The sequence below is a fragment of the Podarcis gaigeae genome, assembly GCF_964106915.1.
Source record: "Podarcis gaigeae genome assembly, chromosome: 7".
Taxonomy (NCBI): domain Eukaryota; kingdom Metazoa; phylum Chordata; class Lepidosauria; order Squamata; family Lacertidae; genus Podarcis; species Podarcis gaigeae.
Genome location: NC_139683.1, coordinates 54014401 through 54140719, shown reverse-complemented (window position 1 = coordinate 54140719; position 126319 = coordinate 54014401). Strand labels below are relative to the sequence as shown.

The window sequence follows — 126319 nt, the reverse complement described above, 5'->3', positions numbered from 1 at the left end:
TGTCCACCACAAAGAGGTGTACATCAAAAGGCAGGGAAACAGGTGCCACATCTATTTTTAGCTGCATTCCTATGTATTTCAGCATACTGGGATGGGAACCTTTTGAAACTGGCTCTGCTTATGTGCCTGTAACAGAAATCTGATATACAATTAGCAGGTGAGCCTTTTCCTACCGTTTATTTCAACACCAGGAAAAGCTACAGCTGCTTAATTTCTGTGTGCCAGATAACGGAGTGTGTGGTGTAGTTATTAGCAGTACTATTTTTCTAGAAAAAGAGGTGCTGGAGTTCACCACAAGCTTTTCCTTGTTCTTTTAGAATGGAAATGGTGCCCACCTGAAAAGTGCTCATGGGAGCTCTGGCTGGGGAAAAAAAGCCCTGGTTATTAGAGGTGTGTTAGAGTGATTGGACTAGGTCCAGAGATCATATCCCTTATCAGCCATAAAACTCAGTGGATGACCTTGGGCCACTCAGTCTCTCAGACTCACCTTTCTTACAAGATTTTTGTTATGTGGATAAAAGGAGGAGATCTATGTAGACCATCTTGGAAGATGGAAATGCAATAAATTAAAATAACTGATAGTACTGTTAAAGGCACAGGAGAAAGGTTAATCAAAATAGTGGCATTCTTATACAAACCATGGCTGCCTTTAGCTGTCAATGGAGCCATGTTCTTAAATGCTGTGGGAACCCACATCAGCCCTGTGCATTTCTGTATACATGAGATTATTCTTTTGTCTTCGTACTACGTGCCCAGAGCATACTGGGCACATTGACACAATCAAATTTTGAATTAGCTGAGATACACACAAGTATCAAACCCAGACCCATGGCTTACAGTTCACTTGTCACTTTGTGTAAAACAAGCCAAGAGCCACAGTTAACCATAATTTCCCATTCTGGCCAAACCAGGAAACTATGGTTAACAGCTTCCCAACAATCCCCAAAACTAAACAATAATTGAAAGCTGGCTTCCAGATCCTGGGTAGTTTGATAGCCATTAACCATAATTTGCTGTTGGTATCAAGATGTAACAGGAAGCTATAATGAGCTGCATCTTCCTGGCTTGTTTGCTCATGCAAACAAGCAAGAACAAAGGAGCTGTGGGCAGGTGTGCAAAGCTCTTGTATATCCCTTTTTATTAAGCTGAGATTTGTTCATACAAATGTGGCCAATGTACAACCATCATTACTGAGCATGAAGGTTCAGTTTCTTCTATCCTTCAGGCTCTCACAGTTGCGATTTCTTTTGGTCTGTTTTACAGTTGTGGAGCTACATTTTGGTTGTATAAAAATGCTTATGTAACTATTTTATTAAGTACTATTAAAGGGCCAGAGCTAATCCCTGAAGAAGACAGTCCTACAAATGTATTTTTGGTCCTTGTAGCATTGCAGTGATGGGGGGGGGGGGAATTATAGCCACTAAATGTTGCCAGGTGCTGTTTTTCCCATCATTGTCAAACTGTGATGGGAGAGGTGGCAGCTGTGCCACTTCCAGCTTCCTCAGAGATCTTAAAAAGGGACAGAGGTCTGCTCCTTTGGAAAGATGGCTGGCCTGGCTTATGCTCATATTGTTCCAGCATAATTGAGATGGCCTATGTTTCAAAACAAAAACAAATCATGGCTTATTTTATCTTCACAGAAGGGAAAATCACTTCCCACACAAAGAAAAAAGGTTTGGCTATTTAAATACATTGGACTGGTATGGTAGCAGGTGCAGGACAGCGGCTCTTTTTTGGCGCCTTAGCAGCATTCAGATGAGAGAGACTTGGTTAAGGACACTTTAGCTAAAGGGCTAGAAAGCACACATGTATTTATTTGGTAGAGACAGCATTCATAAAACATATGTCACTGAGCATTCGCAAAAATTTATTCACCATGAAATTGTTCATTTTTGTACTGGTTAATTTTATAAAATGTGCCCCCCTCCCACCAGAGACATTTCATTAAAAGATAATGCTAATATACTGTTTTGCACTACTTACAGAATCCCTCATTTCTGAATGCATTGCTTTCCGTAAGATGGTAATACATTGTTCAATGTATTGCATTTTCTAGGGATTCCACACTTTCAATCCCTTCTCCTTGTCCATTTCCACAATTTTACTGTTATGCACACTGATGTTTTCTCTCAAAAAGTCTTTCAATTTGGGAGTGTCAAGCTTTTCAAAGAACTTTTAAGTTACTAAGCATTTTGCAATCTTTTTTGTTTTTGCCTTCACATGATCTGGTAAAATGAGTTGTCATAAGCAAATTCACCTGCATACAGTACTGCATTTTTGTCAATACTGTATGGACATTGTTGCAAGTAGAACATGAGAAATGCTGCTTTGTATATTGATTTTGATATTCCTCTTGACCAGCTTACGGCCTTTTTTTGTAATGGCAATCCAAATATTTTTTGCTTTTGGCCTGCTGGATCAGGCTATATGCATTTTATACTTTCAACATATGCATTGTATAGATCCTACACCTATTCAACTCTGCTTTTACAAATGCTAAGAACAGTTCTGCTGGATCAGACAAAAGACCTATATGGCTCATCATAGGGTTTGGGATTGGATTCAGATGAATGCTAAAAGCTGAACCAATTCAGGTCAGCCTATGATTAGCTGGATTGGATTGACGAAGCCTTGAATCACCCTGGGTCAAATGGGGTCCACCTGGAGCAATCCAGGGCTGTCAAAAGCAGGAGCAGTGGAAAGAAAAGGAAGTGAGCAGATAGTCCACATGCATCTCCTCCTCCTCTCTGACCACACTGCAAAGTCCCCAAATTAGTTTGGGCCCTGGATCATCAGAGTCACTCCAAAGCCCAGAACTGGACCCCAAATTAGATTGGGTGTATGTGCGAAGCCCTAGTTCAGCTCTTTGTCCTCACTGTGGCCAACTATTGAACGCTCACAAACAGGACATGAGTGCACTCATGATCCCTAGCCACTGGTGTTGCATATTGCCTCTGATATTGGTTGCAGTAGATAGCCATCATGACTAGTAGCTATTGGTAATATTATCCTCCAAGAATCGAACAAATACCTTTTGAAAGCATACCAAGTTGTGGTATTCTATATTTTAAATATGCACTCTGTAAAGAACTATATCCTTTTGATATCCTAATTCTCCCACGTTTGAGTTTCATTGGATAGCCCAGGTTCTAATATTATGATAGAAGAAAAGCTTTATTCGCTTTCTCCAAACTCTACATATTTACCTTTTCCCTAAACAAAATGGCCTGAATATTGTAACCTTTTCTCATAGCTCCAGCCTCCTGATGATTTTGACTGCCCTTTTCATATTTTTTCTAGCTCCAGGTAGACTGCTATTCTAGCAGACACTTCTTGTTAAGTTTATATTTTCTCTACAGGAAATTGTCTTCTCTCTGTTCTCCACAGTAACCACAGTAACATTCTTTAGGGTGACTGTAAGTGAAATTGAGAACAGGAAACAACACTAATATCAGTATGGTTCTTACCTGAGTTATCCAAGAATCTTAATCTGTTGACAGAAAGTTATGGTGCTAAGAAGAATATTGGGCGATGTAACAGTGAGTTGACTATAATACACTTGGTCTTGTGTAATTATAATCACCCTGTAATTGGATCTAAATGTGAAAGAAGTTTCTCAGTTATCAATTAGGTCTTCGATTTATGGCATGCTGGAATCTCCATATGTAGTTGAACTTAATGGGCAGAATCAAACCATATTTAAACACTTTTGACCATTTACTGAACTGGATTGGGCTAGTATGTTTGCGACCTGAAATGTTCACATCCATTTCAGCAAGTTGGAAACACACCTTACAGATTAATAAAGAAATCAACTGAGCATGTGAACACAATTTCCCTTTTACAGATGGGAAACTTGTGGGAATGTTTAGGGAGGCAGGAGAGGATATATTATTTATTAATATCCTTCTATAACTTAGCAGAGTTTTAACATTCCCCTTTTAAACACACAGTGGGTAGCTGGTTGCAAGCTTTTTAAAGCTTCTCAATATAAATTCCTGGCAAGATCCCTTATTTCCCTCTTAAAAGAATCATCATGCCACAATCTTTTTTAAAGTGTATAAAAGAAGTTTACTCAGAGCATCATCAGTTCACAATTGGATCCCTGAAGACAGACTTAGTGACAGATATACATGTGAATCTATCCCATATGGAGATAGTCTCTTTGTTAGCTGAAAGCCAACAGGGCATCTCTAGCTAAAAAGAGCCACTCCAACAAAGTGAGGAAGTCAAAAAGAGAGGGAGGAGGCTGCATGCCTTGTGCTTTTGTTACCTGCGCAGGTAAGGTCACACCCACGTCTAGTCACATGCAAGAGGAAGTATGTCCCAGTCCAGGAGGAAACTGGAAGTTCTGACTGGCTGGACCAAACATCCCCTTTCATGTCCACGCTAGGAATACGAGGAATGCTGTATTTGACTGCTACCTATGTATCACATCCCACAAAACTGAGGTCGCGTGAAAGAAAATGACTTGTTTCAAGGCCACTTGAGCAGGGATTTGAAACCTTGCCTTCCAGGCCTAATGCTACAGCTCCTGGACCACACAGTAGCCCTCTATTACTTTTTTGGTGCACCAGATGGCACACCATACACGACCAGCCACCCCAGATAACACTGCACTGTGCATCTACACATCCCTCCCCTTTCTCAGTGTACAGCATCCATCTGGCAAGAGGAGGCTGTGTGGATTTCTTGCTGTTAGAAAAGGCAACGCAGCACATTTCCCTTCAGAACAGCCTATTCAGCTGTTTTCCTTTCTACTTTTTTTAAAAAAAGAAAAAACTGTAATCTTTTGTAAGCAAACTATAACTTGAAACTTAGCCATAGGTTGTCTGCATTGCCCTGCAGAAGGTGTTGTCAATCCCTCTCCCTCCCCGCTCCACAGCGTTTGCTACAACCTGAGCCTTCTGGCTCCTCTGCTTGATCCGTGTTGTTGCTTGTGTCTTTTGCGGGGGCTGCTGAAGCGGGTGGGGAGGAGAGAGAGACGCTGCACAACTGTGGGGGGAGACAGTTGATCTTCCGGAATGAGTGAACTGTCACTCAGGCATACCCTAAATTTGGGGGTGGGGGGCGAAAGATTAAGGCAGCACTTTTACTCCTGGTTTAATTGATAGCTATAAGATTAATACGGCAAACTACAGGAGGCAAGCTGAACGCGATCAAAAAAGAAAATAAAGTATCGTGGAAGGAGACATTTGCTGCAGAGCCGGCTTGAGACCTCTAATTCAGGAAGGAAAAGGAAGGAAAAATTATACCATCTGCCAAGATGACTTCACAGTCCTTATGTACCAGGAACTTTATTGCTGACAGCGTGGATCCTTAAATCTCTGCGGTTTGTAAGTGTATGGCTCATGGCTACATATGGGATGAGTCCACCTGGTACTTGGAACGTGTATGGGGGAAAACAAAAGCAAGCCGGATCTCAATCTACTCTGGAGTGAGCACCATTATTATTTTTTTAACACTTCTCGACTTCTTTATGTCTAACTGTCTAACGGAAGTGACATCCGATTTTGGCTGCTACCTTTGAGTGGAAGTAACCCCATAATTGAACCCAGTGGAAGTTATTTCCGAGTGCACCTGCACGGTGCAATTCTAGCATGCATATAAGTTAACAGGGGCTTCTGAATATACGTGTCTATAAGATCAGGAACGTTTAGAGTGGATGGGGTCGCTGTCACGTCTTCTTTCAAGGCAACTGGTTATTATGGATCGGGCTTTGGAGTCTGACTTTGGGTCAAAGCATGCATGAGATGTGACTGTCCAAGTTGACGTCTTTTCATTGGCACAAGGGAAAGGATCTCTATATTTTGCAGCCGACTGTCTCTTTCTCCCAGCTGAGAACCTCCTTTCCGTTCTCGAGGGACAACACACCATTCCTTGGCTTCTTGGAGTAGCAGACATCCGTTCTTTTTGCTCAGAAAAGTCGCTTGCAAGAAATCCATGTGTTTTGGGGAAACTGACACCAGTTGGGAACCAGTTTAAATTAAAAGAAAAAGAAAAAGCAGTCATCTGAACCTGGGTCTTTCTTGGCATCAAGTCCTCTTCCAAAGCAAGGTGCCCGATTTCGGCTGAGACCCCCCTACTTGGGCGTAAGCGCCCATAGAAATCCGCAGGGCTTGCTACTTCAGCAGGAAGATTTAGGCTGCAAGAGCCGCGGAGCCCTTTGCAACCAGAAGTGCAGTCGGAAGCATTTACGGGAGGGGAAAGAGGGCTTGGAAAGGCCCCCTGGTTTGTTTGCCTCAAGTCCACCCCCCCTCCCCGCGCCCAAACAGGGCTTGCTTTGCAGGTTGTCTCCCGCGCTTAGGACCCCCATCCTCTCTTAGTGGCATCTAGAACAGAAGAGAGACTCTTCCCCTTCTCTGCATCAGCTTTGGAAGCAGCAGGTGTTGGAGGAGGAGGAGCTGCAGCAGCCGGAGGAGGAGGAGGTCGAAAGGGGGTGCATGGTTCCCCCTCCCTTCTGCTCCTTAACTATCAAACGATTTTATTTTCAGTCACCTCTCTCTTCTCCCGCCTCCCTCTTCTTCCTGGGTGGATGCCTTTGCCAGTGGGAGAGGGAGATCGAGAAGGAAGCAGCGGCGGCGTCTGCCGGCTGGGAAATCCTTGTGTGTGATAGAAGCTGGTACTGCGGACTTTGCCCTTGGCAGCAGCTGTGGGAGCCGCTGGCAGGAGCCAGAAAGAAGGAAGTTGGGCCCTGCCGGGGGTGGGGGAGGGAAAGGGTATCTCTGTCCCCTTCCAGCTCCCGCACTAGCTCTCTAGATGCCCCCTTTCCCCCGCTGCCTCCTTTCTCACCCTTGACCAGCATCTCCTCCTGCTACTGCTGCCGGAGCGCGCTCGCCGTCTTTGGGATGGTGCTGCCTTGATGGGGAAGAGGCGGCGGCGGAGGAGAAAGGCGCCTACCTAAGCGGGTAGGAGAGAGCACCCCTCCCCCCCATCCTCGCCTATCTCTGGAGTGAGGGGAAGAGGCAAGCGTGCGATCAGCCGCCAGAGGATCCACAGCGAAACTTTTATTGCAGCTTCCACCCACCCACACATCCCCCAGCCATCCTCACCCCCGGACAGCATCCTGCGCGCTTGCAAATGGAGGGACTGCGGCTCGCAGGAAGATTCCTGGTCTAAATTGGCAAAGGGGGAAGCAGCAGGAGGCGGTGGTGGTGGTGAAGAGCAAGGCACAAGTTAAAGGGCGACCAGAGAGAAGGCGGCCTCTTTTTTTTCCTTTTTAATCTCCGCGACTCTCCTGGCTTCACTTCGCCCCTCGCCACTTAGGAAGATCTCTAGGGGGAGAAAACACACACCCAGATTATTGTCCTGGACTGTTGAAGAGGACACCCCCCTCCCCCGGACCGGCTTTCCTTTCCTTCCTCCTCTCTTCCTGCCCTGCTGCTGAGCGATGGGCTTCTTCCAACCCTCCGCTCCGGCTTGATCCTGCGTCGCAAGGGAGGCAAAATGGACTTGGCCGGTTTGGAAAGACTTCGGCTCTAACTGAATGGCGCGCAGAGATCCTTAAGCCCCTCCTTGGGTGACTCTTTCTTCCTCCACCCCCCTCCACCCTCTACCCCCTTTTGCTGCCTTCCCCTCAACTCTAGCCTCTCCCCTCTTTGGGTGTCTCTCCCACCACCTTGTCCGTCCGAGAAGCGAGATCGAGGAACTGATGACGGACCCATCGCTCACCCCCCCTTCGATGCATCAAAAGAAGCTCCAGGGCCGGGAAAGGTTGGCCTCGAAATTCTCCAGGAAATACTTGGGGCTGCTTTTGGTGTTGTATGAAACTGGTGATTAAAGGGGGGGAGCCTGGAAAGGAGGAGAGGAGACGAACCCTCCCCCCCCCCCAGCCTTCACTTTCTCGAGCCTAGTGGCTCCTGCCGGTGGTGGACTGCGATCTCTGGAAGTGGAGCTTGTGCGTCGAGGGCTCTTGCTCTCCCTTCCCCGCCTTGCCCTTCTCGGCCAGTTATGCAGACTCCCTGTGGTGGTTGCTGCTGCTCCTCCTGCTGCTGCTGCTAGGATCCGATGCTGGCCGCTCCGGAGCCAGGGGATGGAGATGGGGGGCTGATCATCGCCAGACGACGGTGAGAGGGGAAAGGAGAGAAAGAGCTGGAGAGACGGGGGCGCTGATCCACTTGGGTTCAGCGCGAAGCGCGCGTGGGCTTCAGGCTGCTGCTCGGGTCTCCCTCCTCTTCCCACCGCAGGAAGCCCTCTCGTCTCTAAATGGAATTAGTGGAGATCGAAGCCCCTTGTGTAAGGAACAGACATGATCCATGGGCGCAGCTTGTTTCACAGTAAGTAGATCTCCGCCGGATCCCTCAGGGTCAACCGTGCCCTGTGCTGTCCGCAGCCCACATTGGCCGCCGCCGCCACCTTCTTGGGCTGAGAGCATTGTGTGTAACCCAACTAGTAGAGGAATCAGGTGCGGAAAGCTTAATGGCGTAGGTGTAAATACTCCCCTCCTTTTCCTCCTCCGCTCCCCCCCCCCGCATTAAAAAATATAAATAAATTTTAAAAATGTAGCTACTGAAGATTTGTTTGTTTTGACTAGGATGGAGTTCAGGAGGTTCCAATCCTAGAGCTTGTAGCTTTCAAAGTCATGCGTAAAAGAAAGAGGTGGGGGGGGGGAGAGAGAAAGAAGGATGCCCTGCAAAACTCTCTTTACCTGCCCCCACCCCTCCTTAGCTATTGAGGTTTCAGGCCGCGGTAAGCTCCCTTACGGTAGAAGTCAGCAGCACTGGAATCGATGGGACTTAACCACGTAATTGTGTAAGGGCAGAGATTAGACGTTTACCAGTCTGGCTGCAGTCCTAAATCATTAACTTGGAAATAAGTCTCATTGAAATCAGTGGAGCTTACTTCCATGTAAATGGGTCCAGAGCCCTCTACATTTTCTAACTCTTCAGCCCCATTTCAGGTTTGATGCTGCGATTTTGACCAAACCAAAATGACACATCCATCTTCTGTGCCAGTTCTAGGACATCAGCATTAATCCAAAGTATAAACTCATTGATTACTGTAATTACTGGGGATTAGTGCCAGTACTGAATTCGGACAGTAGTTGTTGTAGTCATCATCATCACGGAAGGATGAAATCCAAGTATTTGGAATCAAGTTGGTGATTGTTGATTCACCCAGTTTTGTAGCAGCAATCTTTCTTGGACTTATTTCACTAACTGGATTTTTATTTTTTTTAAAAAAGTTGTTATTGTGTGCGCATTGTGTTAAGCACATTGCAGTTAAGCAAAAGTTACAGTAATGGAAGGGAGATGAGTGGTTCCACACACATACACACAATTCATTAATAGTGGACAGTCTTGGCTTTTTTAAAAAGAGAGAATAGTACAAAAGTGGAGGGCATGCACGTATTGACATACAGAGGGCATGCAGTTGAGACCAACTACTAGGATTTAAGCCAACTTAATTTTATGTGAGTGTGCCCACAAACATTGTGTAAAATGCCTCTGATACCTGTTTTCTTTGTGAAGTATCAAAATAGTTTGGAACATTAGTAATGGCCAGGGAACTTTCCTTTGTCTTCTGTTTATTTGCCCTGTTCATGTCTTAAATTGACTTAAGTTGTATCTAAATAATGAGCAGGAAGGCACTTGGAGTCTACACAAACTGCACACACAAAATCTAAGCTTCCTGAGCGGTGTGGAATGTGGGGAAATAGTGACAAGGATGACCCAATGAGAACAACTCTTGTTTTACCTCTTTTAAAGCTCAATGAATGGGACTTCTGTGTCAAGATAGCAGACTGTCCCTTTCCCCATTTGCTGCACAGCTTGCCTTTTTGATGGAGGCCATAGAAAAAGTAATCAAAAGAAGGGAAGATAGATTTTGTATTAGTACATTTCTAATCAAGTGAATGAAATTAATTTAAAAAATCAGTTATGTATAACCACAGCCAAGTTGTTAGCGTTCAGTTGCCTAGTAGCTAATAGGAATGCATAACATCTACAGTACTTTTTAATGTGCAAATGGGTTTGTGCTATCTAGCTCCATTTGATTAGAATCAAAGAAAATTCTGCCATTAAATTTAATAGGATGTGAGTGTTCCTTTTATTTTGCCTGCAACAGTAAATCACCATTATGCCCATTTTTCAGATGTAGGTGGAAACAACTGTATGATAGCCTTCAGTTTTATAATTATCAGGAGTTGATTTCCAGAACTAACTGAGGTTGTGATTCCATGCAGACTTAATGACCAAGTTCATGAGTTTTTGGATCAGGGTGCAAGGCCACAACATCTGATGTAGTTAAACTCAGGACTCAGTCATTGGTATTTTATGTGGAAGTGTATTAAAATGATTGGTGACTAACTGCAATTAGAATTGGGGTATCCATCCCAATTCATGTTAATGAATGGTGTTAAGCATGCATGAGAGGGCACGGGACATAATGCATTTGTATTATATGGCATTGCACGCACTCTCTCTGTTAACATTGACTTTAAAGCCACCAATTCACAATGCATTCTTCAAAACATCTTCTTCCAAGAATAGCACTGTTCCTTACTTTTCTGGAATTTTTGAAACATCACTGGCTGTACATGACCAAAAAGTGCTGCTTAGGGAAATGAAAATGTTTTGCACACTGCTAAGAATTATGCCTTCATTTTCCTATATTATTAGAAATCATGTAAAACTTTTTGAGTAACTTGGCATATGCATTCCATTCTGACCTCTTTGGAGTTATGTCAGGCATGCTGGAACAAATGTTTTCAACTATTAGAACAATGCAACTGGAATATAGTCCCTATTTTACCCCTCCCCTTGTTCTGTGGCCTCCAGCAGGTCACATAAGTTTTATGAGTCCCGGTCTCTGCATTTCTAAAATGCCATGAAGCAATTCCTATGCCACAGAATTTCTAAAAAGTGTTTTGGGGCTCCAAGGCAGCAAAAGATATGTGCTTGAAATTACACATCGGCTAAATGAAGAGTTTTGCCCATGTCTTACAGAGTTATGAATTGGCCTTGCTGCTAGGTTATCCTAGAGTGCTAACTAACCTTTGTGGCATGGAATCCAGCTATGCCACCTGAAGGCAGTGCTTCTCTTTCAAGGATGTCACACATTATATCAAAAGGCAAACTATCTCTATATAGCTACTAAATGAACACAGTCTTCGCCATCTAGCAGGACCACTGCAATTCGGAGTGACGTCATGGGCACTTATTGGCTACATAGTCCCCTGACATCCTTCTCACCTCTGCAGCCATTTAGGATGCAGTTTCAAGGCATAGTCTGAAGTTGGTTGGACGAGGTATGTGAAACTGCCAAGTTGTTAATATTTATTAATTACAGTTTTATCCTGCCCTGCCTCCAAGGAACTCAGGTCCAAGATCACCAAGTGAGCTTTGTGAATGAACAGAGGCCTGAGTTCAGGTCTCCTTCTTGTAGCCAGTGCACTGACTGTTTCTTCAGTGTGACATCTCCAAATGTTGTCTTGAAACTATGTATAAGGTTTCAACTCCTGTGTGAGACTTTTCCAGGCTGAGCATTCCTCTGACAAACACTATTCATCTAAGTGTTTTTGGGGGGAGGGGAGTGGGGCAGGGATGGACATATTCATCTGTGTATGTGTGTGAGAGACAGACAGACAGACAGACAGAGAATATATATAAGCTCTCTTGTTTCTGCTGAATCGTTATGAAAATCACAGTACTGCTTTTAAATTGGAACCCGTAGGACAACCCCACACTGCGTAAAATGAGGTGGGACTACATTTTGAACTGCTAACATAGCTGATGCCCCAATATTATTCAGAAAGAGCCTCCAACCCTGCAGAGAGGGGTTTTTTATGGGGGGTGGATTGCAGGTGGCTGCAGGGGAGAAGAGGCAATGAAAAACTTTCTTTCTGTGATGTTCAGTAAGTTAATTTATCTTAAGATTGAAGCCATCATTGTTAGTGGCATCCATGTGACAAATGTGAAATATAGTTTCTCTGGTCTAAGATATGTGTATCTTAAGATAAAGGTTTTGGGCTCTAGAAGTGTATGGGCACACATGCATCTTGACTGGAACAGTGCAGAGATGGAAGAAGGGATGGAAAGGTGCTCCATCAAGACTCAGCACATCAAGACTCTAGAAACTAGTGTGTCTGTATGAGCAGGGCAGGTACAATTAAGCTAGACATGCTTCTTGGTACCCACAAAGGATGAATGAGTGCTCAGGTTAATGTGCATCTTCAGTAGTTTCTTCTCATTTTATCCAAATGTCCACTAGCTTGGAGGCAGTAGAATTGATATGGCCTGACTGATGGAGGCTTTGTTAAATTTGCTCATTGGATGACCTTGAAGAAACAAGTACATCTCCTAGTCTTTGTTCATCAAATATAACAACAATTAACTACGCCATCACATGATTACCACCTTGCTTGTAATAGGGGTTGTGGAGAACTAAATGTGCTAAATGCACCATAGAGTGACCAATTTTTCAAGCCCTCAAATTGCAGCTGCACTGATTCACAAATATGTGAAGCCTTATCTAGAAAAGACATACTGTGTAGTGCCTTCAATAAGCACAGAATCAATTTCTTATTTCTTTGCACATAAAATACACATGAGTAAATGGGTAACTTCATTGTGCTCATGTTTCAAATGGTAACAGCTCTGAAGGCTTACTGAGCCTCATGCATTGCAGCAATCCATCTCTGAAGGAAAAGTATGTTGACAATCATGCAAGATTTATATAAGAAACAAAAACTTCCAAGTATCATTTGCAAATTGCTCATGCAAATGATATTCAGTAAACTGAATGTATTCTTAAGTATGGAGTAACAGCAGCAGATGCTGCGGCTTACAGAAATGGTGGTTATGCTCTTCCTTCTTATTAAGTCCTCATTATCTCAAAGTATTTTCTCTGCTGAGTCAGCTTCTGATCCCAAAGTGCTCTGCCAGTACAAACCCCACTAAACAGGATTTCTGCTGGAGGCATGCTTTGAGGATTGGCTGGAAACCAGCTTGGCCTTATTCACACGTCTAAGCTCACAATACCGCAAGTTAAGCAGGCTTCTAACAATATTTAATTAACAGAAAACAACTGAATTCCTGTGGTCCATGTTTTAGTCTAGTCAGTTATATTACTGGCACACTCCACCAATGATCTCTCGCTTATTAGCCGAGGTACAAGGCAAGCTACCAAAATAGTTCCAACAGCACTTACAAAACACCAGACGCAACACAACAAACTTTTTGAGAACTGAGCAGTAGTAGAGTTAGCTACTGAACCTGGTGGAGCATGCTGTGGCCAAGGAGGTCATGTAGGTGGGGCCAATATGCTCACATGAGTGAGACAAAGGAGGTCACATGGGCAGAGACAAGTTGTTCTGGTTTTCTTCCCATCCTCCTACCTTGCAAAGGTGTAGACACAAAAGGATTGCAGTTGTATAAGTCCTTAATACCTAACTAAACTGAAAAGTGTTTAACACTGGTTTTAGAAGGGGTTCCTGCTGTCACAATTTCTAGTGTGGGTTAATGTCACAATAACCACACACTACTCAGAAGTCAGCAGCACTAAATTCTATAGGGATGGCTACCAGATAGGACTGAATCCTCAGGTTAGTCTTAAAGGTGCCAAATAGGACTGTTAACATGGTCCTTTCTAAATTTTCAGCATTATGGAAAAAGGTTCCCCCTTACTCCATTTTTTTCACTTCTTTGGCTTCTTTCCAGATTATGGAGGGCTTTTAAATGGACTAAGGGTGCAGGAGACCAGGGTTAAAGTCATTCCTCATCAGTGAAGCTCCCTGGGTGAACTTTGGCTATTCACTGTCAGTCTATGTCTCAGGTTTGTGAGGATAGAATATGTAAGAAGAGAATAATGAATTGGTTCAACCCAGAAAAGTTGGTCATGGGCAGGTTGCAGCACGAACAAGTCAATTCTATGGGTTTTGGTGGCTGCCTTAGGGTGCAATCCTAACCATCTTTACTCTGAAATAAGTCCTGTTACATTCAATGGAGTTTACTCCAAGGTAAACAGAGTTGATTTATTGACTGTGTTTACATCACCTTCCCAAACGGGAGTTCTCTGGATTTCTCACAAGCAAAACACAACAGCTAAAAATGTGCATTAAAATCAAAACATCATTAATGTGCAATTTAAAACATTGTTAAAAGTAGACGTCAGGTTAATACTTTCCCAAGAATATACATGTCAACATACAGATGCTATACATAACACAGGACAACATGAAAAGAGTCTGAAATGCGCTTTTTAGCTTTAACTGAATTTTGAGTTGGGATGGGAGTGAAAAGGCTGTGGGGAGGAAAGACTGAAAGAAAGGAGTGGGCTGGGAGGGACAGGGCCTGAGCACTCATAGGAAAAAAGGCAGGAATGCAATCCACCATCCTACCCAAGCCATTTCTTTGGGACAGAATTGCTTGTTACAGGGGTGTCACCATCTAGTAGTGACTACCGTATATATTGCTCTATAAGACTCACTTTTTTCCTCCTAAAAAGTAAGGGGAAATGTGTGTGCGTCTTATGGAGCAAATGCAGGCTGCGTAGCTATCCCAGAAGCCAGAAAAGCAAGATGGATTGCTGCTTTCACTGCACAGCGATCCCTCTTGCTGTTCTGGCTTCTGAGATTCAGATTTTTTTTTTCTTGTTTTCCTCCTCCAGTCTTGTGGTCTGGTGCGTCTTATAGAGCGAAAAATACGGTATTTTGATTGTCTAAGCAGAGATGGGCAGAAGCATTTAAGAAGCCCCTCAGTCAGTGGAAATGTATTAATAATGACTGTGGGTGACAAGAGAAAGGCTGGACTATGGCTCTGGAGATTTTGGGGGGCTCTTGGAAGGGTTATGCGCCACTTTGCCCAACAGAGGAGCCTCCCCTGTGGACAGACCAATTACAAAAACAGACCAAGAATAGACCATGTTGACAAAACCATAATATTTAACAAAATTATACTGAAAGACAGAGGTCACTGGAGAATTTACTGTAGTATACCAGTTCACCTGTTTGTGAACCAAACAGATGCTAATAACTTGGTTTGGCTTAAGTAGACCAAATAAGATAATTCAGTCAATTATTGTGTCTTTGTAGCAAGTGGAATGTCAGATCTAAGTAACACCAATAGTAATGGTTTCTAGTGTGCATACAACTATGAGGAACTTCTATCTAAATTAATACCCAGTTCAATCAAAGAGTATTAAATTGTGTTCCTGTCACCAATGTGCCTTTTGATCTTCAACACTGTTCATATCCAAAAATCAGATCACATAGCCAAGCACAACTACAAGACAGATATCCAGAAATTGCTCTTTCTTTGTTTATTATTTGTAAAACGCTGTAGCTCTTTTGATTGCTGTTACAAATCTATTATTATAACTAATATATTTCTTTATTTTTTCAGTTGTAGCAAGTTTTATCATCCTACATTGGGCTGGGGCAACAAAAAAAGGAGCAGGTATGTTTTTTATGGAGAATATTTTCATTATCTAGAGTATTTTAAATTATTCAAGCCTTTAAGGCATAAACTGGGTTTATGTTTATGTTTTTATTCAGCTTAGTGATTTTCTTTTAATATTTGCATCCTTGACAACTAAAAATGACCATGGAACTTCAAAACAAAAACAAAAAAACCTAGGCCTACTTAAGGCTTAAATAATAATTAAAAACGTAGTAAACAAGATTCCTTATTTACAGATAGTATGGATAGTGGCCATACTGATCAGATTATTTAATGCTGGTCTGAAGTAAGGAAAGTCCAGGACACAGGAAGAAACAAGAGCACCTTTTAAGAAAGGAAAAGAAAAGGAAATGATTAGCTGATAGCCATAAAATACCTGGACAAAGTAAATCTGTGGTGGCTACATTTATAAAATCAGTGAATCACAGATCTGAAAAATGCAGAAAGCAACGTGTCCCTGTCCCCAAGTACAAGGTACAACTTATGATGTCACTAAAATTCATGTTTCCTGGCTTGTAACCTGGAAGGCTTGTATTGTCCACCTCAAATATAAAGTGAGTATTACATCCATGAGAGTTCTTGTCTGACTTGGAAATACAAATTCAGCATCTCCACAAGAACAGAGAGTGTTCTTTAAATTTAAATCTATTCATAGTCAAGTATAATAAAAAAATAACAGTCCATTGTAGTCCAATCTTATATCAATCTAATATAGTGTATTCAACACTGTTTGCCAATTAGAATTTTCAGGTGATGGTAGGGAATGCGGGAGATTTTTCTGAGAGCTCTCTAAAAATACTTGTAATTAGTGATCTATTCTTAAATTATTACTGTTGTTATTTGTTTCATTTCTGTAGTGCTTTATACTTTTAAGAAGAAGAAAAATCTCAAAGCAGTTTACAACACATTAAAACATCAAATAAAACAATCCAGAACAAAACATTACTGAAGAAAGTTAACTATAAAGTATACAGTCAAAGCAACATAACCAACAGGAAACTAAAATGTTATCTTAAAAATTTCAAATTAAAACACTACCCTTTCACCTCCACTCTCCCATTTTATTCATTTGTATCCCACCTCACTTGAAAAAACAATGGTGGTATGTGCGGGTCTCCCTTTCCCCATTTTATCCTCACAATGCTTCTGTGAGGTAGGATAGGCTGAGAGGCAGTGATTGGCCCATCGTCACCCAAATGAGTTTCTTGTCTGAGTGGGAATCTGAATCCTAGTTTCTCAGGCCCTAGTCTAACGGTTGTACGATACAGAAATGTTCCTGTCTAGCAGGGATGCGCAAAGCCCCAAGTCTAACCAAAATTCTTTTACTTACTTATGCATCTACTTATTGCAGCATTCCAACATAACTCTTTCACAAGTACCATTGCACACAAACATATCGTGCTACCATCATCCTGTGCCTTTTAGATGGGATAGTCCATGTTGCCCTGAAGGGATAAACTGAGTTACGCACAGAGAGAGTGAAATACACAGCGATAACAGCAAGAACCTTTATCGAACTAACAGAATGAACCACAGGGGCAAAGCAACTGCTTGTATACATTTCTGAAGGCCTGGACCACTGACACTCACAACGTGATTGGCTGTCTAAACTCCCAAGCTGCGAATCATGACTCGCGGTTTAAAGACCAATGCAGAGGCCCAAATCTTGAAATGTTCTGTGATTGCATATCATGTATTGAATCAGAACACAGGGGCTCAGAATCCTTAGTCCAGGCTAAAGCTCAGGCAAACACAGTCCTCTGAATACAGAACAGAGAGGAAAAAGCAACTCAGGACAGATTAATAGAAATCACAAGATTTCCTTCATAAATGTAGCCATCTGCCTATGCAGCTTGAAAGTCAGTAAATCTCACAGTCCCTCCCAATCCAGCCCAAGAAATTGGAGCACAATTACTTTTGCACAATTACCGTACTTTAAAAAAAATGTTTTTGACTTCTTTTTTAAAACACAATGATTTTAATTTTTTAATTTATATTTTTGTAAACTTAGAGGCTTGTTTTTTTTTTTTTTTTACAATCAAACAGTAATTACATTTTGTTAAATACAAAGAAAAATGTATGAATAGTTGAAATACTCTGTTATTCCAGTATCCATTGCTGTCTATGGAAAAGTCTCCCTGTCTATCTAATGAGTTCATTTTCACCATTATAGGCAGCAACTCTGGAGCATGGCTTCTATGCAAAGGATGTATTTTGTGAGATGGAATATAGGAAAGGGAGTAAGAATCTCCATGCAATTCTTTTCCTCTTCTTTAAATGTATTGTTATTATTTTTTTGGGGGGCACATTATGCTTAGACCCTTTTAACTCCTGGATCCAATAAGTATTAAAATATAAGCCAGGCTAGCTTCCTGATGAGGTGTTTGGTCTGGTTGATGGGCCATTAAGAGGAACAGAGGAAAGGTCTTGTGTGCCAGATGAAAAATGAATGGGTAGGGGGCCCACTCTCAACTCACGAATACTTAGAAAGACAAGGCTAGAGCTGAAGGCAGAGAGTTTGGAGTGATGTGGGCTAGAAGCAAAGCAGCAAGCTGAATAAAGAGTCAGAGAATTGTTTGAATCCAAGGCTGTGGCTGCGGGAGAAACAAGACCCTTTTGGGGTGTTAATGCTGTGAAGCTCTCCATCATAGGTTCAGATTGTATATATGTATATAAACCATATATTTTAAAGACACCACAGTCTCCACTGTGACTCATTCTGAAGGAAACACAAATTCTGGGTAAGCACCTGGAACCCCTGGAATCTTGCACTGCTCGGAGATTGGGGCGGCATGCAACAATATTGTGCCCATTGTAACCTTCACCAGAGCCTTGGGTTCTAGAATGCTTCCTCTCCCACCTGCTTGTGTAATTCTTGTGAAGGGAGATCCTATGGCACATATATTTGACAGCTGAGTTTTTAAGCATATTCATCTGTGGCTGTAGCGGAAAACTGCCAGAGACTAAAAAATGAACAAGATGGTAATAGGACCCATGGTATTTATTTATATATATATATAAAACCAGAACTAAGGTGTAAGCTACATCTGCTATCATTATTGTAATCTTTTCCCCACCAGAAAAGCAAACCACGTCAGAAGGACAAAAGACAGTACAGTGTGGAACGTGGACAAAATACCCAGAAGGAGGCATCTTCACTTCTCCAAATTACCCCAACAAATATCCTCCTGAGAGAGAGTGTGTCTACATTATAGAAGGTGATTACCCAAGTCCTTCATTCTTAAATTACCCTTTTTTCATAATTAATGTATCTTCTTCTGTAATATCTACCTTTGGATAATGACAGTTTGGTCAAATGTGGCTGCAATTCTATACATACCCAGGCGCAGGTCCCATTGAATGCAATTGGGCTTACTTCTGAGTACACACACAGATAGTACAGTGAGTACACACACACTTCTGAGATACACACAGGCCTGTGTTGCCAAAAAAGCAGTGCTTTGGTAGTATTTATTTTTAATTAAAGACTTAATAAAGCAGGACGGGGTTTGTTGGTAGACAAAATCCTGTAGACAAAATGAAACAACTGCTAATTCAGTTTTCCTATGTTATAATTCTTTCTTTAAGGTAAGCCACCATTTATAGCCTTCATAAGATGGTTTCCAAAAAAGAAGCCAAACAATTAAAATCAAACAACATAAATAAGTCAACCATCATTAAATTAATGACATGTATTTAAACTTAAATCTAAGAAAATGTATCATGAATAGCTCAATAATAAACTGTCTGCATGAGATATGATGTAAGATTTGTATGCTTTACACGTCATCAGGAAAGCTGAGGCAATATGTAAGTTGTAATATCTTTCTATATAATAAACATGAGTGACTGCCAGGGTTTTAAGTTTCAGAATATAAGAAACTAATCAGTAGGCCCTCAGGCTGAGACCGTTTTAAAAGAAGAATCTGAAAGCCTTCAGCTTGCTTCAGTGGAGATGAAGATCATATGATTACCTAGATATTTATGCCTGGAGGAAGTAAAGTTTTATAAACAGACAAAAAAAGAATACCAAGCAGTGATTAATCTACATTTCTTCTGTAATGGGAGTCTTGGGATATAGGGAAATACTTAGATCAAGGGTGAGATATTGTATACAGTGCAATAATTGCAGTGCTGCATAAGACCAGTGATCCATCTGGCACCCAATTTTGTTTAACCACAGTGGCCTGAAAGAGATTTCAGGTCACATGAAGGGACTAACAGTTCTATCTAAGATTTGGTGTTAATCTGTAGTTAGAGGTAGGCTGTTGTTCTAAACATAAGAGGTTGCAGTTTTAGCTTCTGTGGCCAAAAGGCACTGACAGACTCGTCCACCATGACATTCCAAAATTCCATTTGGCATGCACAGCATCTCCAGTCACCCTTGAGCTGTGATTGGGAGACATCAGTTTCCATATCTAAAGTCCAAGTACCATGATATGACGAGTACCTTATTTTACCCTTTGACTTTGCCAAGCCCAATAATCAAGGACCGTTTTTTTCATTCTGAAAGTTACCATTCACACACTTTAGAACTTGAGCCTGTAATAGACAGACTAGAGAGCATGAACAATTTAGAAACCATATCTCACACCCCTGCTTCAACTCTAGTAATTATCATCATTATTATCATTATTTACCCTTTCCTTTGGTTAAATAGTGCACTTGACATTTTACTTCTTTTAATGCAGATTTTTGAGTACACCATGTTTTGAACATTCCTCAGATGACTAGGGTAAATTAGGATATATAATTTCATATTCATCTTATATAAAGCCCAATGGACAGCATTGCATTGATCTTATTAGACGAAGGTCTGGTGGCGTGTGTGTGTGTGTGTGTGTGTGTGTGTGTGTGTGTGTTTAGAAATATTCCTGAAAGAAAAACTGTGCAATACACAAAACTGCAAGATGGTAATTGAATGGAAGTTATCATTTCCCATAAATAGTGTGGTATTAAGGCCAATACTGAATGCTGAATGTGGCTGGGTTTTTATGTTGCAATAACAGTGAATGTGTCTTCTGTGAAATACATAATATGCCTAGACTCAGGGCAATTTTACACAGTTCTTGGCAGCATATACAGGTTTGCCACCAAGTGTACCAACAGGGAGCTGCAGCCACATGTGTCTGTGTGATACAGGCCTTTGATGCTTCTAGACAGAAAGCATCTTAGTTATACTAGGAAAAATATGTAACATGTATAGTGGACATTTTTTCCTACAAAAAAGGGAAAGAAATGTAGGGTTGTATCATTCAGAATATTTTATGTATGCTTGGTCATTCTTTTCTACTTAAATTCTTGCTTGTTATCATAAACAGTGAATGCTTTAAAACAGCAGTAGCAGTCACAAATTAAACCTTCCACTCTGCACATTTCTATAATGTGGATGAACTTGATGTATTGGGCTTGATGTGCTATAAGCCATTCAAAATTAGCAGCAGCATTCCATTGAAGACCATCTCCATTTTTGTAAAGCTAATAACATTTTTCTTCTTCCTTTGTAACACTATCTGTGTTGAAGAGCAATGATATTTTGCTGTTCCAAAGCACATCTATATAATTATCTGCTTGAGTAATAATATTCACTAATTCCATTCACATTCCTTGTATTCATAATGCATTCCTCAAAGCCAGCAGAGAATATCCGTTTGAAAGAAAAATGACCCTAGCTTCCTCTGTTCAATTGCTGAGCAACTGGAGATATCAAGGATTATTCCAATCCATTAGTAGGGAACCAGCTCACATTTATGAAGGGGAGATTTTTAGATCAATCTCTCCTTTCCAGACATTCTGTTAAACTGAAACAGATTTTTTGCTTAGCTTCAGCTGTCAGCTACATGAAATTACAGGCTGGTAAGAATTAAAGCCTTAATTGTATGGGGCTATTTCACTGCAACTGTTCCTCTGCTTCTAGTTAGAACCCAAAGCCTTTTTAAGCAGATGTAAAACCTCAAGATGGCACTTGTATAAGATAATTAGATGAAAAAGATGACAAGACATGCAAGCATTAAGCAGTCTTTCCCATGTATTAGGAGTCTTTGAAGAAAGGTAATTAGAACCTAAATTAAAAAGATTGCTAAGAGTTCAAGTAGTAAAAGCTCATCACAGAATGGCTGCACTATATAGCCTTTAAATTTTGTAGCAACATTTTCTTGCATCTTAGGCTTTTACTTTTGGTACAGAACTCAGCCCCCTGACCCCTAAAAAATAAAAGGAACTTAAATAGACTTTCTCAGCCACAGCAAACTATATCAGCCAATAATATGTCTGTTTGAGGCCATGCAGCTCTTACTTTCTTCCTTTTCTCTCACCAAAGTTATGGAGAAACAACAATAAGATACAATGCAAGTAAGGTGCAATTACAATTGGTTCTTTTGTAACCTCTGTGGTTGTTAGCACATGAACAGCTCAATATCATCCTGGACTGCAAGTGTTGTATTACAAGCAGAGACATCCACTGCAGTAGCAACTGCAGGATCCTATGAGAGACAAGCTAGGGAAAGTTGGACAGCTCTTTCAACTACTGCTTAAATAAAGAAAAGAAATCTGCTTGCTTAAGCTTTCAGCTTGAGCAGCCAACTTGTGATTTTAAAAGTGCCTGGTCTCTGAGTGCAGCCATGGCCAGAGTTAGAAAGTGCTTGATCTGTGACAGATCAGGCAGCAGAGTCTGGTGGGTTTTGTAAGGCCAGGAGAGAAGCAGCAGAATTCCAAGACCAAGTGCCACCCCCACTTATAAAAGCTACAGATAGTTAAAGGCCAAAAGCCTGGTTACAGAGGAAAGTTTTTGCCCCTAAAGATATAGAGTGATGGCACTGGTGAGCCCCTTTGGGAAAAGCATTCTGCAAAGGGAGTCACAACAGAAAATGGCTCATTCTTGTGTTGCCACTGTCCAGAATTCTCATGGAAGGGGGCACATGAAGAACAGCCTCAGATGATGAGTGCAGGGTCGAAGTTGGTTCATATGTTGGTAGTCCTCTCACAGCTGAGGGTGTATACACTGTGGTATTTTCTGTTTTATTAAATAAGCTGCCACTGTAAACTTGAAGTTAATGTTTTAGACATCTCGAGTAGCCATCCACTGAGTTGTGTTGTGTTGTCAAGGCGAAATGCAATCTTTCATGCTGTACCTGCTCACTTTAAATGGAGTAAAAAATAAAGACAGTCATACCTCGGGATAAATACGCTTCAGGTTGAGTGCTTTCGGGTTTTGCTCTGCGGCGACCCGGAAGTAACGGAGCATATTACTTCCGGGTTTCGCTGCTTGCGCATACGCAGGTGGTCAAAATGACATCATGTGTAGAAGCGGCGAAACGCAACCCGTGCATGCACAGTCGCACCGTCATGTCTTACGTTCCATTCAGGATGCAAACGGGGCTCTGGAACAGATCCCGTTCGCATCCCGAGGTACCACTGTAAATTGTTTGTGTATTTTGTGCCCAGGGTCTCCAATTCAGTGAAGGTGAAGTGCTAGAATTTTAATGCTGTTGCCATCAATGCAACATAATTCTAGTCCATTGCACTGATGGCAATAGGATTAGAATCAACAGTGATTTTTGTGTTTGTGTCTACTGTAGAATACCACACATGTATTTTGCACTCCAAGATCTTTAAAAAGTGACCACTTTTTGGCATATGACAACATACAGATCATTTGTGCAAAATCCATGCTGTGTTAGAATTTTCCTGATGGGACCTCAAATAAGTCTGCTTCCGAGCCTGAACTAAAAACAACAAAACCTGAAGTATTGTCTTGTGGATTCACCTGCATGCACACCAGAAGTTTGAAATAGAAGTAAAAATGAAGACCAAGAAACAAACAGTCAAAAATCATCTGAAAAGAAAAGGATACTTAGCTCAATCACATTTTGTTGGAAAAGAGACTTTGGCTGGATTTTCTGGCAAGATAACTTTTATTTTAGATTTAGGCGATGAAGAGATAAAGTTTTCTAAAACAGGGAATTTAATTCTGTTTCTTGTTTTTAATTTGTCATGTGACCCCATTCTCTGGCAAAGGGCATAGGAAGCTCTTAAATAATCCTTTGAGCCATCACATAGTGCTTCTCCGGAGCTCAATCTATTTTGTTAATCCAAAGCATGGCTATGAGGTGAATGGCTGTATAGTTTAAACATTCCTACAGGGTAAACCATAAAACGCAGGGGTTAAAATCTGTAATATATTAATTTTTTAATAATATTAATCTATATATATATATTTTAAGCCTTGTGGGCTGTAGTCCAACTCACACTAACTTTGGATTCACTTAACAGCGCTTACTTCTGAGAGGACATGTGTAGGGTTCTGGTGTTAATGTAGTTGTTACAGATAGAAGAAGATGAAACCTGAACAGCTCTAGGAGTTAAAGTGAAACATTTACATAATGTGTATAATTAATTAGCGCTTCAGTATCTTAATTCATTTTGCTATTGTCAGTACCATTTACCACGAAGGAGTTGGTGGTATGCCCCCTGATCAGGAAGACCTCCCTGGATCCATAAGTGTTAAACATCTATTGCCCAGTGGACAAGGTAGCAGTCCAGCTTCAGACAAGTTTAGCTTCAATCATGGCACTGAAACTGCCTTGGAGATTTGGGAGGGGGGAGTGTGACCCTACTCATTCTCCTCATTGATTTTTGATACTGTCAACCATGGTATCCTTTTGGAGCATCTCAGGGGGTTGTAGGTCAGTGGTTCCCCTCTGACCTCCAGGGCTGTTTCCATAAAGTAGCTATAGAATGCTAGTGTTCAGTGCCATTGGAGTTGTCCTGTGGTGTCCCCCATGCTATTTAACATCTATAGGAAGCCTCTGGGAGCTGTCACTATGAGATTTGGAGTGAAGTGTCATCAATATGCAGATGATCTTCAGCTCTGTCTCTCTGCTTCAAATGAATCAGGAGAACCAGCTGAGGTGTTGGACCAGCGCTTGGAAGCAGGGATGGGTTGGATGTAGACCAATAAACTGAATCCTGAAAAGACATAGGTGTTATGTGTCCCAAATTCTCATATCTAGGAAGTGGAGCAAGGGCCTGCCTGGGATGGGATTGCATTCACCTGGAAGGGGCAGATTCACAGTTTTGGAGGGTTCTTGGATTCAACAGTCACTGGAGACTCAGGTAGCCTCAGTGGCTAGGAATGAATCTTTTTCAGCTCCAGAAGGTTGGTCAGCAGTGGCCCCTGCTGGACAGAGATGACCTGGGCAATGTATTCCATGCTCTGGCAACTTTCAAATTGGATTAGTCACAGGGGTCAGCAAACTTTTTCAGCAGGGGGCTGGTCCACTATCCCTAAGACCTTGTGGGGGGCCAGATTATATTTTGAAGGGGGGGAAATGAATGAATTCCTATGCCCCACAAATAACCCAGAGATGCATTTTAAATATAAGGACACATTCTACACATGTAAAAACACACTGATTCCTGAACCATCCATGGGCCAGACTTAGAAGGCGATTGGGTCAGATCCGGCCCCTGGGCCTTAGTTTGCCTACCCATGGATTAGTGTAATACATACTACACGGGGCTGCCCTTAGAGATGACTTAGGACCTTCTATTGGTCCAAACCTCAGCAGCCAGATCGGTGTCTGGGGTTCCCTTCAGATTTCATATAACCCCTGTTTTAAAACAGCTGCACTGGGTGCCAGTTGATTTCTGGGCCCAATTCATGTGCTCACATTAAAGCCCTAAATGATTCAGGCTGCAAACACCTGAAAGATACCCTGAGAAGACATCCTTGGAGCTTTTTCTTTTTGTATTACATCTGTCTTTAACTTTCTGGAGTGAAATTCCAATTCTTCATTATTTAGGAAGTCAGAATAGATGCTGAAAATTATAATTGATTCAGAAATTTCTGCACCAAAGCAGTGCTGTGCTTTGGTGACCATGTACATAGGGCAAGATACAGCTAAATTGTTGCATGTGTGGAATGAGATCTGCTTGTGCAATGGGACTTTCCCTCCTTCTCCTTCCCCTGTGCCCTCTAAACCCAGAACAGGTTTAGGGTATGTGTAGAAGGAGCTGGTATTCCTGTTGAACAAGTAGACCTTGTTCCCTGCATGCATGTCCCACAACAGAGACAGGTACAACTTGTCACTTTCTGAGGCAGTTACTACTAGATTTGGGCAGGCAGGTGGGTGGCAGATTACAAAACAGATTTGGAAATTGCTTTGTTTGTACATGTCTGTTTTATGGTAGCATTTTCTTTCATTCATAAGTATCAGCATGTCTGTTGCTAAATAGAATGAAGGACTAGGCCTTCATATATGAGCATTGCCCTTGTTCTTTATTAGGAGCGCTACTATAGAGGCAGATGGGACTCAGCCTGAGATGGTAGCCCATCTAGAAGAAAAAAAAACTCTGGTCCTAAACCTCCGCTGCCTTGCAGGATATCTTTGAGAGAAGAAAGTCTAGGGAGTAAACCCTACACAAATCCAGAATGGAGTCCCTAAGACAGTTGGATGGTGCCTTGTACATCTCCTTTTCACAACTTCTGCAGCCAAGCTGGTGCCAATTGTATTACTCTGCTTTCCTTTGGACCACATCAGCAAGGCCAAGAGGTGGGCCTCATCATCTGGGGAGCTCAGGACCTACATACACACTGCCCAGGCTTGAGTCCTGGGGGTGTCACTTCAGTGCTGAAAATGCAGCAGTTTGACATCATCCCTGGAGGCATACTCCATTGTCTCTTGAGACAGGTGGATGCCAACAACTGTAGAATCATTGCCCAGGGTTATGCTTAGAGTTCCATTCACCTTTACCAGGAATTCCGAGGACCACTTCCTATAGCAGGTGCCTCTCCTCTGCTTTGTCAAAGCTCGCTAGAAAAGTTGCTCTGCTGTTATGAAAAGAGCTCAAGCAAGCACAGGGTCATGAACAGAAAGCTTTGGGTACACAAAGATTTAGGTTCTTAGTTTCCTGATGGTTGTATTATAAGATGCTAAGTGTTGTCCCAGAACATAAAATCCAGTAGGGTTTAAAAAAACAAAACAAACAAAAACAAAATAGAGTTTCATAGGAAAATCAACAGATCCTGCAAATTAATAATGTGAAATGTATTTTGTCTACTCCAAACATTGTAGCTTCTGAACATAAACTAAGTTACTTTTCCTTAAAAACCAAACAAACCCTAAGAATATATTGTGTCAGATAGTTGACAGACAGACTCTGCACTTGAAAGCAAACATAGACTATAAAACTAATGGTTTTGTTTTAATTTTAAATTTCAGCTGCCCCAAGACAGTGTATTGAGTTACACTTTGATGAAAAATATTCCATAGAGCCTTCGTGGGAGTGTAAATTTGATCATATTGAAGTGCGGGATGGACCTTTTGGATTTTCCCCAATAATTGGTCGTTTCTGTGGACAACAAAACCCACCCAAAATAAAATCCAGTGGTAGATTCCTGTGGATTAAATTTTTTGCTGATGGTGAACTTGAATCTTTGGGATTTTCTGCACGATACAATTTTACACCTGGTGAGTATAACCTCTAATTATTTTGGAGGAAATATTTTGGTATTTATACTGAGTGGAATTTGGTGATATAATGACATAACATGGTTTTAATATTAAGGCAGTGGCTGTATTCAGACTTAACATAAAGCCATGGTTTGCTCAGCAAACTGTGAACTATCTCACAAACAAGCAAACAAGCCATGGGTTGTTTCTCCAAAGCTTAGTTTGTTTTCCAGTTGATCTTGCCTTGTACTTTTGTACCTTGGCAAGTGTCTGGGGTGCGGTGGCCAAACCATGATTGAAAAAGGCTGTTGTGTTTATGCATAATGCCAAACCATAGTTAAAAACAAGTGATGATTCATAAACTAATAAGAAACCATGACCTCACTTGTAGCTTGTTGGTAAAAAAGAGACTGTGGTCACTTTATTGGGTGCACTTTCAAACAAACCACACTTGGACTAACAGTGTGTGTATTGGCCAACCAATTGGGCAAAGTAGAGAGATATAACTTAAACAGATAGTTTTAATGGAAATAGAAATATGTGTGTTCTCCTTTCCTTTTTAAAAAACAGAAAACAGCACTTTTTCTGAATTTATTCTTGGCTTTCTACAGTGCATTTTTTAATACACACCATTTCTGTTTATTGCTATAGAGTGGCTTATAATGGTTGAAAAAGCTGTAATCATCTTCCTTTTATGATGAAAATGTTGGATAATGTAACTATATTTTTCATGCAGGGAATATTATGATCACACAATAGCCAAGTTGGTTCAAACTTTTCACCACATGTTGGCTTTCTCCATTATAGCATCTTTATTGTGTGCAAGAAGGATGGAAGTTGCACACAATAAGCTTAGTCACTTGGTGAACAGATTATTGGTAGGCTTATTAGAGTTTACCTAATGCCTTTATGCTGTTGATAGTAGAATAAGTGCACTAATGCACTCCATACAACAAAAGTGGAAATATGTCATTAGTTTGTTTTAAAATGATTTCAACAGAATAGCATTTGAACATTACTAGTAAAAATATTTTGGATTGCTACTTATGCTGTTCCTATTTCCTTTGAACATTGCCTTTTATAAAGGCAGAATCTGCTGGAATAATTCCCCCCTTTCTGTCTATTAAAGCAAAATGTTTTGCCAAAGGATTCTGAGATCCAAAGAATAGCATGCATTCAATTAAGTGCCTCCATGAAAGATTTTCCTAATCTTAATTGCTGTGGACCAATTATGCCTTTTGTCAAATCATCTGGTTTAATTTGTGAGGCTAAAATGGAGATTTGCAGTCAAGTTTAGTATTGAAGTATTTCCCCATCTCATTATATATATATTAAAGTTTATTTTAATTTGTGCACTGCAATCAGACTGCAGTGCAGCAACTTTCAAAGGATTGAATGGCATTCAGTAGGTTTTGTAGATTTATGGAGGAATAAGTGGGAATTTATGGAGGCTTTGTAGATTTATGGAGGAATATTGTTTGTTCTGAGAGGGATATGCTTTTGATCATTTATGCTATTTTATAAGTTCTTTTAGTTATTTAATCTATAGCACCTGCCCCAAATACCAGGTCTGCACTTAGGTATTTTTCAACTGTCCACACATGACTAGGATGTTTAAGGGTACCTAATTTATTAGGGTGTTAAAAGGTACCTAATCTTAATTATGTATCATTACTTGACTGAGCATCAGTCATTTAGACCTTTCAAGTACCTTTCTTATTAATAAGTCCAACAACCTGCATCTCAGCAGGGATTGAAAAGGACCTCATAGCAATAGTAAATAGTGGCAATTGGACGTGCCTCTGCATTGGCACTACAGGTTGCCAAATCCAGCTGCATCTAAGACAACTCTGTTTAGCACTCCAGTCTAGCAGCCTCCATCAAAAAAGGTGTGTCCAGTTTTTGTGCACAAGTGAATTCAGAGTCGAGAAATTCATAAGAGGAACTAGAAAGCTTCCCCACATTATGAGTTGGGTCCATATCATTCTGAAATTGGATGCAGTTCATAATGTGGCTTGTCCACACTGCTAGCCGACTCTGCCCCATAGGGTTGCCATATTTTGAAAAGCAAAAAAGAGGACACATTTGCCGACTTCTACTTTTAACTATGGGTCACTGTGGCAACTCTCATTTTACATACCCATAAAAAAGAGGACATGTCTTGGAAAAAAGAGGGCATATGGCAACCCTGTAGGGAATTATCACTGAGAAGGGTGAGGGGTTATTGGTGGTAAGGAAGAGTTGATAGAGACAAAATAGTAGGCCTTGACTGGCAAAGATGCTTACAACATACTCAGGAACATCCTTTCCTTCCAGGGATCATCAGACTGTATAGTACAAATCCCATTTCCCTGACTTATTTCTCACCAGGAAGAACTCTTATATCTAGCAAACACTCCCTACACCTTCAGTTACCACCACCTTCTCCTTCTCAAGGGCAACTGTTCCCCCACTCACCTTGGGGCAGAAGCCTGAAGTAGGAGGGATACCTAATAATGGTATGGATCCAAGATTGGGTTGAACAGGAGCAGTTCTACACTGTTTTGAAGGCATGCATAGCAGCTGTGGTGGATCAAACTCTTTATATGGTGCACAAGAACCATAGCCACTGAGTATGGGTGGAAAGTAGATCCAGCTGTACTCAGTAACTAGGTGGGACAACACATTTGTTTTCCTTTGTTTCCAAGTGAGGAAGTTGAAACTAAAAGTCAACTTATAAGTAGCAGGAGCATAGAAACAAAATTATGGGACTCCTTGTGATTATGGGACTCCTCGTGTTTATAAAGATGTGTAGTATGAATGCACACAGTAATATTTGATTAAAGCAGCCTGAGTCCCAGCAATAGCAGTTTGACCCATCACAGAGCGGAAGATTAATTGTAAATGCTTTAAGTCAGCCTATGACTTAAACTTCTGCATTTTGGGCAAGTGTTGTCATTCAGTCTTTTGCATTTTTCCATTTCTAGGTTCTGTATAAGTTTCTCCTTAAATCCCCAGATAGTAGTGATCTGCCTGCAATTACAATTTAAATGCTTATATGTCCTTAAAAATGGTTTCAGGGACTATCTGCTGAATTGTCTCTGTGGATGTGAACTTTATTTTGGCTTACACAGCACAAGTAAACGATCTCTTTATACAAGTAGTTAGTTCTTCCACGATAGGTACTTGCCAGCACTTTTTGTACAAAAAAGGATAAAGAACTGCAAGAAAGAAGTAGTGATTGATCCAAATATTATTGGAGCACAACTCAGAAGGTGCATATACATAGACTTGTATGCTCAATTCAATATGAAGCAAGCATTTAAACCCTGAGCGTTCTTTTTCAGCCCTCATTTAAATCTGAAACAGAGAGGAATTTAACTGTTGCTGCCTTCCTCCTATACAATCACACACAACCCCTGCTCTTGCTTTTGCTGTTCTGACAGCAGAGAAAGTGAAGGGGAATCAGTCTCTCTCCTCCTTTCTAATACATTGCCATGCTGTAATGGCTGTGTGCCACATGCAGAGAGTGCTGAGAAATCAGTAGTGGTGTGCAGTGGTGCAGAGCTGCCCTCTTGACATTGGAGTGACAAGGTCATGAGTATGTGGTTGCACCAGTGGGACCATTGCCACTCGTATACCCAGATGGTGCACCTTTTCTGTCACCTACCCTGTCCAGGTAAGCAACAGGGACACCAATGTTGGGAATGTGGCTCAATGGCTATGGAGCTATTGTGAGAAATTATGCATATCAATAACACTCGAAAAACCTTGTTGCCAGGAATTAATTGAATTTGGCATGCAGCCACGGGAACGGGGGCAGGGGGTGAGAGACTTCCCTCCTTCCTCTTACCATTGTTACCAAAGCAAATTAAAGGTCAGTGAAAATGAGAAAGGACTTGGTAGAAGGCAAGCAAGCAAATGGGTTGGTGAGTGGGCTGCTAGATGTTCAGTGGGATCACCCCACTGTGTTTAGTTACATCATTGTGGGCACAACAGGCTCTGAAATAGACTTGGGATATGATGTGAAACAACTGGTATATTTTGGATGAAGCCATTTAATTTTTAAGCCAAATTCTGTCTTTGATTAGGGGAAGTTTTCCATCACTAGAAAGAACTAAGGAGCTTCACCTAAGGCAGGAGTGGGTAACCTGTGATTCTCCAGTTGTTGGACTGCAAGTCAGCCACAGCCAACATGGCCCAGGGGTGCTGCAGGTGTGCCTAGAGGAAGCAGTAATCTGGACCCATTCCAGTCACCTTTCAGGTTTGGTTTTAGCACTGAAGCAGCCTGGGTCACCCTGATTAATGACCTTTGTCGGGGAAGATATAGGGTATATGGTTCTCCTTGACCTCTCAGCATGTTTTGACACCATTAACCATGGTATCATTCTGGAGTGACTCAAGGACATAGGAAATGCAGGCACTGTATTATAATAATTTTGCTCCAACTTGCAGGGTCAGCACCACAAAGTACTATGAGATGGTTGCTCAGTTCCATGGCTTTCACGCTGTGGCACACCACAAGGCCAATTCTGTCTGTATGCTAGTCACCATCTACATGAAATTGTTGGGACTTATCATCCAGTAATTTGGAGCATGGTGTCATTAATATGCTGGTGACACACATCTCTCTCTGTCTGAATCAGGAAAGGCTGTGAAAATATTGAATTGGTGTGTGTGGGTGGTTTCTATGTCTGGGAATTAGGTGGATGACATGTTCTGGGATGGGTTGTATTCCACCTGACAGAATAGGTTCATGGTCTGGGAGTCCTGGATTCCAAGTTGCCACTTGGCTTCTTTGACTAGGGGTGCTTATGCCGAGCTTAGGCTAATTTCCCAGCTACAGCTGTTCTGGACAAGGGTATCCTAAAATAGAGCTGGAACAGATTGAAGATGTTAAAATTGAGGTTTGGAGCAAAGCAGAAGCAATAGGTCAGCAGAAGGCTGGTGAAAGAATGCAGGAGCTAAACTGAGGGATGCAGATTCATAAGTATTTGGCTTAGTTAGGGAAAGAGTCTAGTCTGGGTTTAGCTGGAGGAATTTTTCCTTCTTACTTTCAATTCACCTTTTATGTACACATAGTTCCATTGCCACCATGCAACAGTGCTCTAAGTGAACCAGGTATACGAACCAGTTTTATTTACAATGGCCTGATCTCTGCAGTTTTGCCCTACTTTCGGTAGGAGAAAAGTTGCCCAAATAGTATCACCAAATGTTTGGGCCTCCATATATGAAATTCACATTTTGTGTGGAGGGGAGAGAAGGGTGGACAGTACCAGTTGGTGGGGTGCTGTTGCTTATCTGACCTCTTGTTGGCATTGTCCCTGTGACATACTGGGAAGGGTGAGTTACTGTGGTGCTAATCCAGGAATTCTGCTAGTATGTTTGCACTCCACCATCCTTGCATTTGATTCAGCCTTCCCCTTCACCCTTCTGGTATGTCACAGCAACAACAGTGACAGACGGTCAGGTAATCAGTGCTCCACCAGGCTCCACCAAGCGCAACAGGGGAAGGGTATGCTATTGTAATACAGGCCCAGTAAATATGTGAAATAATCTATCTGCCTGTGTGGAAACTGATAATTATTTCTTATTTTCATTGATGCCAGGCTTGTATGATGCTGATAGATATTTTAGACTAATTCTTATCTGGATTAGCTTGTTGTCAGACATTGCACAGTGCATGCATTTTATTTTGCTAATACTTTTGTCTTGTCTGGAAGTATTAGAGGAAATGATGTTGGTGGGATATTTGTTGAAGTTACCTCTACTTTGGGAAGGTGGCCCACTGTTGTGGGCATTTTGTCTTGTTGCAATAATTTCCTCCCAAATGGCATGGAATTCAGTTTTCTTCTGTCTACACAGACAGATGTTTTGAAGGCATCTGTTGCTCAGAGCCATTTTCTGCAGTGAGTCAATTTTGTAGTGCAGCAGACAGTGGAGATCCAGACAGAGTGAGGCTGTGCTCTAAGCTGATCACTCTTATTCATCTGGAATAATCAGATTTCTTTTTATCTTGGTTTCTCCCTCTTGGAATCTGCAAGGCTGTGGCCTCAGATGGCACATTATTATTCTCAATTCCATCAGTTGGTGGAAACCATCTGTGTTTCTGTTTGGCTTCATTGATGTGAATGTCAGCATACTGTATAGTCAACTATATTGCCTCTCATCAGAAACGAAAAGATATGTGGAACATATGAACAACAGCAGGCTTAACTGCTAGGAAATCATAGGAATATAAGCAAACATGTATGCTCCAAGGACTTGCAGGGCATTTAGGAAATTCTAGAGATTTTGAGCTTTGGACCTTCAAATTTTACATCTTAGGATCAGTGTCAGTATTATGATCCTTTTGGCTCTAAACCCAAAACTTGTAATGTTTGAACAACAATGAGATAATGTGTAAACTGTAAGAATGTGAACAAATAATTGCACAAATTAATTTTGAACTGTAGTTTTGAAAATAGCTGAGCTCATCTGAAATTACAAACATGACTGGACAGCAATATTTAAGGAAGGAAGGAAGGAAGGCTGATTTTGTGGCAAGCCAGCCTTTCCCTGTGATTGCATTTCCTCCCACTTTTAACACCAGCAAGTTCAAGCCAGGCATTTGAAGACAGAGAAGTTGTTACAAGGTTTATTTCTGAATCTTAGTTTCTTTTCTCGTAACAAAAGAGGGGGGAAAGGTTGTGTTTTTAGCTTTTTATAAACAGAGCTACTCAGAAGGTGCAGAACTCCCTGATACAGCTCAACACATCTTGTTAATGTTACATGGGAGTCTGACTTGAATCACCCCAAATTGCATCATTATTCAGAGAACTCATCGGGGCAGTTCACACACTTACTAGTGCCTGGGCTGGCACCATTCCTAGGCTAAGGCTTCTATCCCAGGAAGGTGATGTTGTTACTACTACTTTGCCATGCCCTGTTCCATGGCCTCTGCTGAATCAAGGGGAGCAGTGACATTGTGTGCATCTTTTGTGTATGCATGGAGTGCATTGCAGAATCTATTCTAGTTGCCTTATAGCTTTGGGAGTGCAGAATAAATTCATTTGTCCTCATCCAAACCTTTTTGGAGTTGAACCTTCATGGTAATGTTCCTCTGAGTAATAAGAAAAGTAAGACTGTGATTATAGGACATTTTTTGGTTTGTTATTCATCCATGGAATATTCATTACCTTTGCAAATGTGTGTTGCATTTCTATGGGTCTGAATTATGATATTCTGAAGGTGAGAAATATACATATTTAGCTCATATTTTTCCATGTAGAAAGGAGCAGCTTGTTCTGATGTCACAACATTCAGTACTTGACATGTGCTGCAGTTATCCTTTCTGCCAGGTCATCCTTCCCCTGACTTGGGCACTTGCTACAGAAAAGCTGTCACTGCATTATCCCAGCTTAATGTTATAGGGCCAATGGGTGCTGCATGATGGGGCACCCATGTGGTGTATTAAGGGCAAATGGCATCCGTTTATGCTGTAGAATGTCTGAGATCAGCCTACCACTGACAAAATGCCACAAACTGTACTTTTCTACTAGAATCCTTGTTCTCATCCGTAGATGCTCCTGGACCAGATTGGCTCTAGTAATAGGATCAGGACCTTTAATTTATGTACACATAAGGTAAAGGGACCCCTGACCATTAGGTCCAGTCGTAACTGACTCTGAGGTTGTGGCGCTTATCTTGCTTTATTGGCTGAGGGAGCCAGCGTACAGCTTCCGGGTCATGTGGCCAGCATGACTAAACCGCTTCTGGCGAACCAGAGCAGCACATGGAAACGCTGTTTACCTTCCTGCCGTAGTGGTACCTATTTATCTACTTACACTTTTACGTGCTTTTGAACTGCTAGGTTGGCAGGAGCAGGGAACGAGCAACGGGAGCTCACCCCATTGCGGGGATTTGAACCACCAACCTTCTGATTGGCAAGTCCTAGGCTCTGTGGTTTAACCAACAGTGCCACCCGCGTCCCTTATGCACACATACATTCACCTTTATGTTGTGCCTTGATTATTTCTATATTTGAAGCCTTTTGCTTCTTTTGCTGCATTTGCCTAATATTGTCTGTATGTGGCTTGTGTGATAACCATATTTTTTATGCATATTTATTTATTAAGGGTTTTAAAAATAACTAACTAACACTGTGACTGATGCAACTACATACTCTTTTTCCCCTGTTTCTTCCATTACATTGCTAAATTTCAGATTTAAAAAAAAATGGTTTCACGTGAAAGAAGGGGAAATGGCTTCAGTGGGTCTAAATGAACTTCAAACCTTACTGAGTTGTTTATTGGGTGACTAGACACACACAGAGACACACACACAGAGAGACACACACACAAACACACACACACACACCCAGCACCCAGCAGTGGTTTTCATCTCCCCCTGGCCCTCTCACTCTGGCCAGGTTGTTATTGTTTTAATTTGTGAGCATTAGCATTAACAGAGGACTTTTGTGCCAGACTTTATGCTGAGGTGCTTTGACTGAGCCACAGGAATTGCTCTGCACAGTGAAATGGTACCTGGAACCCATCCATGTACAGGAAAGTTCATTGAGAATGCTCATTGGGTGACAGCCAATGACACTTATCCAATTGCACAACAGATTTCTCTTTCCACAGTGGGATTTCTCTTTCCCTTATAGCCCTCCACCCCATGCCCCAAAATCTTCTCTTGAGGGGCCCAAGGACCACATGGGAGTAGAAATGTACAATAGTGAATGTCACCCATGGTGCTTATAAAAATGAGCCAAGTTTATCCCTTTTGTTTCTCATTTAAAGTATTTGTATGCAGGGTCTATCAAGTTTCCTAAATCAGAGGTACTTCTGTGTTAACTATATGAAATCTGAATGTTTGCAGTGCTGCAGTCTGTATTTTGACACTCTCGCATTTAGATTGTAGTCCTATAGACAGTTAACTGGAAGCAAATTCCACTGAAATAAACAGAGCTATTACAAGCAAACTTGCCCAGGCTGCAGTATTAGTTACTGCAGCTGGGTGGTTCCCCCCCCCCCTTCAAATGTCATAGGATTATAGGGATACTATTCTTCTCCATTTTAGGGAACATATTTCATCTGATCTTTCATATGACAAGGAATGTATGAGATACTACATAGGGTTGGTTTAAAGGTCACGTTAACTTTTACTTGCCATTGTAAGTGGCTCCAACTGGTGCATATGAATTTCTTTTGAAGAAATAAATGAATGCATACATTGCAAATTTTGACGCATGCCAAAGTTGCAATGTAGGCACTTCATTTATCTATTAATACTATTTGTATAATGCTTGAGATGTAAATTCTCTAATTCATTTACATAAAGCACAATAATAGGAACATTATTCATTTACATAAAGCACAAAGAAAAAATATACATATAAGCAACAATACAATTAAATACATCAATAAAAACAGAATCCACCAATCATGATAATAATTAATAATGCACACTATCCCAATAATACTGGACACTGCCTTGAGATTAAGACTAATCCTGCTGTTGCATAAACAAATGTACTGTACTGAAAATCTAAGAGAAATGTTGATAATGGACTTTCAAAACAGCTGCAGAATAAAATCAAATAAGAATAAAATGTGTGCCAGTTTTAGATTTGTTGCAGACCAAGAGATCCAACCCAATAATTTGATGATTGGGATGTTTGGTGAATGACACCAGATAATGAAAATTGTTAATATTTCTGACAATGCAGTGATCACTGTGTCGGAGTGAAGTTCTTCTGTAAGGATTGGATGCAACTGTTCCTTATACTGAGCTATTTGATGTTCTTACACAATTAGGCTAGCTATTGTGCATCTGTCATAATTAAAATGTTTGCATTTTTGTCTTCATTTGCTCGTCTAAATCTGTCATTTGTTTTGGAGAGGCGAATATAAATATGTTCATATTTCCGCTCATCTGTTCTGGGAAAATCTGTTTCTTTTACTGATACATTTCTAGCATTTTAAATGACATGCACATCTCTCTTTAACACAATTTTAACATTCTACGTATTCTTTTGGCTGTTGCTCTGTGGACACTTTGTTAAGGAAGTGGATACCTTTTTCCTTTTGTAGTACTTAGACAATTTTTAACTTCACACAGGAGAGCAGAGGTCTCTTTAAAAATATGTGGCTCTCTTGCCTTATGATTTCCCTTGAGAAAAGCATAGATTTTTTTTTTTGCTGCTTGAGTATTAAAGATACTTCTATATGAATCAACAACAGCAGTCAATCAAAATGATGGCCTCCAAAACATGAGAGTTTCCCTAGATCAGTAACAGCCAACTGCCTGAGTGACAGACCTCTGGCATCATTGCAAATTTCTCTGGGGAATCTTTCTATTTCATGCTTAGAGGGTACTGATGACTTAGAAGTGATATGCATGTTTCTCACATAATGCTTTTAATCCAGAAGAACATACGTTTAAAGAAAATTGGAAAATGTTTATTGAATATATGGGGGAAATTGTGTACACTTGAAAACATTGACTGAATTAAGTTAAATTCAACAGTGTAAACAAATTTTGATGGATGTAATAATGGATTACTGAATGGTTTAGTTCATGTAAATTATGCAGGAATTTATGATATGCAAAATGAACCATGGAAAGGAGAAGAAAGGAAGTCAATGACATTTTAAGGTTGTTTAAACAAATATTCTAAAATGTAAAACAGAAAATGTAATAAAAAATATACAACAAGAAGAAGAAGAGTATAGCAACATCTTAAGCCATTTGGGAAAGACAGATTATAGTTACACTTTTCAGATGTCATGTATGACCATTTGGTGGAATCAGTATCATTTAAAAAAATGTAGTCCCCTTTCCAGGAAATAAACATCAGGTTAAAAGAGGAATAGAGTTTTGATGCACAACACTTACACAAGCCCCAGTGCAGCTCAGAATGGGATAATTAACAAATAAGCATGGATGGTGTTCATCTGCATTGCATTGCTCTCAATGAGATGCACATTCTGAGAAATTTTCCTATTCCCAAATAGTCAATATTTATACACTATCCCACTCCTGCAATGCAGGCATGCTTGGTTTTTTTTAAGAATAAAGAGTCCTCCATATACAGAAATGTTTCAAAAAAGTATGAATTATCCAGGAGGATACTCTGAAGACATTCCAAAGATAGCCAAGAATATTTCAAAACAAAGAAAAATCTCTGCAGAAAAAATGATCAACTGTGTGACGTTTCATCTTGGAATTTAAGGGAGGATCTTATTTTTCCTACTAGATGTTCTACTAACAGATAGTTCAGTCCATGCTGTGTCCCAAGTCATTGAGAAGTAAGTACCATGTTAATGAAGCAGTAATTCCCTCACAGTATTACTGGGAAGGTTTGGGCATATACTACAAAATATTGTCTCATAGTAGGTTATGATATCCCAGATAGTGAATCTACTTGTGACCAAACACTGTAGTCTTCTGAGATAACCTTTACAGGCATTGTGGGAGCAATCCTGTGTCAACAACCAAAAGGAGTGGGTTAGGATCCAATGGCTCTTTGGCTAGAACATGAGTTTCCCAGAACAGCCAAACTATGGTAGTTTAACTCCCTCATCCTTGGCTGAACCAGAGATCCACCACCAAATCTCTCCCATCCTGGCTCAGCAGAAACCTAGCTGTTAGCTAACTCAGCAAAAATTGTGTTGTAACGCAAATACTGTGTTAAAGACTTAGATGTAGCCAGCTGCTGAACAGAGTTTGGATCTGGTGGAACTTTATAGTGACTTAACTTACACTGGCTTGTTTTATGCCAGCTTCCACATGTGCCACCTTGCCCCTACAATTGATGGGGCCCAGGGCTGCACGATGTCAGCATGCCCCATGACATCAGCATGCCCCGTGGTGTACTCAGAGTTTCCAGAAATTACAGCACCCATCTATCCATCCATTGGCAGTAAAAAAAAAAAGCAGAAAAAATATTCCAAATGATTTTTTTTTTTAAAAAAAGTATTACAAAAAGGATCATACAATCTTTTTGTTAGCAAAGATGCAGGCTTTAAAATCTCATTTTAGAGAGTTTCAGTTCACTTGCAGGGAGCCCTCAGCCATGCAGTTCCTTCTTTGCTTGTTCCAGGATGCTTGAAGGGGGGAAAAGAATGGGAAACAAAAGACTGCAGGAAGCCTTCTAAGCCACACCCACATTTGTAACTTGAGCCCAGGGCTCACCTTAACCCTTTCCTGGATGCAAGTGTGAGTTAGCAACTGTATATTACAATAAAAATAAGTGTAGCTGGACTGATCTTGTGTATCATGTTATGGATATGCAATAGCCGGTTGTTATTCCTGCTCCAGGGCAAGCACTGATTCCTGTTAACAGATGGGCATGTATATAACATCTACCCCCACCACATCAGTTCTTGATTCTACCTCCCTGGGCCCAAGCCTGGAGCAAGTACTAAGACATCTTCCTCCTAGCCTATCACATACTAAAAGTGCAGAGGACCAGACAGCTTCTATACCTTCAAGCTGATGAACTCTGACCCATTAACACTGAATGGTTCCTGTACCAAATCCCAAGCAAATGATCATCATGACGCAATTGGTTCACTTTTGTAAACCCTTAAAAAAAAAGATATCCACACAATACCTGCCAAATATAACACCTTTCAGACATATTTTTTAAAAGAAAACTTCTGTAGTCCATTTTTTGTTTGGGTAGTAAAAATGTTTGAGTAGTAAAAGTGTTTCCCTGAATGGTGAACAACTAGTCCCTTAGTGTACTTGGTTCAATGTGACAGGAGAAGAGCACAGACAATCCATATGCCATGTCTACTCAGGAGGACCCACTGAACATTCCCGACAGTGTGCTGAGACAAAAAGTTTGCTCCTCTTGTCAGTCATCCTTCCTCCAATGAGCACAGATGAAGTGTTATCACCAAATTGGCTGAAAGTGGGGAAGAGGACTATATTGTTTTTCTGCTTCCAAGACCAATGGTGCAGGTCCGCAACTCAACAGAAGTGGCAGGAATATTGTTGTCCTTCTGGGAAAAGAAATTACAGCTTTCAAGCACTGGCATAATAAGCTGATAATGATTCCAACACCAGCAGACAAGCAAGCAGTCCTCTTTTGTTTTAATTTGTACCATTTGGCTGCCATATGGAAGAAAAAAATGAATAAGCAGATTGTTAAATCCTTTGCAAGCAAGCTAAAAATGATTAAAGTTGACAACTTTGCAGACCAATTATTTGATTATTTTTGTGACACAGCCCAAGCAAGCACTTATAAGTGCCATTGATTTCAGCAGGGAAGATATAAGCACATACTTAATTTTACTAGTCAAGTGGGAGCTAGAAAATCAATAGCTTTAGAACTGCTGAACTTTGGGTGGATTGTGCCCCATATTTTCTGAAGAGAGGTATTTTTAGAAATGTGGATTATACTGATTTTAGGAAATGTAAAGGTAAAAACATTAGGGGGCATGCAGTACTGCATTTTGTTCTAAACCATCTAGTACAAAATCAGCAGAATTTATAGAGAGGTTAGACTATTCTTTGGTTTTCCAGGCATCTTTGGAAATAATGTTTCAAAGCATTTTGAAATTCAGATAAGTCCTATCCTAATGCTTTTCTGTTTGGGAAGATCCAGTTTTGCTGATTGTCTGCTCTTGCAAGACAGGAGCATCTGGCCAATCCTTTGCCCCTTCTGTGGACTTTTGGTTGATGTTAATAGTTCTAATTTTTTAATAATATTTATTAATAGTTTTTATTTTAATTACAATACCAAAGAAACAATATAATATAACACATCTCTTAACATAATTTTCTTAACTTCTTGGACTCCCTCACATCTCCCGCTCCTGAATTCCTGACAATAAATTTCTATCCAGCAAATTTATCCCCTTTTTTCTATTCTTATTATCTAATTTTCCAATGTTGTGTCTCTAATTTAGGTAACTTTAATTCAGATCTTAAAAATTTAAATATAACCTAAAATTTCCCAAACTTTGTCTTTTCTTAAATTTAACTTCTCTTCATATTTCACTTCATCTAGCTTAATGGTGCCAAGTTGTTTATACTCTGGCATCCTTCTTAACATTCATACAGTTTACAATATTTTTGTAAATAAGTCTTGAATTTCTTCCAATCTTCTTCCACCGATCTTCTTCCTCCCAGATCTCAGATTCTGCCAGTCATCTCGGCCAGTTCCATATAGTCTATCAGTTGCGTCTGCCATTCTTCCAGTGTGGGTAAATCTTGAGCTTTCCAATGCTTAGCGACAAGTATCCTTGCTGCTGTTGTTGCATACATAAAGAATGTTCGGTCCTTCTTTAACACCTTCTGGCCGACAATGCCCAGAAGGAAGGCCTCTGGTTTCTTAGGAAAGGTATACTTAAATACCTTTTTCAGCTCATTATATATCATTTCCCAGAAAGCCTTCACTCTAGGGCAAGTCCACCAGAGGTGAAAGAATGTTCCTTCATTTTCTTTACATTTCCAACATTTGTTATCAGACAAGCGGTACATTTTTGCAAGTTTGACTGGGGTCATATACCATCTATATATCATTTTCATAACATTTTCTTTCAAAGCATTACATGCAGTAAAATTCAGCCCCGTAGTCCACAACCTCTCCCAGTCCTCAAACATGATGTTATATCCAATGTCCTGTGCCCACTTTATCATAGCCGATTTAACCGTTTCATCTTGTGTATTCCATTTTAACAGCAAGTTATACATTCTTGAAAGTACCTTAGTCTTATGCTCTAACAATTCCGTTTCTAGCTTCGATTTTTCCACCTGGAATCCTAGCTTTTTATCAAGTTTAAAAACTTCTTTAATCTGAGCGTAGTGTAACCAATCTCGCACTTTGTCTTTCATTTTCTCCTGACTCTGCAATTTCCAATTATCTCCATCTTTTTCTAATATTTCCCAATACTTCGGCCATTTGGCCTCCATATTGAGTTTTTTCCGGGCCTTAGCTTCCAATGGTGACAGCCACCTTGGAGTTTTATTTTCCAATAAGTCTTTGTATTTTGTCCAGACATTAAACACTGCTTTTCTGACAATATGGTTCTTTTTTTTTTTAATAAAATTTTTATTACATTTTCAATTTACAAAAAAGAAAGGAAAAACAAACCAGAAAGAGGAAAAAAGAAAAACAATCCAACTTTCAAAATGCATTTTTACGTTGCTAACTGGACTTCCCCACATCTCCCTCACCCTGCGTTCTTTACCATAAACATATCAGCAAATTATTACCTTGTTTCGTGTCTTATTTATATCCTTCAAAATATTTTACTTCTAAATTTAAAGTACCTTTTGTCAAGTATTTATACCTTAAAATAATACATAAAATAACTTTAAATTTCAACTTTTTCTTGCTTATAACTTAATTTTCTGTTTTCCCAATCTAGTTGCAGGAGCTAAAATTTCCAAATCATGAAGATTCTTAACATTCATACAACTTATAATGTTTTTGTAAATAGTCCTCGAATTTCTTCCAGTCCTCTTCCATTGTCTCTGACAATATGGTTCTTGAAAGTCTTATTGATCTTAACCTTGTCATACCATAAATATGCATGCCAACCAAAAGCATTATTAAAACCTTCTAAATCTAATACATCAGTGTTCTTGAGAAGCAGCCAATCTTTTAGCCAGCAGAAAGCTGCTGATTCACAGTACAACCTTAAGTCTGGCAGGGCAAAGCCCCCTCTTTCTTTTGCATCAGTTAATATCTTAAACTTAATTCTGGGCTTTTTGCCCTGCCAGACAAATTTGGAGATATCTCTCTTCCACTTCCGAAAGCACTCAGTTTTGTCCACAATCTGCAAAGTTTGAAACAAAAATAACATTTTTGGCAATACATTCATCTTTATAGCGGCGATTCGGCCTAACAAGGAAAGCTTCAATCTTGTCCAACTTTCTAAGTCTCTCTTAATTTCTGACCAACATTTCTCATAGTTGTCCTTAAATAGACTCAAGTTTTTTGCTGTTATATTCACCCCTAGGTATTTTACCTTTTTAACCACGTTTAACTCTGTCTCTTTCTGAAACCTTTCTGACTCTGTAACTGTCAAGTTCTTTTCCAATACCTTAGTTTTTTGCTTATTTAATTTAAAACCCACCACCCGACCAAACTCTTGAATCAATTGTAATACTCTTTTCGTACTAGATTCTGGCTCCTGTAGGGTCAAAACTAGGTCATCTGCAAAAGCTTTAAGTTTGTACTGTTTCGCTCCGACCTGGATTCCTTCAACCAACTGGTCTCCTCTAATCATATTCAAGATCACCTCCAGGACCGAAATAAATAACAATGGGGAAATAGGGCAGCCTTGTCGTATTCCCTTTTCAATTTTAAACTCTTCTGTAACCACATTGTTAACTATCAATTTGGCCTTTTGTTCTGAATAAATTGCGTCTATCCCATTTTCAAAACCCCGTCCCACTCCCATCCCTTCCAAGTTTTTCTTCATGAAATTCCAGGAAATATTGTCAAAGGCCTTCTCCACATCTATAAAAATTAACACAGCTCTTGTATTAATGTTTGTTTGCAAGAGTTCCAAAATGTCAATAATATTCCTTGTATTAGCAAACAAATGTCTGCCTGGGAGAAAACCTGCCTGATCCTTGTGAATTATTTCATTTAAAACTTTTTTGAATCTACTTGCTAAAATGTCTGCAAATATTTTGTAATCCACATTTAAGAGAGAGATGGGACGGTAATTCTTAAGTTGTGTCTTTTCCGTTTCCAATTTGGGTATCAATGTGATAAAGGCCTCTTTCCACGATTCCGGCGCCTTCTTTCCTTCCAAAATTTCATTGCCTACCTCCATCAATGGTTGTATCAAATAGTCTTTCAATGTCTTATAATACTTGGAGGTAAGCCCATCTGGCCCTGGAGATTTGCCCAATTCCATGTTCTGAATGGCTTGTTCAATCTCTTGTCGATGTTAATAGTTTTAAGGTGGCAGGAAATAAGCCATCACACCACTGCACACTTTGGCCAACCAAGCTTACTGTGAAACTAGTCATGCTTCAGAGAGCAATACCATTTATCTGCACACTTCTTTCCTTTCCACTTGAAACTCCACCAAAGTGGTAAACCAGGGATGCCCAAAAGGGGCTTATTTTGAATTTTGAGAGATTACCCTGTACACTGTCACAAAATGACTATGATGGATGTGTAGCCAGCCACAAAAATACCCATTTAACAGAAGGCAAACTCTCTCAGGGAACGCAAACGCACATTGAGAGAAGCACAGTACCAATCCCACAGAGGAAAAACAAGTCTACTTCTTTCCTTCTCCTCCTTAGGTGGCTTCATCCCTCCTTCCCATTCCGTTGGGTCTAGTTCTTGTTCCTTCCTTACCCTTTTCTGTTTGCCTTTTAAAACATTTTTTACTGGGGGCTTTCTATTATGGTCTCACTGCTTTCTGATTGTGTGCTCAGGTGCTGTTGTAAAGTGCTTAGAGATCTATGATTGTAGGTGATGCATACATTTTTAAATAAATAATAGTTCCTGATTAAATGAAAATGAAATCTAATCCCAGTTTAGACTGCAGGCCTAAATATACTAGGAGTAAGGAACACTGGAAAAAGGCAGAGTAACTTCATAGTAACCATGAACATATCCTGTTTACATAGTAATCTGCCTTCCACATTTATTATATTTCCTGTTAAAAGATAATTTAAATAGTATTTATATGTTTATGCTCCTTGATAAAGTAGATACAAATACAAATACATGTTATTTGTTTAGCACTTGTGTATAGCAGCAATACAGCTTGAATGCAACAAATGTTGGCTTCAACTTCCTCACTTCCACAGGGTAGTAAAATATGACATCTTCTAGTCAGGCTCATGGTACTTTTGAATATTTGCTCATGCACAAGTTTTCAAAGTGGGCATGCAGTAGTAGCTGTTTGGCTTAACACTCAAAACATACTTGTAAATAGCCACTAGCCTGGTCAACAAATTACCTCCACATGACCAAGCTGGAAAGCTTTTATAAATTGTCAGAGAATTACTTAGTTATCTGGACCACAGAGGAACTACAGTGACTAACAGGTATATTGTATATGTCCCCAGGTAGACTGCTGAACATATTTGTGGGCTAGTGGTAGTTTATTTATAGGACTAATTTGCATACATATGCAATTATCTCTTGTGTGATGCTTTATGAGTTACAACTTGAATAGAATGATTTGTAGACGTTTTCAAGAATCAAAGCACTAAGTCATTTCAGGTTTTGGGTTCAGTCTCTCTGGAATCATACAGTCTGACCAGCCAACATGCATCCAAAAGTTTGTGTATATCAGAAAGTACATTCATTGCTTCCCATTAATCCTGCCCTGATTCCTATGTATGGTGGATTTAAGTGCATTCATTTTCCAAGTGTTTTGATAATGCTGAATGTAAAGTGTGTAAGTTAAACCCATTTAGTGCAACCCTGGGCATGACTACTGAGGCGCAAGCCCCACTGAGTTCAGTGGAGTTTGCACCCAAGTAAATAGGTATTGCATTGCTGCCTTAATTTTATAACTGTTTCCTAAATTGTTACAGTACAAAACACGAGATAAGCATAGGCAAGTTCTTGCTAGCACTAGTGGGTTAAATTCCCCTGGGAAATGTATCATTGCAGCCATGTTTTCCAATAATGAATTTGGCTCAGATATATTATTTTTTTAAGAGACAAAAAGCATACAAAAGAATAGAAGGCTGAATGAAAAGACCCTGCAGTGCTTTTTCTTTCTTTCTTCTTACTTTATCTGCAAGCCCATTCATGTGTTAAATGCTCATCTATCCCTGCCTTTCAGAGATACTTCTATGTGGGCTGACAATCTGTACAACACAGTACAATCCATATTGCTTCATTCAAAATATTACAGACGCATACAAACAAACCCTGTAATATTACTGTCAGCAGAATTATTCTTGCTCTTGGAAAGCAGAGGCAGCAGATTTTTGCCGTGCTATTAAAATGCCTACCGATATCACTTCAACAAATATTTGCTCTTGCTTGGAGTCTGGGTTCTTCAAAATTGTTCAGACTCTGATGGCTGAGCTCAGTTGCATTCACATTTAAATTGCTTTTCCTGATGGCAGGACATGGAAATTGTTATGTAGATCATTAGTTCTTGCACCCATTTTCAGTGGGGGATTGTAACACAAGATGAAAACAGTATATTATACTGGATGCCATTCACTGTCTAATTATGTTAAGACACTTAACCACCATCAAATAGTTCACTAATGTATCAAAAACATTTCTACAACAAGTATACTGCAGATGCTTGGCACAAATACAATCCATGACAGTGTGATTATCAGAGAAGCCTGGAAAGGGGACATTTTTAATACATATTGTCTATAACTGCTGATACATACAAGTTCATACTAGGAGGTAGCAAGCTACAGTAGCCTGCTATACGGAATCATAGAAGTTTACTGAGGTAGCATTAACCCTGATTAGTTGTGTAGTTCTGAGGGATTTTTTTCTTCTGTGTGCTTGGTTGAATGTTTCCTTGAAATGTACAAGGCTGGAAGTAAAAAGGACAACACCTCTCTGTTCTTTCTCCTCAAATGATATGCTGTTTTGTTTGGGTTCCTCAGTAAAGCGTTATCAGGATTCCCCTCCCCCACCTCCAGAATCTGTATTACTTATATGACTTTGCTAACAATACTCCTATGTATGTGCAAAGTCCTAAATTATACTTATCCAGGTTACTTGAAAACCTGTTTTTCCCTCATTTGCCTAATAAGAGTCATGACCATTATATTTAACCTTGTTAGTTCCCCCATGATGGATGTTTATCAGCTGGTGGCAACATGGAGATTTTTTCTTTTCTCGCTGGTGGCACTAGTTTTACATAATGCCTGTCCTGCTGAAATATGAGATGCCCTACTGGGGTTGGCATTCTGGCAGCCCTTGAAGACCCAACTGTTTAAACATGGTTTCCCTGATCTTCTGACTTGAACCTCCTGGTGTAACTCTTTTAATTGCTGCTTTTACTCTTTTAATTGCTGTGCTCCTTTTAACAAATGTGTTACACTGTACACATTAATTCTGAATGTTTTGACAAAATTATTGTGTTGTTTTTTTTAATTCTGTGTATTTTGTAACTAAATGCATTTTTAAACCACTTTGAAGCCACCTTCAGGCAATTAGGCTATATAGTGGTACCTTGGGTTAAGAACTTAATTCGTTCTGGAGATCTGTTCTTAACCTGAAACTGTTCTTAACCTGAAGCACCACTTTAGCTAATGGGGCCTCCCGCTGCCGCCACACCGGCGCTGCATGATTTCTGTTCTTATCCTGAAGCAAAGTTCTTAACCCGAGGTAATATTTCTGGGTTAGTGGAGTCTGTAACCTGAAGCGTATGCAACCTGAAGCGTATGTAACCTGAGGTACCAATGTATATACATTAATAATTAATAAAATAGTAATTGATTTAAAATGATGAGAGTTTTGAATCTACTTCCCTCTTAGCATTTATGCGATTAGAAAGTGTCACCTTCAAGTTGTTAAGTTTCACCTTTTGTATTCAAGCAGTCTTTTTAGTGGCTAGATAGGCACAGGAAATATTTGTACTTGCATATTTATGTGGATGTCTGCGTGTACTTTGGCGTTTTATATCTTCAGATTAAAAACTGGCCCCACGCTAGAAATTGAGGATGTTTAGAAATGATTGTTGCAGTAAATGCAATCCAAAAGAACTGAGGCACGTTAAAGTTCAAATGAAATCAATGCGACATAAATGCTGCAATTGTAATTTAGTTTAGTTGTTTACAACCACTGATCATTACAACAGTTTTTTAAGTATTAACAGCCTGATGCTTCACAGGGACAAAGTAAATGTGCATAAGACGGCAACCTTTGTCTCATTGATTCCAGCACCTAATTGGATTGCAGTACTTGATGATGGTGATGATAGCAATGCTATGTAATTTGAACAGGGGCAGGAACCAGAAAAATTGATCACACTGTCACATTCACTGTTTATAAAAGGCTAGTGAAGAAAACAGTGTTAACATATCTTACTCTTCTCACACATCAGTCCTTTAGATCGCACTGGGAAGCCAGAGTTGTTGTGTAACAGGACTTACAGACATTATTTGCCAGATGGTATCTGCTAGCTGAGGCTCAAGAGACAATGTTATCAAGTATGTTTCAGAATAAGAGTTTTTAAAGTATGGTGATATTTCTGTTCCGTTTTCTGTAGAAATTTTATACTGGAATCGTGGAACTTAATAAGAGTACATGACTATTTGCCTGCAAATGTTTTATTATTTCACTGTCTTGTACAAGAGGTTAATAGAGGGATCAGGCAACTTGGTTATTAATGGTTACAGACTAGCAACAGTGCCTTGCTAGCATGGATTTAAATAGTATCTAATAATTATAGCCTATATTGTGGGAAAAGATTATGCTGTACCAGGAATTGTTCCTATTGTATGTTCAACTGAAATTGTACAGGCTATTATAAGATTTTGCTAACTTTAATTCATTTTAACAAGACTCGTGCAGTGACTGTTCATAATGACATTGTGCATATAATGCCATGTTTGGATAAACAATTAGTATATGTCAAGTCTCATTTCTAGTCACCCCAATAAGGAGCTGGTGGTTCTTTTCACTCATGCATCATGCTAGAGGCTACTTCATTTACTTCAGTTTTCAGAAATGCTCCACTCAGATAGTAGTAGTAATAAAAATGGACTGTGTCCAATCCTGGTAGTATTCAAAGTAGACCCACTGAAATTAATGCACATGACTAATTTTGTTCCATTCATTTCACTGAATTTACTCTGAGAATGACTTTGTTGGCTACAGTCCAGGAATAATAATAATAATAATGACATAATTAATTCAAAAAGCGTTGATTTTAAGTTCCCTTTATTTCATTGGAGAATTAAGTATATGCTTAACTCCTATCTACTGAATTCAATGGGGATTAAAAGTGCATTAGAATTTATATTCTGTTTTTCATGGGTGCTAAAATCACATCTGAGTGGTCTGTGCGACTGCCTTTAATGGATGCCAGTGTTATTAGCCTCAGCTCCCCATAAGTAATATGGAAATGAGAGCTAGTGACTTGCCTTAAGGCTGAAGGCACTCAAATTTCATCTATGACTTTTTGACTCAAAGCACATTCCCTACTTAAACATGGCACATTTCTGGGATACTAAAAGTGTTCCCACTGAGCTCTGTGTTCACATATTCCACCATACACAACAATACTCTCACAGAGTTTTAAAGTGTAGTAACAGCAACAATAACAGCCAAGTCCTATGTATGTGTACTCATACTAAGACATACCAACTGACTTTAGTAAGCATGCATAGGATTGCTGCAGGCTGAATTTGCTATCTGATCAGAGGTTGGCACAGGGATGACACTGTGTCAGTTCATGACACACTTTCAAATGAAATATTCTGTTTAAATGGGAGCCATTATTACTGCAGCTTTAAACGAGTCCTTTTGATTAGGTTAGGAGAAATCCTCTCATTTGGCAGCCAAAACTTTTATTCAGTTGAGTGAAATTTAATTATTGCCTGCCTGCTGGATAAGCTGCTGACCTACACATCAAAATCCTGGATGCTTGCACTGACCAATGTGCTTAACCTGATGCTGTCCTCCCTTACGTTCTGTGTATTTATTTATTTTTGAATCAGAACCTATCCAATCTACTTCTGTGTTGCTTTAACTAGAGCACCAGTTCCTTTACTGCGATCACATGTTGAATCTTCCCACATCATTGAAGCTAAAAACACATGTATTGCTGGTGTAAGTCTTGGATAAAGGGATGTAGCATAGCAAAACCAGAGTGGAGGGACACTTATGCTGGATCCTAAGCCCATTCAACTTGGCCATGTGACCTGGCACCTCAGAAGAAATTAAGCTGGCAAAACGAGTGGTGTAACTCAAGCACTATTTTTTAAAGGCTTGTTCTGCCTTTGCCAGGCTTAGGTTGACTCAGCCAGTAGTAGCCAAGCTGCTGAAAAGTGTTTGGATCTGGTGTTTCTGGTTTCTGTCATGGTGTCCCATTGCAATAGAAGTCATGCTGACCTCATGACCCAGAAAACGCCGGCTCCTTCGGACTGAAAGTGGAGATGAGCACTGCACCCCATAGTCTAATTTAGGCATAGGCAAACTCGGCCCTCTAGATGTTTTGGGACTACAACTCCCATCATCCCTGACCACTGAATTAGACTATGGGCTGAGAGAGGGCCAAGTTTGCCTATGCCTGGTCTAATTGGACTGGACTTAACCGTCCAGGGGTCCTTTACCTTTACATTTTTTCATTCTCTTATACTGAAAAATGAGGGCATAATGACAAGCTATTTTGTATGGCATGCAGTGTGCAATATGAGTTATAGCATAAAAACAGCACAATATGCCAGGTGTTTCTGGGCTACTAATATGGAATTATTCAACATCACATTGTAAGAAGAAAACACTGCTGTTTTGTAATTGAAATTGGCCCCTGCAGAACTTATTGAAAAGTGAACTATGATCAAATGTGTAGATATAGCACAAGCAGTGGCCCTAATTTCACATTATGTGGTCATAATTACTCTTTTTCCAGTCTTGTAGCAATATTAATTTGGACTTGCACCAAACTGCAATCATCTGTAAAGCTAACAAAATATATATCAGTGCATGTAAGTAATCAAAGACAGTGACTGTGAATTTGATGTTTAGTTATTCTTTAGACAATGTGAAGCTAAATTTCTAAGACTGGTGAGGAAGTGCCACACTTCAGGCAACAAAATAAATTATAATTAAGTGTGGATCTTATTTACATTAGTGTGCTAGGGATGGCGTCAAGCTTTTCTGCACTGAGTTTTTCTAATTCTCACCTTAGTCCTTGATTTTTTTCTGATTCCACAAAAAATAGGAGTAATCATTGCATATTATCTGCAGTATTATATTTATTTATTTGTTTGTTTGTTTGTTTATTAAAAATATTTTTATGCTGCTTTTCTTGGCAAATGTCTGCACATATTGGCTTGTCAGGCTTCCACCCCAAAACACAACTACAGCGACTTTCACTTGAAAGTAAGGAAGAGGTCTTGATTCAGGCTGATAGCAGTGTAGGCTCAGCAGCAAGCACAAGGTCCCGAAGTCAAGGATCCAAGGTATATGAGCAAGACAACTGAACAGAAGCTACAAAGATATCCCAACTGTTGATATGTCCCTCCTACCAAACTTTTAAATACAAGGTAGGGTGAGTTCACTTGTAGGACTTCCTTGTCCTAGGGATCTGCCATGAGCACAAATATGCACACCGCCCAGGCAAATTTGTATTCTCTATTGTATTCTTCCCTGTTGCCTCCAGCTCCATTGCCACGTCCTCCCGTTTAGACCCTTCCCTTGGCTAGTTGAAATCCCCAGGCCTCCCTGAAGATGTCCTGAAATCCACAGAAGGGGCAGGGGATCCCCTTCAACATCCTCTCTCCTGCATCCTTGGATGCTCATCTTCCACCCCAATTCTACTCCTTCTTCTTGTTCCTCCTCCTCCTCCTCTTGCATCGGGGACGGACAAGTCATGTCAGATCTTGATGGAGCCCATTACAAGGGGCCCATGACACATATGATCAGACCCAAGCAAGATTGGGAGGTAGTTGGTACACTTGCCTCAGACTTTGGAGGATTAAACTGGTCGGGGGCTGCTGCCAGGGACCAGCTGCTTTTTTGTTTTAGTTTGTAACTTTATTCTAACAACACTCCCATCCCAGGCCTCAGATGAGCTTTGCAAAGGCCTGCGTATGATCAAAACATACACATTATTACAGGCAATGCTTTTTTTTTTTTGTAAAAAGAATTAAGGTGCCAGTGTTCATATATTGATATGTGCTGTGAATGCCAGCACAAAACGGCTGCCATGGGGTACTGATACTGCAAACTGCCTTGGTTTTATGCCTAATATTATTTGCATATTGTGCACATATACAGTGGAGGTTTCTTAAAGTAACCAGCACATAAACAGATATCTGTGGTGTTGTCTGTATAAAAGGACTTAATGTGTACTTTTACGAGCTCCTCAGACGTGAGCAGGTGCTCAATGAAAGAGGCAGTCCAATGCACAATTGGGTTGGAACCACCAAACAAAATGTATAAATACATTTAAAATGCATTTCACATCCACCCTTACCCTTTAGATATATCTGAGAACACTCTCAGCCAGAACGATTTTCATTTCAGCTGATGGACATTATAAGAACTTTGTAACTAAGAATCAGTGCCTGAGTTTCTCTCCTCCTGCACCCATCCCCTTTCTTTTTGCATTGTAAGCCTAAGGGCAAGGACAGTCTTATTATTAATCTTTGTAAGCCACTTTGAGACCCTTTGGGGCTGAAGAGCAGTGTGAAAATGCTTTTAATAAATGTGCACGTTGTTCAAATTTTACAAGGTTGCTTAAAGAAACTCTGATATAATGCTAGTGCACATGCAGCCGTTGGATTTACTGGTTCATTGTGAAGCTGCCCTAACTCTCTGCAAGGATAGAAGCAAAGCACAGAACTATTTGACAACAATTGGGAGAAATGAAGAACACACAAGAAAATGTAGGAAGCCTCTTGGTGTTACTTTCCTGGGGAATTTGCCTACAGATGAAGCTGAATACATTAGGTAAAAGCACAGCATGCTCCTTTCAACGTAAATTTTGCTTTCAAATGGAAAACACTGAAGTTACTCAGCTGATATGATAAAATCTTCTGGGAGATAGACCGGAGAAAATTTGAATCTCTACAGAGAATATTGCTCTGTTCCTTCACAGCTTCTTCTGATATACATTAAGATAATAATATTTTTACAGGATTTTGATGTGGTTAGAGTATGAACAGATGGGTTTATCTTTAGCCAAAAGAATATAGCTCTAATTCACTTTTCAGGTATAGGCACACAATGTATTGGGGCAAAAGGCAATAAGAATATGGCATTTTCTTCATTTTTGCCTGGTGAAACCTGGTCTCCAAAAGAAAAAAATGAAAAAAATTCGCTGACCAGGTGACTGTGTGTGTGTGTTGTATTGTTCTGTGTGTCTGCGTGTAATGTGTTGCTTCATCTGTTTGTGTGTGACTTGTCATTGTGCATGTTCCTGTGTGATATATTGGGACTCACGGTTGCAAGTGCCAGATTGCTACACATCTGCCAAAAAATGCACATTAAACATCAATAAAAGCAGCCCATAAAAATGAATTACTTCACATTTACATTTTACCTGTGTCAGATTGTGCCTCCAAATCTCATCCCAGCCAGACATGTGTGTTTGCATGTGATTTTTTTCTATATGTTTTTGTGCATGGCATGCTGCACTCAGTTGCATGTGAAATGGTGATATAGTATTGCATGTTATTCTACATGTGTGTAGCTTGTTGTAAGTTACGGTACTTGTCTTAACTTCTGTACTATATAAGCAGCAAACACATCTTTTAGACTCTCACATACATGCTTTTTGGTGCATCTTAGAACTGATGGACCTTCTAATTCCATATTAATTTGTCACTGATTGCAATATATATTGCAGTGACAACTTGTCTAATGTCTGTTAAACTGTCAAACTGCATGAAGATATTTATCAGGTACAGTCATACCTCGGGTTGAAGTAGCTTCAGAATGAATATTTTTGGGTTGCGCTCCGCGGCGACCTGGAAGTAATGGAGCGTGTTACTTCTGGGTTTCGCCGCTTGCACATGCGCAGATGCTCAAAATGATGTCACACGCATGAGCGGAAGCGACAAAACCCAACACGCACATGCGCAGACACGCAGTCATGTCTTAAGTTTACTTCAGGATGCGAACGGGGCTTCGGAACGGATCCTGTTTGTATCCAGAGGTACCAATGTATTAGGGAGCAATCCTATGGCAAGATGCACTGGGTTCGGCAGATCTCTGGCTGAGTTGGCAGGTTCCCAGCACAGCCATGCTATGCCAGATTAACTCCATCAAAAATCTGTTATAAAAACTTGAAACTAGGAAAAATAAAAGTTAAGTGAAAATTAGCTCCAGGACTAAGATGCTGTCTTTTTTTTTTTTTAATCACCCTTGACATTCCCGATTTTATGCATTTTGATTTGTCCCTTTCTCTTTCCCCACTTTCTCTTTCTACAAAATCAGTTCTGTGCTGGAAACTAATAAGTCATGGGACAAAAACCTGCAAAAAGTTCTGCGCTGAAGACAAACATTCAGGCCTCCTTCAGCCACGAGCCAGAGCTTCTTGAGCAAAGTTTTTCTTCCCTTCTACTCTATAGCTTCTGGGGTGATCACCTCCACCATGCATGCAGGTTTGCCCCCAAAACAGAGCTCACTAACAATTTACAAGCATCCACAAACTTATTTTCCACCATTCATTCAAAAGCACTTACAAGCTTGTTCTTGCTGAGGTGTCAAATCTTCCTAGGAATAGTCTGCCAACCAGCAAACGGAGGGAGAAAGCTAGCTGTTGTCTGTTGTAAGGGGTACAGAAATATTTGCCTTGGACTGAATGAACCAGCTGGAAAGATGTGTGCCTGGCAGCATCCTAGAGTCCTCCAGCCTCCTTCCTAAAGCCTAGTTAGTGCTTTCCCAACTTTGGGAAGAAGGTGGGAAGGCTCTAGGACTCTGCCAGAGCCTCACACCTCCTTCCCAAAGCCCAGGATCTCACTTATACAGCTTTAGGAAAGTTAGGGGGCATCATCTTTTGTCTTCATGTGCCCCTTGTGTAACATAGCAGTGTGTGGCCTGCAGGTTCCATGTTGAAGTACTCTTGTGGCCTACTTAGCATGAAAAGCTGGACCTGTTCTAGTCCATCATCCTGTTCTCAAAGTGGACAACCCGTGAAAAGCCTGCAAGCAGGAACTGTAGAGGATTTGAGTGCAACAGCACTCTGCCCACCTGCAATTCCCAGCAATTCAGAGGTATACTGCTGTGCACTCCAGATAGTTTTCATATGTGAAGGCTTTTTATATAGGCCAGCCAGGAAAGATTTCTGTGTTTGTCATGGTTAGCTGGTAGGTTACATACGCTTCAGGTTACAGATGCTTCAGGTTACAGACTCCGCTAACCCAGAAATAGTACCTTGGGTTAAGAGCTTTGCTTCAGGATGAGAACAGAAATCGTGCTCTGGCAGCGCAGCGGGAGGCCCCATTAATTAAAGTGGTGCTTCAGGTTAAGAACAGTTTCAGGTTAAGAACGGACCTCCGGAACAAATTAAGTACTTAACCCGAGGTATCACTTTATATATATTACAATATATAATAAAATATAATAAGGTTATCAAGTCACATCATGCAATTAACTATACTCAAAGTGGGTTCACATCAGTATTACATTACATTTAACAAATTCCATTAAAAAACTGACAAAATCACAGTTCAAATAACCTAAATAATCAATTACAACAATGCTCAATTTCTAAGGCCGGAAGACTTTTCATTCATTTAGAAGAGCAAATGCTTCCTTTATGACTGAAATTAAAAACAATGATGTATAGACATATGAAAAACCACCATTATACAACATATGCTACTTCTCGATAATGATTCCTCATGAATCTTTGTGTTAGTGTTTGATATGCTTGCAAACATCTAGACAGAAATATGTGTGCGTGTGTGTGTGTTTTGGTATTTTCAATTACATGGGCATTTCTTCCTAGTGGATCTTGTCATGTCTTCCTGTCCTGTAACATCATCTTAGTGCTATCTGTGACAAGCATGCAGGCTGTTGGTTGATTAGATAACTAGCTGTCTCCAGATTTTCTTCTGCTTCAAGAAAAAAAGAGTATATTTCTTGCTCAAGTAAGACTTCTGATAGCCAGGCTAGACTGTTCTGACAGTTTGTGTGATTATGATTTATCATTTTAAGGCCTGCAATACAACCAACTGAGCACCCTCCTTCTCTCCTGTTGTTTGGCTTTGGACATTTCATCATTGCTGAAGTGTTTCCATCCCTTGAGAGACAGAGAAGAATTTCTAAGAAGATGTGCTGTGGAACTGTGAAAAATGTGTTCTTTGACCCTCCAAAGTAAATGCATATTGTACATCTGTTACTGTAATTCCCCTTATTCTGTGCATGGTAGAAAATAAACAGAACATAAGTGATTTGAAGCCAAGCTTAAGTAGTTCTGATCCTGCAAAGCCTGTCCCCTGCTCTAGCATATTTTTCACAGGAGAGTGGTAAGAAGGATGTGGTTTTTATGTGAACTGCATCATATTGGCTAATGTGATGGACAGCAAACTCCAGAAGTGGGAAGGGAAAATGGTTATAAACAATGCTATCTTCCATCAGGGTAGCACATCAAGAGGGTAGCATCCAGTCAGCTGAGACCACAAAATAATAATTTGGTAAGTAATGCAAAACAGAATTTATCTGAACACATAGAAAAACCATAACTTTTTTCAGTTGATGGAAACAAGCCCTGTTAAATTAAGCAAATTTAAATCAACCTATATAAAATATAGATTTTGTAAGGCAGAAATATAAATAAGTTTCAAATAAATTCATATAAGAAGATACACAGGATCCTGAACACCATGTTTCTCTTGCAACATGCATTTTAGGGGCAGTGTTTTCATGGTGTTCTTAACCTAAGGCTAGGTTTCCCGAGTCCCCGTTTCCCGAGGACAGTCCCTGGATTTACAAATCAGTCCCCATACAAAATCCTATCATTCCTATTGAAGTTGAAAAGTGTCCCCGGATTCATTGAAAAAAATCTGGTAACCTTATCTTAACCCCCTCCCCCCCACACACTGACTCTCCTCTGCAATGCTGTTGTTACTCATCTCCCCCAAGGTGAGATCCAATGAACTAGCCCAGCCATGCGTCAAGGGAAACATCTTGTGAATTATCTTAGCAAATCACTGTTTGGGAGGATGGATTTGTCAAGGCAATATGTAGATCTGCCCGTAAATACCTTGCTCAAAGATGTTAAGGAGTGCAAATCTATGCATGCTTACTCAGAAGTAAGTTCTATTGAGTTTAATAAAACTTATTTATTATAGTATTTATTAATATATAGGTAAAGCTTCCATGAACTAAAAAAAAGTCCCCAGGAACTTATAATGACAATAGATAAATATCAATAAAGCAATTAATCTTTAAGTAGAGTTTGGTCACAAGCTCATGAGTGTTAACTGTGCACCCTGAAAATCATAGATGTTCTGGTTTCTAAAGCAGAAGTACAGCCTGATCCTATTTATATAAACCTGAAAGTAAGCAACATTGAGAATTTACAGAAAGTGTATGTTGGATTGAATTCTTAGGCCTGTTAATAGTGTTTTGATTGATATGAGTTATAATCACATTAATAACAAAAAAAAAAAAAGAAACCTTTCATGGACCTGAAAGGCAATCTTAAAAGGAACCTGTCTCATAGTTTTGTGATAATTAAAACATTTTGTTGTGATTTTTGTCTTATTTGTTGAAACAGGAATAGCAATGTGTTAATTCAGATTGATTCATTCTTGAAATTATTTGCTCGTCTGACCCAATAGTGCTCTTTTGGAACAGCTGATTTTGAGATAGCAGCTTCCAAGTCTGGTGCAGCCTGTTCAGTTGAAGGGCATGGATTTAAACTGAATTTGAAAAGCCTAACATTGGCTAATATACTAGTACATACTTCAGCTTAACTGGTGGAATGAGAGTGTTAGAAGTCTGGTTTTTGTTTGTATTTCAGCTGAATTGACTCAAAAATAGATGTCTTTTGCACACATGAGAATGTGTGGCTTGGGTGTGCTTGGGTTCCAACCATGAGTTGGCATCTGACTAAGGAGGCAATCCTACAGCAAGACCCACTGGGATGGGCTGCTTAGGATGCAGTGGATCTCTAGCTCGGCTGACTGATTCATGGCTCAGCTGGCGTTATGTCCCCATCTTAACTAGTACACCAGTGTAATTTGCTCATCCTGGTTCAGCAAGGCTGGTGTAGATCCCCAAAATGGAGTGTAGTGGGATAGAAAAGGAGGACTTCAGCTGGATCCCAGCCAGTTCAGCTCAGTCATGTAATCTGGCGACCTGGCATAGACCACTATTTTAAAGGTTTGTGCCCACCCAGCAGCCAGGATTAGGCAGAGCAGCAGCAAGAGTCTTACTAATGAACAGGGTTTGGATCTGGTCTACTCTTAACTGATACTAGTTTACTTTATATCACCTTCTTGTGCATAGGATTGCTCCTTAATCTGTTTTTTTGCCTCCTTAGCATGAAGAATTGGAGGTTTTGTTGAAATAAATGCCCAGTTCACCCCCTTTCTGCACCCACTTGCACCCTCATCTGTATGTCATACTTTGGAGTGGATACGATTTGCTGCTCATCAATCCCTTCCACCCTTCCTTCATTCTCAGGTTAACGTTCACTACCTCAATCCTCAATGTTGAAGTAAAGGAGAAAATGAACAGAATAGCCTGCCCTTGCCAGTTTAAAGGACTTCATGTTCCTGCAGGAAAATAATTATTATAATTGATTCTCTAGTAACTTTTTTGATGGGGTTTTATTGATATCCAGCCTGGTCCACGAACCAATTAAACTGGATACTTGAATTAGTTGAATTTGTTCCACTGTAGCCTGTAGAATCAGCTTAAGTCCAAATAGGCCAGTTTAATTGATTTGTGGAAGGAGCTAACAGTGTAATTGGAAATTGGGAAAATTGCTTTTAGTGAAATCAGTAGGAACTTAAAACTTTGACATACTACAACAACCACTGCTCTTCCTCACCCCTTTCTTTCCCAGTAGAATTGGGATTGATTTGCTTTGTTGCACTTCTTCGTTAGACAACACAACTAATAGATAATGTATCTGAGCTGTGGGGAAGGACTGTAGTTCAATGGCAGAGCATTTTCCTTGTATGTAAAAGGTCCCAGGTTCAATCTCCGGAATCTCCAGGTAGGACTGGAAAAAACTTGCCTAAAACTCTGAAGAGCCACTGCCAGTCAGTATTAAGAATGAGGAGCTAGATGGACCACTGGTCTGATTTGGTATAAGGCAGCTGCTTCCTATGTTTGTAGACATGTGCTAGGGCAGGGGTAGCCAAGCCCTGATCTGGCACCCCGAGCATTCTGCCCCACTAAGATGCCATGTATTTTGTTGGTGGTAGCAAAGAAACAAAACAACACACACACACACACACACACACACACACACACACACACATTATAAATAAAAATGGAGCATGGGAGTAGAGCCCAGTACCCTGATCCATCTGTTGCATCTCAATTTCTTTCAGTTTCTTGAGAGCCAACATGGTGTAGTGGTTAAGGGCGGTAGATTTGTAATCTGGTGAACTGGGTTCGCGTCTCCGCTCCTCCACCTGTAGCTGCTGGGTGACCTTGGGCCAGTCACACTTCTCTAAGCCCCACTGACCTCACAGAGTGTTTGTTGTGGGGGAGGAAGGGAAAAGGAGATTGTTAGCTGCTTTGAGACTCCTTTGGGTAGTGATAAAGCGGGATATCAAATCCAAACTCTTCTTCTTCTTCTTTCTTCTTTTTCAAATTAAGTTCAGTTCTCAGCATTTCCATATCAGTTTTGCATTTTTTATAAACAAAAACAAAATACTCTTATTAAACACATTTTTGCAAAGCAATGTCCCTTAATATTAAGGATGTTATTTCCCCCCACTGATATGGGATGTGCATTTTTATGTTCCACCACTGAACAGGGTTTGGGTTGGGGGTTTCTTTACAACAGCTTAACTTACACCAGCATGCTTTCTTAGTTGAAATATGTGTCCTACTGCTGTTTTCTTTGTTGGGTGATATACAGATAGCATTTTCCTTGATGTGTTACACACAAATCACATTTTTCTACAAGGAAAATAGTGAGGAAGGAAAAAGGTTAAAATTCCACACCTCTATTGCTCTAGTAGCCCTGACCTTAATCTTTTCTGCCCACAGTTGCTATTCTTTAAAACTATGGGAGAGCCAAGCTCAGTTGTCCCTACGGCTCTGAACCAGCCGTTGATGCTGCTAAGTACTGTTGAATGTAGGTCAGAAACAGCTACTTCTAACTAAAATGGCTGTACTTTAAATGTGTAACTTACCGCTCCCATTGCATCAAAAGCTTCATGCCTTGATACTTTTAAAAATTCCATGTTAGCATTACTAAGCAGCCATTCACAAATGTTTTCTCTTTTTTCTGTACAGTTTTTATTTGATACCTATGTGTCCCCTCCCACATTTTGAAGTGTAAAGTGTCAGGTCTGATTCTCAACCCAGCGGAATTAGTATAGTGCAACCGTACCCTACAAAACTGCAACCCAAAAGTTGGTTCTGATCCCTTATTAGTAAACTTCATATTATCTTCTTTCTTTTCTTAAGTACCGGAAGAAAGGATTGTTATTTCTTTTATGAAATAATGAAACTAGCTGTTGCAAGAAAGACTAAGCTGTTGCCACTACATGTTTCACGTATCTTTCTGCCTTGTAAAGTATAATACAAAAACAACAATAATAAAAATCAAATCCCACTCTGTGAGTCAGTCTGTGAATGCTGGAGTAAACTGTAAGGGAAATTAGAAGGTTCCCTTACTGAAGGTTAATAACAAGATAAAGAATTCAATGATGTTTATTGATTGTAAGTGCAAAGTAGAACTCACTATAAAGAAGTCTCTACAATAGAATTAAACTCAGTACGCACATAGGTACAGCAGCGCAAAATCATCAAAGCCTCCCTTCATTATGTTAGTTTATTCAGCCATAAAGCATCATTTAAGTGACACTAACCAATTAGCAATTTACACCTTTTGACATGTGCAGTTAGTCCCTTTTGTTGCTACCATATTTTACACCACCAGCTATGCAAGAGTGCTTAATCTGCATTTCTCTTTGAAGCCTCTACAGCATAATTTGTTGCATTTTCCAAGTCTCCTGATGACTCTGAATGTTTCCTTATCTGTAACATTAACCTGCTTACTCCCTTCCAATAACATCTAAAATTCGCTTTGCCCTCTTTCCACCTAGTAGTTTCTCTTCAAGACAACTTAACTATATGATTTAACTATTTTGGTCTGGTCCCTACAGCAGCATGACAGGAGCAAATCACATCAATATTAGTAAATGACAGCACTATGTTTCCTATTGGACTGGTTCACAAGGCACAGGAAGCCAAACAATGGCTTCTGAAGGCTTTGAAAAGGTGAAGGCTCCTGGAAAGGAGATCACAGCTGTTATTCTTTTTAATGCTATGCCATACTGAGTTAAGCCAATGTCCTCTGAGCTGGGACTTTTGGTTACTGAGAGTAGGCTAGAGTTCATGGTTAGTGAGAAGGGAGTTTAAGCGTGGGTCCTAGTTCGGAAAATAAGCTAAGCCAAAAACCATCAGAGATCTAACAAACTACAGTTCCCAGAATTCTTCTTTTTTGCCAGGGGGTGGGGGGAGAGAGAAGGTGCTTTAAATGTGTACACAGCGTAATTGCTTATGGTTACAGTGTATGAAGGCTGGACTTCATACTCATTTAAAGTCCATTTATTTGGATGCATATGCTATGAGTATAACTTATAGAATCATAGAATTGTAGAGTTGCGAGGAGCTCAAGGGTCACCTAATCCAACCTCCTGCAATGCAGGAATCTCAACTAAAGCTCCAAAAAAGGAGAGTCCACCACTACCCAAGGGAGTCTGTTCCATTGTTGAACAGCTCTTATCATAAATTTAGAAGGGACTTAAGAGGTCATCTAGTTAAAGTCCCTGCCAATGCAGCATCCCTGATAGGTGGCCATTCAACTCCTGATTAATAACTGCTAAGCTAACAAATAAGAGTCTACCACCTTCCATGACAGCCTTTCCCAGTGATGAAGATCTCCTACCACCAGCAAGTTCTTCCTAATGCTTAGTCTACATCTTGTTTCTTGTTAGTTGAACCTATTGGTTTGGGTTTCACTCTCAGAAGCAACGTAAGACAAATTACTTCCATCATCTATGTGACAGCTCTTCAAACATGTTAAGATAGCTGCCACATCACCTCTAACCATCTCTTCTCCAGAATAAACATATGCAAGTACATCAACCATTTCCCACCGGGCTTTGTCTTCAAGCTCCTCACCATCTTTTTCACTTTCCTCTGAAAACACTTCAGGTTTTTTTGAATGGGTGAGATGCACTCATGAACTCATAATGTATTTATGACTGCTAGTCAGGACAGCTGTTTGCCTCTGAATACTAGCTCTGAGGAACAACAGTGGAAGAGAGTTGGTATGATTTTGCTGGGATAAAAGTGTGATATGTATGTGGTTGCCTAAGGTCAGTTGAACATGACACTTCTGCATGCAGCTGAGCGGTAGCTTGATTTCAAAGGGCTTTACTGCAATCTTAGGTACTTGTGGTAGGTATTTTTGGCTGTAAATAAAAACCCTGCGCTGTTAGAAAATGATCAAAAGGGGAGCAGTGGTAGAAATTTCTGTTGCAGCATTTTAAAGCACTATTCAGCAATTATGACAAACCACATGTGGTTGTTTCTGCTTGTGTGTTGTTGTTTTTTTGGGGGGTTTTTTTAGGGAAATGCAGCAGATGGGGGACTGTGAAGCTTTTTAATGGTAGCATTGGGAGTGGGTAATAATTGGCCCTTAAAATCCCCCCAGTTCCAGGACCTGGACAATTTAATTCAATACAGTCAGTCTAAATTAATGCAGGAACTAAGAAAAGATTTATATAACTGGGGAAGTTTAAATCTCTCTTGGGTAGGAAGAAACTCCGGAATAAAAATGAGCATTATGTATTGCATTTTGTTCTTCTTATTAAATACCATGTTGAAAATGAATGATTGTTTAATTTAAAAAATGGCAGAATCTTCTGTTAAATGTTATGTAGGTAGGCAGTAAACCCAGACTTACATCGGAAATGTTCTATCAGCAAAATAAAATAAAATCAGATGGCTTGGCATTGTGAAGGACAGCAACACCACACTCCAGTGACAACCCAGTGGGGTAGCTCATTAGCAATGTGTAACCTGTATTACTTCTCTGTCCTCCCCACTGCCTGCTGCACCTAGGTCAAGGGGTGCAGAAGTCCCATTGACCCACAGTGCTCTACTTGGGAGTAGTGGAGACTGCCCCCCAAATTCTAAGTGTACTACCTGGTCACTTCAGTCCCTCAGGCCTCCTGATCCCCCAGGCAATTTATACCATCAGTGTAGACAAGTTAAGCAGTCTGGGATCAGGGAGAACCAAACCACCCTTGAGTGTGCCCAGAAATATAACTATGCAATTTATTTAAGGGGGAGTATAAAAAGAGGAGGAGAAACAGCAGCTATGTACACCTATGCAGAAGCAGAAGCAAAACAAAACACCAAACCAGAATATTGGTCTGATTATATATTAGGCACAACATAGCAAAACACATTCTTATGGTCACCTCTGATAATGGTAGGTGGATGAGGGACAAAAGAACACAAGAACAGTATTGATACTTATGGTCCTGTGTGTCCAGGAGGCCTTGAGGGACAGGTTGCTAAGCTGAACCAATCACAAGGCAGGCACTTGTTTCAGGAAACCGAGCTTAACATCTTTGGAAAACTGGGAGATGGGACTGTCGTTGTTCACTATTGTCAAAGTTGTCCAACTCCTCTATTCCAAACTTACCGTAAAAATGGAAAGTGTTATGCTGGTGGTCAACAAAAGAGGTTTAAAGACTGTCTCAAGGCATTTTTTTTAAAAAAAAAGTAATAACTGGGAAATAACTGGGAAAGACTTCCCTGCGAGTGCTCCAATTGGAGAACAGTCTTTACCAAAGGTGTCATGGGCTTTGAAGACACTCAAACTCAGGACGCAAGGGAGAAATGTGCTAAGAGGAAAAATCCACACCGTGATCAACTCCTGCCCGGAAACCAATGTCCCCACTGTGGAAGGACGTGTGGATCCAGAATTGGCCTCAAAAGTCACTTACGGACTCACTGTTAAAACCATGTTTATGGAAGACAATCTTACTCAGTTACAAGTGATCACCAAAGAAGAAGAAGAAGATTGATAAAATTGTCCAACTTCCCTGCCAGTCTTTCCTCTGCATCTGTATAGGAGGGGAGACATGACTTCTCCATTTGGACAAGATGGAGAACTAGAGAACTTGCTCTTCTTAAAAGGCCAGACTAAGACAGAGTTTGCCAACCCTCAAAGGTCCCTCGGCAAATTTGGATTTTTGAGTCAGTGCCGTGGACATCACCCCCTCTGGTTACATCTTTCCCCCATTCCTTGGAACAGCCCTCTTCCAATGAAATACAGGAAATACACATGCACACAAACTTCACTTTTCCAAGGGACATGGGTAAACGTCAGATCCAGTAGAATTCATCTGAGCCTTGAAAATCAAAGAGAGCTGAAAGAGAAAGGAAAATGGCGCCATTCTTCCAACTTCCTCCTTCAGCTATGTACTTTTCAATGGAGTAAACTCTCACCACCTGATAAGCAAAGGGGCAATAAGTTGGGGTTGGGGGCTTAGAGACTTTGGGAATGCTAGGGAAGACTTCAAGGTCACGACTGCATATACAGACACCAGTTTCCCTGGGTTGTTTACATGCCAATAGTAATAACAGTGGTCTGGACTGCAGGGTTGACATACATTCACAATATCTGAATACACACTATACATTTAAAGCACCCCCCCAAATAGATTTCCAGGAACTGTATTTTGTAAAGGGTACTGGGATTTATAATAATAATTTTATTATTTGTACCACACCCATCTAACTAGGTTGCCCCAGCTACTTTGGGCAGCTTCCAACAGATATAAAAACGTAATAAAACATAAAACATTAATTATAGTGCTATGAGGGGAAATTGCAGTTCCCAGAACTCTTGGGGGGGGGGATATGCTTTATTTAAATATGCTGTATGGTGTGTATGTGGCCAGTAAATCTTCTTGCATACCAAACAGACTAAATAACAGTACCGAGGGCCTTCTGGCGGTTCCTTCATTGCAAGAGGCAAAGCTACAGGGAACCAGGCAGAGGGCCTTCTCAGTAGTGGTGCCCGCCCTGTGGAATGCCCTCCCATCAGATGTCAAAGAGATAAACAACTACCTAACATTCAGAAGACATCTTAAGGCAGGCCTGTTCAGGGAAGTTTTTAATGTATGACATATTAGTGTATTTTTGGTCTTTGTGGAAGCCGCCCAGAGTGGCTGGGGAAACCCAGCCAGATGGGCGGGGTACAAATAATAAATTATTATTATTATTATTATTATTATTATTATTATTATTATTATTATTGGATTAGTCTGCAGAGTTGTATTCTCTCACCCTATCATAGTAACCGGACTCAAGTAACCCCTGATCTGCCAGCCTTTGTTAAACAACTTTTTAAAAACCACACAGTTAGCACCGCTCCCCTAAATTTCAATCATAGCTGTGATTTCACTAATCAGCTAAAAATGATGCTTGGTGAAAGTAGGCTCATTTCTCACAAAATGAGTGAGCAGAATAGGTTCTGCATATTTGACGTCATATCTCTGATTCTACAAGAGGTGAAGGCTTACTTTTTTTAAAAAAAAAGGACGATAGGAATTGGGACCTATTAATGGTACAACAGAATGTATCTACCAGGGTAAATAGGTTTATCTTCAGCATAGACCAAAAACTCTAATGAAGGTGCCAGACATACCTCTGTGGGGAAGGAATTCCACAAATTAGAGGCTGCTGCAAAGAATGCCCTCTCCTGGGTCACCACCAGCCAAACTTCTGAGGGCAGTGGAACTACCAAGAGACCCTTCCATTGATCTTAGCACACTAAAGGGCCTATATAGAAAGAAGTGGTATTTCTGATATTTGGGGCCTATTTGGGTTCAACAGCTGGAATTGAGCCTAGAAATGAACTGGCAATCAAAACTTGATAAAACCCAGCTAATCAATCAGTATGGCAACCCTAAGTGTACATTGTTGTTGCTGTAGTGCTTAAAAACACCTGTTTTAAAATACAGATTTTTATATGGCTTTATACACTGGAAAGTTCTCAGTTGGCCAGGGCTCTTTGTGGTGCGTCCACATCAAATGACTTACGGTCAGTACTTAACTGAATTGCACACAGCAAGTCAACCAAAAGTAATTAGCTATATTGTATGTAATTTCTTGCCTAGTTTACCAGTCTATGCTTACAGGCATTGTTTTGGATTTGTTTTTTATAGGATTTAAGGCATCCTTGGTTTTAACAAATAGCCTTTTGCAATAACATCAAGTCCTGATATGGCAAAAAATAAAAAAGTGTTCTGGGCAGCTATGGTTTGTTTCCTCAAAATAACGAACATACTTCACAAATGCCTTTGAAAATCAGGCCAAGCAGCTTCCTTGCTTCCAGACGGAAGATTTAATTAAAGCCCTGCTGGGACAAATGAGCCTTTGCTCTGACTTTGGTTGCTTTTGATGATGGGTGAACTCCTCAGGCATGTATTATGCAGCAAGTCAGATAAGTTCATCATCGTGGCCACTTCTTGACATACTCAGTGGCATTATTAACTGGAAGTCATTGTTGCATATGTTAGGTCATTGGTGGCCCATAAGTCAGAGCAGAAGACTTTTGCGATGCACCAGGATGGGACTAGATGGCATTGTGAGCCATTCTATAGTCAGGCCTTCATTTCTGCCTATCTCATGCTATGCTCACTGCTAAGCAGTTCATTAGATGAAGTAAAAACCTGCTGTGGTGCTGAGGGCCAATATATTCACATGTGCTGCAGTGGTATTTTCCTTTACTGTGTGGTTGATGTGGAAAAGTTGACTTCTATTGCACTCAGTGATGTCTCCCTGTCTATTACACCATTGATACAGCAATGCAGATGTTCACAAACTGCATGACTACTGTGCTGGTCTCTCGGGAGCTGTCAGGGCTTGAAATAGTTATAATTATGCAGTGGAAACTTAGAGGGGGAAAATGCAGTTCCTGTAGGCCAGGATTCCCTGGCTTGAGCCGTGATGTATTCCTGTTAATGGGCTGTAGGCAGGCAAATTTGTCAGGTTATAACCCAGATTACGCTCCTGCCTTTTTATTTTTTAACAGACCTCCAACTGTTATAAGAAAGGACAAGCACAGTTTCCTTGCAATTGACACATTTCTTCACTCTGGTTGTTACTCTTTTCCAGTATCTAGAACCCTGACCCACTGCAGAGTTTAAAAACAAGTAAATAAATAAACAAAGAATAACATTCTGACAACAGCCTTTGAATTTTGACAAGTTTTTCCTTCCTGTAGGACAGGAGCAAGGCTCTTTTACAGGGGGAACTTGTCAGAACTCAGTTCCAGCACCTCTCAGGTGAGAGCCATTGCCATTCTAAGAGAAAGAGGAAGAGTGTTTATGGTGCATTCCAGTACCTCTTTTTCTAAAAATATAGCACTGGACAGGAGTATCCAACATGATGTTCTGCAGAAGTGGTTGTAGATATGTATTGTTTTGTGCTGCTTATGCAGGAACTCAGGGAAAATTGAGTGAATGGAAATCAGACTTTATTCTTAGTGAGGCCTAAGAGTATGCCTGCATAGAATCTAATTCCTCCCACTAGGATACACCACTGACTCAGATCTGGCCTCTTGGGTCATAGCTGTTTCTCTTAAAGGAGCCACATGCCAGATTAAAAAAAAAAAAAATGTATTTAGTGAATAATGCATATATTACATAATGCAACTCTTATCATCCTTAATCATTGGATTTTCTGGCTTAGGCTGATGGGAGTTGTCATCCAATAATAGCTGGAGGGCAACACGTTGGCTATCCCCACCAAGGGAGCATATCATATTTCCTGCGAAAATGTGAAAATAGCAGCAGATTAATCCCCTGAAAATAGCAGCATCAGCCAATTTTTATATGCACTTGTTTTAGTGAAAACCCCAGATACCAAAATTAATCAGTTCCCCTCTTATTTATGTTCCCAGTAATATTGAAATCCCAAATATGGAAAGAAATTCAGCAGAGGAGGACTTCATAAGTAGCTCTGCTGTTAAATGTATGGAAAATAGACGATCCGATCTTACACATAGCCACATGCTCATTGAATGGGATATAGTAGGGTTCCCACTAGTGGCATTAATGGCCTAGTTCTCACTTTATTAGGATGGGTATAATTGAAAAGTGAACTTTGGTGTTGCATCACCTATCTTTAAGGAAGATGTGTGGAATGTCCTCTTTACTCTGGTAGCAGGGTCCAGAAAATTGTCTATTTGCTAGGATGACATGTCAGATCATCCTACGTGGACCCTGATATCTAAGTCGGAGGCCCTAGTTATGTATCTACTTCCCTGGTCTGTGAGGTAGGTGACCACATGAGCTTTGGAATTCCCTCCCAGAACATTGACAGTGAACAGCTACACTTCACATTTTGGGAAGGCTTTAAATGCTCATTTGTTTCAATTGGCCTTTTCTGGCTAGATCCACACAGCTATTAAAAAACACATTGAATATGCTCTGCAAAAAAATTTGTAAAGCTCAAAATTGAAAATATAATTGAGTTGCTATTTCAGCAACATTCATAACACTGTATTTTGACTAATGTAGCTGAGTCCCCTGGTTAATTTTTGTTATAATAGAGGCTGGAATACTATAATTGTAGTTTTTATGAATTCTGGTTTTAGTAACGTTGGATTGTAGTTTTTATTGTTGTAAGCCACTTTGTGGGTTTCCCCCACAAAAGCTGCGTATAAATATTTTTTAAAAAATATTTAAAAATATCATATGATCTTTCCAATAAATGTGTTTGGCAAATTCCAGACGTTACCAGGTTTTTATTTTGTTTCCTTATTGTGGAATTGCACTATAGTGATAAAGAATTAGGCTTTGGCTGCTGCACAGAGAACTGTGTCAGTTTATTGGTCCATCTAGCTCAGTATCAAGTAAGTAGCAGGTGCACAGGCACATGGCTGGGAGATGTAAACAGTGAGGTCAGAAGGATATGAAATGTAGAAAAGTACAGATGCTATTAACAGTGGCCCTTCACAAAAAATCCAGACATTCTGTCAGGCATGTACTAAGCCAATTCACACATGTAGTGTGATTCAAAACCCATTGTGTTGTTTCAATCCACAGATGATAGCACAACACAGCTATCCCTCTGGAAACAGTTTTACAGTTACTAAGCACTGCTTCTGGGAAAGAGGATTCAGTGGTACTTGTAGTGATGGTGGTATAGGAGACAGCATGGTGTATTTGGGCAGTTCTGGATTCTAGTCTCTCTTTAGCTATGAATCTGACTGGAGAGGTTTGAGTTAAGACTTTTTTTAAAAAAAAACTGCTTTGAGTTTCTTTTTTTGTTTTTACAATCAACTGGTATCTAGATTGCATGAAAATAAATAAATAAATAAAATAAATAAAGTCAGTGTCTTTCAACCTAACCTACACCACAGGGTTGTTATGAGGACAGATGTGGCATGGCCTCATGTATGCTACACTGAGCTGCTTGGAAGCAGAGTAAGCATAAAATGTAATAAATACATTGTACTGTATGTTCTTACTTAAACAGATTCCAGTATCTAATTTCCATAATTGCGCATGTGCATTTTCGTTACCTGCACATTTTGAAACATTACTTCCAAGGCTGAGATACTGCGGTGTAATTCTGACGGGTGACAAACAATGTAAAGTTAATAAACTCATTGAGCCAATTAAAAAGTATTAATCATCAATTTTAGTAGGCTGAATCCCAGTAGATTTCTGTCAAGTTTTCTAGGCCAGTAATTTTGTGTGTGTGATTGGGGAGGGGGGGGGGAGAGGAATAGCTGTTTATGAAAGTGAAAAATCAGACATGCCTGCAAAGAAGAAAGGTGAATAAATGTATATTTATTTATAAATGTTTCAGATTTGGTTTTTTTCCTCATGCTGTATCCTGAAACCTGGCTGCTGCTTATAACAATTTCAAAACGCAAGCATAAAATTAGTTCTAAGTGGTAAAGCATTCACAACATTCTAAAAGCATTCTGGAGGCTACCCAAACTTTTGCAAAGGGGTGGTTTTCTGTGTCTCTGAAGCAGTCAGTCACTGATGAGAATGCCTTGCTACATAACTTGAGCACCTGCTTTCTTGAAGTAATGGGCAACAGGATTCTCCACTATGCACTAAAACCTCTTAACCCATACCCTTGCTAGCAAATCTCAGCACCAGCATCACATTATCTCTCATATCACTAGAATGCTCTAGATCCATTCCTGGCATAAACTCTTTTTCTTGAGACCAATTGGAGACCCAGCAGGCATCAATTAAACATTTGATCCCTATCCGAAGACAATTAAATGGTTAGAGCTTTGTGGTCTCAAAAGAGTTTTACATATCAGTGCTGCCCCTGTTCCAAACGCTTCCTGTGGAAGCATAAGTTCCAAGAAAAATCACACTTGTAATACTACAGAATTGGTGATCCCTTATCTTGTACATTTCAGTCCTGTGCTTGTTTTGATCATTGCATTCATCCTGTATCAAGATTAAACATCTACTATTTGTAACCTGTTCTCTGAATATAAATGAAAGCTGAAAGTAAGTTTTGCAACTCTTGTAACTGATATGGTTGTCATTTAAACAAAGCATTGTCTGCAAAGTGGGTAAAATTATGAAGGAACCTTTCTTGTCCCTGAAGCATACTGTATTTGTATTGTTGGTATTAATATGTATTTAAATGCCTAATCTGTTAATGGTGAAACTGGCCTTTAACGCTAAGTCTTCTTTTAGCAAGTGTTATTTTCATGGGAGGGAAAACTTACTATCACAGCCAGTTGTTCATATAAAGGGGGGGGGGGGGATCAAATTCAGCTTGTTTGAGCAATTTATTGTGCTACATTATCCTCCAGTGGGTGACTTTGTTCTTTAAAAGCAAGTCACATTCTTGAGTGCATATTAGTAGCTCTTTTCTACAGCCCCCCCCCCCAAATAAAGACTAAGCTAGCTTGCAACTGAATTTTTGAAGAAAAAAAATTAATTGTTTCTTCCTTAATTTTATTTTAAGATCCGGATTTCAAGGACCTTGGGGTTTTGAAACCATTGCCAGGTTGGTATGTTCAGTGTTTCATAACACTTGGAAGTCTTCAAATTTTAATTGGGATATATATATCTATATCTATATATAGATATATATTTCCTTTCCCCTCCACCTTCTTTATTGGGTTTGATTTTGTTGTTGTTATTGTTATTACTCAGTTTGTGAGTTTGAGATGGGAGGATCTGAAGGAATTGTGGAATCTGTGCAAATTGGGAAAGAAGGGAAAGCTTCGGACACCGAGGCAGTTGATTGTAAATGGTACATCCGAGCACCACCAAGATCCAAGGTCAGTCCTGTTCCATTCTCTGATTTGGGGACTTAATTTAAAGAAGTGGCTTTACTAATACAGCATTTATTACTTTGTACCGACAGGCTTTGCTTAATATGACTTGCACTATTGAACCTGTAAACTGTTATTTTCCTTTATAAGACGGAAAAGCAATTTGTCACCACACAGAATAATAACCGTCACGTGTTCAAAATCATGATTTGGGCTGTATAATAAATCGGTCATTTTGAGCTAAAGGGATGTTTTAGATTTAGGTGGGTCCTTCTAGTTTGTTCACAGCACAGCAAATGCACTTTTTTCTCCCCCCCCCCCCATTTCTTGCAAGGAATTCATTCTTCTATACCTCATTTTTCCAGCACTTAAAGAGTAACTGGGACAAAGATGGCTTATTATTAGAACATAACAAGAGCCTGCTGGATCAAACTCATGGTCCATCTAGTCCTTTTCTCACAGTGCCCAACCAAATGCCTGTGGGACCTGACCACAAAGGCATTCTCCTCTCATGTGGTTTCCAGAAGCTGATATCCAGTAGGATACTTGCCTCTGATGGTGGAGGCAGAACCTAATCAATGGCTACTAGCCTTGAGGGCTATCATTTCTGTAACACTAGAAAATATTCAAAGCACTTCATAATCAGTTTCCTTTAACTCTTCCAACAGTCATGCAAGGCAGATCACTAATGTTATTCCCAAAGCATACATAGGGAGCTGAGGATGATATACAGTGGTTTGCCCAAGATCACCTGATAAGTTAAAAGGAGAAATGAGACTCAAACCAAGAACTTTCCGATTTGTAGGTAGCTCAGTTAATTGTGCTTGGTAGTGTTGTGCAGGGCTGGCCCATCCATGAGACCAGGGGAGACAAGTGCCTCAGGCGACAGGATCCACAGGGGCAGCAGATGCCAATGAAGATATTTATTCCTATCTCTACCACTCAGATCCATTTCGTATAATGTAATACTAAACACAAACCCCTCTTTTAAAATACGCAGTTCCACTTTTATCACAGGCTTTTCCACTTTCAAATCTCAAATCCGGAACATGTCTAGTTTGATATAAAAGGCAAAAAGAAAAAGGATTCTGGACTTTATTGATTTTTCAGTTCTGTCTCTGCCTTTATTTAATCAATTGGAACAATGGTAATAAATTTAAAAAGGTTAACAAAAGAATCCTATACATATCTACAGAAAAGTAAATTTCAGATATTTTAATAGAGCTTTCTCTGAGCTAAGAGGCATAAGATTGCAGGCTCAGTCAAGAGGACTTACTTTTGAGTAGACTTGTATACGATTCCCTTGTAAGCCTGCAATCCTATGCATGTGTAGTTACATAAGTCACATTCTCCTTAATGGGTTTACTTTTAAGTAGACAAGAGCATGTCTGATAATGTGGAAGCTCAAATCAGTAACATTATTTGCTATCAGTCTTATATTTTATTGTAAGTTATAATTCTTATGTAGTTGTGTGGTGGCATACTATATGGAAATGGAGATGAATTAATCAGGTGTTGTGTTTTTGTTTATTTATTGTGACATTCATATACCACCACATATCACAAAGTTCTCTATGTGGCGCAAAATATATAGTTCTATGCTAGGCTAATTTTAAATATACTTTTTATTTTGCCTGATTCTAGTTATTTTGATTGGAAATCTTCACCTGTAGATTGCAATGCAAGTAGTTTTAATTGCGCTGGAAGAGGTGAAACACACACACACAGTGAAATTCCAATCAGTCCATCTGCATTAAAGGTAAAGGGACCCCTAACCATTAGATCCAGTCCTGACTGACTCTGGGGTTGCGGCGCTCTTCTCGCTTTATTGGCTGAGGGAGCCGGCGTACAGCTTCTGGGTCATGTGGCCAGCATGGCAAACCAGAGCAGCGCACAGAAACACCGTTTACCTTCCCGCCGGAGCGGTACCTATTTATCTACTTGCACTTGACGTGCTTTCAAACTGCTAGGTTGGCAGGAGCTGGGACCGAGCAACGGGAGATCACCTCGTTGCAGGGATTTGAACCGCCGACCTTCTGATCGGCAAGTCCTAGGTTCTGTGGTTTAACCCACAGCGCCACCTGCATCCATTACAGCTTGCCTAATGGATAAATACTCCCTCCTTTCTCATACTGTTCTGGGGCTTCTTCTCCCCCACCCAGCAAATTTAAGGAATGCAGTGGAGAGGAGAGGGGGAAGGCAACAATGCACAAGTGGAAGTCCTTTCACAGGGCTTCTGCTGACAAGGCTGAATAGGTAAACCCGCCCTGATACAATTGAGGGACTAGTAAACAGGATGCACCAAGGCCTGGGGCCTTCTTTTGTTTATTTATCTGGAAATAATGAAAATAGAGCTAAAGCTTTTGTTGGAGCCATGCCATAGTACCATGGATCATCCCCCCACATTGCTCATATAAAAATAGCTCCCCTTTTCTTCTGCCCTGAAAGGTACATTATGCCATTATGCTACTTTAATTCTTCTTAACACTTGGGTTTTATTGGTAAAGAGACTCCAGGATCTACTGCCTGGCTTTTGTGGTCTGAAGCTTGCTGATGATGATAAGTTAATATGGGTAGATCTGATGCAGCCGCTATTTCCTCTATCACCTCATGGCAGATGGCTCATTCATGAAATGCACATCACTAAGGTTTTGTAATGAGAAACAACATGTTGGCCATATCTAACCAGCAGTGCAGTGCACCTTCCTGCAAACTTATCAGGGGAGCTGGAATAACCTCCCTTATATGGGCAACTTCACTCTGGCTCCCAGTGTTAGATCAGTAGATTAAACGATCCATATCTTTTCCCACTTGCTCATGTTAAAGGTGTGCTGAGGACGCACCTGACTGATCCATCTCATCCTGGCTCGACAACCATAGATCTGTAGATGTCATAAAGCCCCCAGGGCCTGAGAATAGCTCCTTTCTCAATATCTCTTCCAACCAGCTGGCAATGAGAGTAAGCCAGATAAACAACCCTTCACCATTAAGATGCTTCAGATACTCTGATCAGGGCAGCTTAGCTTAAAATCCCCACCTGGCCACACCAATTCTGCTAGTTTTAATTAGAGACAGGAGAGAAAATTATTTGTCCTTCCTGGAATACTATGCAAACTAAAATGCAGCTTTTCCATTGAAAATCACACTTCTCTGAGTTTTGTGATGCGGTTCTTCTTCTTCAACAACAACAACAACATCATTCTCATATATATATATATCAGGGGGAAGTCTCTGTACAGATAGTAAGTCTTCAGCATTAATTTCTGTTACTCGTTTCCCATTCTTGCCCTCTCCTAGTCAAATATAGATGGTCCAAATACAGACTAGATTAGCAGACAAGACTTCCAAGCCAGAAAACATGTGTCTGTGAATTTTACCATCTCTCTTTTGGAATTTAAACACTGATTATTCCAATTAGACATGAAGCTATTTGTTTCTCAAAACATGCAACTATTAAGTTCTTTGTGGGAAGATTTATAACCATATGAGTGGATATGTTTTTCTCAGCCCAAATGTAGTTTTCTGCTTTGGATGAAAGAATGGAAAAAATTCAATGAGCTTTTCTAGGATATTGGCTGAGTCTTCTGATGGTTTCTTGACCTGCCTAATCAATCTTGTTGTCAGAACAAACCTTCAGTGACTGATGAAGAAAGAGAATTCATCAAAAGTGATATAAAGAAATTATTATCTTACTGTTACAGAAGTTATATGTTGTTCACCCTTTGCAGTGATTCTTTTCTCTTGATGTATGCAGTCAGGGCTTTTTATTGTGTTCAATTTTTTTATTTTTTAAAAAAATAATAAACTCCAATTCAGCCTACATTCCTTTTTTCATTATTATGATGAGACTATATCATAAACGTGACAAGACAATAATTTAAACCATAATGTGATCAGGGGCTATAAATTATATGTGCTGCAGCTGCAGTGATGCTTTATCACTTTTGTTGCTAATGGCACTGGCATTTAGCAGTGACATACCAAAGCTCAAGCAGTACCAGCATTCAGCTCCAGAACTTTTCATTTATTTTAGCCAAAACAACATGGAATTGATGGTTTGGAGAGAGGTTTTCAATGAAATTTTCAAGCAGAAGTATGAAAACATAATATGCGATGGTTGTTACTTTCCCTTCTGTCACACAATTATGTTTTATAAGATAGCACTTGCAATGCCAAATGCACAAATGCAGGCTTGTAAAATACTAGTGCTCTTTTTGAAGCAGAAGCACAAAATATTCGCTGTTGCAGCAACAGACGTACACAGCTTCTTCTCTGATTGTTTCAGCTTGGTTAACAGTAGGTAGTCTCAAGTGGCTGAATCCTGCCATGAATTACACAGTTCTGAATTAGGGCTTCTATCAAAAGAAAAAGCCTAGTGAGGGTGCAGATTCAGGGAGGAACTTTAGGTGGAGGGGAGAGTACATTTGCACTTTAACTTCTGCAAGTAAGAGGAAACATCATGTTTTGATATCCTGTTGCAATAGGTTCTCTCTGTGAAATCATCACTTGGAATAATCAAGCATACCTCCAGAAGACCTGTTTATTGGGCTTTCGTAATCCTGCTTTGCTTGTGCAGAGGCTGTGTGACCCACTGAAATGGAACATTAAAAAATATAATTTTAATAATAATAAACCTGAGGTACTGATTGATTTAGATTATTTGCATGCCACCTTTCCACAGTTGGTTCTCCATTTCCAATTCTTCCAATCTTAAATCTAGTTCTCCACATTTCTGAAGCTGTTTGCAACATAAAAAAAAATAATCCTGTGAAAATTCTTCAGAGTTTTAGGTTGAATTCCTCCTAATAAACAATTTTTGTTTGCAGTTTTGATTTTAAAGCAAATTATCCAAATACAATGTAGTGTAGTATGTTATTTCCACCAATATATTCCTTTTATGCACATTCCTCCTAATTTACACATATTTTAAAGCATTGTTTAGTTGGAGACCCACATCACAAAGTTCAGATAAGTGTGAATTTTGAAGGATGGCTGTGTTTTAGTTCTCATATTGTTTCAGACAGTGCAAATTTGATATATTCAGCTTCAAATTTGAATAAAATCTCTCACCCGTTTTTAGTCCAAAGTGGGCTTATTATCAAAAAACAAAAAACAAAAAAACCAGTGAGAATTGTGGTGGAAGTTGCGGGGTGGGAGAGTAGTTCACAACATACCAATAAATTCAAGTAAGACAAAAATCAAACAAACCATAAATTAACCAGCAAAATAAATTAAATATTGTGAAAGAAACAATTGAAACATAATACATGAGTACAAATGTGTACAATTCACACATAGTTTTTTCATGTGTTTTTTTGGAGAGAGTGAAAAGGGAGGGAGCAGGCCTATGGTTGAGCAAAAGACAATAAATCTGACATGATACATAGGCTAGTCTGTCCACCCCTTTCCAGTTCTACATTTTTTTAAAAAAATCATTATACCTGGGTAGGTGGGTGTGCGCACTCACATATGCTTATGCACACCTAGTGGGAGATAAGCAATTGCTGTGGATTCTATGTGTTTGCCACAAATGCATGAAAAGGACAAATGATTAAAGTGGTTAGGATTTTCTCTACTGCACAGGCTTTATTAGAAAATAATCTATTTTTTGAAAGAAAATATTTTCAAATAATACTGCTTGAAATCTTGAGTCAATTGCACTTGATTAGTAATGTGTGATATGCAGAATAAATACTGCTCTATCTATTATAATGCTGTGGAGGCTAAAGAGCTTGTGGATTAAAGCAAAGTGTTCCATTTTTACAGAGCAACACAAGTAAGAGTTTGATCAGCTTATGCTGCTTTTCTAAAGCTAGCTAGATTGTTCAGGAGTAGGATTCCCTTAACACCAGTTTGTTTGCAACATAATCCTCTCTGTCATGCTTACTAGTGTTATCTCCAGCAGCCATGGGGTAAAAGCTTAGTCTAGCGACTTGAGACTAAGGTTGCAAGTCAGGAACTTTGGGTAATAAAACATACCTCATCTGTACAGCTGTGCTGTTGTCTATCTATTGGTGACTTAATTTCGTACCCCCTGGGCTGAGATGAAATAAACTTTGGGAATTGTCATTACAAAGCAAAGTTGGCCAAACATTAATGAAGATTTCAGATGAATATAGGAGGAAAAACATTATGTACATCTGGGGTGGTGGCATGGCTATCAAATTAGGTACTAAACTGCTTTTAAAAATTAGTATAAAAGAAGTTGAAGACTGATGAGCAATGACCCCAATTAAGTAATCAATCTAACCAAAAGAAAAGGGTAAATTAGGGAGTGAAATTTATCATGATAGCTCCTTTTATGCATAGGCTTTCTGGCTCCTTGAAGAAGGGACATTGAGGGAGAGGCCTCCCTTTTTGGAAAGAGCTGTAGCAGACCCAAACATCTCTAGAAAGATTGGGAAAGATTTTTGTCTGAATACCCTGGAAAACCTCTGCCAATCAATGCAGATCATACTGAGCTAGATGGACCAAAGGCCTTACTCTGTCTAGGTCAACTCCCTATGTTCCTATATTCCTATTTGCTTACCTTTCTCTTTTCCTGCTTATACACAGATCATCTCAGAGATGCATCAACATAAATGCAGTAGATTCCCCCACCCCTAAAATAGTTGCCACAGTTCAGTTACGGATAGGCTGAAGGTCAAGTGTCTTAAATTTTTGATAGTGAACAGTAGAAGACAAACTGGCATGGGCATAGCTTAGTTTAGTTCAAATGACTTTGTGAGAAGGCAGATTTCATCCTTTAGCGCTCTGTGCTACATAACATACTGCCCTGAAGTCAGCTGGAAAGACTCCAGCTCACGCTGCAGGGCCCAGTGTAGTGCAGTACAGGGAGTGTGTCAAGCTTAGACAAGAGAAAGAAAGTTCTGATTTCTGCATAGCAAACTGCAGTGGGGCTATTGGACAAATCTCTACTCTGCTAGATCTAAGTAGGTAACTGTGGATGAAATTCCTTAGAGGATGCTGAGAGCAAAGGAAAAGCCTTTTTGCCTTTGGAACTCCTCCTCTGTCCCCTTCTCTCTCAATCCCCTCATCTTTCTCTTTTGCCTCGCACCTGCTTCTACATTTCCTTACATTGGTATCCTCTCTGAAATATGTGGAAATCTCATACATTTCATTGGCACACCCTCTAAATAATCAGAATCAGACACAGGATATAAGACAGGCATAGGCAAACTTGGCCCTCCAGATGTTTTGGGACTACAACTCCCATCATCCCTAGTTAACAGGACCAGTGGTCAGGAATGATGGGAATTGTAGTCCCAAAAACATATGGAGGGCTAAGTTTGCCTATGCCTGATCTATACTCCATAGAAGCAAATGATCACATTCTTTCCCCCCTTTCTTTTCCTTTCTTTCGTTTTGGTCATACAATTTACTGATTATTCTGTGTCAATTGGTTCCATGTACATTTACATTTTTTTAAACAAACAAACAAAACAAAACCATACAGATGTGTGACAACTCTGGATAACAGTTAAAGCAAATTTGTTAAAACGATATATTATTTTAAAACAATAATATATAGTTTATTTTACTATGAAACAGTTCAATGCAGGGAATTTGATATTTAATTTGTACAAATTATATACATTTTATGTAGGATTTTATAAATTTATTTATTTATTTGAAGTTGGGTGGTTGTTTTTTTAAGCTGGCTCTTCAACAATGAAAACACCCAAAGCAGCATGACACAAACATAAAATGGACTGGTAGGAAGGAGGAAATAAGCAAACTCAGGTTCCAGTACTTTGTTACAAGTTCTTCTAATGAGATCTGGGATGGAAACAGTTCAAGGAGAGTAGATACAAAGTTTGCTTGTCTCTCAACTTCATAAGTGTAGCAGCCCTGCCGCCCTTCTCAATAGCCTTCTGCTGGAGCCTGACAGATTGCTTTGAAACTTGGCTTTAAAAATGGCAGAAGACAGTAAATTTTATTCAGATGCACCTGTTTGCATAACTCCTGCACTGGTTGTCTATTTTTGAATACAACTCAAGAGTTTTGGTTTTTACCTTCAAACCGTTTACAGCTTGGGCCTGTGTATCTGGAAGAATGTCTGTTCTTCCCACATCAAACTGCTTGTGTCAGGTCATCAAACAAGGTTGTACTCCACATGCCCCGCCTTCTGAGGTGAGGTGGGTGGAAACTGGAGAGAAGACATTTTTATTGTAGTGCCCTCTTCTCTTTGCTATTTTTTGATGCTAATCTTTAAAAAATAATAATCTTCCAACCAACACTTTTAAAGTTTTCAGTTTTAGAGCACAATCATATCAATATCTATTCTAAAGTAAGACCCATTGAATTAAATGGGATTTACTTCCAGGTAAGTGTATGTAAGATTGCAGCTTTAATTGTTTTAACCTGCTGCTTTTAAGTGCTCACCTGTTCAGTCTTATGGTTGCTTACTTGTTATTTCTGTTTTGATTTGTAATGGTTTTCTTCTTATTCTGTGAACTGAATTGGAAACTGTTCATAATATATAAAATGTACAAAATAATTAAGTTATGTCAGTGGAACAGCTTTGATGTTTTACTACATCAGAAATTACAGAGATGTTAACAACAAGGTGTTGTTGCTATTATGGCTGATTCACACATGCAAGTAATTACGGTACTTGATGTGACAGCAGGTGATGATCATGCATGTGCTGGCCGTATGCATATTTAGAGGGAGAATAAATAGTCATCCCAATAGAAATTACTATTAAAAAAATATTGATCGGTTCCATTAATAATCCTGCACTTTCCCCAGAGCATAAACACAGCCAGTGTTTGATTACACACCAGTGGATTTGTGGATTTTTTTTCCTAAAGGGAAATAATGTTGCTGAAATGCCTCTTGTTCCAATGATGCTTTACACTGTCATATTCACTGTTTTTTTGTTTCGTAGATATATTTACGGTTCTTGGACTATGAAATGCAGAATTCTAATGAATGCAAAAGGAATTTTGTGGCTGTCTATGATGGAAGTAGCTCAGTGGAGGATTTAAAAGCTAAGTTTTGCAGCACTGTTGCTAATGATGTGATGCTGCGCACAGGTCTTGGAGTAATCCGCATGTGGGCAGATGAAGGCAGCCGAAGCAGCCGATTCCAGATGCTCTTCACATCTTTCCAAGAACGTAAGGCTTTATCAGGATGTCAAATGATTCAAGTCTTTTTTAAAAAAAACCAAAACAAAACAAAAACTTAATGGTGTTTATTTCATACAGAGTGAGCACCCAAACATGAAATAACCAAGTAGGATTTTTTTAAATATCCAATTCTCCACAGGTACAGTACCTGAACATGAAAGGATCCCCCATATGGCATCAAGGAACCTGGATTTTTTACCCTTGATATACACACTTGGTGATACATGCATCAGGTCTTATGGCAAATGAGCATAGCTGTCAATGTTTCCCTTTTTTAAAGGGAAATTCCCTTATTCTGAATAGTGTTCCTCTCAAGAAAAGGGAAAAGTTGGCAGCTATGCAGATGAGGAGCCCAGGCATACAATCCAAATCCCCATCCATAGCACCTTGGCTTTGCTCTGAGTTTGCAGAATGGAAGGAGAAGACAGGATGGGGATATGAGCAATGGGTGCTATCCTGCCATTCTCCACACCTGCAATGATGTCCATGTTCATGAGCCATAGGGGAAAGACACTGTGGGGATTACTCTGAAGTCACATTGCTCTGAACTGCACCCACTGGATGGGTTGGCTAAAATGAAGTATGGATTTCTAATGCTTATGGTGACCTTTGTAATTTTGAACAAGCTACTAGGCTCCTCTATATTTCCCCATATTATTTATATACTGAGGGTGGTATACAGAGCTTGTGCAAGATAAAACTTGCAAATATTGTAGAATTATAGTGATGTTAAGCATTATTTGTTGCTATCCACACCAATACTGTTATCTTTTCCATTAATGAATCATGCTGCAGATAATGAAGTTATAGTTTTGTTTTCATTGTTTAAAGCAGACAGATATTGGCCACGCTTAAGTCCCCTGAAATCAGTCATCTTAAGTGCACTTAACACTGTAATGTCATCTCTTTCTAAAATCAGAAATACAAACTTTGTAGACTATTTCAGAAGTAGCTGCCATGTTACAGAAGTAGGCCATGTTTTGTGGTTTATAGACATGCAGTGTAATCTGGTTCATACCTATTCAGGAGTAAGCCATATGGAGTTCAATGGGACTTATTCCCAGGTAAGTGTATATAGGATTTCAGCCCTAATGTTCCATCTATAGCTCATAATACTTAAATTCATAAAACTTAAATTTCATGTGCTTCAAGACTACTGAAGTCAGCTGGGCTGTACCAAATGTTATAGTGCAAGCATATATATGTCTGCTAGGAAGTAAATCTTAATTTTCAGTTATCTTACTCCCAGCCAGGTAAGTGTGAATAGGAGTGTAGCCTTATTGTGCAATCCTATATGTTTACGCAGAAGTACGTATGTCATGCCAAGTTCAAATGGGCTTACTTCCAGGTAAATGAGTACAAAATTGCACACATTTACCGTGCAGGGAGCTCCACTGAACTCAATGGGACTTACTTCAAAGTAAACATGCACAGGATTCACTGTTAATCAACTTCTTCAAGCTAACCTAATTGTGGATCAACTTAACATAAAATAAAATCTCATTTCCCCAACATCCCTGGGTAACGTTTCAAAGAATTTGATAATTAAAATCTGGGATGAATGTAAGCTGCTCCCAGAGCAAAGCAGGAAGAGCAGTTGGAAGAAAAAAAAATCCTTCTATACCATCTGATTCACTTAAAGAGACTATTTTAAGACTAGTGGGATCTAAGGCGGAGTTAGGCTGTAAAAATTCCATAATGCATTGGTTCATGCAATAGCCCTGAATAAGGTTGAAATGCATTTCAGTTTATTTTATTGAATAATTTCAAGTTATGTTTGTAATTGTTTATATTTGTGATATAAAATAATTTCACAGTGCCAGATTTATATTCTTTAAATTTGCATTATCTGGGTATGTAGATCCTAGTTGGTAATTAGCTTGTCTCTATTGGGATTTATTTACTTTTTGCTCAGGTTAGGCCAAGAGAAAGTGAGTGGCCCAAGGTCATCCAGTGAGTTTTGTGCCAGTAGAGATTCAGTCCTAGTGTAATTTATATAGGTAGTTACAATTAAAGCAAAATATTATGTTTAATAGAATAGAATACATTTATTGTCAATGTACAACCTGTGTACAATGAAATTAACCGAGCCTCACTCCCTCCTCAAACACTCAACCTCATTGCACTCTGTGTGTGCTTGTTGCACAACACACCAACCCCGAAAGTCAGTTGCACTATATTATTTTCCATTCAGCAGCCTAAAAGCCCATGGATAGCAACTGTTTTTTAGCCTGTTGGTACGACTGATTATACTTCTATATCTCCTGCCCGAAGATAGAAGATTAAAGAGGTGCTGGCCGGGGTGTGAATCATTCCTGAAGATTTTTCCTGCTCTCCTAAGGCAACGATCCCTTGCAATGTCATCTAGCGGGCTCAGGGGACAGCCCATATCATGTGCTGTATTTACCACTCTCTGTAAAGACTTTCTGTCTGTGGCTGTCAAGCCAATGTACCACACTGTGCTACAATATGAGAGGACACTTTCTATTGTGGACCAGTAGAAGGAGGCCATCAATTGTTGTTTCATATTGTTCCTTCTCAAGGCCCTGAAAAAATGGAGTCTCTGTTGGGCCTTCCTAACCACCTGAGTTATAGAGTTTTTCCAAGGTAAATTCCCAGGAATTTAAAGGTTCTCTCCACACAACCCCCTCCTGATATACAACGGGGCTAGTTCCTCTCTCCTTTGTCTTGCTAATATTTAAGTGCAAGTTATTCTCTAAGCACCATGTAGATACTGTATGCTGTACGCTGATTCATCTCCACCTGTTATTACACCCATTATGGTGGTATCATCTGCAAACTTAATAAATACAGTTGATGGATCAGATGAAATACAGTCATATGTATACAAGTACAGGTAGGGACTCAGCACACATCCCTGTGGGGTGCCAGTGCTGAGCTTCAGGGAGGTAGATGTAACAGGCCCAGTCCTCACTGTTTGTGTCCGAACCCTCAGAAAGTCTTTAATCCAGTCACAGATGGTAGAAGAAAGGTTTTTGATCTATCAGCTTTTTGATAAGAACGTCCGGAAGGATGGTATTAAAAGCCAAGCTATAATCAATAAACAACATTCTAGCATAATTCCCCAGTCTCTCCAGATAACTCGCTGCAAGGTTAAAGGATGTAGCTATGGCATCATCGGTTGACCTATTTCTCCTATGGGTGAACTGATGCTTATCAAAATTTGGAGGAAAACATGCCCTAAGGTGTTGAAGGACCAATCTCTTGAAGCATTTCATCACTACAGATGTTAATGCAATAGGTCTGTGGTCCTTTAGACAGTTAGTTGCTGTTTTCTTTGGCTGCTTTCAAACATGATGGAACACAAGCCATTTGCAAACAGATGTTAAAAATCCTTATCAGGACCCCTGCTAGTTGATCAGCACAGTTTTTTACCGCTATCCCCAGCACCCCATGTGGACCAGCAGCTTTACTGGGATTCACTGCCCTCAATGCAGTTTTCACTTGATGGTCATATAGAATAAGGGGCTGAGAGTTTGTAGGCTGGCAGGCAGGAGCTATGATACCTGATCTTTTTACCTCATAGTGGGCGAAGAAGATGTTCAGCTCCTCTGCCAACAAATCATCAACCTTAACCATGTTCCTCATGTTGCTCTTGTTGCCGGCTAGATGCTGCAGTCCCTGCCCCACTTGTTTCGTGTTGTTATCGGCTAGGCAATTCTCCACCTTAAGGTTATATTGTTGTTTTGCTGCCTTAATGCCTTTTCTGAGCTTTGTTCTTGCCCACTGTATATATCTATGTCCCCTGCCTTGAAGGCAGTATCCCGAGCTTTCAGGAGTGACCTTACTTCAGCAGTCATCCAGGGTTTGCAGTTCCCATAGATTCTAATGCACCTCTCCATTGTTACATTATCAGTGCACACTTTAATATAAGAAAGTACAGTGTCTGTGTATCTGTGCAGATCTTGGTGTTCAAACATGCTCCAATCAGTACTTTCGAAACAATCCTGGAGCTGACTGAAAGCGCCCTCTGGCCAGATTCTAACTGTTTTTATAACTGGCTGAATTCTTCTCCTAAGGGGGATATACTTCAGACATAAAAAAGTGAAGAATGGTCAGATGAACCTAAGTGGGGGAGGGTCCTGTATGCCTGTTTCAGATTGGAATACACATGATCCAAAATATTCTTTCCTCTAGTGGGGAAATTCACATACTGTTCAAACTTAGGAAAAACTGTCTTCAGGCAGTTAGAAGTCAAATAACCAAAGGGAAAGAGTTGCCATGTCTGGAATGAAGCAATTCAACTTTAAATAATTAGTGTAAATGAGACTGAAAGGATGCAGTCATTTAGCAAAAGACCCAGTTGTGAACAGATAATATGATTTGATTTCTTGGGAAGGGGAGTCCCATGCAATTTGATGTTAGTATTTTGAATCAATATTTATCCAACTGAGGGTTCTCTGAATGAGAAGTGGTAGTCCCAAGGTGCAAATACCAGCAAACTGACTAGCATGAAGCGTACCTGTGTTTAAATAAATGCATAATCATTTGACATGAAATCTTCTCTGGCATTTTGTATGTGACTGAGAGCAAGTCTCTGAAGATACCTGTTTTAGAGCATCATATTCACTAAATTTGGACTGGATATTTATTTATTTATTTTGAATCTGATGCATCCTGTTGCACAGGAATTGTGTTTCTTCCTGTTCTTGTATGATGCAGATTGAAAAGTAATTTAAGCTGCTATTCATAAATCAAGCTGGCTTCAGAAATAATACTCTGTATTACTCTGACGCCATTGTTGTATGTTTATTTCTGTTTTTGAAGCAATCCTGAATATCCAGAATCTGATTCATTTAAATCAAAGGCATCATATTCTGTTACCTTAGAAACAACCCTGATGGCATCGGGGGATTCAGTACTTATGAAAAACTGAAGCGTAAGCACACGGTCACCAGTTCATGCTTGGGATGTAAGTGAGAATATTTTTACAGGGCTTTCAATTTCAAAAAAAGAGCACAGGAATCTTCTTGTTTTCTGCTCTTGAGAGATCCTCTAAGGGATTGCTCCCAGCTCAACTGTATGTTTTGAAACAAATAACATTTTATTTATATAAATACTTGTCTCCATGTATTATGTATTATTTTGCTGGTTACTAGTCCAGTAGGCACATGCTCTTTTCAGGGCATATGACCATCTTAGCAAAAGTTTACAAGTCACTTGCATTTTGGAGCCATATTGTTACCTGCTTGACTGTGCTTTGTGATAAACACACAGCATTCAGTTTCCTCGGACCACAGCGAAATCTGTATGTGTATTTTGGCAGATCTGGTCTGAAGGACTTAATGACACCATTAGTTATTTCTGTGTCAGTTGTACTGAATATTAATTGCAAATGATGTGTGCAAGAAAATAAAGCAGATGACTGATATACCACCAGGGAAGCATGCTGTATTAATGAGAGCAAAAGTGTGGGAATTTCTGCTTCCGTAGGCACATACCATTCTTCAGGGGACTTCAGGGGAGAAAGAGAGAGAGAAAGTTTGGACCGTTCAGAGAAACAGTAGTGGCAGATGGCATTTCACTGTTCTATCAATTGTCTTCATTAACTGTTGCAGTTTGATAGAGCTCAAATAGACGCAGAGGGAGCAGGATGGCAGGGGAAGGCTGTCTTAGCTGCTATTTCAAAACACATTTAACACTCTTTATTTTAGTAACACCCCAAAACTGTAGTTACATCTGGAGAAATAAGCCCCAGGTACTCTTTAACGCTCAGTGCAACATTTGTTATTCAAATGGCCTGAAGAACTGTTTACCAAAAGTTGAATCGGGACTCAAAAATACTCACTGAAGTGTTGCTAGCAGCATGGTTTGTTTGTGGGTGGGATGCCATGCGGGGAGAAGGGATAAAAACGCTCCAGTCACAGTAGCTCCCTTAGGAGTATGACTGGTGCTGATATTGTTATCATTTTGACACCAAGTTAAAATGTGTTTTCCTGTGCATTCAAAGGGCTTTTAAGTTGGTGATAGTTTAGCTCATGGTGCTGCTTTAACTGCCTTTATTTTTCTTTGATTATTTGTTTAATAGTTGGTCATCATATGACGCTTATCTGATGCTCTGAACTCCACTCTGATGTCTGTATAAACGTAGGGTTGGCTATAAATATTTAAAGAAAAAAAGAAAAGGGGGGGACTTAAAATCTAAGGTAAAAAGAAAGATAAAAAGGTAAAGGACCCCTGGATGGCTAAGTCCAGTCAAAGGCAACTATGGGGTGAGATGCCCATCTTGCTTCAGGCCAAGGGAGCCGGCATTTGTCCACAGACAGCTTTCCGGGTCATGTCGCCAGCATGACTAAACTGTTGCTGGCGCAGGGAGGACTGTGCCAGAGTGCATGGAAACACCATTTACCTTCCTGCCACAGTGGTACCTATTTATCAACTTTCACTGGCATGCTTTTGAACTGCTAGGTTGACAGAAGCTGGGACAGAGCAATGGGAACTCACCCTGCCGCGTGAATTCGAACCACCGACCTTCTGATAGGCAAGCCCAAGAGGCTCAGTGGTTTAGACCACAGTGCCACCCACATCCCTGATTGAAACCTATGAGAAGTAAAGAGAAGAGGAATGAGGTGACATGCCTCTTTAAATTATGACACTTTGAAATTGTTCTCAAAAATATTATAGTTGTTTCCACACACCCCCACTTTCTTCTTCCCTTTGTCTGTTTTTCAGTCTGAATAATGACAGACATGCTACATCCACAGCTCCCCCAAAGAGCTTAACTTCTGAGCACAAATACCTACACTTAAATCTAAAGGAAAATTATTACATTGGTGGCATGGGGATCAGAGGAAATCCCTTTATTAGCACCACAGAACAGACATCCATTCTATTACCTTTGACAGCTGGTTAGCAGTAGTCAGTCTCTTGATACCTATCATTCGAACAGTATTTGACCTTCTTGCCACTTAGAAGAATTGCCTTAAGCTCACTCTTATCTAGAAACCTAATTTCTTCAGCCATATATATATATATATAAAGTCTGGCGTAACTCTTAAGTTCTCACAGTTTTGCTATCACTAAGAAAATCCAAAGCATGCTGAACTTAGAACATGGTTAGCTTCTGTGTCCTTTGTTTCCAGTGTACTATTCATTTTGGAAGAAGCAACTTCATAAACAGAGGATGCCGTTAATTCTTGTTCTTGATGTTAAAGGAAAGACAAAATAATGATGATCTTTTTTAAGCTGAGCACATGAAAATGGGATAATTACCAGGAACAAAGAATGTTTCAGAGCCTCTTCAGGTATACTTTATTTGCATCCTTCTATAATATCATAGGAAGAGGAAATTGTTAATCTCTTCCATGGAGAAAGATGCCCTAGCTTCCACTTCACACAGAAGTGTGGAAGAAAATGCGTAGCACAACTCATGTCCACATCATCTGCATAATGTGAAATCCCAAGAAGGAATTTCATCAAGTTCCTACTATGAACTATTGAGGGTTCTTGTTTTATATGGCTCTAGAACTCTTTTATACCCCTTTTATTCTCCAGCAGCATGAGTTCTTCAGTTGTGATCATATTGTGGAAAGGGTCATCCAGAGCATTCATTGCTAAAGCAGCAACTCCATGAGTACAATTAACACTAATTTATTCTAAGAATACCATCTCAAGGACATCACCATTTTCACACACAAACTATTTGTGAGAAAGAGAGAAAGGAAATTTGAAGTCCATTCAAATTATAAGGTCACATTTGAGGTCATTTAGTCCAACCAATTGCTGATGCAGGAAATCTACCACTGCTGTATCCCTGATAGGTGGCTATGTGCTTAAAAGCCTCTAACAAAACCACCACCTTCTGTGGCAGTCTGATTTACTGCCAATCTGTCTTGGTCCAGCAGTTTGGGAGGAAGTTCTTTGTTTGCTCATGTATTTGGTGTGTTGTCAGAAATAAAGCCCTGCAAATATTTGAAGACTATTACATACTCATAGGGCTGAAACCATAAATAGAAAGAGAGGGAAACTCCAGTGGACTTGAGCAGTGGACTTTCCTGGCTTCTCTGTCCACTTCATTTTCCTGCATTGTCAAAAAACATTCCCAAGGGTCAAGGGAACTGCTGGAAAAATGAGTGGTGGGGCATGGGGAGCTGCACTGGAGCAGAGAAATTGGAGTAGAAGTGCTGTTCTGATCTTGCAAGATGTATCTTGCTTGATCCAATTTTGGATCAAATACAGCAATGTATTTTATGCATGCTAATTGAAAAATATTTGTTAATGAATTATTCTAGTGAGGAGGACATACGTTAGAAACTCAGAAATTAGTATTTGGACACACTTTCTCTGTATAGTGCCCCTCCCATATATTTTGGACTACAGCTTCCATGGGCCTCAGCCAACTGGGGCACCAGTTTGGGGAAAGTTGCAGTAGGGCATGCTCTTCAAAGAGTGACTTTGTGCAGATATAATGCTGATTTTGATTAGGCTTCGATATAACTTCTGAAAACAGAATTACAGTTCATTGTTTGCTGTATTGTACTATATGAATTGAATAGGTTCCAGGAAACACCTTTATTAAATTGGAATTTCACTGCATTAACTTACATTTTATAACATTATTCCATTCTATGAAAAGATTTATTCTGCACAGGGAACAAAATTGAAATTCAAAAGCACCTAGATAAATTAGAAGGCTGGGCAGAAAATGAAATAATAATTCAAGGAAGACAAGTATAAATGACTACATACCAGGAAGGAAATGTATAAAAGTATAAGCCCTAGCACCCCTATAAGGATGACCTAAATCTGAACCTCCCATTACTCCATTTGATACTATTGATGATTGTTATTCTCTCCAAGTCAGATTATAAGAAGAAACCAGAATCTTTGTTAAAGAATGTGGCGTAGATAACAATCAAGGGAGAATAAAAGATACAGGTATTCATGTTATGGAGGAGAAATGAGACATCTCTTCACCTGTAGCTGCTCTTTATTTCCATAAATAGTCAACCACCTACAGAGGTGGATTTAGGAGAGTGCAACTGGTTTGGTTGCACTTGGTGCAAAGCCTTGGGGATGCCACAGGGGGTGCTGCAACGATATACAATGGAAGGTGAGAGACATGGGGCGGTACCCATATATATATCTAATATCAGCAAAAACAATGTTTTGTTGTATTGTGTTGAACAACTGTGATCTAGAACAATTTGAAGATCATGTTTTGAGAAGCTCACACTCTCATTCTGAACAGATAAGCTGGAAGTAAATCCTATTGAACCCAACAGAATTTACTCTTACTCTTACGCAACCTACATAAGATTGGAAATAATTAGCTGCAAGACACAAAACCAGTATTATTATGAAGGTAATAAAAATAAAAATCAAATGTGAGATTTATTGGCTATTTTGGTAGCCTTCTGAAACAGTGACCAATAGAGGCTGCTTTGAAATTGGTGTTAATGAGAATGCATTAACTTTAATGCTGGCTCTTCCGAATGTGTATCATGAAGGAACCAAAATGCAATATGTTAGTCTAATGTACTGAGCATTCCAAGAATACATATATCAACCCAGTATAATCTATTTCCCTACCCCTTCTGTATTGTTATTATATACATAATAATGTTTATGAGGTAACACTTAGCATATGAATATTATACCAGTTCAAACAAGATGCTGTTTGTAACTCATTAAATGTGCATTAAACTGACTTTTGTCCCTGATTCATGTGCATTCACACGTAACACTAAACTCATGGCTTAGGTGTTGTGCCACAGTGAGCCCAGTGGACCAGGGGAGTAGCAAAGTGAGCATAAGTTCATTTTCTAGCTCCAGTAAACTATAGATAAGCTTACTGTAATGTCTGAACAACACCATTGTGGCAAAGATAGACTAGTGGGCACAAAAATGTTAGTTAGACTGCCACTGTAGCATCGTGTCAACAAGGGGATAGCTATGATTGAAGAGGTCTTTGATTTTAACTTCAGAATCAAATATATTAAAAGGGTGGTCAATGTTAATTTGTCAGTTAGTATCCATTTTACCTCCTTTTATTGGTTCATAAATATAGTCTGATAAGACAGTGAGATTTCACCCAAATGGTAGTGATTGTGTTGAGGGAACTGGCTGGTGTAAATAAAAGGCCAGTTTCAGTACTGGTTAGAAAGGGTAGCAGCTTTGGAGCTGATGTTTATTAGTGTGGAACACTGAAGGACTTAGGCAGAAGCCTCAAGAGAATCAGGAGAAAGAGTAGAGGATGATAGCTGAAGGGAAGCTGAAGATCCAACATAGGCTCTGATAAAACTGGGGCAAAGAGCTGAACGACATGTGTCAAGTACTCTGTACAGCTGGTTCTTGGGAACCTGAGGCAATAGTTGTTGCTGGACCAGTTTGAAAATCATGGCTGCACCTTGAGAGAAGCCTGAAGGACTTCCGAGTGAAGTTGAATAATGCATGCAAAGTCCTCCTAGTTTTGTGACTTGTATGTTTCCTGGGGAAGGAGAGTGATAGGGTGATTAGCAAGGACTTGGTTAGGGGGTGAAATTGTAATTGTGCATAAAGGTAAAGGTACCCCTGCCCGTACGGGCCAGTCTTGACAGACTCTGGGGTTGTGCGCCCATCTCACTTAAGAGGCCAGGGGCCAGCGCTGTCCGGAGACACTTCCGGGTCATGTGGCCAGCGTGACATCGCTGCTCTGGCGAGCCAGAGCCGCACACGGAAACGCCGTTTACCTTCCCGCTGGTAAGCAGTCCCTATTTATCTACTTGCACCCGGAGGTGCTTTCGAACTGCTAGGTTGGCAGGCGCTGGGACTGAGCAGCGGGAGCGCACCCCGCCGCAGGGATTCGAACCGCCGACCTTTCGATCGGCAAGTCCTAGGTGCTGAGGCTTTAACCCACAGCGCCACCTGCGTCCCGTAATTGTGCATAGTTACCTTCTAACAGGGACAGTAACACTATTATGCAGTGCTGTTGTTCAGAGTAATAGTAACTGAGTGAAAATATAAGGCTTTTGAATTGTATACTGTGGAGAAAAAATGAGGAGGGAAATATAAAAATTGAAAGGTAAATGTTTTATTTTTTAAAGTGGAAGTTAGCAGTAATAAAAATTGTGTGTGTGTGTGTGTGTGTGTGTGTGTGTGTGTGTGTGTGTGTGAAACTGATCTCAACAATGTATTTGTGACTGATGGGGGAAAACACAAATAGGTCATCAAGGTGGCTAAGCAGTGGTTAACAGGATCCAGACTTGGAGCACCACTCATATTTTTAATCACTGTCCATAGGGAGAGATTTAAAAAGAAACAGCTGTGGGCAAAGGCTGCTGTTTTTCTTTCAACGGGATGATCAGATTAATTCGTATCCTAAGGGCTAAATTACAATTTTGGATCCTCTAGAGTAAGTTTGCCACCTTGTGTCTGATGTTTGCAACAGAACATAATAAGAACTACTGTACTGGATTAAACTGCAATAATGTCTAATCTACTCTTTTCTCTCTAGTAGTGTTGAGCAAGAAGCCCCTGGGAAACTCACAAACCATCATCTGTGGTTTGTAGCCAACATCTGCTAATCAAAGCTATCCCGCCTCTGAACATAACCCTCTAATTCCCATTTGCTTGCCTTTATCACCTAATTGAAAAGTTTCCACTCTTTAGCTTTTATTTAGAAAAAAAGTTCATTCTCTATAATAATTCTCTTTACTCTCTTTGAATTGAGATGAGCAACAACTGTGATACAATATTAGAAATGTAGTTGTGTGGTATATAATGATACCTAAATTCCTTTCCTAATAACTTCTAGTGCTGAATCAAAATTCAGGAATTGGGGATGCCTTTTCAGCATCCTTCCCATTATTTATTTCCATTTAGTTTGTTTATTACAATTACATTGTAATAACGGAGGTTCTCTAGCCAGCTCACAAAGCAAATAAGCAAACCACATTAAAGTACAGAATTGAACAATGTAAACTATGGCAAATTTATTTTATAAGTAGATAAAACAAAATTGAAGCTACTTATGCACAGGAACTGCATGATCATGCCATAATTTTTTGCAGAGGCTTTCTCTGTCCAATAAAAAAAAAAAATGATTTGCCTGAACTATACATTATCTACAATCACATGGTTAATTTAATTAACATTGAGGAATAGTGCAAAATGTGAGCGATTTCACAAAACATGAAAGCATGATACTGTTTATGGTCCCAATATCTTTGTTGTACATCATCACAAGTAAATTTAGTCCCAATAGCAAACAGGTGAAAGTAGGGGTTTGGTCTTAGTTGAGAATGGAAAAACTTTTTAAAAATTATTTCAGTTTCTCATTTTTCCAATCTTAAATTCAGTTCTCCACTTTTCTGCAGGAATTTGTGGTGGTGATGATGATGATGAATTTTAAAAACTTCATTAATTTTCTGCATTGTAGTGTGCATTTCTTCTAATAAACCCTTTCGGATGCAGTTTTGACTAGTGTGCACATATTTGCAAACAATTTCTCTTAATATAATGCATTTCCCCCCTATTCCTGCCATGAATATATTAATCTTATGCACATTTCCCACCAATATAGGAATTTTTGTAAACATTGGTTGGTTGGATAACTGCATCCCAAATTTTGGATAAAAGCATTCAATTACATTAAAAAAAAAAAGATTGTAATTATTTGTCCTTGTGCTGCCTGTGGAAATGATAGCCAGTATCACTGTACAATCTAACTCAGTGAAGAGAAAAATGGATTGTCATTCTGAAGGTATAACCTTAACTTAGATCTGGGAACTTTCTATTGCTGAACAATCTCCGCTGGGTTGTAAAATTCTCATTGGGGACATTGGATTTCCCTGTGAAGACTGAAATGAAGTATATGGCCTCCAGTAACACTTTCATCTTGGGGCTTTAGTAATATTAGCAACTTGATTCTACCAGTTTGTGAGCCTTAGGCAACTATGCTTTGCCTTCTGCTCAGGGACTGTGAAAATCTTTGTTCCTGCAATATCAGAAGGGCAAACATTTATTGTAGCTGTACTTATTATAAAATATATGTGCTTGAACATGCCACTAAAGGACTCCTTATGATGAGCTATTCAACTCTGTTAGTTCATTGACCCCAATTTTCTCCTACAAGCATTGCATCCTACTGAGGTCAGTGGCGAAACTTACTGCTTTGAATTCCAGAAAAGCCTTATTATTACCCCTTCTCTCCTATACACACATATTCATAATGCCAGCTGGCCATTATAAGAACTACAGTTGAAGAAGTGGTGAACCTTTGCAATTCATTTTGGCGTTTAATGTGAGTTGTTAGGGCCATGAATTATATATTATGAAATGAATTTTGTGCTGAGAAATTCTGAAGCCTGTATAAATGATACAAAGTAAGTAAATCTGCATTACTTGTTTTTTCATATTTTCTGTTTCTGCTAATCATGGTAAAGAGTTTTTTATGTAGATGTTTTGCTTATGCTGGTCTATGACCGTAATAAAGGACTTGACTTGTAAAGAGTTACAGAGGACAGAGTGAAGCCACTATATTTGAACTCTCTCTCTATTTGGGATCCTTTATGTTCTGTGGGATTACACTAGAACTGTCTACACACTTTCAAGCCTCTATTTACAATTACATGGGCTAAACACCTTTTAAAAAGAGTTGGAAAATCCAGGTTCTGCTTTACGGTGTATTGGATGATATGACATCTTCATTGGTATTGAATGGGAGGCTGGAAATACTCTATGAGTCCTACTGATGTGTCTTTTTCTTCCTTTTTTTTAGCCCCCTGTGAAGCCAACACATTCTTTTGCCATAGTAACATGTGTATTAATAATACATTGGTCTGCAATGGACTCCAGAACTGTGTGTATCCATGGGATGAAAACCACTGCAAAGGTAATGCATATGTATAGGGACATGGAATTAGAAAGATGCTACTTTATGCTCATTAGTGCCATGTTTTCTTTGCTATCAAGTGGAAGTTGTCTGGGATGAATGTATGCCACTATTAAATGGGTCCTGTCAATCAAACTCATGATAGTGATGGGATGCAGGTAAACAGCTGATATATAAAGATTGTATAGCTATATAGAACAAAGCCAGAAAACAGGGATTTGATAAATGAAGAGCAACGGGGAAGCTTTAACACAGTAGTGACAGGGAAAGATGCACAATTATATGCTTCATGCATCTTCTTTCCATTCTGTCTGTCTGAGTTCATGTATTTCAGATACACATTTCCTATCATGGGCTGGACCTAGACACATCAAAAAAGTGTTTCAGAAAAGCGTGTTGTGAACATCAAAGTGGGAAATCACGCTGGAGAAAGATGGGACTTCACAGTACCATCTGGTGTCACAGTGTAATAACACATATAAAATGTTTTTTCTTCCTAATGTAGCTGAGTCCATGGTATCTGTCCCTTTCAACACGTAGAACCGCTCCACACAATTCACACGTGACATGGACTAAACAGACTTGTCGCATAAATTGCCTTCTCCTTTTGAAAAGTGTGCTGATGATGTTACCAAACCTTCATGAAATGGTTCTAAGACCCTGAAACTAATCTGTAGCCGCAGCAATAGCAGCAGCAGCCTACTGTGTCATGGAGATACATTTTCAAATATCATGCTGATCACAAGTAAAGGTGCCTGCCAGCAAGTCAGCAGCTATCAATATTTGCTCTAAAAATGCATTTCATTTCAGAGCCGTGTCTCTAGGGATATCAAGCTGAATTAAAAGTTGAAACATATTCACAGCATGCCATGAAATGCTGTGTAAATGAATGCCTTGTTGTTGAAAAGTGGCAAACATCACCAGCTTATTTCTTCTTTAATTAGGAAGTATAGTACAGAGGTGGGGAGGTTAACTACCCCATTAGGGAATGTATGAATTCTGTATACTGTTTTTATTTCCCCTTCAGATATATTCGCTCTGTAACTGGTAGCTCTTAGGACTGGGTTTAGGAGGAATTAGCAGTCAGGTGTGATTAGGAACTCATTGTGAGCAGGTCACAGATATGAAGCCTATGTCTTTTCAGATGTAGTGCCACATGCATAGTTGCTGGACTCAGGAACATGATATTTTGGCAGGACCAGTGGGCATGGCCCTCCCATGGAGTGCCCTCCCATCAGTTGTCAAAGGAATAAACAACTATCTAACATCTGAAGGCAGCCCTGTTTAGGGAAGTTTTTAACGAATGATGTTTTAATGTATTTTTAATCTTTTGTTGGAAGCCACCCAGAGTGGCTGAGGAAACCATCTCCAAGCATTTATCCATCTCCAAGCATTTAGTCTGTACATGGAGATAAATGTCTGCGTGAACCTTATGTGCTGGCCTGATATTTTCACTGAGTGTGAGAAGGGATGTAAAGGACAGATCAAACAGGGAATCACATACCTGGCTGTTAAAATGGCTTCCTTCAATGAAAAGGGTTTCATGGCATACTGTTCTTACTGTCTGCTAAGCCAAAGTGTATGTAGGTAAGCTTTTCAGTCCTGTCTTCATAGTCCCTTTGCACGGTTCAGGATACCTTACAACAATTTAAAATCACAATAAGATATAAAAGTGCATAGTCAAATAAGTAAAAAAATGCAACAGAGGCAGGGACCACAGATAAAGACACCAATGCCTATGTTCAAATTATCACAGAGCTCCTCCTGATAAACCTTTCAGTTTCCGTTGTTTAAAGACCATTCAGGAATACTTCACAATTTTTCTAAAGAGCTAGCTGTAAACCTACTCTGCACCCTATCTCCTTAACTTTCCCTAAGGAAGTAATTTAATTTCCACATACTTTTCTACTTGTTTCTGTGTTTTGTTTTCTAATATGCTAAGCACATTAAGGGACTTGATTTATCTCTGTTCACAGAACTTAGGGTTGCATTGACTCATTTTCCTTAGGCATTCTAGTAATAAATAAATTATAGTAAGGGCCAAATATTGATTTTTTTCCTTCCTGCAGGGAGAAGAAAGCATCCTGCCACTTTAAGCATTGCTACTTATTTTAAATTGAAAACATTTTTAATGGTATATGATATCACTCTGAATGAATAGAAATCCTTCACCATTTTAGTTTGCTGTGCAAAGAACTGATCTTAAACATAGCATTCAACCTTCTGGGCAAAAATATATATTCCTTTGCTGGGATTTTTTTTTTTTAAATATAGAGCTGTTCATGGGATGTGACTTATAATTTACACTATTATATTTTTCACATTTGATTTAAATCCAGTCATTGATTAAGATTGGTCAATACATGACACTGATTCAGGGAAGAAATTTTGCTATCAATTGGAAACTGTAGCTTAGGGAGCACAAGAAGATGGCATAAAGCAAGCTGGCACAAGTTGAGCCAATGTAAAGTTGGACCAGATCCAAACCCTGTTCTGGAGCAAGGATGTTGACAGCAGAGCCAGCCCAAGCTAGAAGGAAAGCAAGCCTTTAAAATATACAGTAGTTTGACTTGCACTACCTTTTCAGCCAGGTCACGTGACTGAGCTGAACTGAGTTAGGCTCCTGCTCAAGTCCTCCCTATATGGTCCTGTCCCCCACCTCCAAAAAATGCCCTTTTAAGGAGGACTTAGTTATAGTCTCTGGGTTAAACCTCTCACATAGAGCTATGAGGTAGACTGGAAAGTTCACTGCTTTTTCCTCTTGGACTGCACTCCCCATATCTTCACACCAGTGGTTCCTCCTCCCATTGAGAGGCACCTGCAACGGTAGTTTCGACAGAAATGTGTCAATGAGTCATTCAGTCTAGTAGACTTCTCAGTTTTGTGGGCAAAACCTCTGTTTTTCTTATAATAAAACTTGGCAGTATTTGGAAGACAGTTCAGCATATAGTGATAATCACATAGCCAGTGGAGCAGAGCAAGTGCAATTTATGCTACCAGAATGAACAGGCTGAGACAAGAAGCCTGTGAAGATTATCCTTTGGGTCTAGAGCAGTGATGCTATGAAGATCTCTATTTATGAAGCTTGGAATGTATGATATAACAAAAAGGTATGCAACGGCTCATAGTAAAAGACCCCCCCCTTTACCTGAAATCTTATTTGTAATAATTCTTGCTTTTCCACCTGAGACAGGTGAGTGTTAACTAATACCAGTGATTTTATATATATCAATGTTAGTAGCTGAGATGGTTTTCAAGGATAAGGAAGCATTCCTATTTAAATTATCGTAAGCTGCTGCTAGTTTGCATACTGAAGGTTGTCATCATGCATCCAAGAATATTGCTAATAAGCAACTCATGCTAGACAGCAAAGTTACAGCTATAACCAGATTATATTGTCAAACTTGGGGTGCTTCCAGACAGGGGCTTAATAGTGTAAATAGATCACTGACATGGCTTTTTTTTAACTTCTTAGATTCTCAATGGAAAGGGTAAATCTGGATTAAATTGGGAGGATACTTGCTGAAATTTTGATGACAGCATCATTTGGATGCTGCAAGAAATTTCCATGCTTGGAAAACACCAAATCCACCTACACTCTCCCAAAAACACTTGTCTGGAAGCACCCTTAGTTATTTTTGTTAGTCCTTTGAACATTTTGGTAGAGAAAAGCAGGGCAGAAATACTTGAGATAGAAAAATCGAAAGGTTCTTTCCTGTACCTGCACGGTTTCATGTGAATCCCACTATAGAGGTAGATCAATTTTCCAACTGCATGAAGGAATTTGGCACTATGAATCACCTCACCATCAAGATAAAGGATTGCCTATTCAACTTTCTGTTCCAGTTAGCCATACTTATATTAGCTTACAAAGAATCATGGTGATAATTGCCAAAAAGCATTGTGGCAACTATTTGTTTATTTACAAAGAATATTAATTCTTTCTTTCTTTCTTTTTATGTTTCCCCATCAAACAGAAAAAAGAAAAGCCAACATACTGGACCAGCTTACCAATACCAGTGGGACAATAATTGGGGTGACCTCTTGTATTGTGGTCCTCCTTATCATTATCTCTGTTATAGTACAGATCAAGCAGCCTCGTAAAAAATATGTCCAGAGGAAAGCAGACTTTGATCAAACAGTATTCCAGGAGGTGTTTGAGCCTCCTCACTATGAGTTATGCACTCTTAGAGGGACAGGAGCTTCAGCGGACCTTGCAGACGTTGCAGATGACTTTGAAAATTATCATAAACTGCGGAGATCATCTTCAAAATGCATTCATGACCACCACTGTGGATCACAGTTATCTAGCACTAAGGGCAGCCGTAGTAACCTCAGCACAAGAGATACGCCTATCTTGACAGAAATTCAACCCCAGCCTGTAAAGCCTCTCATACAGCCCATGAACAGAAGAAATATCCTCGTAATGAAGCATAGCTACTCACAAGATGCTGCAGATGCGTGCGAGATAGATGAAATCGAAGAGGTACCAACCACGAGTCACAGGCTATCCAGACATGATAAAGCTGTCCAGCGGTCAGTATCAATAGATTTTTGATGAAGACTATTGTATGAGGACTGGGTTCAAGCCTAACTCTTCCCTCTTTATTTCTCTAATTTATATCGGTTCTTTACTTTCTTTTACTTTCTAAGATCCATTCACATAGCTTGTGATGAGCTTATCCATAGCAATTGCTCTAAAAGGAGTGCTGGGAGTTATCATGCAAACACTGCATGGAAACAGCAAAGGCAGAGAAACTGCTTGCCAAGAATCCAAAGCTGTCCTGGCAAACGTTTATATCCTCAGACACTGACTAGCAGTTGTCACTCTGATCCATGACAGTTTTGCATGGGAACCCCTTCGCAGCCATAGTTGAGAACCAGATCAAAACATGCTGTGTGAATGTGCTTCTTGGACTCTTTCTCACTCTGCTTGTTTTCACTTCCGGGCCAAATTAGATGTGAAACAGGAAACCCACGTGAAGGATTGCCTATGCAGCTGCAGCTTTGGGATCACACCTAGTGCTGCTGTTCTGCTAGCACATGAGGCTTCTGCTATGAAACTTTTCTCTCCTGTCTGCTACACCCTCAAAATCTCCTCTGAATGGATTGGGGACACGCCAAAGCAGGTTTTGAGGGTCCACGGGGAGAGGAAAGGATGGGGAAGTCCCATTGTACTCAGCACTGGATTCAACCCTTAGCTTTTATTTTGTTTTGTTTTCCTAATCAGCAGCCCCACACTTCTGGTTTGACAACCAGGGAAGTGGCAATCCAGGAAAGGAAGTTTACTCCTTTTCTTCCTTCATCTTTTCCTGATGACCTTTCCCTCCTATCCTAAAGCAGCTATGAGCTCTGTGATGACAGGAATGGGGGGCATTTGTATCCATCTCTCCACATCCAGATCTAATAGCTGCCATTTGAGTGGGGGGGAAGGGAGGAAAGGGTTAAGCCTTCTCCTAATTAAGGATCTCTCAGGTCACACAGTTTGGCCATCTGTTTCTGCCCCTTCTTTCAGCTCATGATAAATAACTCAATCTCCATACTGATGTCAATATTTTTTCGTGTTTTAATTTTATTTAAATACAAAACTATAAGAAAATGCAGGTACTTGGACCATACCAAAGACTTTTTCTTTGCTAAAATTAGTTGGGATTTCTTTTGAAAAATCAGTATGCACATGATTACTTTTGTTTATTTCTTATTGCATTTGTATCCTATCTTTTCTTCAAGGAGCTCAAGGTGGTGTACAAAAGTCTCTCCCCCCCCCCCTATTTTATCCTCACAATAATCCTGTGGGGTAGGTTAGGATGAAAGTTAGTGACTAGTACAAGGTCACCCAGTCAGTTTCATGGCTGTGTGGGAATTTGAACCCTAGTCTCTCAGTTCCTAGTATAACACTAACCACTACAGTTTTTCAGTTATATTCAAGAAAACCTGAATTGGATAGTTTGATGAGGAGAAACTCCTTTTCCATGAAACATGGTTTTCTATGTAATAAATGACAATATTTCAAAGTATTACAGTATGATTTCTGTAGCTGACCATAGTACCACTGCTTGTCATATTTATTTGGCATTTAGACCACAGGATAATTTTTATCGCTTCAGCTTGATATTCTTTTAGATTTGCTTATGGAAAAAAATGTAGTGGAGAAGAGTTTTCTGATTCAAGTCTGGCATGATTTCTGTTTTAATGACTAGCACGGAGATTCTTTTACTGTGTATTGCACCTTGAATGCTTGTAAATAAGAATGATTAAAAATTTGCAAGTAAATGCAAAAAGAAAAATACTTATGTTACAACTTATTTGGAAACAGCCAGAACTTTAAAAAATAGATTTGTGTTTCATATGCATGCTTTATTTCTCTGTTTTTAATGTTCTGTTCATGTGTCCCACAATGTTTCATTTTGTACGTCTAGGCCATGGGGTATCCGAAAACCTCAAAGCATCTTGTCAACTTCAGCCCTGCCAACTTGAAATGGGATGAGTTGATGGGGCACTTTGAGGGTTGACCTTGTTTATGAGAGCATTACTTTTGTCAATCTGCATGCCAGTTTTAAGTGTCTTGGATCAATTTGATCAGGGTTTGTAAAGTATTCTTCATTTAAGAATGTATATGCATATATTTCTTTTTTTCTATGCAAACATTATTATGTTGAATGAAATAGCCATAACATTCCAGGTTCTGCCTCATTGGGTCTCTAAACAAACATGAATCTGAGTACAACACAACTAGGGTGTAAAAGGCAAACTGAAGGTAAGTGAACAAATATATAGTTCCCAATTCATCATCTCTTGCATTCCATTTGTTTTCTTTGAAAATGTCTAGTAGTTGTATATCATTTGCTGTGTGTTTGTGTGCCTGTGTGTGTGTGCCTGTGTGTGGGGTTGATGTTTTTTCCTTCATTTTCTTTTGCTTTGCTTGAAAATGGTGCTAAGCTTTCGGCATACAAAGAATTTAAAATTATAGGCAGGAAGCTGCTATAACTTAAACAATGAATACAATAAATTAAATTGGTACCCTCAGTTGCATTAGACCATCCTTGCTAAGTATAATCTGCATCTCAAGCTTGAATTCTAAACAAGTGTTTGGCATGAACATCCCCCTTTATTTAAGAAAATGATTGTGTAAAGTGTTTCAATAGGTAATAACTTCTAGCCTGATCCACGCTGTGGGAGTTCTAAATTTAGGGAGCTCTGAATTTAGATCTATCAGTATATTTACCATAGTTGTACCCAATGCTTCCTGAGGAATGTATGAGGAATTTTATCCTCATAGCAGCCCCATAAGGAAATAAGACCAGTGATGTCCTACTCAGGACTGGCGAGCAAATCTCATGAACTGAGTGTGGATTTAAACCAGAGTATTTCCATTTCAAGCTCAGTGCTCTATGCATTTCACCACACTGGCTGTCTGGCCATGACAGAGCATATATTTGCAATGTTGTTGCAGTGAGATCTACAGCTGGCTAATACCCTGAATTGTCTCTTCCCTGCATTACTGTTTTGGATGTGCTATATGCATGGCCCCCAGCTATTGGGAATATGTAGAAAGCAGCAAAATTTTCACTTGATCTCCAGTCTAAACAACAATTTTCTACCTTGAATAACCAACCAAAAAGGAACTGCCAGGGGATAAATTTGTAACTCCCAGCTGGGGATCATGCACAGTGCTTTGTCCCTGCTGTGAGAGCAGCACTGGTACCAGGTCACACTCTGCTGCCAACAGCTGTGAATCAGGCTGTTTGTTTGATGCCACTTAAATGCTTAGTTAAATTAAGATATGAAGACATCTGCTATCTCACTGTATTGTCATTTAGAATTTATGATGTTGGAAAAGGGCTTGGTTAACAGCTTGTAAGAATTTGATCTACTTGTTCCTTTTATATTGATGTGCATTTTCATTTTGCTAGCACTAATTACAGTTTTCTGGAGGGTTTGGACACATGATTTTATTTTTTTATTTTCCCCTTAATATCTCTACAGTCAGCATCTAGCTGACAGTTTTCTATACAAAACTATTACTGCCACAACCTAAGGCTTCATATTATTCTGTTGTAGGTGTGGACTGACACAAAAACAACAACTTTTATGCTAGGGAAAACTCCCCATGTTTATTCCTGTTGAGCACACTGACCTTTCCTCTTATTGAAAGGAAACATAATGTTGGTGCATGGGGAAGAAAAATAGGCAAAAAAGGATAATTCCTAGATGCCAGGATTCAAGTTTGGGCAAGTATTCCTTGGTGAGAGAACCCCAGCAGAGGTTTAAAAATCACAAAACATACAGCAAAGTGAAGAATGGAATTATAGGCTATTAGACCTTTAAAATATGCCCTTTAAAGTGAGTTCCAAAGTTTCCCTCTTCCCTAGCATTGAATACGACCATGTTTGGTAAGTTAAAAATGGTTTACTTACAAACTCTCCAAAGTTCAGATTCATATTCTTTTCCATACAACATTCAGAAAAAAGTTGCACAGACGGTAACACTTGGCTTAGTTATAGAGTGGTGAAAGTTCCTAAATTATTGGTATAGGAACTCAAGAGTGGCTCATGAAAGCCACGCAGTGTGAACTGGAGCCACCAGCTCAAACCTCTTTACACCCTGAGTTCTCAGGTAGACTGGGGGTTGAATAATAGGCTTGATTACCCATTTCCTCCCAAGGTAAGGGAAGTGGATATAGCTGAGTCTGGCAGGACAGTTTATGATATTAACCCCTTCATATATTAATTAGACTTAAGCATGTTGATTATATGAGGCTGGTTATCCCACACATAAGAGCACCAAATAGTCACTATAAGTATCTCAGCTTCAGTTTGGGTGGTTTTTTTCAGATGGATATAGTGAAACACATAGTGAAACACATAGAAACTAAACTATTAGTAAGATATAGAAGCTTTTGATTTTTCAGGAGAGGGGAGAAGTCATAAGTCATTCTTTGTTTTATACATACAAACATTTCAACTACAAAAATTACTTAGCCAGTATTTTCAGGCCTCGAGTGAATGTGGTGGTGGTGGAGAGACAGAATTCTCACTTTGAGTCAACTATTTTTATTCACACCAAAAAATTTCAAATATTTCTTCTTACCTTCTTATAGATAGTTCTATTTTACAGCTAATTTTCTATTCAGGAATTTGGCTCAGATGGAATAGTCTGAGATCTATTTTGACTTAAAATTGAAGAACTTTTGCACTGCCCTACCAGCCAATCGAGTTGCTGATCACAATCACTTACCTGTGCTTTGGATTTTGGAGGTCAGACTACTGTTGTACTACTGCGATCACACTTTTTCCAATTACTGGCATACCAAAACAACACCCTAAATGACTTTGTGTCCTGGTGCCACATTTCAGCAACATTTCCCTTTTGTCTATTTAAAAGCAGGTCATACAATCAGGCCACCTGCAGTCTTGTGGACAATGAAGTCAATAAAACACTAATATGCCTAGCTGTCTTCAAGGTTCTAGTCATTCATCTTAATTATGAGCACATTTATTTGGCAATATAGAGCAGTTTACAAACAGCCCAAGTGTGGATATTCTATATTTGCAGTGAGCCTCTGCTGTGTATGTTCTCACCGCCACCACCACAAATACTTGAAATATGCAGACATTTGTATGAAAGGGGCTTACATGAGTACAAATTTGTTTTTTAGAAAAAGAAAGGGAATTAAAGGCACCAAAATAATGTCATTCATTGTGTACTTGTATATTATATGTCCTGTGAAAGACAATTATTCACATTGAACTTGTTATATGAACATTGTTTTCATTATGTAGACTGCTTGGGAATAGTGCGATCCTGGGTGCTTTTGAATATACTACAGTGAATTGTGAAAATGTCGACCCTGGAACTGCAAGCTAGAGATGTTCTGGACTCTGACCAGCTATTCCAATTTCATGAAAAAAAACACCACACATCAGTCAGTAATGAGTAAAATTAATGGATGGCAATAAGACTCTTATTACTATCATTGCTATCATTTATTCTTATTATTGTCATCATCCGTTTTCTTTCTTTCTTTATATTTATTTCGTTCTGTTTTGTTACAAAGAAAAGATAACCCAGTTTCAGGAATAAAATGATTAAATCAGGTACTATTTATCCATTCACAATCACTTCAGTAGATATATTTGTTGGATATATAAATCTAACAATATGACTGAACTCAACAACAAGGAACTGATTTGCATGAATGTTGCTGAATATTTGAGTTGGCAAACAATAACAAAAATCCCTTTGATGAGATACATTGTAAAAAGCATGCATCCATACTTACTGCTGTTCCTATCCATTTCTTTGTGTCATATGCTTGCTAATTGTAACTTTTTATATAAAGATACATAAAACAATGTATAATAATTTCTTACACTGAGTTTTGTAGTACTCTTTTCTTTTACTGAAACAAATAAGCTTTCAGCAACGTATTCAAAATGGCTTTATATTACAAACACTAGTGAGCTTTCCAATTGAATATACCTCATGCTTCTCCTTTCAAATAGCTGATTGGTGATATGTCAGCTGTGTACAGGGCTATGTGCACACTGACCAGACTAGGAATTAGGTGTGATTCCTCCTCAAACTAGACTGCTTCATTGTGTACATTAGACTCCCAAATGAACTGGGGCAACGGCATGTAGAGCTGAAATGATATTTGCCATCTCGCTAATGAAAAAAAATTAATCCAATTTTTGAACACGTAATTTTAACTCAGAATTTGATACTGGAGCAATTAAGTTTAGATTTGTTGGTAACTCTTGGTGGTTTGATTTTGACAGGCTTCAGACAGGAACTCTGATAAGCTATAATGTTCTACATACTACTGCATGATAATTACAAAATGCTGTCAGGCACTAAATGTAGTCCATTGCTAAATATCATTTATTTATTTATTGTTAAGTAACATCTACCAAAATATTGAAAGCAAATATCATTGGGTGCTATATGCAGATATCATATATTTGTGGAATATTCTGCAAATATGTGGTATCCAAATAATATATGGGAAATTCAAGAGCAGAGTTTTAAGAAAATATTTTGGTGGTGGGTGGGCATATTTGTTTAACTCTCTAACTGCATTTTAGTAGTCATTATTAATGTCTGCCTTTATAAACAAAGCAGTTGAGTAAATGGTGATTATTATAATGGACTCAAAGAGCAGGACACTTTTTCACTTTTAATGTATTATTGCTGGGGGTTTTTGGGAGAAGCTGGCTAAGGCTTAAATTTGATCAAATAGCTCTCCTCGTCAGCTCACCAATGGAAAATGAAAAAGGTAAGATTAAGTTTCTAGAAAATTTCCATCTTTTTATTTAGCCCTGCTCTTTGTGTTTTAACAGCAGCTTGACACATTATTATTATTATTATTATTATTATTATTATTATTATTATTATCCACTCTTCACCCTATTATTCCAGGGTGGGCTACAACATCAAAAACATTTTTTTTAAAAAATTACAGAGAAACTGGTTCTGGCAGGGAAGATGAAAGTGATAGTAAAAGCATTGCTTGCTTTCATTTCTGCATGTCCTGCTGCTGTTAAAGGGAGTCAAGAGTGGAGCCCAAAGTGCGTCAAATCTCTACGCACCAAGTTTTATAAAGCCTAAGTCAGGCATCCCCAACATGCGGCCCTCCAGATGTTTTCCCCTATAATTCCCATGATCCCTAGCTAACAGGACCAGTGGTCAGGGATGGTGGGAATTGTAGTCCAAAACATCTGGAGGTCTGAAGGTTGGGGATGCCTGACCTAAGTCTTCCATTACGGTTTGATGCTATTTAAGTTTGTGTATCTCTGACGTGGGGAAACTGTGGCCCTCCAGACATTGTTAGACTCCAACACCCATAAACAACCAGTCAACATGGGCAATAGCTGGGGAAGATAGCACTTGGAATTCATCAGCAACCAGAGGATTTAGATGCCATTGCGCTATAAAAACCCTATTGCTGCCTACCTCTCTTTCCTATCCTTTCTTTCCACAGCACAAGTTGTGGTGGCAAGGGGCTGAGATAAATATAAGAAATCCTCGACAGAGGTTATATATTGGACGTTATGGGCAGTAGCGTTGCCTTTGCTGCAACTACATTAACATATTGAACACAATAAGCTTTGTAATCTCCATTTTAATTTCACAGAGTGTCTCTTTAGGAAATATTTGAATTAGTGTAATGCAGGAAGTCAAGGTACAACACTAATGTCCACTTCACACCTTCTAATATGACATGAGCCTTGCACATCTTTAATATTTAAGCTTTACAGCTTCACTAGATACAATTTCTGGTTCTTGCAACTTCATGACACAGGATGAAAGATTGCTATGAAGGACAGGCCACGAACCTTGAATTTTATTTGGTGAGCCCAAGCTATCACTCTAATAATAGCAAGAACCTGACCCATATGATCAGAACTTGCAAAACAAATGTTAACATCTCAAACAGCCCTGAGGAACATGACAAGCATTGAAGACACACTAGTAAGGATGCTTCTTAAAAAGGAACCAAATTATCTTCTAATTGATTAGAGACAGAGAAAGTATTTCCAACGTTCTCTTGGACTGCAGGATAAGACAGCAGCATAGCCTAATGAAGACCATGAATCAAAGAAGATATGTCAACCCAAAAGAAGATAGCAAATTGTGGTAAGTTGTTTAATTCATTCTCATGCCTGTTTGCACGCAGTCTTATAAAATGTTACAACTGATGTTTGAAACATATAGCACATGTTCATGAGCCTACAAAATCTTCAGCTAAATATTGTTGGAGATATCCTGAATCATATACAGCAATCTAGCTTGTCTCTGAAAGGCAAGGAATGGGACAAATTTCAGTATTCCAGAAGTTTGTATTGGGGTATTTAAGACTATCACAGATTCAAAATATATATAAAAAATAAAAAATTATCCAGTAGCACCTTAGAGACCAACTAAATTTGTTCTTGGTATAAGCTTTCGTGTGCATGCACACTTCTTCACATACACTGAAACAGAAGTCACCAGACCCTTATATATAGTGGGAGGCTGGGATGGGGTTTTTCTCAGGAGGGTGGTAAGAGATGGGTGAGACTACCCTCCTGAGAAAAACCCCATCCCACCCTCCCACTATATATAAAGGTCTGGTGACTTCTGTTTCAGTGTATCTGAAGAAGTGTGCATGCACATGAAAGTTTATACCAAGAACAAACTTAGTTGGTCTCTAAGGTGCTACTGGACAATTTTTTATTTTTATATATATATTGACTGCGACAGACCAACATAGCTGCCTACTTGAATCTAGAACCATGGAAGGCAACAGATTCAAAAGTTATATATATATGAATGAGGTGATTTTTTTTTGTTTATTTGTTTCACTGTGGAATCATATTTACTAAATGTAAGACAAAATCAAAGGGCTGTATCTAAAGCTACCCAGTAGGGTTTCACCTGAGCACCAGGACTTCTGTTTCCTCTCCTCCCCACCCCCCTGCCCTGCCCACTGCAAATCTGCTAAAGAGGGTGCCTCGGATTTGAAGATTTGAAGTCAGGTTTGTTGAGCATTCCCAGAGCAGATTTCAAACTGAAACTTGAAAGTTTCAAGCATGCAGTTGGATAAGATACACGACTGAAAACATTTCAAAGTTATAAGGTTTAAAATGCCAGCTCTGTTTTACCATTCAATGACATTTTGAAATATTTCCTCCATCTGTGTGTAACATTGCTGAATTACTTGGCAAGTGTCAAATAAATGTGAGTTTCACAGACATTTTTAAAGTCCCCTAAAAATAACTAACCTTCTGTTGTCCCCATTTTCCAGGAGATTTATGAATGTGGCAGCATGATTTGTTAGAAATACTTTAAAATCTTCTGCAAATGTGATAACACGTAACTGTTCCAACAAATGTAGTGTGTTACAAAGTTTTTTAGACTACAAATTGTATATTAAACAGCAACGCGCACACACACACACACACACACACACACAGAGAGAGAGAGAGAGAGATATCACAGCCCAAGGATACCTGGATTTCTTATGGATTTGCATTACTCCAAAACGCAATGAACCCTCATCAGATCTTCAAAACGCCTATGTGTGCCAGGACTTCTGGCAAGAAGCTTTCTACTAACTGGAGAGGTTTTGGAATAGAGGCAGCTTTCATCTGTTTCCAGGTATTTCATGCTACACATAGCAAAGTGTGTTTCATCTGCCATGATGAAGGAAAATGACTTAAAAGGATTCTCTGGTCCATTTGCTGAAACTATCAGCCCTGTTTTATACAGACAGAAAATACATTCAGTTACCATGACTCAATGCTCAGAAAGCATCTATTATACAAACACATGATAAAAAGAAAAGTCAGCATTAATTTTCCTTTGTTCTTAATTTCTTTTTATTCAACTGTCTGCAAATTATAGAACAGTTGACAAGCATATCCCACTGCCAGCATCGTATCTACTCCAAACAAGCATTCAAACAGTGACATTTCCAAAGCTTTGAGGCTCCTGGTTATTTGAATAAATGTACTTTTAACTTTTCTTTAATACAGTCCAGAGAGAGAGAGAGGCTTGTTCATCACCTATTTTAATGCCGGTCTAGACTGCTCATCAGTTCTTCCTGTACAGTCCAGTGCAAACAGCTTCAAGAGAAGAGGGAAAGATACTGGAGTATGGAAATAAACTATGTTTCATCCAGATGGAGACATATTGCAGTAGAAAAGATAGTCAGTCTAAGACCCTGGTTACTTCTAAATGACTTGTTTATTGAGCATTAATCCTGATTTATTTTTTGCACAAAGTTTATGAGGAAGCTACACAATGTCCTTTGTTGAACACCCATTCTTATTTGTTTGGAACAAACAATGGAACGGACTCCCTCAGGAGGTTATGGACTCCTTCCTTGCAGGTTTTTAAGCAGAGGTTGGATGGTCATCTGTCTTGGATGCTTTAACTGAAATTCCTGCATTGCAGGGGGCCGGACTACATGACGCTTGGGGTCCCTTTCAACTGTATGAGTCTATGATTCTATGTCTGTGAAGAGGTTGTATATGTTGCATCAATCAATTATTATTCTACATTTGCCAGTGCATTTCTTGTCTGAATTTGCTGGTATATAATTGAATGTTGCCCTCTTGTCAGTGTGTTTGCAAACACAACACCACACAGCTTTGCCCCTCCCACTCTCCAACCCACTAAGAAGTCTGTTGTTACTGGCAGCTGTGGTTTTTGCCATTTTCGTTTCCGCTTTCCAGAATTCTAATTTTCCCAGAAGTGCTACTGCATGCTGTCCCTAGGTAAAGGTAAAGGGACCCCTGACCATTAGGTCCAGTTGTGATCGACTCTGGGGTTGCGGCGCTCATCTCGCTTTATTGGCCGAGGGAGCTGGTGTACAGCTTCTGGGTCATGTGGCCAGCATGACTAAGCTGCTTCTGGCGAACCAGAGCAGTGCACGGAAACACTGTTTCCCTTCCCTCTGGAGCAGTACCTATTTATCTACTTGCACTTTGATGTGCTTTCAAACTGCTAGGTTGGCAGGAGCAGGGACCGAGCAACAGGAGCTTACCCCGTCACGGGGATTCGAATCGCCAACCTTCTGATCGGCAAGTCCTAGGCTCTGTGGTTTAACCCACAGCACCACCCGTGTCCCTATGTTGTCCCTAACTTCTTGCTTTAAAAACTGAAGGTGTACACAAAGTTATTTCCTGGTTTCTTTCTTCCCAATTCTGTGAAATAATCGAATATCCTTATTTTTAAAAACCCAAAATGTACAGGCATCACTCTAATCCGTAAGTGCATTTTTTTTCTATCCGTGCTGAGTCAACCTGGTGAGCTGACCTTTACAAAATCATCACACTTTTAAACAGGGCTATTTTTTGTGATACACACTAAAAACAATTTTAACATATTGAGTTACAACTCAGGCAATTATGCACACCAGCGCCCAACAACAGCACTTTAAGGAAGAGATTTAGCATACTCATTAACATGCAGTAATGCACTTAAGAGTGCTTTAATTCCACAACTGTTTTTAAAGCTAGGCATTTATGTACATTAGTGCGCAGTAAGGGAGCTTAGAGAGAGTCCTTTAATTAGTGCTGTGCCAAAACCTTTCCTATAACCTGCAACAGAAAAAGAAAGTGCTGAGAACAAATATGAAAGTAAATGAAAGTTTTGCATAGAAAGTTAAGCACCAAAAGTGCTTTCAATGATCTCTCCTCCCCCATTTTTTTAAATGATATAATACAGAATTAAGACATCTGTGTGAAATATGGGAGCAATCTTGAATAGATCTGTGAGGAAAATTATGAGCCCTCTAGTGAAACAGAGGCATGCCTAAGATACTAGCTACCAACTTGGGCTCATCAAATTTTATCCCCCTGATTTCTTCCCTATAGAAGTGTGTGTTTATGCTGGGTAAAACCTTCCTAAAGGAGCTTAAGACAGAGGACTCAGAGAAGGATAAGGGTTTGTCCTTGGGGGAAGAGCTGCTAGGAGCCTCCTGGGTCCTCCAATTCAGAGTAAGAGTCTCTCATATTCTTCTCCACTCCCCAAGAGCTAAGCACTACAAGATTATGTGAGAACTCTTAACAGCCATCCAACTCCTTTCATTTCTAGAATGTTTTGTTCGATGAAGAGGCTTCAATTTCTCTGCCTCATTCTGAGGGAACATGAGGATTTCATTGTGAGGAGAATCAGAACTTACAGGGTTAAACAGTTCTGTGTGACGTCTCACATTCTGAGGCGTGTTTTTGTTCACCTACTTTTCCTTAGGATGTCCCTATTTTCATTGGAGAAATGTTGGAGGATATGGAGTTATCCGACCCCTGAGCTATCTGAATGCAATCCTGTATAGGGAAGGGTTTTTTTTAATAAAAAAAAAAAGTTTAATGTTATATTATGTTTTTAGATATGTTGGAAGCTGCCCAGAGTGGCTGCGGCAACCCAGTAAGATGTGTGGGGTATAAATAGTAAAATTATCATTATGGAATGGGACACCCCTATTTTCATTGGAGAAATGTTGGAGGGTATGCTTTTCTCAATTGTTGATACAGAATGGGCTTTCTATACTATAGGCCCAATCATGATATATAAGAATCTAGGTGTTTGTACAGACAATACATACAGCTCCTTCAGCAAAGGCCCTTGATTGTTGAGGTGCCTTGGATTCTTGTCCCAAATTCCTGCATTAGATCATTGACTTCAACTACTGACTTTGCTTCTGAATGAGAAACTGCTGAGTCTCCTGTGAGCCTTGAGCTCAGAAAACAGAGCAGGGGACAGCTATCTTTCCCTCATATTCAACACTCGGATCAACACAGGGTCATCATGGAATATCTCCCTGGAGGCATTTTCAGACCCCAGAAGCTGAAGGGCAAGTAGGTGCTCTGATGAGCTGTGGAATGACTTCTATAGATTAGAAAAATAAATGTTGGAATTAAGAACACCTAATTATTTAACGTGTAAGCATTACTGCCACTCACAGCTGAACAGCTGGTAGCCCCCCCCCCCCAACACCTAGTATTTCCTTCCCAACCAACGTGGAGAAAAAATATCTGACAAATGTCAGAGGGGACCTTTGCTCAGTGCTTCTCTCACCTACTAGAAAATGTTGTGGAGGAGCTAAAATGGGTAATACATCATGAGGAGATCCCATCCCCTGGGTTTCTTATAGGAAGACTGGGAAATTAATAACTATTTATTTTGCTTTGATTTTTACTTTCAGTAGTTAACAGTAACTGTTTTGTAACTTGATTGTTAGAACCACAGCATTTTCCAGGCAATGTGCTGATTTTCTTACCTCAGAAAGGATATGTGCTATGAAAGTAAGCCTCATTGTTACAATAAATGTGCTGGTCATAAGTCACCAAAAGACTCTTCTTGTTTTTGCTTCTATGAACAAATATAACTAATGTCAGTGTTATATCTATGAATTGCATCCTTTGCGGTTAATAAAGGTTTACAGACTAATGAACAAGACATCAATTTCTTAAATTTACTGAGCAGAACAAATACAGTACTATAAAACCCAGCATGTAAATAGCAGACAAGACACCATCAATTTTGCCTAGTTTGTTCAGCTGCTGATTTAAAATCTAACAGGCACCTTGGCACCTTATCTAAATCTCTATTTTTTACATTCTTGCATAGCATGTAGATAGATATGTAGGTAGATTCATATGCACAGGTTTAAGTATCGGGGCTTTGCCACCTATTTGTGCAGGATTCAGTGATGTACAAACATATAATACGATTCTTGGAGACATCCAATGTCTTGTCTGTGCCCCAGAATTGCAAACCCACATTCCATAGTCCAAATTATTTTTTAAATCCTCCTCTGTGCATCATGGAGAAGCCCAGGGTCAAAGCTCCCTTGGGTGTGCAGAAGTAATCATGTGTTTTTTGGATCCAGGCAATATTTCATTGTGGATGTTTAGGTTGAGCAGAAATAGTCAAGCATTTGAATTCCCTATAACCCTTCATTGGGCAGAATTAGGCGGAATGGCAGAACTCATCATTCTACCCAACAAAGAAAGTTTAGAGCTTGCATGTGTCTGCAGTGGCCTGTATTGGTCCAATAAACCATATAATTCAATCTACTTTGAACTATCTTTAGAACATATATTTGCAGAAGTTGCTTAACCCATCGTTAGTAAACTAAATCTTTCTCCCTTCCCCTCACAATGTTCTTAGCCAAGGGTAGGCAACCTAAGGCCCGGGGGCCAGATGCAGCCCAATCGCCTTCTCAATCCAGCCCACGGATGGTCCAGGAATCAGCGTGTTTTTACATGAGTAGAATGTATGCTTTTATTTAAAATGAATCTATGGGTTATTTGTGGGGCATAGGAATTAGTTCATTTCCCCTCCCCCAAAATATAGTCCTGCCTACCTCATGGTCTGAGGGACGGTGGACTGGCCCATGGCTGAAAAAGGTTGCTGACCCTTTCTCTTAGCTCTGGGAAGCTTCGCAAATGGAGGATATCCCTGGTGTACCTTGAAAATATAAACTTGATGTTGCCAGGCTGGCATTCTTTGACTGTTTCTTTTGGATGGCATTGTTTTGTTTTCAATCATTTAAACTGAAACCACTTCCTGAGAAAGCCTAGGAGAAATATGTTAGGATCCAGCTAATTTAGCATATTAATTACCTAAGCCCTAACATATGGTGTTAGGTGTTTGTATTATCTTAACAGATAAAACACATCCTTTTTGCCTGTGGATACCTTGGAAGTGCTGGTGTTCTCTTGTGGAGCCAGATGGTTTCTAATTAGCAAGGTAGTTGCCTGCAAGACCATTCTTCACTGCTGACAAATAACTCCAGTCTCATTTCCATTTAAATGACTGTAGCATGTACCTAACCCAATTAGAAGGAAGTTCTTTGATTTCATACTGCGTAGGAAAAAAAAAATAACAGTCACATTCTTTTCACTCAGAACACTGATAGGTCCCGGTTTTCCAGTTCTGTGGGTCCTGATGTTCCTATACTTTCATTGATACACTTCTATGAGAGTGTGGATTAAAAATAATATAATAAATGATAAATCAATAAATAAGAGCATTGCTATTCTGTTAGCACCCCAGTATGAAAATCAAAATAAAAGAGCTGATGTATTATAGTGATAGTTTTGCCTTCTACTGTTCCTTATAGAAAATTGTGTCAGTATGCCTGATACTATTTCAAAATTCCAAAGAGTTAAATTTGGGGCTGAGCTTGATGAGATGGAATGCAACTAATGTACATGTATGGTTTTGGTTATGTTATGCCAAAAGCAACCAAGGGGAAGCCTGAGCAATCTCTGGACCATGAGGATGGGGAGGGAAAAGTTTAACTCTTTCATTCCCTGACATGGCCCCAATTTTTAAAAAGGAAAACTCCTCTCTGAAGTTGTTATTTGCCTATTGAGGAACTCTCTGCTGATAGGAACTTGGAGAAAACAAGAGCTTTCCTTTAAATGCATATGGCAGCTTTGCGGTGGGGATTTTTGCTGGGAAATTCTTTGGTTTCTGGATACAGTGATGCCAGATCATTTCAAATTAGCAAGGCAGCTGCTTGCAATACTTATTTACATAACCAAAGCATGCACATTGCTTGCCTTTATGGGACATCTAGTTTTGCCCTTAGTCTCCACTGATGGAACTTTATCCTTAGCACTGAATTGAATACAAGCCAAGGTAACTTAATTTGTGCATAACAAAAGTGTTCAGAGAATTCTGCATTGGAACTCTTGTAAAGTAATCCCAGTGATAGATTCACATAACCCTGCCAGTTCTGTTTTTAGATTTATTTCTCTCCTGTACTTTCTTCAATATCTCATCCTCAATATAAAACAGCCAAAATTAATACTCATAAAGGATTGATATAATAAGATACAAAGAACAAGTAGCAGTAAATAGAATGGATGGTTCCTTATTTCAATTTATTACCAGTGTTATCCTGACAGACCATGCATTTAATATCTCAGTTGCATCAATTCTTGATTTGGCCCATGCTCAAAACTTAATTCCTTTCATTCCAACCTTACTCATTAACAAACAGCATACCTACCTGGAACTGCTGGTATGTCTTCTGTAGGACAAAGACATAAAATTCTATAGTTCATTTGTTTTGTTTTCAAGTTGGAAAACATATTCATTTAATTTCTATTTCTACCCTGCTTTGCAGTCAAAAATTTTGTGTCCCAAAGTGGGTCATGTCAATGAAATAACGAGACGCAGTTTCTCTCCTAAGATTCAATGGTAAGAAAGGTGAGCCACACAAGGGAAGAGAAGTGGAATTGGGGGGGGGGGGGATGTAGAAGAAGAAGAAGAGTTTGGATTTGATATCCCACTTTATCACTACCCTAAGGAGTCTCAAAGCAGGAGCGGGGAAGCAAACCCAGTTCACCAGATTACAACTCCACTGCTTTTAACCACTACACCACACTGGCTTAGAAGAAGGAGACCATGTTTGTTGGGGCTGATGTGAGTTGTAGTTCAGCAACAACCGGAGGGCCAAAAGGTCCCCACATCTGCTTTAGATGAACTTCTTCAGTCTTCCGATATAAAGATAGATGTGAGAGCAACCTTTTTCAAATTCAGATCCCTTCATACTTCCCTCTTTATTGGAAGGGACAATGGCATTTCTAAAGTGGGAGGAAGGATTGTCATGATCCCACAGTCAGACTTGCCACATCTGAAAGACAAGGCAATGGCTTTAGAGGAAGTGTCAGAGTGCGAGAGGGAACTGCTCTCAACACTAACCCAGAGGAAAGACAGACATGAAATGGTTATCATTGAAGTTCCCTGGAGACAACAATCAAAGGTATAATCAGGCATATAAAGGGATCCGGTATGAAAGCAGCCTTAGGGAAGTGAGTTCAATATAAAAAGGAACATTTTATATGATCTGTGTGCAAGCTCTTAAAAGGCAAACTTTTCAGTCAGGTATCCTGACTGTGTGTGGAAAATGAAATTGATTCATGTACTTGTTCTGCATGTTGTTATATTTCTCTGTGAACAAAAATATATCATTTTAAATATTTTATCCTTCATGCCATATGCTTTTTGTCAAATCCCTCTGCATAAAGAGAGAGGAATTTATTCACTATAATCACTCTTGTCTGTTTTCTAGTTTCAAAGGAAAGAGATTGTGACAGAGACATTCATTCACAGATGTCCTGAATGTCACCCTGTTGTGTCCTCTGGAACAGTGGCATCACTTTGGCAGGGGGAGGGGTAGCAGAAGGGAGGAGATTCCTTCCCCAGTCACAAGGGGTTGAAATGGGCATGACAAACTGTTAAAATGTTGAATTATGTAATGTTTTCTTTTTAATTTGGCATGAATTGTATTTATTTTCTCAAGGTGGTAGCTGAAGAGCCAGATATCTGCTTGCTGGGCAGTTTGCAGGACAGGAGATCAGCCAAATGGCCCATTGTGTCTTCTTATTGGATATGTCCCAATAACCTAATACCCAATAACCTAAAAGTATGTTCAGCTGAGGAAACTGCTGATGAAGAAGAGAAACCTTATTGCGGCCAGGCATGGCTGACCAGACTGTAGTGACCAGCAGGTTTTTTTTCCTGTGCCATTCCTTCTATGCTCACTTAGAAAGCAGCAAGTAAAAGCAGTGGTCCACAAGTCCTTAGTCACTCCTTGGAGAAAACTTCTCACGGTTTGTTTATTCTGATGAATTTCATTGAGAATAAATTTTGCTGAGTGATCACTGATTGCTTTCTAATTGTTCATATTTCTTGAAGGCAGTGTACTTCAAATACAATGTATGACCCATATGCAATATTTAAAAGGAAACTTGTAGCTGGCTTATTAAAGCCTCAACTATTTCTGTGTTTCTGTTGAATTAAATTAGAAATGCATTGTATGTCTTGTTCTTTAAAAACATGGGTGAAGAACCTGCAGCCCAAAGTCTCAGCCAAATTTCACATGGATGAGGGTAGCCCAGCACAAGGGAAGAAGGTCAGAAGACAGAAAAAGGAGGAGAGGACAGTTGAAGGTGTTGAAAATTCTGAAGGCCTGAGATGATTGTGGCATATGGGGTGAGCTGCACCCTGGGACAAAACTTGACATATAGTTCTGCAAATGTGGGCCTAAGCCCCACAATGATTTTCTCCTGATCTCTTTAACTCCATTGCATACAGTCATCTCTGCCCAAACTGGTATATGATATGCCCCAGTGGAAACTACATTTTCTCTTACACCCCATGAATGGTCAGTCCCAACAGAGTCCTTTAATCTGATTTGGGTTACTGACCAAATCACTCATAAGTCCATACAGGAGCCCTAACTCTGCACTTTATAGAAAACAATACACCAGAGGTATGGGAGTCTATGAATGTGGTAGAATCGGGTACATGCTTCAAAGAAAGGTTTCTAATGAAGAAAAGGACAAATGAACAAGTAAGATCCTTGGAGCAATCCATAAGTTTTTATTACAAATTTATATTGTCATTGGATCATGTAATATACATAAGCAAATAAAAAATGGAAGGAGTTGAAAGCTTTAGCTTTAGTGTTGTTTTTGAAAGAACTTTTCTGAAGATGGATAAAGGTTCCAAGCTTATGGTTAATAGATTGGGGGGGGGGGCACGGGATCATCCTAGAATGGATGGCACCATAGGACAACTGGTACAAAACTTTATTCATCATCACAAATCTGCCAGAAGTTTGTGGATTTCTGTAGTTCTCTATATGACTTCTGTTACTATTATTATTATTATTATTATTATTATTATTATTATTATTATTATTATTATTAACATTTGTAAACTGCCTTTCATCCGAAGATCACAGGATGGTTCACAACATAAAAATACTAAATGAAAACACAAAATACATAATAAAGCAAAAGCAAAACAAAGCAAAGCAAAGCAACAACCCAGTGTCATACAGACACATTTAAAAGGCCATAACATGTTAATCAGTCAAAGGCCTGGTTGAAGAGAAATGTTTTCGCCTGGTGTCTAAAGATATGTAATTAAGGCTCCAAATGAACCTCCCTAGGGAGAGCAATTCACAAATGGGGGCCACCCTCTGGACCTCTCATGGAGGAGGCACATGAAGAAGGAGCCCAGATGATGATTGCAGGGTCTGGATTGGTTTATATGGAAGAGTGGTGGTCCTTGAAGTATTGCGGTCCTGAGCCATTTAAGGCTTTATAGGTCAAAACAGCACCAAATCAGGGCCCATTAACTAACTGGCAGTCAGTGCAATTGGGCCAGGATCAATGTAATAATGCTCAAACCATCTTGCCCCAGTGAGCAACCTGGTCACAAAATTCTGCTCACCTTCCCTAGAACAAATTCACCATTTCAAAATGGCAGCTTCCTTTGCTGGGAAAGGTGGACAGGGCATCTTTGGATAAGCATATTTCTACAGAAGACATTGCTGATGCCACTAAAAATCTTAAATCTGGGAAAGACCATGGACCCAATGGGTATACTAATCCCTTTTTTTAAGCTTTCAAGGAATCCTTGCTATCCCATCTAACAAACTTGTTACATTATATTTTAGAAGGAATCCCTCTATCCCAAACATGGTGACAATCTAGGATTGTGGTTATCCCCAAACCTTTCAAGGATCTGTCAAAAGTGGACTCTTATAGGCAGATTTCTTTCTTGATCATGGACTACAATATTTTCACCTCAGTTCTAGAGTAATAAACAAATTTGGACTCAGATCTAAATTTGTATCAATTTTGCAACAAATGTACTCTAGTTCTTAGGCTAATATATGCACCAATAATTTGGAATCAAGACAAATTGAAATCTGATGAGTTATGAAGCTGGGCTGCCTCCTTCTCTGTTATTCTTCACCCTTGTTATGGAACCCCTAACAGCAAGAATTGAGTTGGCTGTGCAGTCAGCTAGGATTAACATCAATGACAAAATGCTTTATATGGATGATAAGGCTGCTTTTACAACAAAATCCATTAGCACTTTTATTGCTTTAAGGAAGGAACTAAGTAATTTTTGCTTGTTATTTCGGCCTAAAATTCAGAGTTTTCCAAGGTATCTAACGTTCCAATAGCACACAGTAAATTTAGATATTTGGGTGTTCAAGTGACAAAGAACCTAAATAGACAGTATGCAGTAAATTATGGAAGCATTTGGAGAGCAATCAATAATGACCTGTTAATGTGGAATGAGCTTAATTTATAGGGTAATGAGTAGAGTAACAGCAGTTAGAATGATAACCCTCCCACTCCTTATATTTTTATTTCAAATGTTGCCAGTATAATTCCCTATGTCACATTAAAATAATTGGCAGAGAAACCTGAATGCTTTCATTTTTCAATGCAAACACCCATATAGAAGAGCTTAACTATGCCAACCTTCGCAGTGGGGAAGTTGGTTTTTGTCAGCTGAGACATCTCATTCCTATTACTGTGGCTAATGATAGCAAACCCTGGGTAATTTTGACATCTACACCGCAACATGATTTTCCTTTAAACGTACCCTTTTCAAAAGCACTCATGGCATTGGTTGATTAAATGGCTCACTAAATTTGTTTTTCATCTATGGATTAAATGGGCTGCACTGCTGGCTCTCCTTTGCTACCCCTTGGTCTACTATCGAACTTTTCGGGACAAAGGCTGGATCTAGACACATCAAAGAAGCATTTCAGGAAAATGCGTTGTAACTTTGTATGAGAAATCGTGTTGGCGAAAATGAAACTCCACACCACCATCTGATGTCACAGTGTTATAATGCATAGACAATGCATCTAAAACTCTTTTTCTTTAACAATCTAACTGAGGCAAAAGATAGAACATATGACATTTCGCATTGGCAACCTTAACAGATTTTTCAAAGGATGCTGCCGTCTCAGGCTTGATAGTCTGCAAGAAACCCCCCCACCTTTTGTCTATTTGGGATGTCAATTACATTCTTTTCTCTTCAGTCCTACCAACTTGTCCGACCCACCTCTGGCTCTGCCACACCTTCCACCAGGCAAATTAAACCATGACTGTTTCTTATGATTGTAGGACAGGCATAGGCAAACTTTCGCCCTCCAGATGTTTGGGACTACAATTCCCATCATCCCTGACTGCCGGTCCTGTTAGCTAGGGATGATGGGAATTGTCCCAAACATCTGGAGGGCTGGAGTTTGCCTATGCCTGACTCAGCATTCTTGAACAAGCTTCTCAATCATGAAATCAGTACCCACAGAGGAGTCGTTAATGTGCATCAAAATTCATCCTGAGTTGTGGTCAAGGGCACTGGCTTGATGTACCACTGGCCATCTGTTCAACTCTAACTCCCCTCTCCTCCTGCCTCTATATTTGCTTGTCTCCAATATCAGCCCAACCTGATGCCAATCTGTTATCTCAGTGTACAGAACCAATATTTTGCTGGCACGAATTTTATTAACTTGCTGTGGTCTCATCTTTCAAGAACAGATGGTGAGTAAAAGATACATCTTGTACTGATTGGGCTCATTCATGTTTTAAAGTGTGTTATATCTGTCAGTGAATAGTTTTATAACACCTCTCTTCTCTTTTACACCAACAGCATTAACTACAGTTCATGTTGCTCATTTGCTTTCTAAAAAGGAGCAGATGGCGTGCTTGACGCTTGTTTTCCCTCCCTTCAACCTGGAGCAAATAACAGCCAACCACGGAAGTGCAGTGCCATGAAAGGTGATGCTTTCAAAATGGCTTCTTTCTTCTACAGCAATTGGCTCCAATGATTTCCATTTCAAAGCAAGACTTTGAACAAATTAAACAATGGATTAGAGAGGCTGGAATCAGGTTGTGAAATTCATGCCGGCAGCCTTACAGAGACTAAATGGGGAGGTCATGGAAGTTCAGCTGTTGATCAACAGCTCTCCTGATTGCTTCATCCAGTCTTTCCTCGGCCCTCATCACTATGGACTGAGGGAATCTGAAATAATTGACTGCCAGCCACAAATCTGAGAGAAACATCAGAGAGGAAGCGAATGCGAAGCATTAGGGCTGGGTCAAAGTGCTATCTCCTTTTATCCTTTTCTCCAGTCTTAAGTTCAGGAATCCACATTTCCTCATCAGTTTGCAATATTTCTTCTTTCTTCCAAGGTCCTTATGAAAATTCATCCTTATTTTAGTGCAAATTTTTCTCAATATACACATTTTTTCATTTTGCTTAATATACGCAGGCTTGGGTTTTTTAAATGTTATTTTCACTAATATATGCATTTTGATTCACACTTTACCCTGCTTTGTGCATTTGCATATACATTACAAGGATGGAAAGCTGTGTTGAAAAATTCAGCAAAGTGCAAATTTCAAAAGATAGCTTTGGTTTGGGTTGTATATTGTTTTGAAAACTTTGGAATAAGCAAGATTTGCATTTAAATGCAAACTAAATCAAACTTGTCTCCCACCCCTATGAAGGACATATGCACGAAGCCCATCTTTTGTGTACAATTATTATGACCCAATCAACTTGGCCTGTAAATATGCTATAAATCTTTACATCCTATCCATTTATATGTTGCATGGGACTGGATCATTCCGACTTAAGTAAAAGCATATGTGAATTTTGCAGTTCACTCTTCAATTATGATGACTGCATATTAATAAACACTTTGTCGCTTTCTAGAATAACTGTTTATTTAACACTTACTTTGATTTGTTGTGGGGAGGTTAGACAATGTTGTGTCAAGCAATTGTTATTGCATACTTTTCAGAGTGTGCCAGGTCAGCCAGTAACCTTTGTGCCTGAGAGGAAACAGGGTCTCCCTAGTTCTAGTCAACTACTCTAGAATACACCAGGATATTTGATTTAAATATATATCGAGAGCATTGCAAGCTAAGAACCAAAACAAAGATCAATTTGGTCTTTGTGTACCTTTCTTCCCCAGCTATTACATGTTCCTCCAAGCTGTTCTGTTAATGTGTTGTAAGATTCTATTCAAACAATTGCTCTAAGACTGTGAGTGTTCATTCTTCAGAACTATCGAGTGCAATATGATAAAACAAAAGGAAAAAGAAAATGGCTCTAAGCAATAATTAATTTATATCTTTGGTGGGAGGAAGTCCTCTTCTTTCCTAAGTAGAGCAGAGACACCTAATGGCAAAGTAGGGGATATATTTCTGTAATTCACAAAAAATCTCAAGCAAAAAAAAAAAGATCTGCAGAGAAAAATGATAATGTCAATTTTAAAAATGTAACAAATTTCACTTTGTTCTTATTGATCAAGGGACCATTTCTTCTTGCATTTCTATTTCATTTATACTTTATCCTCTCAGGATTTTATCCCCCACATAATGTTGCATTGTGGAATTGACTTTATGTCCCCATACATTGCATTCCTATGGAGTAATAAGTAAATAAGTGTACTGAAATAAAGTGGAATGAACCTTGAGATGGGGGTACTTTGGACCAACTTGGGTTGGTTCACCAACTGCATCTGATGCTGCAAGATCCTGTCATTTTGGCTTGGTAGCTCACCGTGCAATCATATGCACATTTAGTAAGAAGCAAGTCCCGCTGGGCTTACAACCAGGTGTGCCTGCTTTAGGATTGCATCCTTAGTCTTTTTCAAGTATTACCAATAGGTGCTAAGTTACTGCATGAAGGGGGTCAATAGGAGTGAACGTGCTACTTCTGTCCACCATCATCCTACAAGTTCTGCAATCCTGATTTTCCTGTGTTCTAAAAGCAAGAAGTAGGGGCTTAAGGAGTCCACTGATTAAGTTCACTGATTAAGATGGGCAACAAGTTGATGGGTAACAAGAACAAGATGGATGGAACTAGCACAGTCATCCCCACTGCCCTACCTCATGTGTCAACACCTGGAGAGGGTTCTTGATAGACTACTGTGTATCCTTGAAGATACTTCAAAGTCCACTTTGTCAGAAGCGTCTACCTGCAGCAACTCCATCTTGTCAGGATTAATCCACAGTTACTTGGTCCCAATCCGGAACTTCCACAGCTTCACCTGACTCAGAAAACAAGAACACAGCTGAGTGTCATCAGTGTACTAATGTTTCCTGTTTGAGTATCCAGATGACCAGAGATACTTCAGACATACTATGGATTACTACAGCGAAAAAAACACTGCACAGACTAGGTTTGATCTCCATTTCTCATTTTTTGTTACAAACTAAGGTTCAGTTTGCAACATCTCCATTTCAGTTTCTGATTATTTTTTTTAAGGCGTCACAATAATGAACCAGTAATTTAGTATGCCTCATTCCTAATATATACATTTGCAAGCCCTTTTACTGCACTACTACAAATTGTTGTTGTTGCTGCTGCTGCTCACTTTTCACCAGCAGGTCCCAGGGTGGGTTACAACAATTACAAATTGTTTCTCTCTGGTTGGCGACAAAGGGTGGTGCTTGGGGGGGGGGAATTGTTATCCCACCACTCCCTGGTGTGTGGAGTCCCTCAGGATGTGATACTCTCCCCGATGCTTTTTAACATCTTTATGCGCCCCCTCGCCCAGCTTGTCCGGAGTTTTGGGCTGGGCTGCCATCAGTATGCTGATGACACCCAACTCTATCTGTTGATGGATGGCCATCCTGACTCGGCCCCAGACACACTGATCAGATGTTTGGAAGCTGTGGCTGGATGGTTACATGAGAGCTGGTTAAAGTTAAATCCTTCGAAGACAGAGGTCCTTTGGCTAGGTCGGGACGATATGGGATTGGGGGAGGCAACTCCCATCTCTTGCGGGGGCACAATTAGTGCCAGCACCATCCGTTAAGAGTTTGGGTGTAATCTTCGACACCTCCCTCTCCATGGAGGCGCAGATTGCAGCTATAACAAAGGCGGCATTTTTTCATCTCCGCCAAGCTAAGCAGTTGGCTCCTTACCTCTCTTGCCCTGACCTAGCCACTGTGATCCATGCGACAGTCACCTCCAGACTGGATTATTGTAACTCGCTCTAGGTGGGGCTGCCCTTGAGACTGACCCAGAAAGTCCAGCGGGTGCAGAATGCTGCAGCGAGACTCCTTACGGGGTCCTCGCTGCAAGATCACATTCATCCGGTGCTATACCAGCTGCACTGGCTCCCGGTGGAGTACAGGATCAGGTTTAAGGTGTTGGTTTTAACCTTTAAAGCCCTATACGGCCTAGGACCCTTGTACCTACAGGACCGCCTCTCCTGGTATGTCCCACAGAGGAACTTACAATCTGCAAACAAAAACATCTTGGAGGTCCCAGGCCACAGAGAGGTTAGGCTGGCCTCAACCAGAGCCAGGGCTTTTTCGGCTGTGGCTCCAATCCACTCTGCCACAAGAGATTAGGGCCCTGCGGGACTTGACATCTTTCTGCAGGGCTTGCAAGACAGAGCTGTTCCACCAAGCCTTTGGCCAGGGCACAGCCTGACTCCCTCCTTTGGCAATCTTCACAGAGCTCTACCCAATGGTTGCCATCAATTTGATTTGAAGTAATTTTTAAATGAAATGATTTTAAAATGTTGTCTTATTTTATTGTTGTTAGCCGCCCTGAGCCTGGCTTCAGCTGGGGAGGGCGGGATATATTTATTAATAATAATAATAATAATAATAATAATAATAATAATAATAATAATAATTAAAAGCAGTTGAAACAGATGACAATTACAGGAATAGTCTGGTCACTGAAAACACACATCTCAGACATCAAAGTCAGGGTAAAAGTCAGGTGAGTCTTCAGTGTTCACTGAAAGCTGGATAGCTAAGATGTCAGATTTACCTCTTTTGGGGAGAGAATTCCACAGCTTAGAGGTTGCCACAGAGAATGGCTGGACCACCTCCACCCCTGAATTTCTGAGGAAGGCAGAACCATGAGGGCCCCATCTGCTTATCTTAAAACCTTGGAGGGGCGATGGGCAAGGAGGCAGTCTTTCAAATATTTGGGGACTAAGCCATTTGGGGCTTTAAATACTAACCTGAGCACTTGAACCTGAACCCAGAAATGAACTGGAAGCCAATGCAGCTGTTTTATATTAGGAGTTATACGAATCCAAAAGGTAATCCAAGCCAGTAACTTGGCCACTGCATTTTGAACCACTTGAAGCTTCTGAGTAATCTTCAAGGGCAGCCCCATGTAGACCACATTGCAATATTCCAGTCTGGAAGTTACCAGAGCATTGAGTACTGTGGCCAAGTCTTTTGTGGATGCCACATTCCTTAATGTATGCATCTGTATGCATACTTCCCTCAAAATATGTATTTCTGTACAATTTTTTTCATTGGAGAATAGCACTACAAAAAAATTAAGTAGATGTGTTTCGGTTTATTTTACTGTTCAAGGATCTGTGTTAAAATGCAAAGCATTAGAGATCCCCAATCCCTAACTCTGTCAAATTATACTGAAATACTATTTCAAGTACCAACATCCAGCTAAAATTGCCTCTGCTGTACATGAGGAGAAATTACAAGGACTGCTGGCCCTTTCATCATAAACTCAAACCGGTTCCTTCTTCATCTAGATCCTGTGCGAGAAATGTGTGGCATGTTCTTCACATTTCCATCCATATATTTACCTGACTCATTTTATCTACAGAATGAGTCTTCTCTTGTTCCTCTAGCTGCCTTCTGAAACAACAACAACTGCATTGTAGTTTGTGACTGATTTTTTTTTTTTTGGAGGGGTTGGGAATTTAGGGATTTGGAATGCAAACTTCCATTACAAATGGGACCCAGATTCCTTCCTCTTGGAGCCTGAATCATTATGGAGTTGACTGCTGCCATCATTCAGGACTCTGTACCACTAGTTAAGCATAGGTGGTGCTGTGGTCTAAACCACTGAGCCTCTTGGGCTTGCCGATCAGAAGGTCAGCAGTTTGAATCCCCGCAATAGAGTGATCTTCTGTTGCTCTGTCCCAGCTCCTGCCAACCTGGTAGTTCTAAAGCATGCCAGTGCAAGTAGATACATAGGTACTGCTGTGGCAGGAAGGTAAACAGCATTTCTGTGCACTATGGCCTCCATTGCAGTGTCCCGTTGCACCAGAAGTGGTTTAGTCATGCTGGCCACATGACCTGGAAAGCTGTCTGTGGACAAACAACGGCTCACTTGGCCTGAAAGCGAGATGACTGCCACAACCCCATAGTTGCCTTTGACTGGACTTCACCATCCAGGGGTCCTTTACATTTACCTTTTTTTTACTTAAGGTACTCGAAAAAGAAGGGGAAACTTGTAGGCCTATGCTAAAACTGCTATGTGGGACCATTTCTTTATAGCCTTTTGGGTGCCAGCTTAAGAAAATTTTTATTCAGTCGGGCCTTTAAATGTGCTTTATTTTATTTCAGAATATTTTTTAGCCCAACCAACATCCAAAGGTCTCCCATCTGTCTGGCCTTTGGAAATCTTCCAGATCTGTATAAATGGGAGAATTTTTGGTGGGGAATGTGTTTTTCCTCGCTCCAGTTGGACATATTTCAAAGATGCATTTTAGAGGTCATTCACATGCAGACCCATCTTAAATATGGCAAAGTGTAACATGGCAAGAAAAGAAAAGAGAGAAAGCTTGGACAATAGCTTCCACTAGAGGGCAGCACCTGCTTGCTCAATGAGTATATGTCGCAAACTTATTGTCAGCAAGCACAACTATGCATGCCAGTGCTTGGCAAAAGCCAGAACGTTTTTCCGAGGCTATGTTAGGACATGAAATAAATCAAAAGCCTGCAAATTAATATCCTAGTAAGCATATGCTGATGTGTTTTCTCGAAAAGCTAAAATGTGCAACTCTGCCCATGATCAATGGAGCTCGCAAGTCTGAAACATGGATTCAAAGCAAAAAAAAAAAAAGTGAAAAGTTTGAACTTTAGTTCTCAGAAGTGCTTGATAAGCTTGTTTCTGAGCCTGGAAAACAAAAAGAAACAACTCCTAGCCATGCTTGAACATAGAACACAGCTATTTTATAATATGATCATGGGGCATTCACAAAATATAAAACAATGCAGCTACGTAAGAACATGAATTGTTCCCAAAATATAAAAATGCGTCTTGC

General features: G+C 39.7%; 1 protein-coding gene across 3 annotated transcripts; it reads left to right on the top strand.

Moving 5' to 3' along the window:
• The first annotated feature begins 4854 nt into the window (after nt 1-4854).
• Nucleotides 4855-104305, top strand: NETO1 (neuropilin and tolloid like 1). 3 transcript variants are annotated; one of them, XR_014566204.1, is made up of 11 exons: nt 4861-8276; nt 15342-15395; nt 18479-18616; nt 26621-26869; nt 70653-70694; nt 70844-70971; nt 79859-80087; nt 93820-93933; nt 97911-98469; nt 100602-100690; nt 103716-104305. XR_014566204.1 is itself a non-coding variant. In XM_083746956.1 (11 exons), the coding sequence occupies exons 1-10, from the start codon at nt 8249-8251 to the stop codon at nt 100674-100676; spliced, it is 1602 nt and encodes a 533-aa protein (XP_083603082.1). In that variant the 5' UTR covers nt 4864-8248; the 3' UTR covers nt 100677-100690; nt 103716-104305. The 3 variants fall into 3 exon arrangements, 2 of the variants coding, with proteins under 2 accessions (XP_083603083.1, XP_083603082.1); XM_083746956.1 differs by having other exon boundaries at nt 4864-8276; nt 100616-100690; XM_083746957.1 differs by lacking the exons at nt 70653-70694; nt 70844-70971; nt 93820-93933; ... (1 more) ...; nt 100602-100690; nt 103716-104305 and having other exon boundaries at nt 4855-8276; nt 79859-80002.
• Nucleotides 104306-126319: the final 22014 nt, after the last annotated feature.

Bases quoted from the DNA above. Each gene is read 5' to 3' on its own strand.
- NETO1 (XM_083746956.1), top strand. From the start codon at position 8,249: ATGATCCATGGGCGCAGCTTGTTTCACA. The intron at 80,088-93,819 runs GTAAGGCTTTAT...CCTTTTTTTTAG, and splicing joins CTTCACATCTTTCCAAGAAC to CCCCCTGTGAAGCCAACACA. The intron at 93,934-97,910 runs GTAATGCATATG...CCCATCAAACAG, and splicing joins GGATGAAAACCACTGCAAAG to AAAAAAGAAAAGCCAACATA.